Source organism: Schistocerca cancellata, chromosome 8 (genome assembly GCF_023864275.1).
Source record: "Schistocerca cancellata isolate TAMUIC-IGC-003103 chromosome 8, iqSchCanc2.1, whole genome shotgun sequence".
Lineage (NCBI taxonomy): Eukaryota > Metazoa > Arthropoda > Insecta > Orthoptera > Acrididae > Schistocerca > Schistocerca cancellata.
The window spans coordinates 330,473,160-330,617,338 of NC_064633.1; the positions used below are offsets into that span (position 1 = coordinate 330,473,160).

The 144,179-nt window shown below is 42.5% G+C and overlaps 1 protein-coding gene across 1 annotated transcript; it reads right to left on the bottom strand.

Annotated features, from left to right (window-relative positions):
• Positions 1-11,593: 11,593 nt before the first annotated feature.
• Positions 11,594-104,943, bottom strand: LOC126095548 (venom carboxylesterase-6-like). Its single transcript, XM_049910327.1, has 10 exons — positions 104,896-104,943; positions 103,249-103,383; positions 93,998-94,280; positions 84,002-84,187; positions 77,159-77,382; positions 72,211-72,376; positions 65,036-65,214; positions 60,896-61,019; positions 24,576-24,917; positions 11,594-11,838 (listed from the first exon to the last, which is right to left on the bottom strand). Exons 1-10 carry the CDS (start codon positions 104,941-104,943, stop codon positions 11,594-11,596), a joined length of 1,932 nt encoding a protein of 643 aa, XP_049766284.1.
• Positions 104,944-144,179: the final 39,236 nt, after the last annotated feature.

Genomic DNA, 144,179 nt, shown 5'->3' on the forward strand with positions numbered 1-144,179 from the left:
CTACAATTTTAGCAACGATAGTACTAATACATGTATCCCACTGTCAGTGACGCCAGAAAGGTTATCACATATAATTCTCGACTTGTTCGGTTTCAAATCAGGAACCCTTACCTCAGATATACATATTTATCAGTCTCCATCATCCTTGAAAATTTATAATATTATCACGGAGTCACCCTGTACATAAATACATTTACAGGCACCGACGTCTATAATTTTGACGCTCTGTAGCGTCGCTGGATGACCATTCTGAACGTGTAAAATTTTATCTATTACGTCTCCTCTACAATCTCTAGAAGTGTGTAACACGAATGGTGAAAAACCCTATACAGGGTGTTACAAAAAGGTACGGCCAAACTTTCGGGAAACATTCCCCACACACAAATAAAGAAAAGATGTTATGCGGACATGTGTTCGGAAACGCTTAATTTTCATGTTAGAGCTCATTTTAGTTTCGTCAGTATGTACGATTCCTCGATTCACCGCTATTTGGGCCAATTGAAGGAAGGTAATGTTGACTTCGGTGTTTGTGTTGACATGCGACTAATTGCTCTACAGTACTAGCATCAAGCACATCAGTACGTAGCATCAACAGGTTAGTGTTCATCAAGAACGTGGTTTTGCACTCAGTGCAATGTGTACAAATGCGGAGTTGGCAGATGCCCATTTGATGTACGGATTAGTACGGGACAATATCCGTGGCGCGGTACGTTTGTATCGAGACAGATTTCCAGAACGAAGGTGTCCCGATAGGAAGACGTTCGAAGCAATTGATCGGCATCTTAGCACGGAACAGTCCAGCCCATGACTCGCGACGGGGGAAGACCTAGAACGACGAGGACACCTGCAATGGACGAGGCAATTCTTCTTGCAGTTGACGATAACCCTAATGTCAGCGTCAGAGAAGTTGCTGCTGTACGAGGTAACGTTGACCACGTCACTGTATGGAGAGTGCTACGGGAGAACCAGTTGTTTCCGTACCATGTACAGCGTGTGCAGGCACTATCAGCAGCTGATTGGCCTCCACGGGTACACTTCTGCGAATGGTTCATCCAACAATGTGTCAATCCTCATTTCAATGCAAATGTTCTCGTTACGGATGAGGCTTCATTCCAACGTGATCAAATTGTAAATTGTCACAATCGACATGTGTGGGCTGACGAGAATCCGCACGCAATTGTGCAATCACGTCATCAACACAGATTTTCTGTGAACGTTTGGGCAGGCATTGTTGGTGACGTCTTGATTGGGCCCCATGTTCTTCCACCTACGCTCAATGCAGCACGTTATCATGATTTCATACGGGATACTCTACCTGTGCTGCTAGAACATGTGCCTTTACAAGTACGACACAACATGTGGTTCATGCACGATGGAGCTCCTGCACATTTCAGTCGAAGTGTTCGTACGCTTCTCAACAACAGATTCGGTGACCGATGGATTAGTAGAGGCGGACCAATTCCATGGCCTCCACGCTCTCCTGACCTCAACCCTCTTGACTTTCATTTATGGGGGCATTTGAAAGCTCTTGTCTACGCAACCCCGGTGCCAAATGTAGAGACTCTTCGTGTTCGTATTGTGGACGGCTATGATACAATACGCCATTCTCCAGGGCTGCACCAGCGCTTCAGGGATTCCATGCGACGGAGGGTGGATGCATGTATTCTCGCTAACGGAGGACATTTTGAACATTTTCTGTAACAAAGTGTTTGAAGTCACGCTGGTACGTTCTGTTGCTGTGTTTCCATTCCATGATTAATGTGATTTGAAGAGAAGTAATAAAATGAGTTCTAACATGGAAAGTAAGCGTTTCCGGACACATAACATATTTTCTTTCTTTGCGTGTGAGGAATGTTTCCTGAAAGTTTGGCCGTACCTTTTTGTAACACCCTGTATATACATACAAATACGATCGCTCTTAGCGTCGCTGGATGGCGTTTCCGGTCACAGGTTCATGTCTTCATTTCGTTCCTCAAGACACACACACATACACACACACACACACACACACACACACACACACACACACACACACACACACACATTCATACACATAAGGTGACAATTATTGAACTATATGAGATAAAATAGTCATAACTTCTGAACTGTTTGCGTTAGGGCGTTCACACTGCTTGGTTGGGCGTGGGGCTTGAGAGGAATTAGTATGCTCATGCATGGTTTGTTTTAGCGACGAAGCCCCATTACATATGGACTGGTTCGTCAATAAGCAAAACTGGCGCATCTGGGGAACTGGTAATCTGCATTTCGCTATCGCGAAGTCTCTTTACCTTCAACGGGTGACTGTGTGATGTGCAATGTCCAGTCACGGAATAATCGGTGCGATATTCCTTGATGGCACGGTGACTACCGAACGGTAGGCGAAGGTTATTAAGATGATTTCATCCCCATTCTCCAAAATGACCCTGATTTCGACGGGTTTCATGCAAGACGGAGCTCGACCCCATCGAAGCATGAGAATGTTTGACGTTCTCGTGGAGCACTACGGGGACCGCATCCTGGCTGTGGTGTACCCAGAGGCCAGTGGCACGGACCTCGATTGGCCGCCATATTCTCTGGTTCTGAATACATGCTGCTCTTTTTTGTGGGCTGCATTAAAGACAAGGTGTACGTCAATAACCGCAAGACCTTTGATGAGCTGAAAACAGCCATTCAGGATATCATCGACAGCTTTGACGTTCCGACACTTTCGCGCGTTATATAGAATTTCGCTATTCGCCTGCGCCACGTCATCGCCAATGATGGTAGGCATATCGAATCTGTCATGAGGCATATCCGAAATCTGTAGTGACGTTTACATGTTGAATAAAGATTGTGCACGCAATATTTTGTAATTTTTACTTTTTTTCATATAGTTCAATAATTGTCACCCTGTATGTATGAGCCGTGGCGACTTCATTACATCTTTTCTTTTCCCAGAATTTGCTGCCTCCCCGCTAGGTGGCATGAATTTCCCTTAGCTTCTTGTGTGTTATAGCTGTCGGAGTCTTGAACACAAACTGGAGCGTGTGGAGTTGGGAAGTGTATGGTTACTTGGCGAGGGGGAAACACAGACAGTGGTCGGCCTGTCAGCTGTGTGGGCCGCTGGCCCTATTTGCACGTAGGCCAATTAGTTACGAGTGAACCATTAATGGCTCCAGCGAAGTTTTCACCACTCCCTTCAGTGTGCTTTTCCCTTATGTCCATGCTGCGTGCTTTTGGATGCTGGTGTTTTGCATTGAGCTGAAATTATGGAATAACGATTTCTTGATGCAGCAATGGTTGGTATCACTCACACGGTGATATGCCCGCCTCTAAGGCTCTCGCTTTATGGATCTCTCAAAAATTTTTCGCCCATTGTAATTATTGTTAACTACAACTGGTCTGTTTGAGTTTGATCCATTTGATAGTTAGTGCTTGTTCCGCACAAGTAACGGTGGCTGCTTGCACTATAACTTGTTTACGAATGGCTCAAATGGTTCAAATGGGTCTGAGCGCTATGGGACTTAACATCTGAGGTCATCGGTCCCCTAGAACTTAGAACTACTTAAACCTAACTAACCTAAGGACATCACACACATCCATACCCGAGGCACGATCCTAACCTCCGACCGTAGTGGTCGCGCGGTTCCAGACTGTAGCGCCTAGAACCGCTCGGCCAACCCGGCCGGCTTAACTTGTTTACGCCACAAGCTTTAAAATTGTTCAAATGGCTCTAAGCACTATGGGACTTAACATCTATGGTCATCAGTCCCCTAGACTTAGAACTACTTAAACCTAACGAACCTAAGGACACCACACACATCCCTGCCCGAGACAGGATTCGAACCTGCTACCGTAGTCTAGCATCACTCGGCCACAGCGGCCGGCCACAAGCTTTAAACCTGGTGGCTTTCAAATCAGTGTTATTTTCCTGTGAGCCGTCAGGTCGTTTGTTGTTACCCTAGTGTTTAATGAAATTCGGTAACTAGTGCTATTTTACTCATGAGCTCTCTGGTAAATCTGGTTTATTAAGTAGTTGTTTTATCGTCTTGGAATATTTTCTTGTATTTATTATTTAATCTTTTAATTATTTTAAGGAAATATGTCGAACTAACGCATGCTGTTCAAATTGTGTATAAGATCATTCTGCCTATGTGTCATAGAAGAGAGCTCTACTTGTAAATGGTAGCAATTAACTACCGCCCCCTAGAGGTAAGCTTCTCACTGAAATTTCAATTTGGCACAAACAAGTCGGGCTGTATAGCCTAGGTGACTTATTGACTTTTTCTATTAGAAATAACTTTCTGAGATTAATAATTTCACTTATTCAGTTAAGTTGTTTTTGGGGGAGACGTATAGAAAACCATCATTTTACCGTTTAGTGTTATTAAACGATTTTTGCTCTGTGAAAGTTTGAGTAACGTTACTGTTTGATTATTATGGCAGATTTAACGGATTTATATCGTTAAGTTATAAAGGTGTGGGCGAATTATATTTCCTTAACTTGCATATTTTAGCTATGTTTCATTTCAATGGCGATTAACGGCTCTTAGTTTTACGTTTCGGGTCTGTTGTTGAGGTGGCGGTTGGCTGTGGGGACCTGTTACTGTAATGCCTTAGTATGGTGTTTCTCGGGATTATTTGTGGCTGCCCTACATTACCTTAGTAGAGTTATTCACGCTAGCGCCGTATTTGTTAAGTTTGTTTAGCCTACGCTCTTATTTACAAGCTCTTATGTCCATATTTTCCGCCAAACATTTTTTGTCTCTCCTGAAATGGGTAATATTATCAGATTTATGATTAACCTTCAGATTTTCTAAGTGAGATTATTTCAGCCTGTAGTCATTGTGCTAATATTTGGAAACTTTGTGCTTTTTTTCGTTAGTGGTCAATGTGTGAGATGTTTTTCTAATTATTTTGCCATAACTTTCATTTTATATTCATTCCATGAATCTATAAGAAAACCTTGCTGGATCATAACTGTTGGCGCTTAACTTTTATGTTTAGTCTGTTCTGAAAATTGAATGTTTGGAATTATCATTTGGTAATTAGTAATTGCAGTCGCAGATGCTCCCATCAAAGGCTAGTCTGGTTAATATTGAAATTAATTTACATATATACAAATCCTTTTATGAGCCATAAGTTGGGATTTGTTCTGAAAGTTTTCGGAGAGTAATTCTTTTAATTATTCCTAGACAAAATGCGTTAATTAAGAAATGTCTTACCTTATTATCTTGCAATTTTGTATTTATGACTGATTTCTTCCTGGTGGCTTGCGGCCTTTTATCAATGGTTAAAACTGATTATTTGTAAAAAAAGAAAGAAAAAATCTTAAACATTTTCATAGCTATTACGAATTGAAGATCACAAATTTTGAGGACTGTCGGTATATGATTAGGAATCTTTATGCGTTTACTAGAAATTGTTTTACGTTTTTAGGCCAATGTAAAAACCTGGTATGTTAAAAATTCATTTTATGTAAATAATTGTTTGCTTCATTTTATTCAGGGTAGTGAGGAAGTTTTTAATCGATTTCAAACATTTTGATGATATTATAAAAGAGACATGTGGTAAATTTCAGGTTTATTTCAGTTTTTCTTGGCCTGACACAACCAATCTATTGCTTCCTCCTACGTACATCATGCGAAAAGGTTGTTAAGATAAAAATTAGAGGTTTTAGTACACACCGAGATTACTAGGAATCGTTCTCCCTGTGAATGAAAAGATGGAAAAAGTGCTATTACACAAAATTTAGTCCCGCACACACCAGACAAGAAAGCGAGTTAATACTACATTGTCATCCAGCTGTGAGCTACGCTTAATATTTAGTCTCCATCTCATTGGAAAGCTGGTTGAAAATAAATTGTACGGAACTGTCAAACATGGAAGAAAGTGATATATTGAAAACGCGATTATCAGCTTATGATGTGATAACATGCAGTCTTCATCCTGTTGGCCACAAAATAGGGGGTTAGAATTACCATTCGCTACCATAACAAAACTGTTAGTAGTGTGCATTGGAACTGTAATGCCTATTGTAAGCTCAATTTTTGGCTGTTTAATTAGCGCACATATATGAAAGTTACTACAATCATATTTGTGTGAACGTAAGAGTCATGTCGATATGTACCGACCACGAATTACTGTAATCTTCTATAACTGTACTGGCACATTTTTGAACATTTATATTCCAAATCATATGTGATAGCTTCCAAGGATATTTTGTGATCTGAGAATTTTTAATCAGTGCTCCTAGCTTTGATTGTAACCTGATGTTTATATCAGACTTTGCGCCGATCTGAAATAGTTACCATACAACATGAGTAGCGGCCTCAGCATCAAGGTATCATACGTTCACTTCGATATTCACTGATGGGAATTTTCTTGTAAAATGAGTAATTAGTACTACAGATTTTCTATTCCGTAGAAGTTTATATTTTTATGACTGTGCGTGTAGATGTTGTGCCTAAAATTTGAATCTAATAGCAAAACATGAATTTTAATTCAATATCAAACAACGTTATGTAAGGTCTCATTGCTGCCCAGGCGTGTAATACGAAACTAAAATTCGAAGTAAACGATAAAATATACTAAATTTCTCGATTTCCGCTTAAATTATACCTCAAGCGTGTATTTTTCCTTATTTGTACCAGAACTCGAAAGAGCCTGGGCTATTTTTTGTCACATTTATGTAAACTGATGCGCTGAGTAAATCACTGTATGGTTTTGTAACCGGCAAGAGCCAAGCCTGAAAGCAGGCTGTCTACAACTGTGTCTGTGAAGTATGCTGAGACAGCATAAATTAAGTTGCTAAGTCGTCAGTGTTTCGGGAACGATTAAAACACAGGGCATTATATTACTTAAGCAACTGTCGCTTGTGCGTTACGCAGATCATTGGTCCTCCTGTAACACTTTTTAGTTCTACTCAAGTAAGTAATGCTCAAGTTAGTTTCACATCTAATTTTCTGTGGAAGTCTCACTGCCTATCCTAAGGTCACTGTATCGCAACAGCTTTTGTAGTTACATAGATCGCCTTATCTCGAGTAGTACGCTCTGTGACACACGTCTTTCCATGTTCCTTATCATCTGCAGATAAGTTAGCTTGGAAATACCACATTGACGCCACCATTTCCTGTCTTGATTACAATTCTTAACATAATGTCTAAGTTCACTGATTGTGTCTGAACCTATTTCATTGACTACCTTTTGTTTTCTCATGACAAAGTACACGAAATTTTCTAAGGGTCTGTTATTTATGAGAAATTTTTTGCATCTAACAAGACGAGATTGAGGATTTTACGCCCGCAAAGCTTCGTATCAACACGTTGTGCGAATTCTTTCTACTACGCTGTTCTGTAGTCGCACGCGGAGGTAAGAAAAGTCAGGGGATAGTGATGTGCACATATACAAATGGAATAAATATCGCTTACACAAGGAATAAAACGCCAATGAATGGGCGGATCTGTCATTTGTACCCTGGTAGTTCACGTGAAAAGGTTTCCTACGTGGTTATGGCCGCACTACGGGAATTATGACTTTGAACTCGGAATGGTAGTTGGCACTAGACGCGTGGGGCATTCCATTTCAGAAATCGGTAAGGAAATCAATATTCCGATATCCACAGTGTCAAAAGTGTTCCGAGAATACGAAATTTCTCTCAGCACGGACAACGCAGTGGCCGACGGCCTTCACTTAACAACAGAAATCAATGTGGGACGTACGGCGAACGCATGACAGTGCACGACCGACGCGAGTTGCTTTTGTACTAACAGCAGCACGTCTCCTGCAGCGACTCTGCTCGACTCGTGGGCATATCGGCTGGAACGATAGACGGTTGGAAAACTGTGGCCTGCTCAGATGAGTCCCGATTTCTGTTGGTAAGAGCCGATGGCAGGGTTCGAGTGTGGCGCAGACTCCACTAAGCCAGCAAGGCACTGTTGTCAGCAGAGCACTGTGCAAGCTGGTGGTGGCTCCATAGTGATGTGGGCTGTGTTTACGTGGAATGCACTGGGTCCTCTGCTTCAACTGAACCGATCATTGACTTTTTAGGATATTTCCGGCTGTTTGGAGACCATTTGCAGCCATTCATGGATTTTATGTTCCCAAAGAATAATTGAATTCTTATGGATAACAATATGTCATGTCACCGGAACACAGTTGCTTGCGCTTGGTTTGAAGAACATTGCAGATAATTCGAGCGAATAATTTCGCCACCCAGATCGCCAGTCATGAGTCCGATAGAACATTTATGTGACGTAATCGAGAGGTCACTTCGTGCACAAAATCCTACACTGGCAACAATTTCGCAATTATGGACGGCTATAGGCAAGCGTGGCTCGATAGTTCTGCAGGGGAATTCCAACGAGTTGTTGAATCCATAGCACGTGAAGCTGCTGCACTAAGCCGGTCAAAATGAGGTGCGGAACGATATTAGGAGGTATCCCGTAACTTTTGTCACCTCATTGTGCAGTCTGTACCGGAAGGGTTCCTTTTGCTAAGTGATTAGGTTGCTTCAGTACCCTGGGGATATCTACTCCTGAGTTGCTCAGTTTAGCAGTTGTTGTCGATTCGAATCCTCGAATATTGACTTCGTTTCGTTCGGCGAAGGACTTTCAGAAAATCTTAACTAGTAAGTCCACTTTAGTGGCACTGTCATCGGTAGCGTTACCATTGTATCGCGCAGTGAAGATATTGACAGTCTCTTGCCACTGGTGTTCTTTACATTTGGCCAGAGTCTCTGTTTCGAGAAACGTGATCGTCGATCGACCAACGTGTTGTTGAGGAAAGAACCCTGAAGAGATGTCCTGGATACGTAAGTACAGTTCATCATTGCTTTTAACTGACATTCAGGTTTAATGAATGTCACTGCTGCAAATAACGCTATTCATATTCCGTCATTGCCAGACACAGAGTAAGCCGGAGGACTGGAGTTCAAATCTCTATCACGTCACCATCATTTACGGTTTACGTACTTATCCTAAATCCATTAAAGCGAAAGGATGGTTGCTTTGAAAACTAAATGACCGATTTGCGTATCTTCCCTATCCAACACGTGTTTATACTCCCTGTCTTATGACGTTAACATTTTCTGAATAAAAAACGAGTCCTCTGTAGGAATCGACGTAAATTACTCATGGACAGATCATTTCAGACTCAATTTGTTCTTCTCTTTCACGAGATCCAGTAGGACTCTTAAGAGGGGTAGAACGTCAAACGGGACGACTTGGAGCAGGAGAGGCACCAGAGGACATTTTAATTTCCACTGTCTATACTTTTACGAATAAATTCATAAAACTTTGTCAAAATGACCGGAAAGGATTCAGGATTTACCCTCATAGCAGTGGAAGTTCAAAAATATGAGAAAATATTTTTTTTCCATTTGAAATTTGACCTTTTTTCACTTACCATTGGTTACATTTGTTGCTATATGTACACTTTTCTTCATGAGTAAGGGAGATTCTTTGATGAATTTTGCACAAAATACAAACCATACTTATAGGTGTATGAAACTCTAGAATTTTCCAAACCTATTGAAAACTGTGGTAAAAGTTGAGATAATTAACTATAAAATTTGAGTTTTTTCTAAACATGAAGTTTAAAATGTAACAGTACCTTCATTTTTTCATAAATTAAATAATTTATAGAGTTTCATACACCTGTAAGTATGGTTTGTATGCTGTGCAAAATTCATCGAAGAATCTCTCTTACTTATGAAGAAACCTGTACTCACAGCCACAAACGCAGCCAATAGTAAGTGAAAAAATGATGAACTTTCACATGTAAAACAAAATTAATTTTGTTATGTTTCTGAACTTCCACTGCTATGAGTGTGAATCCTGAACCCTTTCTGGTCATGCTGACAAAGTTTTATGAATTTATTCGTAAAAGTATAGACAGTGGGAATTAAAAAGTCCTGTGGTGTCTCTCCTGCTCCAAGACGGCCCGTTTAACGTCCTACCCCCCGTAAGTTAGTGCGCTGTTGCTTGAGCTGCAGAATGCCTTAGATATAGTACATGAAAAATCTTAACAGAGCCAGTTGAAATGAAGAATTCCTTGTAAAAACAAATTAGTACGTAGATCATAATGGTGAGATATTGTGAGAAGCGAGACCTGCTAACAGTACGTTTTAAGGAAGAGAAAAATTGCTATGGTTCTTCAAGGATATTGTATAAGTATTTTGATAATAATTTAATAATGATTTACTCACGTTGTTTCCAAACTACCCATGTTACCGTTAAGATACCTTCAAAAGAGTGAAAAGGCCATGTAATGTGTAGTTAGCAACACGAACAACACAAAGCAAAAAAAAGTGCATCAAACCTTGTCTGCAAAAGTTCTGTGTTGTTGTTGCCAGTAATGCGGTAACAGCTGATCATACCGTTGTTGTGCCACTCTTCCTTTGCATTCAGCACTGAAATGGCTTATACCTGACTAGCTGCCTGACCCTGTGGGTGTTACGTCATAATGAATTTGTGTGGGCTATAGAAAACTCACGTTAACGTATATGGCATCAGTCGGAAGGTGTACACAATAGACTGTGTTATCATTTTTACAGATGAATGGCGAAAGCCCCAGGGCACTGGCCTAAACTTTCAACGGTTCTCAATGCAAACACAATTCTGTGCTGACGACGGGATACTGCATAAGCAGACCAAGAATGGAAGACGTTTAGTCATACCAGCAAGTTAATGCGAAGAGGTACTGAGGCAGATCCACGATTCTATCTTGGTAAGGCAAGGGTTGTATAGCAGAGACTTATTGGTGGCGAATGCGCAAGTTGGACAAGGAACTATACGTGAAGGTGTACCTCATACAAAAAAATGGGCAGCGCTTGTCTATCAGCAGGTTCCAGTGCAGAGATTAACAGAGGCCAACCAACCGTTGGATATCCCTGGACCCATCGCGCGGATACCAATGGGAAATCGGTACTTTTATCCTTCATTGATCACTTCTCACACTATTTATTCACGATTCATGTACCAAAGCAGCGAGCAGAAACCGTGACTCAAGCTGGGGTTAACCATTGGATTTCGGTGTTTGGGATACCTGAAACTTTGCTAACCGATCAGGGAATAAATCTTAATTATGACGGTTACTACGAATTCAGAAGTTACAGGCAGCACTGCACGTACAAGCTAGTGCAATAACAGCGTTAGTGCACAAATCATCATAAGGTATTCACTTTCTCTGTCAACAGTAACCAAACGGAAACTGTTCAGTTGTTCAAATGTGTGTGAATTCCTAAGAGACCAAACTGCTGAGGTCATCGGTCCCTAGACTTACACACTACTTACACTAACTTTTGTTAAGAACAACAGGCACACTCGAGCCCGAGGGAGGACTCGAACCTCCGGCGGGAGGGGCCGCGCAGTCCGTGAAGTGGCGCCTCAAACTGCGAGGCCACTCCGCGCGGCCAACCAAACAGAATGGGAGGCTTCGTCATCTTATCAAGTAGCAGCATACGAGAAAAAGGTGCATGATAGTGCAGGACAGTCGCCCTATGACGTAGTCTATCTGCAGAAAAGGCCATCTCCTTTCGTGTTCTGTGAATTACCCCCTGGGGAGGATGTCACAGCCGTCCGTGTGTAACATGACGCCTATACTGATGAGATATTCAGCCACTTGAAGGTTTTGGGATCTTGGAATTGTAAGATTTGGCTGAGGCGCTGAGGCGAGGGCAGGCAGGTGCGACATCTTCAGCAGCTGCCAGGACGCTGGCGAGCAAGTGACCGACGACAGGTAATTGGTGGTTTTTCCAGGCAAAGAAGGGGTGAGGTGAGCGTTGGCTTGAAAACCGGCACATAGAGGAACTTAGAATCATTGAACTTAATGGAACTGTTGAACTTTGATTATTTTCGGCTGAAAATGTAGATTAATTATTAAATACACTGCGGGAGTCTACTCACGATTACGCTAATTCTGATACGTTGGACGCCAAAGTGAGCTTTAATTACTTATGAGCTGGGTAGTATTTTATGTATAATAGACGAAATGTAACTTTTACTCTGACCATTGTTGGTTAGATAATAACAGGGGAACCTGCTACAATTTTAGGTACACAATCATACAAACATTACTGCATTTGTTAATTTTTGTAATTTTCTTTCATGGCTAAACAATGTTTGTGGAACCACCATTTTAATGTGTCTGTGATTTTTTAACTGTTCGAATGAACTATCACATCATTGCAATATAAACGTTTTGATGCTGGCTATATCAATTACTCACGATACCTTAATCGGTTTTACGATTTTGATTAACATTTATCTTAATCCATCTTGTATTTTGCAATCATGTTACGTGCTTAGACTTCCATGACCTTTGACGAAAGGATCGCAGGTTTGTATTATTTTTGCAGCGAGATTGGCCGCTGGGTATGGAAGCATCTAATGCTAGCCCCTAAGACAATATGGAGCCTATATTCGAAATAGAGCGCTTAATCTCGTCACGTGGACTATTTTAATTTAACAGCAATGGTACCGGTGCAACGAGTATGGATCTTAAAGAAAGTAAGGCACGAGTGGTCTCAGGTATGGAAGACAAATACAAAAGCCCTGGAGAGGCAAGAGAGTTCGTAAAACGAGGAAAACAGGCTACCTTAATTCCACAATGGACAATGGAGGATGCTAACCAGTCCTTAAGGTTAAAACAAATTTATTATACTGTGTCAGCGCTCTCATTAGGTTGTCAAGATGTCCAGAGTCTGTCTGATGCTACAGCTAATGATGCATGCTACCATGGTGCAAGTGGATTGGGTCCGTCCGCCAAAAACGCCCGGAACTCCGTCACAGGTGCCAGCATCTACCTCGAACGAGATGAGGTACTAAAAGGTAAAGGTAAAGGTAAGGCAGCAACGCGTGTGAAGTCCATCTGAAGTTTCATATGCCCTTCCATACACGAGGTAGGCCGTAGTAGATGTGAGGAAGATGCTGACATATTCACTGCTTTATTTACCCGATTATGCTTCTTTCTAGATACTGCCCAGTGAAAAGCTAAAATAGCTAAACAAAATTTTGGACTCATAACTTCTCTCCTTCCTGCACCAAGCGATAACAATTCAGAGTTTTCGCATTTCAGTGGAACTAATGTTCTGATACAGGCAGTATCGCAGAGAGTATCAGTGTCGACTCCTGAAATTAAGAACTTCTGCCAATTCTTTTGTCTTCATCATTATAGGTGACAAGAAAACCGGGAAAACCCATAGGAGAATCTGTTCAAATGGTTCAAATGGCTCTGAGTACTATGGGACTCAACTGCTGAGGTCATTAGTCCCCTAGAACTTAGAACTAGTTAAACCTAACTAACCTAAGGACATCACACACATCCATGCCCGAGGCAGGATTCGAACCTGCGACCGTAGCGGTCTCGCGGTTCCAGACTGCAGCGCCAGAACCGCGCGGCCACTTCGGAGAATCTGTAATTATTTAGTAATTTCATCAGTGTATATACAGGGTGTTACAAAAAGGTACGGCCAAACTCAGGAAACATTCTTCACACACAAAGAAAGAAAATATGTTATGTAAACATGTGTCCGGAAACGCTTATTTTCCATGTTAGAACTCATTTTATTACTTCTCTTCAAATCACATTAATCATGGAATGGAAACACACAACAGAACGTACCAGCGTGACTTCAAACACTTTGTTACAGGAAATGTTCAAAATGTCCTCGGTTAGCGAGGATACATGCATCCACCCTCCGTCGCATGGAATCCCTGATGCGGTGATGCAGCCCTGGAGAATGACGTATTGTCCACAATACGAACACGAAGAGTCTCTACATCTGGTACCGTGGTTGCGTAGACAAGAGCTTTCAAATGCCCCCATAAATGAAAGAGGGTTGAGGTCAGGAGAGCGTGGAGGCCATGGAATTGGTCCGCCTCTACCAATCCATCGGTCGCCGTATCTGTTGTTGAGAAGCGTACGAACACTTCGACTGAATTGTGCAGGTGCTCCATCGTGCATGAACCACATGTTGTGCCGTACTTGTAAAGGCACATGTTCTAGCAGCACAGGTAGAGTATCCCGTATGAAATCATGATAACGTGCTCCATTGAGCGTAGGTGGAAGAACTAAAATGAACTCTAACATGGGAATTAAGCGTTTCCGGACACATGTCCACATAACATCTTTTCTTTACTTGTGTGTGAGGAATGTTTCCTGAAAGTTTGGCCGTACCTTTTTGTAGCACCCTGTATAACAACTGATTCATCAGTACCTGCAAGCCCAGGAAAGTTGCCTGCCTGTACAAACAATAAAGTGAAATATTGCTTGTTGTAAATAGGGATCCGAAAACTGTGTCCAGTATGAACAGTATATAAAGTATACAGTCATAGTCAAGACAGTTACAGGTTCAACAGCATCAAGTAATTTGGGGTAAGAGTTCTTTAAAGAGGGAATAAACGTTGAGCCGCTAGCTGGAGCAACTCACCGCTCCAGTAACCGGGCTGATTGCCGACCTGGCTAAGGCTTCACCTTCATGACCGTTATCGGTATATCATCGCTCCTGTAACGTTGCGACAGAGGAGGCAGGTGACACCTGGGGACAATTGCATGTCGACACGACTTGCTGGGCGCTTCAAGCCGGCGAATGTTGTGGTCCAGAGAAGCATTGTCGCTCTACCACCATCCACTGGTGCAGTCACAATCGCTCGTCATCCTACAGCATTGGCTGGCGTAAGATCCAACATCAGCTCCGATGGGTGGAGGGTGAAATTTCGACCCTTCTAGCTACCGACATGCTCAGTATTTTCGTCACCCGGCCTGACAGCGAGACATCAGGGACTGGAGTTGGCTCCCTGGATTACACTGTCTTCGCCATAAGCCTTCACCATGTAGGCCAACAACATCATATAGTTGTCGCACATGCATCACTGATTGAGAGTCAGCCGCACCGTGTGACTGCCTACCAAGCCCCCACCATTCCGGGCCCCATTGCACTGTTTACCTCTGTGACCAGGATCCTGGGAGACACCGCTTCCAAGGACCATGGGTTCGACGCTCACCGTGGTCTGCTGGACGTGAGCATCCTGTCTTACGGTGAGAGGGTCATAGTGGTCGCCCTGCTATGTCTGCTTCTGACCCCCCTCCCCCTCCAAAGTGGTCGACGTTACCAAGCACCGTCGACTCCGATACATTTGATTCAGAAGAGCTAGTGAGGGCTACGTTTTAAGTCCAGCATCGGAGACATGAAAGATAAAGACCACCAATGGCTGGGCCAGCAACAGAATTCATTATAATGGTACAGTTGACTGCCAATTGTAGTCGTTGCGTTCGCTTGTATGGTCGTTTTTTTCCCTTTCTCTTCGCTTGGCGGTATTCTGATTGTAATGGCTTCCCGTTTGGCTTCAGGTAGAAATACATTCTGAGCAAGAGGGTATCTGGTAATAAAGGTGGTGAGGTGTCTGCTCAGGAATGGATCCCACATTTACTTGATCAAGCCGTTCAAAAGCGAGCAGACAGTTTACAATTGCATAACGAACTACACAGGTTGTGGAAGATGAGAAGGGAAGAATCCTCTCCTACTGTTTCTCTACCCATCCTAGACGCTAAAACCGCCACATTAGCTCCTTCTTTATTGCGTAAGTCAGGAGAAGTTATTTTGACGTTCATGGACAACGTACACACGATCGCAAAGTTAGGAGGATGGGACAATGAGCAATTGTCGGATATGGCTCCATTAAGGTAGCAGGGGATACTAGGGTAATTGTTATGTCATGAGAAGTTATAGTTTGAATTAATTGTTTCTTTGAGATAATAGTCTTCCACTAAACCTGGAAGACAATCATTTTTAGTTGGAGTACTTATTAGTTAAGTATTTTTACCTAAGACTAACTAGCAACTGAAAACTTACAGCACCTTTCTGCAGTTTCATAAACAGCAGTCTCTATGTAGCATATCTGGCTTAGTATAAGAAGGCAATTATACAGCTCCACGAGGTCACACGATGGTACCTACATTTCTCAATTATTTAATGAGAAGCTATCGTTCTAGCTAGTAAAAGTTTTCGAGTGAATAATTGAATATTTTGAATCCTTGAAATTTTAATCTGAGTAACAATATTCTCCATCTGCCAAATAGGTGCCAAAAATCCTCAGATGTAATTGATGCTGTTATATCATCATCGAAGAAGGACTGTAGCAAATTTTTGTAATTTTGTTTCATGGCTAAACGATATTTGTGGAACGATCATTTTCATTTGTGTCTGCTTTTCTAACTGTTCGAATGAACTATCACATCACTGCAATATAAACGTTTTGAAGCTGAGTATATCAGTTACTCAGGATCACTTAATCGTTTTACGATTTTGATTAACATTTTAACTTAATGCATCTTGTATTTTGTATACATGTTACGAGCTTAAGCTTCGATAACCTTTGACCAAAGGATCGCAGGTTAGTACTACTTTTTCATGGGAGATTAGCCGCTGGGCATGGAAGCATGTACAGTTAGCCCATAAGACAATATGCAGCCTATATTCGAAATAGAGCGCCTAATCTCGTCACGCGGACTATTTAATTGAACAGAATTAGTATTGGTGCAACGTGTATGGATCTTTTAAAAAAAGTAAGGCTCGAGTGGTCTCAGGTATGGAAGACAAATACAAAAGCCCTGGAGAGGCAAGAGAGTTCACAAAACGTGGACAACAGGTTACCTAAATTCAACAATCGACAATGGATGGTGCTAACTTTTAGTCAGGTGAATACAGGGTTATAAATACAAAATCAAATAGGGGTAATGCAGGAGTAGGTTTAATAATGAATAAAAAAATAGGAGTGCGGGTAAGCTACTACAAACAGCATAGTGAACGTATTATTGTGGCCAAGATAGACACGAAGCCCACGCCTACTACAGTAGTACAAGTTTATATGCCAACTAGCTCTGCAGATGATGAAGAAATTGAAGAAATGTATGATGAGATAAAAGAAATTATTCAGGTAGTGAAGGGAGACGAAAATTTAATAGTCATGGGTGACTGGAATTCGAGAGTAGGAAAAGGGAGAGAAGAAACCATAGTAGGTGAATATGGATTGGGGCTAAGAAATGAAAGAGGAAGCCGCCTGGTAGAGTTTTTTTGCACAGAGCATAACCTAATCATAGCTAACACTTGGTTCAAGAATCATGAAAGAAGGTTGTATACATGGTTCTCCTCTCCTGTTTCTCTGGTAGACTACTGAGATGCCCAAACCACCCCCACCCATCCATCACCTACAATATGTCGATGATACTGCCTTTGTTGCCCTCTGGCCTACCCTTCAATGGTCCCAGCGCTCCCTCCAAACCCATTGAAACCATTTTACCAATTGCTGCAACCAATGGCTCTTTCAAATCATCCTTCCAAATCCAAGGCAAAGATTATAGTATGTACCACTGCCTTCTTCTAGCTCCATGATTTCTACATCACCATCTATGACCACTTTATCCAACTAATCCCCATCTTGAAACACCTGGGCCTCATCCTTGACCGTCACCTCACCTGGACTCTCCATCTCCTTACCATCCAACGCAAAACCTACAGTAGACTCCACCTCCTGAAACTCCTGTCCGGCCACCAGACATTGTGATGGCATCCTTCCACCATCCTTCATACCTACAAATCCTCAATCAGTCCCATCTTTTGTCACACCAGTGTCACCTGGACCTCTGCCCCTCCTAAATTCTATAAAGCCGTACAAACTCTTGAATGCCATTTTCTCTGCCTTACTTTCCATATCTGTCTCGTGTCCCCCATGAGAATCCTCTATGACCTCATCCCCTTCCCATATTCCCTCCTTTTCCTTGAACACATCAATATCCTCTACACCAATCGTCACCTTGATCACCCTAACCCCCTGATATCCTCTCCACTCGGCACCTGATTCCGCGTCGTTACCGATATTTCCCATCCTCTCTCCATCTACACACACTCCACCTTCTCTCCCAAAGAGACTGCCAACGTCTTCCATCCTAGAAGATGTGCTTCACTTTGATATTTATCCGTTCTTCCAACTATGACCCTGCTCTCTTGGGCTCCTTCTCCTACCCTCCCCCCCCCCTGCTGTTTCGTCCCTCCTACCCCCACCTTCTTCTCACTTCTCCTCTCTCAGTCCTTGTGCTCCCTCCTAGGCTGCTCCCTCCCCACCCACCCCCTGTCTCCGGTCCCTTGGTATGCTACTGACTCCCACCCTTCTGCCCCTTCCTGCCACCCTGCTCCTCTGGCAACCATCCTTCTATCTTACATCTCTCCCTCCTCTCTGACCTCGCCTCTCTTGACAGGTCTTTCATATTTCAATCCAATTACGTTCTCGTGTTTTTATGCTCGCCATGTATATAACATCAGTGCAGTCTGTGTTCAGTGTCGTCGTCCCGTGTGGCTCTCATTCATGCGAACGCCTTTTCTAATTATGCTCTTTGTGGCGCCAGTGTTTAAATGCTACATCTTCATCGAGTGTCATTTTAATTACATGTGGATTTTATGTAAGCGTGCCTCGTCAAACTACCCCTTATTTGTATATTTTAGCTCCTATTCTTTCCTCTTCACACGAGTAAACTTTATCTTATATCCCCTTTGTAGTTATACGTAGTCCCTTGGCTGAAAAGCAGTGAATTGTGCCACTGCAAGCCCATTCCTGCCCACATTGGGCAAGTATATGAAATAACAATATAGGGGAAAAAACAAAAAAGCTAATATTCTGTCTCGTTGCTGATTTTCTTGCTGTGTGCTAGGCGGCTGTCAAAGTGGCTCAGAAATGAGCACTTAACGTCACCTTCCGCTCGGTAACCAACGTGTGATTACAAGATTTTAAATAGCAGAAAATCTCCATCTCCTCAAGGAAACGATATATCTGCCTGTTTCTCCCCTATGCAGCAATTTGAGCTACGATGTCAAATCAGGAGGAGCATGGCTTGCATCAATCAAATGTGCCCCCAAGTTTGATCAGTTGGCGACATCCCTCCTATTCAGCGCAACACGCTCACGTTACCTTTTTCGAGTTTTCTCCATGTCTGTCCCACACAAACAGCGTTACAGTCGGCACGCTGTAATCCGTAAACCACTGACTCTTGGAAAAATTAAAATTGTATATATTATTAATTAGTAATTTATGGAACCTATCTTCAATTGAAAATGAGGAGCGCATACGTAATTTTTTTGAAGTTCAGAGCAATTTTAGTAATAAAAATACCGGTAAAGTAACAAACTTTTTCTGTCCATTACTATTCTAATTGGCACACATATCTGCTCATTTTTCTTTATTTGCTTGTTATAAATATTTCTCACATGATCATCAGGATAGTTATTCACTCTCGCTATGTACAATATAGCTTCTGATAATGGTAATCTAAGCATTTTATTGACAGCTAAATTGAAAAAAAAAACTTATTTTTGTGCTGATCTGGGTGGTTAGAATTATAATCTTAAACTGTTTCAGTGCACGTATTGTTCCTACGTATTCCGAAGCGGGCCTACCATTTCCATTTGTTATAACTAGGTCTTACTCACATGAAAAATAGCAGTAGTACAAATCCGGTACACCATATGAGACTATTGCATTTTTGTTAATCTTTTTATTACTTTTTTTAAAAATTCCTCTAAAGAAGTTACGATGATAATGTCAAACATTATGTTGGTCAACTAATATGAGACTATTGCATTTTTGAAATGTCTTTTTATTATTTTTTGTAAATGTCTCATAAGAATGTACGCTGATAATGTCAGTCATTAGGTTGCTCAGCTCTTAGAGTACGATAAGAGAAGGCGTAACGTCCCATTGTACAGCGTTAATGTTTTAATATGTAATCAATGTTTTTGGAAATGTAAAAATGCTGTTTCTGACATTAACTTTTCTGTATTTGTTTTTAAGAAATTACTATGTGCTTTCAGGTTGGGTATATTCCCATAAAATTTTTATCTTGTACTTTACGTCAGAGGGCGTAAATTTATTGTATTTTTTTATTATGCCTGTACCGCGTTTTCATAGTTTTGCTATAGCTTCTGAGGAGAAAAAAGTCGTCTTATGATTTTATTTTTATGTAAGCTTTGGTTTTTCTATTGATGGTGTCTGATGTCTGCGTGTTGTATGCTTTGGAATATAGAGAGCACTATGATGCTTGTTTTTGCAATACTGAGCGTAGTTAGTTGTCTGTGTAAACTACGAACTCACTGTACGTTGGATCGGCAGCTGATAAGGTTTAGGGATCTTCTGTAAATTTAAAATTATTGTATGCAGTAAAAGTGAAGATATCTGTTTTAAGTAATCATCACAGTACATGTTGCATCTCAAAGAAGATGTTGTACTAATGTGTTATGGGCCTAAAAGTTTTGAATAATTTAGTATGAACGAGAATCTGTATATTTGTATATATTTTCTGATTCTGTAGTTTTTGAGGGTGGTTACAAATAGGGCAACATTTATGTTAAGACCTACATGTCTTATGAATTTTTAGTATTGAAGATTGTCACACAGTGACCGAAATCGATGTGTAAAATAAAGGGTTTCAATATTTTCGATGGATGCTGCCGTTTTTCCAAAATATGTTGGCTTCAAAATTTCATCGTCCTATTTCTTAATAGATCTTGTTATCGCTGGAGGTCGAATACTTGTTGACGTACTGAAGGCTGTATTGTTTGCTTAGATAGATTCTCTGCATTCAAACGTCTCCACAAGTTAATCTGAAAAAGCGTATGTACAAAGGGCCGCAGGCAGTGTCTACAAGCATTTTAGAGTGTCTATGAAATACTGACTACTGTCATAGTGTTCATCTACATTTTTGTTAATAATTTAATGCTATGAATATCATCTACGTTAGGTAAACTCATTAAAATACGTTACGCTACCACCCACAATGATCCGGCACGGAACAGTAAACTAATGTGTGTTGGTGTCTGTTCGTAGCTCCCTTCTTACTTAATTGTTGATCGCTGTTTTAGTTGGTAAGCTCTAGACAACAAATCCATAGGTCCTTCGTTTGATCAGTAGTCGGTTCCTCTCACACTTACTCCCTCATTCATGGTGTCAACGACTTGTTAATATGGGAAAAGAAAAGATCCGTCATGGTTGGGAGTCCACATTAAAATGTAGGTCCCCGAAAGCTAAATCAATTCAAAGGCATCTAGCTCCCCCAAAAGCTAAATCAGTTCAAAGATTGAAGGCAGGGAAGGAACATCACATGTAATTAACATCAGATTATTTGAAATGAAATCTCTATTGTAGCATTCAAAACCATTTTCCTAAATTCGCTACATGATTCTTATTCGTTACCCAGCATGCTTACACTCTGCTGGCTCCTTTATTTTTCTTTTATATCGTTGCATTTGTCACTATGGACAGACTCTTGTAAGTACCTTTTGTGCTCAATCAATGGTCACCAGAATTTTATCGATTAGCTATTACCTCCGGATGTATTCGGATATCAGTTTTGTTATGATCAGTGATGGTGAGTAAGTAAGTTACTGTATATGCAGTAACATCACATGCCGTCGTGTGTCTGCCTGTTTGGATAAGCCTAGCTGCTGATGTGCCCCCCCCCCCCCTCCCCCCCTCCCCCCTCCCCCCCCGTCTTACGTGCATAGAAGCATGGGTAGGAGCATGCATCAGTGCATTGTGCCACATTGTCCTATCAAAATGAATTTGGTGGTCTCCTGGCTCCAAAAACTACTAAAACAACGATCAAACACTGACTACAACCTCACAAGGGCAAATATAGCAGGGGAAAGATTCACAGTTCAGTTGTTGTGGAACATGCTTTGTAGCCAGGAGACCTTCACAATCATTTTGATAGGACTCAAGTACTGGTAGACACAAGCAGATCCAATGAAAGGCTATACAGAGAGACTATAGAGACTGCTAAACGCCCCAGGAATTTCAGTAGGAAGGAGGACGTGAAATTGAATGATATCCAGGTGCTGAAGAAGACCTGTGCGACATATCCACAACGGGTGACAGGAACTGACAACAGCCTATTGTGCCCGGCAATTCAAAGCATGTAACGTCACGACGCCGAACATGAGCACGCGTAAACGGAATAACGAGCCAAGGTGTGAATCGGTCACTCAAATAAGCTTGATCGCCCTTGAAAATACAATGCTCATATGGCAACGAATCGTTGGGTTCTAATGTGAAATCCAACCGACCATTGTATAACAGCCCGGAATATTTTATTAATTATGACATTTCTGGCCGTGAAAGTTTACATTTTGCAATGGTTACGGGTTGTTTTTTGTGCTTTTTTTTCGCATTTTTGTTCATCCCTGCATTTGGACATCTCATATGTAAGTCTCATCACAGGTTTGCTGATGTCGGAAAACGGAGGCGCTTCTTCGAATAATTTTAAACAGAAACCAGGAAAGATGCTCAAGTATCATCTAATTAAACCTAGGTCACAGACAGATCATTCCAGATGATTACCGTGGAAGAGATACGAAAAGAAACCAATGGTTTCAAAAAAATAAATCTCTTAGCTCTGTGTGAATACCCATAGATTCAGCTATTTTGCTTTAGGTTTCTCACCGTGTCCATAAATGACTCCAGATGGAGACCGTATCTTATCTCATGCCCCGTCTCGATCCATTCAAGCTTGTGCTCCGTGTGCGATGACCAGAAGATCGACGGTACATTTAATTTAACTCGTTATCTTTTATACTGTGTTATCCTGTGCAATCCTGCAAACAGCTAACGTTTACTAATGCTCAATACCATTATGAAATGATTTGCTAGATGAATGAAACTTTACGTTTACAACAATAATGTGTACACGTTAGTTTTGCTTACAGAGGAAGTCAGGAAACTGTGCTCAGGTTACAATTGAGCAGTTGTAGCCACAATTACTACAAGAAAATGACAAAAATATTTTGAGAATAGTTCAAAATACAGGTCAAGGCGTTTAAGGATGGAGTTTTGAAGTAGAAGGTCCTGAATGGAAGAAATATCACCATTGAAAAAATTAGTTATACTGTACCAGCAGAAAAATGCGCCTATCAGAGCACAAAAATTTCGAGTACGTTCCTCTTTATTTAACACTCTCTGTACCAGGCCTATTTTATGCACCCGTCCCTAGAAACCGGGCAATTTTACCAATATTAAAAAAATTACTGCATCAAATCTACTGTTTGGATTGTGGCAAATTTGGTACCATCTTGAAGCTGCACATTTCTACTTTAATTCTGAGTGAAAGAAACTACTTTACAATGCACAGCTTTAAGGTACAGTTATAGAAATCACTTAGATGTTTTAAGAATTTAGAAAAAGTCATACGAATAAGGGAATACAATTGTGATTTATTTTTAACCAAAATTGTGGCACTACATTACATGTTTCTGATAGTATACAGTATTACATATAAATTTCACACAGAATCATATTGTTTTTTAGTGTGGAAAATTTTAAAGCAAGGTTCCAGGCAGAGTGCAACGCCACACTGTTCACATTCGTATCGTGTCTCTTTGCGAGAAGCCTTGCCACTCTGTTTCTTGCTCCTGGAACTGCACACGTGACACACACGAGCAGCATACTTCTTAGTAGTTGCAGGTATGTGCTGCAAAAAATGTCTCTTTGTTAGCCGACCTACAGTTCCTTCATTTCTTGGAATGAATTCAAGTGTGTCGTCTTCAACAAGCTGAACTGCAAGCACTGTTATAAAGTCTGTTATTGTAATTTTCTTCCTGTGCACTGCATTGTACAGCCAAAATGCATTTGATACTCCCATAAGCAGCAAATGGAAATATAATTTTCGCCACCATTTCACAGTTCTGTGCTGGAACGGATTGTACTGCAGGCGTTGGTCTCCAATATCCACTCCAATTTTATTGAGGTTGTAATCAAGTACCTGAAGTGGTTTCAATACTACAGACCCATTTCTCTTAGTATGCGTACCAAATGTTGCTTGATGCCTTGTAGACAATGTATACACATCTCTCTTATCTTTCCACTTCATTGCCAATACATTATCTTTACGCCGAAAAGACATTTCGCCCTTTTTCAGCTTAGCAGATACTAAATCTTTAGGCAATCCTTTCCTGGATTTGTTCACAGTACCAACAGCTCCAGTGCCTTTCTCTGCCAGTTGCTGAAATAGCTCTGGACTGGAATAAAATCGATCTAAATACACAGTGTGGCCTTTGTTCAGCAAGCTGCTGTCAGACAACAATCGCAAAATAACCGCAGACGAAGAATTGTCAACAATATGCTTACCAGCATAAACTTCAAAATTTACAACATAGCCACTACTGGCTTCAGCAACAGCATATACTTTCAGTCCATACTTATGAGGCTTATTTTGCATGTAAACACGGAAACTCACACGACCTCGAAATGGGCAAATTCCTTCATCAATTGTCACTTTTTCTGAGGGACGATATGCCTGGATACATCGCTCCTTCAAATTATTATAATATGGCAAAACTTTGTAAAGTGGATGAAATCCATCTTCGCCTGGTTTTTTCTGATTTGAATTGTCAACAAGATGCAAGCATGACAGTATCTGAGTGAAACGCAAACGGCTCATGACATGGGGACAAAAGTTACAACTAAGAACAGGATTAGTGCTCCAATGGTCCGCAATTTTGGGCTTTTTCGAAACACACATGTGGAAAATAATACCCAAGAAACGCCTCATCTCACTTATAGTCACTGGCTTCCACGAACTCAAAACTGAATGGGGCTTCAGATTATTTCCTCTTCTTTTCTTCTGTATTGTCTGTGATGCATACAAATTTGTCTGTCTCTTGAGTTCATTTACGTCACTGTCAGTAAGGAACACTTTACTGCAATCCAGTACAGAACTCGACTCATCAATATCCACTAGTATCTGCCTGGGTGTCGTGTTGACAGGCAGAGGTCGGTAGGTGTCAACTGCAGTCCACTCACTGTCTTTCGGATACGGCACAGCTGCTGGATTTGAAGCAACACCTTCAACATCATTCTCGTCTTCATCTGAAGACAAACTGTCATCAATCTCGTCTTCTAAAAAGAATATCACATTATGTGTAACTACATACATCGTTTACACATGTTCAACAGATATGTGCGTACTGCACAATTACGTGGAAAATTCGGAAATACGTACCTTCAAACACACCATTGCATTCAGAATCGTCTGAATCACTCTCTACATTATCCAGAGTGTCGCTATGATTGATCAAATCCGCAATTTCTGCGTCTGATAAACCGCGCCGAAACATGATGACAAACAACTGAATGATATACAGACTGAGAACGCAAAGATAAGTTTTAACATGAATTACAGCGCTGCCGTGACATCTATGGACGCATTTTGTTAATAAACATCTGAAAAACGTATAGCGCTGGCCAAACCCGTAGAAATAACGTTGCAGTGTTTTGAATGAAATTAAATGTAGCGGCCCGTAAATTTTACGGGCTTGGTGATTTTCGCGCGATCCCAGGCCCGTAAATTTTACGGGCTTGGCGCTTAGAGTGTTAAAAGACTGACTCAAAAGTGGAGTACTAGATGCCACAGCACATTAAAAAATTTGTCCAAAAATTTTGGCATGTGAAGATATTCGTGCATTTTTTTAACATGGAATTCACCTCTCACTCTCACATGCTCCGCTGACTGTAACTCATTCACCCATTAGACCATCGCTGCAAGCCACTATTACCAGTCCTCTACCAGCTGCCCATTCTCACTCACTCATTCAGCCCAGTTCATTGTCATTATCTGTTTATGTTTCTCTGTTATTGTCTCCCGTGTCACAGCCACAGTCCCCTCCATTCTATCCTGCTAATAGTCACCTTCCACTGTCTGCTTCCTCTTGCTCTCTCTTACCGCTAATATCTCATTCCTTCCATCTTACTGATGCTATCTCTCTTCACTGTTACTATCTCTCTGTTCTTTGTTAACTTTCTCATATACTCTGTCTTTAATTAGCACCTTTCTTTCCCTTTATTTCTCCAGCATGGCACTGTCTTCTTTACCCTTTTCCTCGCACTGTTCTGTTACAGTCAAAGATGTTCCACTGTCACTGCGTCTCTCTCTTTCTCTCATACTGCCATTTTCTCCTTCGCTCTTTCTATAACACACCCACTGTCTACTACCTTCCAGTTTTTATTACTTTCCCGTCTCTTTGCCCGTGCCATTGCCTTCTTCTCTCACAGCATAAAACAGCGCGAATATGTTCGCGTGTCAAAAGTTTTGGGAAGTTAAAATGAAACAGCTGGTACCCACTTTTCAGTCAGACTTTTAAATAAACAGCAACATCTCCGCATTTTATTTTTTTTGCTCCGGTAGGAGCATTTTTCCGTTGGTTGTCTCCTTTTTCCTCCTGTTGCAGGACATGTAACTCATATGAAAAGAAATTGATTCGTAAGTAAAATTTTTGAGGTTAAAAATTTTTGTGTGAAACAGAAACAACGAAAAACTAATTTTACACCTCAGACCGGGTTATACGTGCAAAAAAATTTTGCGTGTGCTTCAGTACAACAACATGAGGTTCCAGATGATAACGGAGACACTTTACAGCGTATTTCTCCGTGATATATCAGTTTATAAAATACGTTATTGCCTCACAGGGGATTGTACAAGTAGCGTACCTTTGAACCCCTGCAACTCGGAAATGAATAAAGATACGCAGACAATTTTCAAGGTTGTGCGAGACCAGGATCGTAGTAACATACCGTAAAAATTAAAGCCATTTGCTCTCTGTAGCAGTCTCGGGGAGGCTTGCGTGCCACAGCGATACAGATAGCTGTACCGTAGGTGCAACCACAACGGAGGGGTATCTGTTGAGAGGCCAGAGAAACGTGTGGTTCATGAAGAGGTAGTTACAGGGGCGACAGTCTGGATGATTGACTAATCTGACCTTGTAACACTAACCAAAACGGCCTTGCTGTGATGGTACTGCGAACGGCTGAAAGCAAGGGGAAACTACAGCCGTAACTTTTTCCGAGGGCATGCAGCTGTACTGTATGGTTAAATGATGATGGCGTCCTCTTGGGTAAAATATTCCGGAGGTAAAATAGTCCCCCATTCGTATCTCCGGGCGGGGACTACTCAGGAGGATGTCGTTATCAGGAAAAAGAAAACTGGCGTTCTACGGATCGGAGCGTGGAATGTCAGATCCCTTAATCGGGCAGGTAGGTTAGAAAATTTAAAAGGCAAATGGATAGGTTAAAGTTAGATATAGTGGGAATTAATGAAGTTCAGTGGGAGGAGGAACAAGACTTCCGGTCAGGTGACTACAGGGTTATAAACACAAAATCAAATAGGGGTAATGCAGGAATAGGAAAATAGGAATACGGGTAAGCTACTACAAACAGCATAGTGAACGCATTATTGTGCCAAGATAGATACGAAGCCCACACCTACCACAGTAGTACAAGTTTATATGCCAACTAGCTCTGTAGATGACGAAGAAATTGAAGAAATGTATGATGAAATAAAAGAAATTATTCAGATAGTGAGGGGAGACGAAAATTTAATAGTCATGGGTGACTGGAATTCGTCAGTAGGAAAAGGTAGAGAAAGAAACGTAGTAGGTGAATATGGATTGGAGGTAAGAAACGTAAGAGGAAGCCGCCTGGTAGAGGTTTGCACAGAGCACAACTTAATCATAGCTAACACTTAGTTCAAGAATCATAAAAGATGACTGTATACATGGAAGAAGCCTGGAGATACTGACAGGTTTCAGACAGATTATATAATGGTAAGACAAAGATTTAGGAACCAGGTTTTAAATTGTAAGAAATTTCCAGGGGCAGATGTGGACTCTGACCACAATCTATTGGTTATGAACTGTAGATTAAAACTGAAGAAACTGCAAAAAGGTGGGAATTTAAGGAGATGGGACCTGGATAAATTGAAAGAACCAGAGGTTGTAGAGAGTTTCAGGGAGAGCATAAGGGAACAATTGACAGGAATGGGGGAAAGAAATACAGTAGAAGAAGAATGGGTAGCTTTGAGGGATGAAATAGTGAAGGCAGCAGAGGATCAAGTAGGTAAAAAGACGAGGGCTAGTAGAAATCCTTGGGTAACAGAAGAAATATTGAATTTAATTGATGAAAGGAGAAAATATAACAATGCAGTAAATGAAGCAGGCAAAAAGGAATACAAACCTCTCAAAAATGAGATCGACAGAAAGTGCAAAATGGCTAAGCAAGGATGGCTAGAGGACAAATGTAAGGATGTAGAGGCTTATCTCACTAGGGGTAAGATAGATACTGCCTACAGGAAAATTAAAGAGACCTTTGGAGAAAAGAGAACGACTTGTATGAATATCAAGAGCTCAGATGGAAACCCAGTTCTACGCAAAGAAGGGAAAGCAGAAAGATGGAAAGAGTATATAGAGGGTCTATACAAGGGCGATGTTCTTGAGGACAATATTATGGAAATGGAACAGGATGTAGATGAAGATGAAATGGGAGATTTGATACTGCGTAAAGAGTTCGACAGAGCACTGAAAGACCTGAGTCGAAACAAAGCCCCGGGAGTAGACAACATTCCATCAGAACTACTGACAGCCTTGGGAGAGCCAGTCCCGACAAAACTCTACCATCTGGTGAGCAAGATGTATGAGACAGGCGAAATTCCCTCAGACTTTAAGAAGAATATAATAATTCCAATCCCAAAGAAAGTAAGTGTTGACAAATGTGAAAATTACCGAACTATCAGTTTAATAAGTCACGGCTCCAAAATACTAACGCGAATTCTTTACAGACGAATGGAAAAACTAGTAGCAGCCGACCTCGGGGAAGATCAGTTTGGATTCCGCAGAAATGTTGGAACACGTGAGGCAATACTGACCCTACGACTTATCTTAGAAGATAGATTAAGAAAAGGCAAACCTACGTTTCTAGCATTTGTAGACTTTGAGAAAGCTTTTGACAATGTTGGCTGGAATACTCTCTTCGCTGGAATACTCTCTTTCAAATTCTGAAGGTGGCAGGGGTAAAATACAGGCAGCGAAAAATATTTACAATTTGTACAGAAAGCAGATGGCAGTTATAAGAGTCGAGGGGTATGAAAGGGAAGCAGTGGTTGGGAAGGGAGTGAGACAGGGTTGTAGCCTCTCCCCGATGTTATTCAATCTTTATATTGAGCAAGCAGTGAAGGAAACAAAAAAAAATTGCAGTAGGTATTAAAATCCATGGAGAAGAAATAAAAACTTTGAGGTTCGCCGATGACATTGTAATTCTGTCAGAGACAGCAAAGGACATTGAAGAGCAGTTGAACGGAATGGCCAGTGTATTGAAAGGAGGATTTAAGATGAACATCAACAAAAGCAAAACGAGGGTAATGGAATGCAGTCGAATTAAGTCGGGTGATGCTGAGGGAATTAGATTACGAAATGAGACACTTAAAGTAGTAAAGGAGTTTTGCTATTTAGGGTGCAAAATAACTGATGATGGTCGAAGTAGAGAGGATATAAAATGTATATTGGCAATGGCAAGGAAAGCATTTCTGAAGAAGAGAAATTTGTTAACATCGAGTATAGATTTAAGAGTAAGGAAGTCGTTTCTGAAAGTATTTGTAAGGAGTGTAGTCATGTATGGAAGTGAAACATGGACGATAAATATTTTGGACAAGAAGAGAATAGAATCTTTCGAAATGTGGTGCTACAGAAGAATGTTGAAGATTAGGTGGGTAGATCACGTAACTAATGAGGAAGTGTTGAATAGGATTGGGGAGAAGAGAAGTTTGTTGCACAACTTGACTAGAAGAAGGGATCGGTTGGTAGGACATGTTCTGAGGCATCAAGGGATCACCAATTTAGTATTGGAGGGCAGCGTGGAGGGTAAAAATCGTAGAGGGAGACCAAGAGACGAATACACTAAGCAGATTCAGAAGGATATAGGTTGCAGTAGGTACTGGGAGATGAAGAAGCTTGCACAGGATAGAGTAGCATGGAGAGCTGCATCAAACCAGTCTCAGGGCTGAAGACCACAACAACAACAACAACGACAACAGCAGTCTTGGAATCCTCGGCTGGGTCTTAGTCGGCTGGTGACAGCAAAAATATGGTAAAAAGCCATTTTTGGAGGCTTTTCGAGGGAGCGACCATGAACTAATGGTGCTCCATAAATCCTATCAAGCCCACAAAAAGAAGTAACCGATTTTTTGCCTTTGCTTAAACAGGAAGAAGAGTATACTATTCATGGTGACACTAAGGCGATCCTTCTGTTGGGATACAAATGGTCCCTATGCCAAGGGCTATCTAAAACACTTGACCATATCTTTTTATCACCAATAGAGCCCGAAATTTGTGCACCGAAAGTTCCGTTTTTATGTGCAGCATTTTGGAACGTACAAGTATTAGGAACGCATGCTGTCGCACGCGTACCGATATGCAAAGGAACAGCACTCATTGATAAAAAGAATTCATCTAAGTAGCCGCTATCTTTAGACTTATTTAAGATAAATGTACGTTAGTAAATCATTCAAAGAGATGACGAAGAACGTGCAGTTACCTGGGAGTGAAGACAGTCACGAAAGCGACACACCAATCATTGTTTCGTATTGGAAAAGCTGTTCTTGTAGAAAACTGTATCAAGCTCAAGAGAATATAACTTAGTTACGAATATGTATCTTATGAATTGTGAATAAGTATGGGGATGAAAAACAATTCATCTCTTACTGTTTTTAATAAAGTTATTTTATTAATTTCCATTGTAACTTGTATTTTAAACTATATCGTGCCAAAAATCAACAAAAAGGTTGTCGCCATCGGATGTAGAGGGGAAGGATCAAATCAAAGAGGAGAGAGGACATTCAGGTGAAGATGAAGTCGCGCAATGTGTCCAAAGACATCATCTGACAAGAAATGGGTTGTGATATTCTTTATTTCTGTATACAAATCCATATATTTCGTTGCTTATGACTATCTCCACATCTAAAAAGCTGTTCTGCTTTTAATTATGAAACAAATGCCGATGTTATTTTGATTATTAGTGCGTTTATACGTAAATCCCTGCAGCTCAGCATTACGCATACTGATTTATCAATGTCGTCGGAAATCATATATGTAGCAGCACAGATCTGAGGCCATAATAAAGATGATGGACGCGCACTGGCTGTTTACATGATGTCACGGGGTGAGTGACTGTAATCCGAAGTAAAGCAGCTTGCACGTATACAGGTCGTCGCACCCAACTCTACCACCTCATATATTTCCGAAACGAAATTAAGTGTGAAAAATACAAATATCCAGCGATGGTTCTATGCCAGGGGCTCACATAATATGCAGGAAAGCAAATTCATAAATGTAAACAAATATCACTTTCAACAAAAATGCACATGTATGTCTTTTTCTACGGAGATGAAAACTAGAGGCACAATTAGTGACGACAGACTGTTTTCACAATTGTAAATGTCATACCTTCTGAAACACGTAGACTTTAAAAGATGACAACTGTGACCCAGTTTGTGCCGTAATGCGCAGAGTAAGTATTGCCTTTAAAAGGCTTCAGGATAGTGCAAACAACCCGCATCATGACATTATTTAAAATGTAAGTGTTCCAGAAGGTGTAAGATTTTGAGCATTGAAACCATGTCTGCCATCACTAGCTTTACCTCCAGTTTACATCGGGGTAGAAAAATCATACACCGACCACTCAAAAAAACGTAACTTCTTTTTAAAATTAATGTTTATTTACTTATAGGGCATTGTGCATTCCTTCCCTTTGTGTGAGCCCTTGACATTAGTGCATCCCTGGCCAATAGCTTTTTTCGCACTGTGTTTCATTTCGGAACAGCCTAATATATATATATATGGTTATTACAAATGATTGAAGCGATTTCACAGCTCTACAATAACTTTATTATTTGAGATATTTTCACAATGCTTTGCACACACATACAAAAACTCAAAAAGTTTTTTTTAGGCATTCACAAATGTTCGATATGTGCCCCTTTAGTGATTCGGCAGACATCAAGCCGATAATCAAGTTCCTCCCACACTCGGCGCAGCATGTCCCCATCAATGAGTTCGAAAGCATCGTTCATGCGAGCTCGCAGTTCTGGCACGTTTCTTGGTAGAGGAGGTTTAAACATTGAATCTTTCACATAACCCCACAGAAAGAAATCGCATGGGGTTAAGTCGGGAGGGCGTGGAGGCTATGACATGAATTGCTGATCATGATCTCCACCACGACCGATCCATCGGTTTTCCAACTTCCTGTTTAAGAAATGCCGAACATCATGATGGAAGTGCGGTGGAGCACCATCCTGTTGAAAGATGAAGTCGGCGCTGTCGGTCTCCAGTTGTGGCATGAGGCAATTTTCCAGCATGTCCAGATACACGTGTCCTGTAACGTTTTTTTCGCAGAAGAAAAAGGGGCCGTAAACTTTAAACCGTGAGATTGCACAAAACACGTTAACTTTTGGTGAATTGCGAATTTGCTGCACGAATGCGTGAGGATTCTCTGCCGCCCAGATTCGCACATTGTGTCTGTTCACTTCACCATTAGGAAAAAATGTTGCTTCATCACTGAAAACAAGTTTCGCACTGAACGCATCCTCTTCCATGAGCTGTTGCAACCGCGCCGAAAATTCAAAGCGTTTGACTTTGTCATCGGGTGTCAGGGCTTGTAGCAATTGTAAACGGTAAGGCTTCTGCTTTAGCCTTTTCCGCAAGATTTTCCAAACCGTCGGCTGTGGTACGTTTAGCTCCCTGCTTGCTTTATTCGTCGACTTCCGCGGGCTACGCGTGAAACTTGCCCACACGCGTTCAACCGTTTCTTCGCTCACTGCAGGCCGACCCGTCGATTTCCCCTTACAGAGGCATCCAGAAGCTTTAAAGTGCGCATACCATCGCCGAATGGAGTTAGCAGTTGGTGGATCTTTGTTGAACTTCGTCCTGAAGTGTCGTTGCACTGTTATGACCGACTGATGTGAGTGCATTTCAAGCACGACATACGCTTTTTCGGCTCCTGTCGCCATTTTGTCTCACTGGGCTCTCGAGCGCTCTGGCGGCAGAAACCTGAAGTGCGGCTTCAGCCGAACAAAAGTTCATGAGTTTTTCTACGTATCTGTAGTGTGTCGTGACCATATGTCAATGAATGGAGCTACAGTGAATTTATGAAATCGCTTCAATCATTTGTAATAGCCCTGTATATATGCTTGCAGCCTCGCCACTACTGCAGGCCATCGCAAGTGCCACTTTGGTCTCAGAGATCCAGCCAAGTTATCAGAAGATACATACACCACTGAGTGCTCGTTACATTTTCTGAAACCTGTGACATAATGTGCTCCTCCATGTCTGAGTACTGTTGGTAGCTTTTATGGGTATTTGTGTAATTCGGTATTAATCTCTGTAACTTCTTTCATGTAGCCAGATTCTACATATACAGGGTGATTCCGTGATCATGTTACAGACTTTCAGGAATAATGGAGAAGGGTAAATGTATCAGTCTGAGGTAAGAGACCCTGCTCTAAAATGCTTACCTTAAGAGCTATGAGCACTCGTTCACCTTCTGTACTGTGAAACACATCTCTTCTACTGAAAGCTGTTTGGTTTCCATATTTCTGGAGGAGGTACTACGGACCAAAACAAGAAAAAAACTCCAGTAAATATGGGCTGTAAAATGTAGTTGTTCAGTAGTCGAGGTGAGTTCCGTGGTAGGAAACGTGAACATGTCCTCATAGCTTGCACTTTAGACCCATGTTTACTGGAAAAATTTTTCTTGGTTTGGTCCATACTACCTCCACTCAAAATATGTAAGGCAAAGAGCTTGCAGTATCAGAGGTCCACTGTCAAAGGTAACAAAACTATTTTCTCTTATAACTTTCGACCTCGTCGTTTCCAGACTAGGGACCCTTGCCTCAAATTGATCCATTTACGCATCATCCCTGAAGGTACGTAACATTATCACGGAATCATCCTGCAATAAAGTATTTTCAGAACTAACGAAGTCTGACACTGTCGAACTGGAGCACATGATCTATCTAGAAAACTATTTTTTTATTCACTGTTGTCTGCCGGCCGGAGTGGCTGAGCGGCTCTAGGCGCTTCATTCTGGAACCGCACGATGGATGTGTGTGATGTCCTTAGGTTAGTTAGGTTTAATAAGTTCTAAGTTCTAGGGGACTGATGACCTCCGATGTTAAGTCCCATAGTGCTCAGAGCCATTTGAACCATTTTTTTCACTGTTGTCTCGATCACATAGAACGGGCTTACAATAGTTTAACGTTTTCGCGCCTTAGAAGGCATCGTCAGAACCAGTATTTTGACATAAAGTGCAAGATGGGCGTTAGGTGACTCCTAGACGTGTTACTTTTGTAATAAGTTATTGGTTCTGATAATTTATTGTAAGAGTCGAAACCTGTAAATTGTTAAGTCACAAGTTCACCCACTACCATCATGACAGTTATAAATAGAAACGTCTTTTCAGCATTACGTTAAATTTAGAATAATATCAACGCAACATCAGTAACTGTAAGTCAGTTTGCTTTTAATATAAATTTTTAAAACACCCGCAGTGTTTGATTGTAAAATGTAAGATGTTACAATTAATAAAATGTTCCGGGCTAATATGCCGTGGTCGAATGGATTTCACATTAAAACCCAACGTTTCGTCCTCATCTGAGGACATTTTTCAAGGGAAATCATAGCTTCCTTGAATGTCCGATTCATACCCTGGCTCGCTAATGACTACAGCAAAATCCCACTTCCGCCTGACTCAGCGCAGTGGCGTGGCGTCACATGGTTTGAATAAGTAAGGGCAATTGGCCTTGTCGACTGCCGTCGTCCGCTGTTGCTGTCACCTCGTGAAGGAAGACTGATACACATCTTTATAGCACCGGAATACAGATGTCACTCACTTTCACGCTTTCCTCCTTCTTATTCAAGTTCCTACTGTGTTCTAAAATCTCTATGGCTTCTTTATATAGCCTTTCATGGTATCTGCTTATGGCGGCCTGTACTTGAGCCCTATCAAAATGAATGTGGTGGTCTCCTGGCGGCAAACCATGTTCCACAACAGCTGATCTGTCAACCTCTCCTGCAATTGCCTTTGAGGACTTCTAGCCGTTTTTTGACCGTTCCTTTTGTAGTACCTCACGTACACCTCCCCACAACTACATGGATTCCTGTATTTCCTACTTTTTCCAGGGGATGACGAGCACCCTTTGCTGATTCTAGGTGATCTTGTGTCTTCCCTGGTGTTCTACAAACTAACCTGGAGAATTTCTTAAAAACTTATAATAATAGTCCAAATCACATACATATACAGAAATTAAAATATGACTTATGGTTTCAGTGCAAGCATGCTCAGAACATGCTCTTATGAGACGCAAGTTGAACAAATACAGCATGTATCAGTAATGATGGCTTGGTTCAAATGGCTCTGAGCACTATGGGACTTAACTTCTAAGGTCATCAGTCCCCTAGAACTTAGAACTACTTAAACCTAACTACCCTAAGGACATCACACACATCCATGCCCGAGGCTACCAGTAATGATCATAATATGCAATGGTGCAATATACTGTATGACATAGTTATTTACTAGTAAATCTAGTTTTTGTTCAGCTTGTCTCTCATATGAGCACGATCTGAGGGTGGTTTCACTGACAACTGAAACTAGTCTAGTCATCATATTTTAATTTCTACATATGTACCGGGTGGTTATAATTAAACTTTCCCTGTTTAACACGTTATAACACGGAAACAAATTACCGTACGAGTACCAAACTTGGTAGCGTTAATGTCCAGATTACGGGGTGCATGATTTCCATACGTCACAGCGCCACCGTCCAGTTCCAACTATGGCCGCCAAGTGCCGTGACTAGTCATCGTGATTCATAGTCTCACACACTTGACCACTCGCAGTGCACTTGTTCATACGTCAACATGAGCTTGGACAAAACGAGCAGGGCATTATTGGTGAAGTTCCGGTATTATCAAAGCAGCGGTAATGCTGCAGCTGCACTTCGAGAATATCGCCGGATGAAAGGATTACGGAAAGGTCCTCATTCTCCACCTGTTGCGTGGAGCATGATGAAGAAGTTCGAATCAACTGGAGAACTGGGCGTCGCTCCGGGAAGAGGTCGACGACTGGTTGCACCACAGGTGGTTGATGAAATACCTGTTGCTATGGCAGACAACGCTGTGCGCAATTCCCGATCGTCAGGCAGTGCGCGTGTTGTGTCATGACAGTGGTCCACTGTACAGAAGGTGCTCCGAACCTTTCTTAAATAGTATCCATACAAGATCCATATCGTACAGCAGCTTGCACCACAGGACACATACGATGTGTTGACTTCGATTTCCACTTTCTCGGAAGGACTGAAGTTGTTGAAAGCTGGTCGTTAACCATTCTATGGACAAACGAAGCTCATTTTTGTCTGACGGTTGAGGTGAACACACAGAACTGCAGTGTGTGGGGATCTTCACCTCCAGTCAGTGTGCATGAATTTGCTCTGTATGGTGAACGTGTCACCATATGGTGTGGCTTCACATCGTCATTGGCCCATTCTTCTTTGAAATGGTTGGTGGTCAAGGACCAGAGACGTGCAGTGTGACTGGCCAGGGTTACTGCGATATGCTTCGCCAGCATGTCATACCAGCCTTACAGGAGAGAGACTCATTGAGCTCAACAGTTTTACTGCAAGATGCACATCACTCGTGAAGTTCACCTGCTTCTTCGAAACACATCTGGAAACGATCGAATTATCAGCAGGTCGTTTCCAAATGCTTGGCCAGCAGAATCACCTGATCTCACTCCTTTTGATTTTTGGTTGTGGGGCTACCTGAAGGACAGGGTTTACAAGGGGAACATTCACACACATACTGATCTGAAGCGCAGCATATCAAGAGACGGAGCCAGCATTACTACAGACAAGCTTCGTTCTGCTGTGCAGACGAAATTCTGCACTTTCAGACTTCTGGACACTGATGGGCTCGATATTGGGCCCCTTTAGTAGCAGTAATAGTACGGGTTTGTAATAGTGTAATGTACCGTAGCAGGACATTAAAAGTCGTAACACGCCTGGGAGTACGAGTGGGTGGGGTACTTTAAATTGTCTTCTCGTTTCGTGACCGTGCGCCCTGGCCACACCACGTACCTGATAATCCCGTGGCGGTCGTATTGTCCTGCTCCACAATGCTGTTGGCTTGCCTGCAATTATCTATCGAAACATGCAAGCGGGTTTAGGGGAGCCACTCAACGTTAAAACACAACACTGTCCTATGTCTGGTATGAACATCTATATTCTGAGACGATATGGAAACTACAGGTTGCACTGTTTACACTCTAAATCGTAAATCTTTATCCCAATTAACAATCTTGATGATTAACAGTCCAAAATATCATTCGGACGAGCGTATGCGTAACCGACACGACGCGGATGATTGTTGATGATGCTGAAGCCGAAAAATCGAAAGAAAGTTCTTACGCTCGTCACACATACAGGTACCTGGTAATAGTCCTCTTTGTCACTAGTAGTGATATAACACTGGTCGTAAAGTTATTTTTTCAGTTCTCAGTTCCCACTTGTACGAGCGTGCGCGTAACCGTCGCGGGGCGGCTGATTGTTGATAATGCGGAAACGCGATGATCGAACGCACGTCCTCACGCTCGCTATACGACACTAGCACTTGACTGAACTCTTTTATGGTAACTAATTTCTAGTGATTCACATCAGTTCATTCTGGGAGACCGAACACGGCGCGGATGATTGATACTGTGCGACACGCAACGAGAGGATACACAAAATACGTTATCGGCGGCACTGCTCATTTTAATTACACCTTGACGCACTTTTCCTCTGAATTACTTCCATATTTAATCACTTTACTGTAATAGCACTTGTAGCAACACTTCAACCTCCATACTAACAATGCTTCTTACATGAAGAGCTACACACTACACAACATAACAGTTTCGTATCCCGTGCTCGACTCTCTAGACGCGGCTGCCCGCAAAGATACTCCACAACTAAACCAGCGATATGACAGTACACTCACAAACTGTTTCAACTGAACTAATTCTACATTACTTCTCTTCTCCATATCCTTGAAATTCATGCTACAAAATTTTGTCCTCGTGCAGCAATTAGTTTCCTTGTTATAACGTGTTAAATAGTGAAAGTTTAATTATAACCACACGATACAAGATCTACGAAATAAAGAGATTTTTGAAAAAAAGGATTTTTTTAAAACTGTAAGTAATGCTTTCAGCTGAACCAAAATTTTAGGGCAAAGGCAACTGGCTCTCCCAGTTTGGTGTCTGACTGTTGAAATAAATGCAGGAAGGCAAAAACGTCGTTCTCAATTGATCTCTGGGACCGTGGGGTGACCTCATTGTTCAGAGGCATTGGATGCAGGGACCTGCCCAGCAATCAAGAGCCGCTGAGAGGGTCACTTCCTGAATTCCGCAAAACTGCCCTATCCAAAAGGAGGCTCTCCTGAGAATCACAGACGGCCTTCTGCCGACAAAAGAGGCCATAGACACGTTTCGGCGACACGCCATTGCAGCATGATGAATGCAAGGCTGCCTTTTCAAGCACATTGCTCCAATATGCTCACTGAAATAACTGTGAAAATAGCTAGGAAACAGAATTAATATCAGACGGTGATATGTGACAGTGACATCACATCATTACAGTAGCATCTTACAGTTTATGAAGGATTAAAAAAGGGTTATTTACAAAAGTAAACTTACACATTCCAAATTAACTAAATTTGGAAGCAACTGTTTTAAAATACAGAAATGAATTGATACTATATTTGTATAAAATCGTATGGACTGTTATTAGCAGAACGTGGAATGTGACACATTTCACTGTTCCAGGAAAAATGTAAAATATGAAATATGAGGGAGGAAATTTGCAAGACATGGATTCTGTGAAATGTTGTTTAGAAGCTGCAACATTATACTTTTTTGGATGTATAATATGCAGGATAAAATTGATTGCGCCTCATATCTGCATTTTTATGCTGAAATGCTGAAAAAAGTTAGTGTGCATGGAGTGCCATTTGAGTACAATGATCCTATGTTCGCATGCCTATAGATAAAAAATGATATCTCGTCTTTTCGGATTCAAGTTACCTTTGTCTGGCCCCTGATTGCTGCACCTGAACTTCACGGCAAATCGCACAAAGTTCATCTTCACTGTCACTGTCTTTACTCGCCTACTGAGAAACTTCACTCCACAGTTCTGAGTGAAATTACAAACATTTTGAGTTTGGTTTACGAACCTTTCCTGTTGCGTTTTAAACCAGGTTTTGAAATTGCTGCTCTACCTCTCATCCAGCTATTGACCATAACTCTTGTTACAGTTAGAATATGCAGCCACTACCAACTGAGTATGGAGTCGTTCGAGGTTAGGTATTGACTTCCCTCAATGTAACACGCAAGATTTGTGGTACTGACGAACTGACGAAAGAGTTCCTGATTAGGGGAGAGGCCAAGCCAGCTGTATTTCTTCCCTACTGTGGAGCAACGACTAGGAACGTAGAATGCGTGCTGAAGAGGCATAGACTGAGACCAGTGTTTCGCCCCGACCCTGGGATACAAGATATGTTACACCCCATTGAGGTCAACATATGTATTCGGGTTCCTGGCGTGTATGGTGTCCATTGTGAATATGGTAGCATTTACACAGTACGAACACTTCGCACTGTGACTAAGCGTTGTGCAGAGCACTCACAACGTGTTAAACAAGAGTAACATAAGAAGTAGGCCATGGCTGAACATTGTCTAGAAAACGGAAATGAAATGCAGTTTGGAAAGAACAGAGCGCTGGCTCAAACGTCATCATCTTGCGATTCTGTCACGGAAGAAGCGGCCGAAATTAGAATATACAGCAACAACTTTAACAGGTCCAGGAGTACAGACTTAGTAGGGCTTAGCGGTCAGCTTCGGTTATCGAGCGAAAGCAAAGACGGAGGCTTTGAAGCTTAGGGGGAAGCAGGAGTGGCAAACGTCTCTCTTCATGCCGCTTGACGTTACTCGATTCCGCAGTGGGAAGTAGCTGTTATTTGCTGCCCGACACGCGTCACATGCGTCACTTCACTTCACCCCCCTCTGAAAAGGTCCAGTTCCTGCTGTTCCACCTATTTGAGAAGAAAACCGTGCCAGCCCCGGCAGTCAGCGATTTTAAGTCCTGATGACGGTGGCGGAAGCAGGTATCGAAAGCTCGAGTGTTTCATTCGAAGTGACGCGGCTTGTAAACCGATAAGATTTTATTGAAGCATACCACTGTGAAAGACTCTGAGGACACAATGTACTTATCACATACTGTAGGATTACGAGTAATAAGTTACTGACAGTAGCAGCACCACTTTAACCGTCCTTTACAGAAATTGTGTTACAGAATATGAAATGCAATAGTCTTCGTCAAGATGAGCACCACAGCTGAACTAATACTAATTTTAGTGGTTAGTGAGAACAGTCGCAGCTGTATTACCACACATTTATTGTGTTACTACTAGTTTTCTTCGTAGAACATCTTCAGGTTGCCGAATTGTGCTAAAGTCATGATGTAAATGGTACGGTTGTCGTATGCAATGTTAAAGACCAAACCCAAAAATAATGATCACAAACATTCCGTCGACCACTTGGCAGAAGTGTGGTGAGCAGACACGGTATGCTGCGTGCAGAAGGCTACTGATGTTGCCATGACATGTTAAATAGAAGCCACTTTTATTTTGCGTTGAACAGTACATGACACAAAATATTAAAGCGTGTAACTCATTACAAATTTAATATTCCTCTCCAGAAATCCATCCGTTCCTTGAGCATGTCTTGACGTGTCACAAATTCCAGTTTCATATCAAGATAGTTGGTGGCATTGGCCGTCAACCTTTCCCAGACCATTGGATTTCCAGAAGGCGCAGGCTCCCTGGAAGACAAAATTAACGGTTTTGTGATACACTGTGCGTATCTGCTACAATAACGCTGATAACAGTGAACGGCAACTTAAAACTTAATTTTTAAGCGTTTGGGAAATGACTCGATTTGGTTGGTGTTTGAGAAAATTAATTAAATAAATAAATCTGATTTTTCACAGATTTGGTAGAAATGACAAAATCTTCCAAAGCTCGAACGAATAAAGACGATGCCACCAAAGATGATGCTTGGATGTCTCGGTAGTGTTGCATACCAGTGAACGGCGCTGCGATTAGTAAGCGTCGTCTGCACGTGGCAGCTAAGTGACGTCTGAAAGGAAGGAAGTGGTAGTGCAGAAATCTGTGACAGACACACAGTAAAGCGTCATATTCATCGGATGAGCAGTCCGTCAGAAGTCATTCGATGGTTAAATGCTTGACTTCCTGTTCTTTATAAACTGTTTCAGACTACCAGTCCCACGTTCAGGAGACTTAACCGAGGCCTGCCAAAGTGGCATACGTATGCAAGTACAAAAATTATTCTGCCTGACAAATGTGAAGGCGCCAGAAGAGAAAGAAGAAACGAAATGGAATTTTACAGTCGAAGAGAACTTTCTTTGGGTCATCAGTCTTCCGACGGGTTGCATGCGCCCCGCTCTAACCTCATCATGCATCCTATGTCCCCAATTATTTGCTGGACATATTCTAATATCTGTCTTCCTAAACTGCGTTTACTGTCTACACCTCAGTCTAGTCCATGGTGGTTATTCCGTGATGTCTTAACACATATTCTGTCAACCTGTCCTCTCTTTTTGTCAGTGTATATATACTGAGATTCACATATAAGGAGAGCTCGGCTCTATGAGGCCACTTATCAGCATAACGATGCTCCCTCCATGGTCCAGGTGTTTGCACTGATTGTGCAGATAAGGATATCATAATTGTCTTAACTGGTCTTTGATATCCTGCAGCTGGTCTCCGACAAATGGTCCAGAATGACACAGAATGGTCAGGGATTCCATTATTTACTCTCGGACGGCATGCGCAGATGCGTCCACTGTCACATCCAAATGGCGCATAAATTCGGATAGTGCATGAAATAGCCGGACGCAAAATGAAGACCCACAATGAGGTGTCTTTCAAACTCTGTTGGATGCTGATAACGCTTTCTCGGACCAGTACGTGGTGACTATTTAACAGTGACTATTTAACAACCGACACCGTTCACGCCACTTACGTGCCTTACTAGGCCTGGTAACAACACTAAACATAATCAGTAATAACGCTCTCTGGTGGCAGTTCTACCTGTCACAGAGAACTGCAGCCGCAATCATTCACCCATCCGCCAAAGGTGCGCAGGTGTACGTAGTTACATTGACATCTGACTTTTATCGGTGGTGCTTAACTTTTTATTCATGCAGTGTATATCAATTAGTTGGTGGTAACATTACAAGTGCGTCTAATCGACACTCTTTTCAAGCTGCAATTGGCTGCTAAAGCTAAGTTTTAATGACGTACTTACCCGTATTTTGGGAGATTTGTCCACAGTGTTGTCAACTGATTTGACACTTTCCCATCGTCGGAATTAGGGTCTGTGTCTGGTTTAAATAAGCCACCCGCAAACAGAAACGTTGTTTCACCAGCATGTATCATACCTGGAAATAGATTAATGTAGATGAGCGCTAGTAGATATAGTTGAAGTGTATTGTAATTTTTATTTTCTTTTTTTGGCATTGCAAGGAAAAATGGCAAGTCGAATGACATTTTAAAGCCAACAACAATATGCAGCACTAGTTGTTTAGAAAGGGAATTGTGAACGTGACATTTACAAGTTGCAAGAACTTCTCTGTAACCACGCTAGGTAGTACATTCAGTGGAACATACAACGAAAAGTACGTCCCATTTATTTATTATAGAAGCACTGAGATTAATCTCTCAATATATCTGGAAGGGCGGTAACATTAACAACAAAAAGGGAATTCCACTGTTAAATGCAGAGGAGAGAGCGGATAGATGGAAAGAGTACACATAAGGCGTGTATGAGGGGAAAGGCTTGTCCGATGACGTGACAGAAGAAGAAACGGGAGACGTTATAGAAGATGTACGGAATCCAGTATTAGAATTTAAAAGAGCATTAAAAGTCTTCAGATCAAATAAGGCAGAGGGGATAGATAAAATTCTATCAGAATTTCTAAAATCATTGCGGGAAATTATAACAAAACGACTATTTACATTTGTGTATAGAGCGTATGAGACTGCCGATATACCATCAGATTTACGGAGAAATATCATCCACACAATCCCGAAGATAGCAAGAGCCGACAAGTGCGAGAAATATCGGACACTTAGTTTAACAGCTGCCTTAACATAGAAGTAAATAACAATAAAATTTTACATTTCGATCGGAACGTCTACTGGTAAGATAGACTGGACACGAGTGACATGGGCACATTCATTGTTATGAAAAAAAATCAACAATCTTTAAAAAGACACGTACAGAATCTGAACGCGATGTAATAAGGATGACGAAAAGAATAAGTAATCCTAAGAAGTTTCGGTGCTATGTTAAAACAGAAAGAGGATCGTAGCCGTCAGTCCAGTCGCTCTGACCATAATGGCTCTGAAAGAGAGGATGACAGAAAAAACTGAAGTACGTCTTTCTCAAAAATGTTTTCACAGAGGAGTAGTTCCTCCTTTAATCTGTCACACGAACGGAAAAATGACTGAAATTGTAATTGGTGACATAAGGATTTCAAAGCAACTGTAATCGTATCAACAAAGCAAAGTACAATGCACTGACGGTATACCAATTCGATGCTACATAGAGTATGCTAAAGAGTTTGCCCCTCTTCTAGCAGCTGTGTACTGCAGATCTATAGGGGACTGACGCCGGTCAGAAGTAAAATTTTGAAATATGTTTTACACTGTCGTATTGCGAGACCGGAACCAGAAATCTCCTCTGTTGCAATCAACATACGTTCCAAAAACAGCGATCTTTTGAAAATCAGCTCGCTCTGTTCGTACTCAAGACCCAGAAAGCACTAGATACAGACGCCCCAACAGATGCCGTGTTGCTTGACATCCGGAAGAAGATCGGTACAGTTCCACACTGCCAATCTAATGAACAAAATACGGGTATACGGAATATCACACCAATAGTGTGGCTGGATTGAAGGGTTTCTGGAAAACAGAACGCAGCATGTCATTGTAAACGGAGAGAAGTGTGATGTATTGATAAACCGCACAAGAAGAGTTTGCGACTGGTGGTACCAGAAGTACCGTGGACGTCCATGCGCAGCGGTAACGTCGCTGCGCGGAAACCAGTCACGCTGGCCGCGAGAATCAAGGCTTCGAACAGCAGCGCCAACAGTAAGACAGACGCACGCTAAGGTAACCGTTGTAATATTTCTGGCTTATTCAGCCATCATATTAGGCTCCAGGAAGCTATTCCCAGGGCAGTGGAGATGCAAGGAGCATAGAGATGACGCAATGTGAGATGAGGTACCGGTGACAGATGTTAGATTCGGTACCATTCCCGTGAGAAAGACCGCCTCCATGATGCTGCTGGTCTGTGATTGGCTGCTGTGTTCGGCGGTAGGACGCTAAAACTTTAAACTTTAGTTGCTATTATTAATTGAACCTGTCATCCAAATTACTTCATTTTTTAAAATAAACATCTCTCAACAGCCAGCTATCAATCAGTCATTTCAAAATTATTAAATCGAAGTATTACTAAAACAAAAGACTGACGATATTACTGTCGATGCACTTCCGTGGCGTTCGGGTCACGCCTTGCTGGCATGGCGCTCGAAGTGTCTCGAGCAGTCCGGCTCTGCAGTTCTGACCGTTCCAGTAGACAGACATGTTGTCTGTTATAGCAGTATTTGTTTCATGCAATTTTATTTCCGACCGTCGCTAGGTACAGACATGTTGTCTGTGGCAGGATGTATTTTTTGTTATTTTAGCCAGATATAATGACTGTGGAAAGATATATTCAATACGTTGTGATCAAGAATAGTTTCTCGTGTCTATATCAATAAAAACGCAAGTGGCATCCCAAATGAGTTATAGTTTATTCGTAGCAGCAGTTCCTTGCGAAGTTAATTTCAGCCTCAAGAAAAAGAACCCACGACCTGCGTGATGTTTTCTGCGCTGGGGACATCATCATCATGAAGGCATCAGGTTAGTGAAGTGTACAAGAACTTATGTATTCCACACAGGGCAGTGGAAACAGCTAGGTATCTCACGTGTACTGCATGCACAGTACAAATGTGCTCAGTGACACGTCATCTGCAGTAATGCAGAGGAGGTAAAGAAGGATGAAAGTATTAACACTATCTCACTTTTATTTCTTTTTTCTTGCCGTACCGTGCACGAGCAGAAGTTGTCAGGAAGTTTCTGCAGAACAGTCGTTCTGTCTTCACGTCATCAAGTCGTCGAATGAGATAGAAACAGCGGCAGATAAACAGACAGTGGTTAGCCTTCAGCAGAAACAGACCGGCGAATAGAATCGTCCTGTATGGAGAGAGAACGTCTGTCCAGAGATTTAACTAAGAACTGTTAGTCTGGAACTGTTCTTTGAACAGTACATCAAGACAGAAGATTAGTTTTCTTCGACTTCAGTTCATAGGGAATTATTTAGTTTGTGTTCATGGAACTGTAGTCAACGTAGGGTAGATGAGCTAAACCTGCATTAAATAACTGCTGCAACCAGCGTGACCAAAGTTGTGTAACCTATTTTACTGTTCACTATTCTGTGTTACTTTCATTGTGTGTGTGTGTGTGTGTATGTGTGTGTGTGTGTGTGTGTGTGTGTGTGTGTGTGTTCTGTCCAAGAACCGACGTATCCGTCCTACTAAGGCGCCTTTATTAGCCTTTTTCAGCGGCAGCGAGACTTTCATCAACCTGGATGCCCCTAGCCACAACAAGATGTCTTAAGACGTAATAGTAACTTCGCTCGTACCACGAGGGAGTGTTATGCGACCATTACTTTTCATAGTATACACAAATTCCCTACTACATAACGTCGAAGGGTCTATGAGGCTTTTGTGGCTGATGCTGTTGTATACGGAGAGTTTGCAACGCTAGAAAATTGTAACGAAACCCCGGAAGACCTGCAGAGGACCGACGCTTGGTGCATTGGCAACCGACATGCAATGTAAGCAAATACAGCATATTGCGAATACATAGACAGAAACACCCTTAGATGTATGATTATAAGAAAGTAAAACAGTCACTGGAACCAGTTACTCCGATAAAATATCTTGGTGTATGCGTACAGAGTGATTTGAAATGTGTCAACCATATACAATTAATCACTATTAAGGCAGATGACAGAGAGTCATTGGAAGAATCCACAGGAATTGTAGTTCATCAACATAGAAAATAGCTTACAAAACACTCTTCCGAGCAATATTTGTATATTGCTCATCAGTCTGGGTCAGCACTGAGTCAGGAAATATGGAAGACTCAAAGCAGAGCAGCACGTTTCAAGTTCATTTAGTAAGCACTAAAGCGAAACGGGTGTGGCAGACGCTGCAAGAAAGGCGTTCTGTACCAGGGTATGGTCTACAGTTAAAATCCCAGAAGAATCAACCAATATATTGCCTGCTCCTACGTATGCTTGAAAAGATAAAATTAGAGAGCCTGGAGCAAACGTGGAGGCTTACCAGCAATCGTTCTTCCCGCGAACCATACGCGACTGGAGCAGAGAAAGGAGGGAAGGACACCGACACACAGAGTATCCTCCCCCACACACTATAAGGTGGCTTGCTAAATATAAATGTAGACGTACAAGAATATATAGGGTCATTCACAAAGATATAAATACAGTTGGTGATGGAGTATTTATTGCCTTGTGGCGAAATTGAAGTAGATAGTTCATGTGAAATAGTATGGGTAGAGGTTATACCTGACAATCGGACTAAACTATTAATTGCATCGTTTTCAAAGGGATAGTATCGACAGCAATTGAGAGATATATACCACACAAATTAGTAAGTAATGGTACTGATCCCCCATAGTACACAAAACGGGTCAGATCGTTGTTGAAGAAGCAACGAAAAAAGCATGCCAAATTTAAAAGAACGCAAAATCTCCAAGATTGGCAAAGTTTTACAGAAGTTCGAAATACGGGTCGTACTTCATTGCGAGATGATTTTAATAATTTCCACAACGAAATTCTGCCTAGAAATCTGGCAGAAAACCCAAAGAAATTCTGGTCATACATAAAGCACACCAGTGGCAAGACGCAATCAATGCCTTCACTGCACGATTACAACGGTGAAGTCACTGATGACAGTGCCACTAAAGCAGAGTTATTAAACACGGTTTTCCGAAACTCCTTCGCCAAAGAAGTAGGATATCCTCGGTGTAACAAAGCAGCTTAAATCACTTAATAAAGACAAGGCCTCCGGTCCAGATTCTATACCAGTCAGGTTCCTCTCAGAGTATGCTGATAAAATAGCTCCATATTTAGCAGTTATATACAACCACTCGGCCACAGAAAGATACGTACCAAATGACTGGAAAATTGCTCAAGTCACACCAATACCCAAAAAGGGAAGTAGGAGTAATCCGCTGAATTACAGGCCTATATCACTAACGTCGATTTGCAATAGGGTTTTAGAACATATACCGTATTCGAACATTATGAAGTACCTCGAAGAAAACGATTTATTGACATATAGTCAGCACGGATTTAGAAAATATCGTTCTTGTGAAACACAACTAGCTCTTTATACTCATGAAGTAATAAGTGCTATCGACAGGGGATGTCAAATTGATTCCATATTTTTAGCCTTCCAGAAGGCTTTCGACACCGTTCCTCACAAGCGTCTTCTAATCAAACTGCGTGCCTACGGAGTATCGCTTCAGTTGTGCAACTGGATTCGTGATTTCCTGCCAGAAAGACTCAAATGGCTCTGAGCACTATGGGACTTAACTTCTGAGGTCATCAGTCCCCTAGAACTTAGAACTACTGAAACCTAACCTAAGGACATCACACACACCGATGCCCGAGGCAGGATTCAAACCTGCGACCACTGCAGCCGCGCTGTTCCAGACAATAGCGCCTAGAACCTCCCGGTCACACCGGCCGGCCCTGTCAGAAAGGTCACAGTTCGTAGTAATTGACGTAAAGTCATCGAGTGTAACAGAAGTAATATCCAGTGTTCCCCAAGGAAGTGTTATAGGCCCTCTATTGTTCCTGGTCTATATTAACGACATAGGAGACAATCTGAGTAGCCGTCTTAGATTGTTTGTAGATGATGCTGTCATTTATCGTCTTGTAAAGTCATCAGATGATCAAAACGACTTGCTAAATGGTTTAGATAGGATATCTGTATGGTTCGAAAAGTGGCAATTGACCCTGAAAAAAGAAAGTGCGAAGTTATTCACATGAGCACTAAAAGAAATGAGCTAAATTTCGATTACGCGATATGTCACACAAATCTAAGGGCTGTAAATTAAACTAAATACTTGGGGATTACAACTACAAATAACCTAAATTGGAACGATCACATAGATAATATTGTGGGTAGAGCAAACCAAAGACTGCGATTCATTGGCAGAACACTTAGAAGGTGCAACAGGTCTACCAAAGAGACTGCTTACACTACGCTTGTCCGCCCTATTCTGTAGTACTGCTGTGCGGTGTGGGATCCGCATCAGGTGGGACTGACGGATGACATCGATAAAGTTCAAAGAAGGGCAGCTTGTTTTGTATTATCGCGAAAGAGGGGAGATAATGTCACCGACATGATACGTGAATTGGAATGGCAATCATTAAAACAAAGGCGTTTTTCGTTGCTACGGGATCTTCTCATGAAATTTCAATCACCAGTTTTCTCCTCCGATTGCGAAAACATTCTGCTGGCACCCACCTGCATAGGGAGAAATGATCATCACGATAAAATAAGAGAAATCATGGCTCGCACGGAAAAATTTAAGTGCTCGTTTTTCCCGCGTGCCGTTCGAGAGTGGACCGGTAGAGAGACAGCATGAATGTGGTTCATTGAACCCTCTGCCAGGCACTTTATTGTGAATAGCAGAGTAATCACGTAGATGTAGATGTAGATATGCAGATAATTTAATATGTTATTCTACAAGTAAAACTACAGGAAAAAGTTCATATAAACATAGGTCCGCAAATGTTTAATTACGGAGTTACGTATAATAAAAGATTTTGCCTAAAACTGAGCAACTTCGCTATTATGAAGCCATCGCAAAACTGACGTCGTTAAATTAAAGCACGATTTCCATTTATTTTGATGTTGGTCTGGTGAATCCAACAAAACATGTCCCAGATGTGTATCTGCTGTAGTTTTCCAGAACATCCAGAGAAGCAAAGATTATTATACAAGTAAATTTGTTTAATTTACATTAAGAATGTAGAAACGTTTATGTCATTGTTGGCAATCGTTAGTGAGTTGTTTCAGTCGTTATCTGACCTTGAAATTAGTTTTTTTTCTGTATTGTTTAGTGAAAGAACATAACAACAGTGTACAAATTGAAATCACATAGTAACTGTTGTATTGTAGTTTGTAGACTATTTATGAAATAGGGATGCCTTTCAAATTTACGACAGAGGAGTACGCTAATGTGGTGTTATTTATTGCAAATGTGATGGTAATGCTACGACAGCAGTTAACGAATATCGCGTCGTTATCCAACTCGGAGGTTTCCGATTACACGTACCATTAGCGGAGTATTTCGATAGTTACGGGAGACAGGTTCTCTTCTACTGTTCATAATCACTATGAGCGCTCGATAAGTGAAGACGATGTTGAGAATATTATGGATGCTGTGTAACGTAGCTCGAGTACCAGTACACACCGTATCTCTCAACGATTAGGCATTTCACACACTAAGGTATGGCGTACACTGAAGTACAATAATCTGTATCCGTACCATAAACAAATAGAGTTGTCCAACTTGTTAAATACTAATGGCGGTTACACAAATACATTTTATTTAGTGATGAGGCACAGTTTACTCGACATGATATACACAGTTTACATAACGAGCACATATGGTCTGAAGCAAACCCACGTGCAACAGTGCAACGCGATTTCCAGCAGCGATTTACCATAAATGTGTGGTGTGGTGTCATCAACACGCACTTTATTGGACCATTCGTTTTCCCAGGACGTCTAACTGGTGAAACGTACTTACAATTCCTTCAAGAAGAAATGCCCTCTTGCTCGAAGATGTTCCACTTGCTACGCGATTGAAAATGTATTTTCAACATGACGACGCGCCACCACACTTCACCAACGCCGTTACTACACATTTAAATGAACATTGTCCCCAGAAATGGACTGGTCGTGGTGCTACATGTCTGTGGCCATCCAGATCGCCCTATTTAACATCAATGGATTTTTGTGTATGGGGATGGATGAAAGACATAGTTTATAAGGACAAAGTCAATACATGTGAGGCATTACTTGCTCGCATTATGAATGCAACATACAAAATTAAGAACAACCCCGTGAAACTGGAACGAGCATAAAAATCTGTTCATAAACGTGCAGCTAAATGCATTGAATATATTGTGAAACTGTATGTACACAGTACAACTTCCTTAACACTGAGCTATGGCATTAATTAAAGCAAATTCTCTGACACATTCACACAGTTTCAGCTAACGTTATTACCATCATCTACTCAAAATTAAATTCTCTACAACTTCTGTTGAAAACTTTGTGCCATTGTATGGAATTTAAAAACCAAATTGGGCTAAGTAGTTAATAAATTAAAAATTTTACGAAACTACGTCTTTGCTTATCTGGATATTCTGTAAAACTACTGCAGATGCACGTCTGGGACATGTTTTATTAGATTGCCGGCCGCTGTGGCCGAGCGGCTCTAGACGCTTCAGTCCCGAACCGCGCTGATGCTGCGGTCGCAGGTTCGAATCCAGCCTCGGGCATGGATGTGTGTTATGTCCTTAGGTTAGTTAGGTTTAAGTAGCCCTAAGTCTAGTGGACTGATGACCTCAGATGTTAAGTCACATAGTGCTTAGAGCGATTTCAACCATTTTTATTAGATTCACCAGATCAATAACAACAAAATAAATGGAAATCGTGCTTTACTTTAACTTCGTACAGTAATGCGATTGCTTCATATTAGCGAATTTGTTAAATTTCAGGCAAAATCTTTTATTAGCCGTAACTCCGTAACTAAACATTTGAGGACCTAATTCATCTGAACTTTTTTCTTTAGTTTTACTTGTAGAATAACATATTAAGATATTTTCATATCTTCATGAATCGCCCTATGTACTCTGACGGAGGTTATTTAGCGGTACCATTCGATAACTACTTTAACTTGCGGCAACTTAAATCAGACTGGTATCTTCTCGACTTAAACTAAGTTAGTTTAAGTTGGATTAAATAATGTGTAAGCTTAGGAACTGATGACCTCAGCAGTTTGGTCACATAAGACTTTACCACAAAAAAAAAAAAAAAAGAAAAAAAAAAGACACACGTGCGATAGAAGTATACTGTCACAAAAAGCTTGTCCGGTGAGTGTACCGTCTTCAAAGATTTGGCACTCAATACACTCATGCAGTATCATAACTCGCCACACCATAACACCTGTCCAATTATAGCTCACTTTGTCCTGGTTGAGATGTTATGATGTCTCAAAACTATCCTGTGTAAACGCAGAATTATTGAAAAGCTGGTTTACAAAACGCTTCCTCCCGCGTAAAGGTGAAAGAAGTACTTCGTTTAAGTTTTGATGAACATATACCTGATTGACTTTTCCTTGATCTTTTGGAAACAGCCGAATTGAAAAGTATTGCTTTGTTGTGTCTGCACCCGCAAACTACGAACTATTCACAGCCATTTGATACAGCGTTCTCCATATCAGCAACTCTTGTTGTTACGTAACTCACAGAGAATTGATGAAAGGTTACCCGGAGAAGGAAGCTAGGACGTTTGCACTTTAGTGAACTATTAACACAGTGCTAGGGGAAGTCACCGAATCTGAGGTCAGTATGTGTTTATTCTGTCAAAAAGTTTCATAGTTTTACTTAGATACTGCGTTTGAGATAAGTCGCTTTTGTCCCCGGAGTCTTTCGCGACGGCATACATGAATAAACCGTTCTCGGTTTTCCAGCCGCGTCAGCTCGAATAAAATCCTCGGGCTTTCGATGGCTATCTCCTCCATCGTCGTCAGGAGTTCACTGACTGCCGGGGCTCGCCAAGGATCTTCAGTGGGGGATGACTTCAAGCCGTGTGTTTACGGAGTGTCCAGCCTTGCGGCTTCTCCTCCCGAGTCTGAGTTGGTGAGAGAGAAGCACTTCGCGGTATGTTTGTCTTCTGGGCGATCCGACTGCCGGGGCGTTTTTTTTCCCTTTATTGTTATTTTGCACCTCATACAAGGTGGGCTGGCAGCGGAAAAATGTTACTCCGCTCTTCAGCCACAAGCAGTACAATAAAAGAGAAAGCCAATGAAGACAGAAAAGTAACATAATGGTGGTTAAAAAACAGTAGATACAATAATTAAAAAACATGAAGCCGTTCACACGCGACGAAAAACAAGAGAACTGTCGGCACTGTGCACAAACACTGATGATTTACACGACACACATGAACGAAGGAGCGTAGGCAGCGAAAAAAAATGAATCACAAACACGACGGCACACACGAAAAACTGATGGCGATGATCTCTGGCGCGCGAATGTCCACCGAACATGTGCGAGTGGTATAGAGGGGAGAGCAGAGATGCCAATGGCAGAGGAGATGGTGGGAGGAATGAAGGTTTGGGGGTATGGGAAGCCCATGGGAGGAGGGGGGAGGAAGGGAGGAAAGGAGGAGGGAGGGAAGGGAGAGAGAAGGGAGGGAGGGTGCCCTAAGGAAAAAATACAGAAAGTGGGAGGGGAGGATCAAAGTTGATAGGAGGGGTAGATGGAGTGGAGGAGGACATCATCAGGGAGGTGGAGCTGGCAGAAGCAACCTTGGGAGACGGTAAGGAGAATGGAGAGATGGATAGCAGGTGGGATGTGGAAATACAGGTGCGGCAGCGGACAGGGGCGGGAGAGGATGTGAAAGACAAGCAGGTGAGGGGGATCTAGTTTACGGGAGATGTAGAGGAACCGTATCCGTTCGAGAAAAGGAGGAGGTGGGGAAACGGAACGGGATAAGGTCGTACAGGATCCGCGTGGGGGAGGGGAGACGGATATAATAGGCGAGGCAAAGAGCATGGCGTTCGAGGATTTGAAGGGATTTGTAAAAGGTAGGAGGGTCAGAGATCCAGGCAGGTGGGTGTAGCAGAGGATAGGGCGGATGAGGGATTTGTAGGTTTGGAGGATGGTGGAGGGGTCCAGACCCCATGTACGGCCAGAAAGGAGCTTGAGGAGATGGAGTCGGGAGTGTGCCTTGGCTTGGATTGTCTGGAGATGGGCGGTCCAGGAGAGGCGACAGTCAAGGGTGACGCCAAGGTACGTAAGGGTGGGGGTGAAGGCGATACGACGGCCATAGATGGTGACATAGAAGTCGAGGAGGTGATGGAAGGGGTGGTTTTGCCTACAATGAGCGCCAGGGTTTTGGAAGGAATGACTTTAAGCAACCACTAGTTGCACCAAGTTGTGAACCGGTCAAGATGGGATTGGAGAAGGTGTTGGGAGCGCTGCAGGGTGTGGGCAAGGGCAAGGAAGGCGGTGTCATCGGCGTGCTGGAGAAGGTGGATGGGGGTGAAGGCGGCGGCATGTCCGCCGAATACAAAAGGTACAGAAGAGGGGAGAGGACGGAACTTTGGGGCACACCAGCGGAGGGGAAAGACATGTAGGAATCCATGTTATGGATGGTAACATAGGAAGGACGTTGGGAAAGAAAGGACCCAATCAGATGGACGTAGTTGATAGGAAGGGTGAAGGTTGGAGCTCAAGGAGGAGACCAGAATGCCACACATGGTCATAGGCGCGTTCGTGGTCGAGGGAGAGGAAGATAGTGGAGCGACAGGAATTGAGCTGTTCAGAGAGGAAATGAGTGAGGCGAAGGAGAAGGTCATCAGTAGAGAAGGACGGCCGAGAGCCACACTGGGTAACGGGAAGGAGGTAGTGCTGGTGGAGATGCTGGTGGATGCTTTGGGTAAGGATGGATTCCAGGACCTTGCTGAAGACTGAGGTGAGGCTGATCGGATGGTAGAAGGAGACAGCGGATGGCGGTTTGTCGGGTTTAAGGAACATAAGGATGCAGGAGGTTTTCCACAGTTCGGGGTAGTAGCCGGTGGACAGGACAATATTATAGAGCCTGGCTAGTGTGGAGAGGAAGAAAGCAGGAGCTTCACAAACGTGGCAATAGGTGACACGATAGTGACCGGGAGCAGTGTTACGTCTCGTGCGAAGTGTAGCGATGATATCCTGAGTAGTGACGGGGGCACTGAGTTCGGTATGTACAATGTTGTCTAAGTACTGGGTACCAGGAGCGAGGGGAGGGACAGAGGTGTCAGTTCGATCGCGGACATTTGGGAGGACGGAGTAATCGAACTGGGGTGGTCTGGGATGGTAAAGACATCAAAGAGGTAGGAGGCAAAGTGATTGGCCTTGCTAAGGTTGTCAGGGAAGGGTTTATTATCATGAAGGAGAGGGTAGTAGGAAGGGGGGGTTGGATCTGGTAAGGCGGCGTAAGGCTGACCAGTACGTGGACGAGTTGATAGGAAGTGTAGCATTAAGATGGGTGCATGTCTGTCGCCAGTCGCAGCGTTTCTTAGCCGTGAGCAAATTTCTGATATGTCATTTTAGTTGTCAGTGGTGTCATAGTGTGTCTGGGTCACATGTGTGAAGGAAGGCACGGTAGAGACTGTGGGATTCAAGGAGGAGGAGGACGGCCTGTGGGGGTAAAGTAGGACGGTGGGGGTGGATGGCGACGGAAGGGACGTGGGCCTCCATGGCCTCAGACAAGGTCTGCTCGAAAAAGGAGGTGACATGGGTAATGTCATCAGGGTGGTGGTAGGTGAGGGGGTGGCTATCGACCTGGGTAGAGAGGGTATCCCAGTAGGCATTCCAGTCGGCATGGGAATAATCATGGACGTATTTCAGGGGAGAGTCATTACGAGGGTTGGAACAGGGGCGACGATCGTCTGAAATGGTGAGAAGGACAGGGAGATGTTCACTACCAATGGGGTCCAGGACATCCACCGCTATGCGGCCAAGGAGGTTAGGGGAGGAGAGGATGACATCGGGACTGGAGTTGGATTCAGGGCTGGGGAATGGGGACGAAGTCGCCTACCAGGGCTGTTACGGTTTCTCGCTTATATAGGCAAGATGACGTCAGCAGCAGCCAATCAAATCGATCCAATGTGACGCGCGTGCGTAAGTCGATCCGGGCAGCTAGCGGAGCTATTGCTCGTGGCAGCACCGGTGACGTCAGGTGGCGCCAGGGGCAGGCGCCACGTTTGAAACTGCCACTCCCACGTCGCGCATCTGTTTCTGCTTTCTTTCCATGTCCAACGCTCGCCCCCATGCCCTGCTGAGTGTGTATCCCTGGTCTCTGTTGAAACTGTTGTTGTTTAAACGAATCTCGGCCGCTTCTTTTACAACGGACTCATAATATGTAGACGCATGAGTCAACACTTTTGTATTTTCGAACTGTATTTCATGTCCGTTTTCTAGGCAATGCTCGGCTATGGCCGACTTGTCAAGCTCCCTTTGTTTTATATGGCGCTTGTGCTCAGTACAACGCTCCACAACCGTGCGAATTGTTTGTCCAATATACATGTTGCCACGTTCACAGGGTACACCATATACACCGGACACTCGAAGAGCAATGTCGTCTGTAACATGGTGCAACATATCTCGTATCTTGGGGGCGGGCCGGAACACTGGTCTTAGCCCATGTTTGTGCAGCAGACGTCCTAACTTACTGCTAGTTGCTCCACAATATGGCAGGAATACAGTTCATTTGGCCTCTTCTACTGATTCAATAGGTGTCTTTCGTCGGCGGCCCTTGAAAGCGTTTGCGATGTCTCTTTTGCTGTACCCATTTTCCCCGAAAACACGTTTTAAGTTCTGCAGTTCAGACTGTAGGTGGTCGTCGTAAGAAATAATCTTGGCTCTATGAACCAACGTGTTCAGGAGAGCTTTCTTGTGTACAGGGTGGTGGAAACTATTGACGATCAAGTTGGTTTCCGGTACACTGAATGATCAAGCTGGCCTCCTGCCTTCCGCTCAACGAAAGCATCCAAGAATGGTAGCTTGCCGTGCTTCTCCACCTCGACAGTAAATTTAGTGTTGGGATGGACACCATTCAAATGATCGACGAACTGCTGCAGTGTATCTTCACCATGAGGCCATATCAGGAAGGTGTCATCAACATATCGCAGAAAGCAAGATGGCCATAATGTCGCAGTTTGCAGAGCCTGCTCCACAAAGTGCTCCATGAAGAAATTTGCGACTGCTGGAGACAGTGGTGATCCCATGGCTGTGCCGTCAGTCATCTCATAATATTCATCGCAGTACAAAAGGTACGTTGTCGTTAGGACGTGACGGAACAACTTAATGATTCCAGATGGAAAATGTTACGCCAAAAGATCCAGCATGTCTTGTAATGGCATCCTCGTAAAAAGTGACACACTCAGCAGGGCATGGGGACAGGCGTTGAACATCGAAAGAAAGCAGAGATAGATGCGTGACGCGGGAGCGGCAGTTTCAAACGTGGCGCCTGCCCCTGGTGCCACCTGACATCACCAGTGCCGCCACAGGCAATAGCTCTGCTAGCTGCCCGGATCGACTTATGCACGCGCGCCACATTGTATCGATCTGATAGGCTGCTGCTGATGTCATCTTGCCTATACAAGCTAGAAACCGTAACAGCCTCGGCCCAACTCCCACAACCAGGCCCACTTTACCTTCACCCGCCTCGACACCCTCGTTTAAGCCCCTATCTCCCCTTCCCGCACTCTTCCCACCTCAAACCTCCTGGCGCGTCAACAGTATCGTCTCCTCTACCTCAACATTCGCTCCCTCCCTGCAAACAAATACCTCTTCATGCATACCATCTCCCAGCACCAGGTTGACTCATTCATCCTTAATGAAACCTTCCTCCAACCCCACAATATTGTCCGCACCTCCCCTATCTCCTTCACTGCACTGACAATCCCCTATCCCTAGCCTGAGGTGGGGTTGCTATAGGCCACCTCAGGCATCTCCCTGTCTTGCCACAACCCCTCCTCAATGACCCGACCAAACACCTCCTCAGCCTACTATTTCCCTCCCTCACCGTCACCTGTGCCACTATCTATATCCGCCCCGCAGCTCCTCTCCCCTTTGACTTCGTTTCCCATGTTGACCGTACCTTCTCCACCTATGTGATCGCCACTGACCTCAACATCCACAGCCGTGACGCTGCCACCCTTTGGCGGTGGCATCAGTTCCTTGCCACCCGCCATGGTGACCTTGTTCCTCTCCCACAGCACACCCATCCTGAAAGTAACTCCACCCCCAATGTTATCCTCACTTCCCGCAACCTCCTTGGTCGCATCGCCGTTGATGTCCTCGATCCCGTCGGTAGTGACCATCTCCCTGTCCTTCTCACCATCTCCTCTACCCATCTCGCCACTGCAGCTACCCGCCCAACTGCCCCTCCAAAATCTGCCCATGACTGCCACCGTGCCAATTGGGATGCCTACCGGGAATCAATTGCCTTACAGGTCGAAAGCCACCCCCTCACTATTCACCACACTGATGACATCACCCATGCCTCTTCCTTCCTTCAGAAGACCATCACTGATACTGTGGAGGCTCATGTCCCTACCAAACTCATCCACCCTCACTGCCCTACGCTTCCTCCACAGGCTGTCCTTCTTCTGCATGAATCCCACAGGCCCTACCGCTCCTTCCTCCGCACTCATGACCGGGATACTCTCACCCGCCACCAGCAATTACAGCGACATATCTGGAACCTCCTTACAGCAAAGAAACGCTGGGACTGGCGCCAGACCTGCACACACCTCAACTCCACCCTCCCTGTCAACTCCTCCAAGTACTGGCCAACCTTCCACCGCCTTACTGGTAGCCATCCCACCCTACATTACCCCATCCTCCATGACGATTGACCCTTTCCTGACAACCTCAGTAAGGCTAACCATTTTGCTTCCCACCTGTTGGAGGTCTTCTCCATTCTTGATGATCCCCATATTGATTACTCCGTCTTCCCCACCATCCTTGACAGCACTGACACCTCTGTCCCCCCACTCACCCCTAGCTTCCAGTACTTGGATCGGTTACCCCCCTCAGACATCAACACTCCCATCACCGCACAAGGCATCACACTCGTCCTCCACTCCAAACGCAACATCGCCCCTGGTCATAATGGCATCACCTACCGTCACCTCAAGGAATCCCCTCCATCCTTCCTGTCTGTCCTTGCTACCCTGTACAATGTCCTCCTCTCCACTGGATTTTACCCCGACCTGTGGAAGTCTTCCCATGTCCTGCTGTTCCCTAAACCTAACAAACCCCCCTCTGATACCTCTTCCTGTCGTCCAATCTGCCTCACCTCCATGTTCAGTAAGGTCTTTGAGGCCATCCTCTCTCGCTGCATTCACCGCCACCTTAACCAGCACCACCTCCTTCCTCTTACCCAATGTGGCTTCTAGCCTTCCTTCTTCGCTGACGACCAGCTCCTTAACCTTACCAATCTTCTTTCCCTCCAACGTAACTCCTGTCGCTCTACTATCTTTGTTTCCCTTGATCTCCAGAACGCCTATGACCGTGTCTGGCATCCCGGGCTCCTCTTCAAACTCCAGACCTATGCTCTCCCCATCAACTTCGTCTGTCTCGTTGCTTCCTTCCTCTCCGATCGTCCCTCCTATGTGACTATCCACAATTCCAACTCCCGTACTTTCTATCCCTCTGCCGATGTGCCCCAAGGTTCTGTCCTTCCCCCCCCCCCTTATCTCCTGTACACTGCTGATATGCCCAAACCTCTCCCTCCTGTTCATCTTCTCCAATTCGCTGATGACACCACCTTCCTAGCCCTTTATCCTACCCTTCAATGGTCCCAACGTACCCTCCAAACCCACCTTGATCAATTCACTGCTTGGTGCAACCTGTGGTTCCTCCGTGTTAATCCTTCCAAGACCAAGGCGATCATCATAGGCAGCACCATCTGCTCCTTCTGCCTCCATGATTTCTACCTCACCATTTATGGCCATCCTATCCACCTCTCTCCTACCCTCAAATACCTTGGCCTCACAATCGAACGCCACCTCACCTGGACTCCCCATCTCCTTACCATCCAAAACAAAGCTAACAACTGCCTCCACCTCCTGAAACTCCTGGCCGGCCGGACGTGGGGACTGCATCCTTCCACCATCCTTCACACCTACAAATCCTTGATTCGCCCCATCCTCTGGTATGTCAGCGTAGCTTGGATTTTCGCCCCTCCCTGGTTCTATAAAGCCCTCCAAACCCTCGAACGCCATGCACTCTGCCTCACTTTCCGCATCCGCCTTCTGTCCCCCACACACATCCTCTACGACCTCATCTCCTTCCCCCACCTTCTCCTTTTCCTTGAACACATCTGCACACTATATATTGTCCGCTGCCTTGATCCCCCTCACCCCCTGGTGTCTCCCTTCCTCTCCACCCCAACCAGTTGCCGCACCTTTACCATTGTGTCCCACTCTCTCTCCATCTCCACACCCTCCATCTCCTTTCCCAATGCAACTTCCACCGTCTACCCCTCCTGGATGATGAGCTTCGCCCTGAATCTACTCTTCCTACCACCTCTAACCCCATCTTCTTAACTCCTCCTCAGGGCTTCCTCTCCTCCCCCTCCCTCCTCCTGAGTGGCTTCCCCCTCCTACTTCCCCTCCATCTCTTGTGCCTCCTTTCAGTGTCTCTGCACTCCCTCCTGCCCTGTCTTCCCTCTTCATCTCCCACCCCATGTGTCTCCTGCCTCTTCATGTACCTGCTGATGTCTCTTCATCCCGCTGCTTCCCCTGCTGCCCCTTGCTCTCCCCTCCTTTTCCATCCTCTCTGCCCTTTCCCTCGGCAGGTCCCGCCTGGCAGTTTTATTCTTCGTTGTGTGTGCTCCAAGTGGGTTTTAAGTGTGTTGTTCCGGAGTGTTTTTACTACTGTGGCCGACTTTTAACGTTTGCATGTCCATTCAGTGTCTTCTCCGAGTTTTGAAGAATCGCCAACTGTGTTTTTCAACTTTCTGGTGACTTTTTTTTTAAACTGTCCTCCATGAACATCTCCATGTTAGTCTACTTTTTTACCTCCATTTTTCCCAATTATTATGTTTTAAGTTCCCCTTTATTGCCTGATGTATGTAACAGTTTATTCTTATTTTAAGTTGTCATGTCACTCGGCTGAAGAGCGGCGGATTGTGCCGCTGACAGCCCTACCCTGAAATCACAATAACGAAAAAAAAAAAGATGGCCATGGAAAGCTCGAGGATTTTATTCGAATTGACAGGGCTGGAAAACCGAGAACGTTTTATTCATAAGTTACTTGTATCACTGGGTTCCACTGTGATAACGTATTTTCTTAACTGTATTCAGATTGATAAAAGATACACTGATAACTGAGGTTATCTAGATATTACCATATGTGAATTTTGGGCGAACGTTTTGTGAAGAAATCATCTTTATACGAAATATTCCGGACCAACGTGCTCTTACAGTTGGACTGGCGAATTTTATCATTCTGATTTTGTGCTACCTGTTGTTGATTAAAGAAAGGAAGTTGTTCTTCCTTCGTAGCCACAGCTAGTAAACTACAAAGTTCTACTGACCTACGAGAAGCTTACACATATAAATTATAACACCTGTATCGTATGGTTGCTGGCTGACAGATGTGGCTTAAATCTGAACTGCCTTCATTTATGAGCGATGAAGAAACAATATTGACATATATATATATATATACACGGTGTAATAAACAATATTACTAGAAATTTACGAGAAATTTATTAACGTAGTAGTGTTAACAAACAAACAACATTATTCTGTAATTGAGTTTTAGTCAACAATGAAACTAAGAGTGCGTACAAGACTACACTCCATGAAATAAAGTTTAATGGATACACTACGAATTATTAGATAATTTCATGGAAGCTATTAACATTATATTTAAGTTTGTGATCACTCTTTTCAGTAACGTTTATTTTTGGACAAAAGCAATGCCAAATGGCGAACGCTTACCGTAATCCGAGGAGCCGGTGCCATTGTAGTCAAAGTAATAGAAGTGAACAGGTACACTGCTGGAGTTCGCCACCGCCCTAGCGAATGAGTCCGCTGGATGAATGAAGTACAGATCGGATAACAGCTGCAAATAGTGAATTTGTAAGAAAAGACATTTAATTTGTGGAAATATATAGATATCAGTGAAGTTTATCATACAGAACAGTGTTTCAGAGGATTAACCTTGTCGTGTCTTCCAACTAATTTATAAAATTCTGGCATGTGCTTTCACTTGTGATAACAGCGTTAGAGAAACAACGGTTTGCCGATTGCAATTGTGTGATCCGAATGATGGTAGTCCTGTAAGCCACACATCCGATTGGTTTGCTTCACAGTTCTGATGTAATAGAGCATGTGACAGGTAGATACACCATAGAAATATTAACGATCCAGCAGTTTACTCCCTCAGCTAACCAATTTGCCTAGACCATACAACCAGTGCGGCATCATTTTATGTGTTGAGCGTTGATTCCGTGCTTCGTAACTACCTTTATCGTCCTATATAATTGACGTCACAAGCTGAAGATAAAGAGATAGAGAAAGTGTATGAGGATATTGAAAGAGTAATACAGTATGTAAAGGGGGATGAAAATCTAATAGTGATGGGGAACTGGAATGCAGTCGTAGGGGAAGGAGAAGAAGAAAAGGTTACAGGAGAATATGGGATTGGGACAAGGAATGAGAGAGGAAAAGACTAATTGAGTTCTCTAACAAGTTACGGCTAGTACTAGCGAATACTCTGTTCAGGAATCACAAGAGGAAGAGCTATACTTGGAAAAAATCGTGTGATAGGGGCAGATTTCAGTTAGATTACATCATGGTCAGACAGAGTTTCCGAAATTAGATATTGGATTGTATGGTGTACCCAGGAGTAGATATAGACTCAGATCACAATATAGTAGTGATAAAGAGTAGGCTGAAGTTTAGGGACATAAGTCAGGAAGAATCAATACGCAATGAAGTGGCATACGGAAGTATTAAGGAATGACGAGATGCAGTTCAAGTTCTCTAAGGCTATAGATACAACTATAGGGAATAGCTCAGTAGGGATTACAGTTGAAGAGGAACAGACGTCTCTAAAAAAGGCCATCACAGATGTTGGGAAGGAAAACATAGGTACAAAGAAGGTAACTGCGAAGAAACCATGGGTAACAGAAGAAATACTTCAATTGATCGAAGAAAGTAGGAAGTACAAAAATATTCCGGGAAACTAAGGGATACAGAAATAAAAGCCGCTGAGGAATGTTATAAATTGGAAATGCAGGGAAGCTAAGACGAAATGGCTGCAGGAAAAATGTGAAGACATCGAAAAAGAAATGAGTGTCGGAAGATCAGACTCATCATTCAGGAAAGTCAAAACAACCTTCGGTGACATTAAAAGCAAGGGTGATAACATTAAGATTGCAAAGGAAATTCCACTGTTAAATGCAGATGAGAGAGCGGAAAGGTGGAAAGAATACATTGAAAGCCTCTATGAGGTGATGTGATAGAAGAAGAAACAGGAGTCGATTTAGAAGAGATAGGGGACCCAGTATTAGAATCAGAAGTTAAAAGAGCTTTGGAGGAGTTCACATCAAATAAGGGAGAAGGGATGGATAACATTCCGTCAGAATTTCTAAAATCATTGAGGGAAGTGGCAACGAAACGACTATTCACGTAGATGTGTAGAATGTATAAGTCTGGCGACATACCATCTGACTTTCGGAAAAATATCACCCACACAATTCCGACAACGCAAAAGCTGACAAGTGCGAGAATTATCGCACAATCAGCTTAACAGCTCATGCATCCATGCTGCTTAGAAGAATAATATACTGAAGAATGGAAAAGAAAATTGAGGATGCGCTAGACGACGATAAGTTTGGTTTTAGGAAAGGTAAAAGGATGAGAGAGGCAATTTCCACGTTGCGGTTAATAATGGAAGCAAGACTAAACAAAAATCAAGACACATTCATAGGATTTCTCGACCTAGAAAAAGCGTTCGACAGTGTAAAGTGATGCAAATGTTCGAAATTCTGAAAAAAGCAGGGGTAAGCTATAGGGACAGACAGGTCATGTACAATATGTACAACAGCCAAGAGGGAATAATAAGAGTGAACGACCAAGAAAGAAGGGCTCATATTAAAAAGGGTGGAGGTCATACAATAAGTACAACAGCCAAGAGGGAATAATAAGAGTGGTCGACCAAGAACGAAGTGCTCATATTAAAAATGGTGGAAGACAAGGATGTAGCCTTTCGCTCCTACTGTACATCGAGGGAGCAATGATGGAAATGAAAGAAAGGTTCAGGAGTGGAATTAAAATTCAAGTTGAAAGGAAATCAATGATACGATTCGCTGACGACATTGCTATCTTGAGTGAAAGTGAAGAAGAAATACGTGATCTGCTGAACGGTTTAATGAGTGCAGAGTATGAAATGAGAGTAAATCGAAGATAGACGAAGGTAATGAGAAGTAGTAGAAATAAGAACAGCCAGAAACTTAATATCAGGATTGATGCTCGTCCAAAGACGGACGAAGTAAGGAGGACATCAAAAGCAGCTAGCAATGGCAAAAAGAGCATCCCTGGCCAAGAGAAGTCTACTAACATCAAATATTTGCCTTAATTTGAGGAAGAAATTTCTGAGAATGTACATCTGGAGTACAACACTGTGGATTAGTGAAACATGGACTGTGGGAAAACCGGAAGAGAACCGAAGCATTTGAGATGTGCTACAACAGCCGAATGTTGAAAATTACGTGTACTGATAAGGTAAAGAATGCGGAGGTTCTGCGCAGAATCGGAGAGGAAAGGAACATGCGGGAAACACTGATCAGGAGAAGGGACAGGATGATAGGACATCTGTTAAGACATGAGGGAATGACTTCCATGGTACTAGAGGGAGCTGTAGAGGACAAAAACTGTAGAGCAAGACAGACTGGAATACATCCAGCAAATAACTGAGGACAAAGTTTGCAAGTGCTACTCTGAGATAAAGAGGGGAGGAATTCGTGGCGGGCTGCATCAAACCAGTCAGAAGACTGATGAAAAAAAAAGATAGAGAGGAGACATATGGAAAGTCGTTTTTCTTTTATTCTATTTGCATGTGGAACAGGAAAGGAAATGAAGAATAGCTATAAGGCGTACCTTCGCTACAAACCGTAAGGTGGAGTGTGGAGCATAGATGTAGAGGTAGATGCAGCACAGAACCCGGCAAGCATTACAAAGCGATGGTTATCGACAAACGTGTTGTTTTTGTTTTAGGGCGCCAAAACGACTAGGGTCATACACGCCAATGTCAAAACTGTAGAACACAAAGACAAAGAGAGGAATTAAAAACGAGTACACGTCAATCCCAATCGACGGAAGACAGCTGAAAACAGAGACCTGGAGAAAGGTCTATGACGTACGCCATATAGAAACGGAGGTCGAGAACTAAAAATTAAATGGCTTTCGTCATATTGCTACGACGGATAAAAACTAAAACGAGGTCGACAGCCTATGCGTCTTTTGCTGAAACGGCCGAGAACTCACATGGAAAACACAAATGAGAGCGTAAGCGGTCAAGAAAAGGGCATTCCGTGAAGATATGGCGGACCGTTAAAAGTTGAACGCAATGTGTACGAAGTGGTGGGGGAGCACCATTTAACAAACGGCGATGGCTAAAAAGACAGTGTCCAATACGCAGCCTAGTTAAAGTGTTAAAGTGATCTCCTCTCGGCGAGAGGTCATAGAGGATGTCGTCCAAGCCTCTGGGAGAGGCTTAATAACCCTGACTCTTCGTTCTCCGATAGATGTCTACTAGTGTTTGTCCTTCATATAACCAAGGCAAGAATAATAACATGTTGGTTTTGTTTGGACGCATTTAGTAACGCATCCCACATCTCAAATTTCCGAATTTGCCGCTCGGATGTCAGAAAACACGAATGCCACACAGATGCCTTGCCTACATATCGGTGCTCATACACCCGCATTGGAGATGCGCTACGTTACCTATACGCAGCAGCAACGCGCTCAAATGGACACTTTTTGATCGCCTCTTATACAGGATACAGAGACTGTAGCCAATTCGACACGATATGGCAAGTATCCGCAGCCCATAAGAGAATGTGTTATAATTACATCAACCACTGCCTGCATCTGGTCCATAGAGAAGCCCTCGTCGCCGAAGTAGAATTTCTCCAGCTGCTCCGCCGCACGAGTCCGCTGTTCCTCCGTGGGCAGCGGTAGCTGGGAGCCGATCAGCGCCGTGAAGTTCTCCTTCATATCGGCTTCCCCCGCTTCTGTCAGCAGTTGAGACACTGGAACACACAAACAGCTCTCCAGTAACAGCCAGCTTTTGAGAGAATGACACTTTACAATTCCAGGTAAGGTGCATCTAGCACGTTCTGCTGGCTAATGAAACGTACACCACAATTTCGCGTCTGTTTTAGTAAACACTAGCATGTAGTACTTATCATCAGTTGATGTTCGTAGCAAATTTCTCATCTGTGTGCAGAGAGTAGGCACACATGTTCATTAAAATCCCTGTTGTAGCATACGCCTATACTCACACCTTATAATGTTACGATAACTGAAAAAAATCAGTGGTCAATGTTTAAATCCATATTTCTCGGTAATTAATTACGCTTCTAGCCATGAAAATGGCAACACCATGAAAATGGTGTGCAACGAACGTCAAACTGGCAAATCGTGCATTAGCTGCTTGGGGTAGCAAATCAAAAGCATTTCACCGCAACTGAATCTAAGGTAAGGTTTTCTAATTCCGAAATCGCATTTCAGCGTTGGTTATTTGTGAGAAGATCATATTATGCCTCGTGGAAGATGGAGAAAAGTCTACCAGCTCGCATCGAAATTCGATAACGGCAGGATCGTTGACCATCGAGACTATTTTATCGTCCCGCGATATCGCTGCACGTGTTGGTCGCAAACTCACGTTTGTCATGCGTATATGGAAGTGACAGATTCAGAGCGGCCATAATAAGAAGAAACAGAACCCCTCGACGACTAGAGATAGAACGTTCATATTAGCATTTGAACTACGTCGACCCGCTGGTTCATGGTCAACATCGATATCGCGATGCAACAGCACATACCGGTAAAATGTGCCTGTGGCTCTCGTTGCCGCTGTAAACCGAAACTAATGGATCAGTGTGATTTGAGCAGAAGTGTAGGATGACTCGCAGACGCACGCGCGAACCGGACTGTCAAATTATTGAGTCTGAAAGAGGTCGCGTTATTAGCATGAGAGAATTTGATGGATTCATCTGGCAAATTGTTGACCCGCCAGGGTAGCTGAGCGCGCTAACGCGTTGCTTCCTGGACTCGGGTAGGCGCGCCGGCCCCGGAACGAATTCGCCCGGCGGATTAATGACGAGGGCCAGTGTGGTAGCCAGCCTGGATTTTGGTTTTTAGGTGGTTTTCTACATACCGCTAGGTGAATACCAGGCTGGTCCCCACGTTCCACCTCAGTTACACGACTCACAGACATTTGAAAAACGTTCGCACTATTTCATGACTTACACTCGACACAGACAGCTGGGGTACACTACTTCCGTCCCGCGGGTTTCAAGGAGGCGGCAGGAAGGCCATTAATACTGCCAAATCTGTCATAACAAAGCCGACCCCGCGTTGGAGTGGGACACAGGCCTGAGAAAGAAAGAATCTGGGAAATTGTTGCTCTTGTAGGACGAAGTGTCTTGGCATTGGAACAGGTGTGTACAGAATGGTTCACGGAAGGCCGGAGAACACGACAAGATGGGTCAGGTCGCAACACCCAGATCACCCCGCCCCCCACCCCCCAGGGAGATCGACACCTCATCCGAATGGTGTTGCAGGACACATCTGCGTCCTCCTCGGATCTGGCCCAACAGCACACACAGTAACACATCTTAAATATCAGAGGTGACAGTCCATCGCCATTTATTACGGCATGGGTTACATGCCCGTCGTCCAATTCTCCTCCTACCTTTGACGAATGTGCAGAAACATGTCAGTCGGAAATGGTGCATGGAATGACTTCAGTACAGACAGAAATGGCATCAGATAGTGTTTTCGGACGAAACCAGTTTCTGTTTCTTTGAAAATGATTGCGACATTTTGGTTCACCAACAGGAGTGGCATCACAGTGACTGCATTCGCACCAGACAACCAGCACCAAATCAAGGCCTTTACGTGTGGGGTGCTTTTGGATACAACAACAAATCACATTTGGTACGTGTCCAAGGTACTGCGACAAGTGTGACCTGCATGAATGACATCATGTGACTGGTAGCCATAACGTTTCTACACAACGCTCCAAACGCCATTTCTCAACAAGAAAATGCACGACCACGTGTGTCTACACGAATACGTGCCTTCTTCGTGTCACAGCATGTCAGCCTTTGCCCTGGTCCGCCAGATCACCATTAAAAATGTGTGGCATATTATGAAACGATAGGTGCAGCAATGTGACACAATACTAACTACCAGAGATGAACTTTGGAATCAGGTGACTGCAGCACTACTGGCCATTAAAGTTGCTACACCAAGAAGAAATGCAGATGATAAACGGGTATTCATTGGACAAATATATTATACTAGAACTGACATGTGATTACATTTTCACGCAATTTGGGTGCATAGATCCTCAGAAATCAGTACCCAGAACAACCACCTTTGGCCGTAATAACGGCCTTGATACGCCTGGGCATTCAGTCAAACAGAGCTTTGATGGCGTGTACAGGTACAGCTGCCCATGCAGCTTCAACACGATATCACAGTTCATCAAGAGTAGTGACTGGCGTATTAGGACGAGCCAGTTGCTCGGCCACCATTGATCAGACGTTTTCAATTGGTGAGAGATCTGGAGAATGTGCTGTCCAGGACAGCAGTCGAACATTTTCTGTATCCAGAAAGGCCCGTACAGGACCTGCAACATGCGGTCGTGCATTATCCCACTGAAATGTAGGGTTTCGCAGGTATCCAATGAAGGGTAGAGCCACGGTTCGTAACACGTCTGAAAAGTAACTTCCACTGTTCAAAGTGCCGTCAATGCGACCAAGAGGCGACCGAGACGCGTAACCAATGGCACCCCATAATATTACGCCGGATGATACGCCAATATCGCGATGACGAATACACGCTTCCAATGTGCGTTCACCACGATGTCGCCAAACACGGATGCGATCATCACGATGTTGTAAACATAACCTGGATTCATTTGAAAAAAATGACGTTTTGCCATTCGTGCACCCAGGTTCGTCGTTGAGTCCACCATCGCAGGCGCTCCTGTCTGTGATGCAACGTCAAGGGTAATCGCAGCCATGGTCTCCGAGTTGATAGTCCTTGCTGCTGCAAACGTCGTCGAACTGTTCGTGCAGATGGTTGTTGTCTTGCGAACGTCCCCATCTGTTGACTCAGGGATCGAGACGTAGCTGCACGATCCGTTACAGCCATGCGGATAAGATGCCTGTCATCTCGACTGCCAGTGATTCGAGGCCGTTGGGACGTTGGGATCGAGCACGGCGTTCCGTATACCCGCCTGCTAACAGTCATTGGATGTCGACCAACGAGAGCAGCAATGTCGCGATACGATAAACCGCAATCGCGATAGGCTACAGCCGATCGGGGTGGCCGAGCGGTTCTAGGCGCTACAGTCTCGAACCGCGTGACTGCTACGGTCGCAGGTTTGAATCCTGCCTCGGGCATGGATGTGAGTGATGTCCTTAGGTTAGTTAGGTTCAAGTAGTTCTAAGTTCTAGGGGACTGATGACCTCAGAAGTTAAGTCCCCGAGTGCTCAGAGCCATTTGAACCATTTGATAGGCTACAATCCGACCTTTGTCAAAGTCGGAAACGTGATGGTACGCACTTATCCTCCTTACACGAGGCATTACAACAACGTTTCACCAGGCAACGCCTGTCAACTGCTGTTTGTGTATGAGAAATCGGTTGGAAACGTTCCTCGCCATTCGGCCCTTTTAAGCTTCGATTCCTTCAAGCATGGAACAAGTTGTCAGGACTCTTGACGGACTCTGCATCTATTAGGCAACAGGACACATGCTGAACAGAGGTGACTGAAATATTAATGTTTTCTGCAGAACATAGTAATGTAGATGTGTTGTGAGTATGAAGATCATATCTCCAGTCGTTCAAGGGACTGTTCCTTCTGAACATGAGTGTATAAGGAAGAGTATCCGTTTGTCTGTTTCTTTGTAATTCAAACACTTACACGGCTTTACTCCGGTCTTGATGAAATTTTGCTCACTTCACCTTCAAAATAGAAGGAAGATAAGGTATAAATAAGATTTTGAAATCTGATTTGAAAAATATGTGTGTAATATATAAAGGGGAAAGGTTGTTACTAAAAACCTCTAAAAGTTCTTGATCGATCTACTTCAAATTTCTACACGAGCCCTTAATGCACATTTGGCCGGGCATATGCTATGTATAGTATACGCAGATTATAAATATACGTATAAAATATAAAGAAGGGGAAACGTTGTTGCTAAACATCTCTAAGAGATCTTTGAAGTAGTTTACTTCAAAGCCCTTGGCCAATTTACTTCAAATATCTGCACTGAAAAGAAAAAAATGAAGAAAATTAATGAAACATTAAATGCCTTAAAAACGAAATACATCGTGGTAAACTGATTGTAGTTTCCATCGCTTGAATAAATTACACTGGCAATACCCGTCTTGACGACAGTCATTTATAGACTTGTAAAGCCATCAGAAGGTCAAAACCAACGGGAAAATAATTTAGACAGGGCACGTGTATGGTGCGAAAAGTGGCAACTGACGCTTAAGCAGTGAAAAGTATGACGTCATTCACATGAGTAAACTTTCGGTTATATGGTAAATCACACATATTTAAAGGCTGTCAACTCAACAAAACAACAGGAGATACCAATTACGAACAGCTTAAATTCGAACAATCCTGCACATAACGCTGTGGGAAAAGGGGACCAAAGATTGCGGTTTATTACTTTATTGCAACTTCGAACATGAAACAAATCCACTAGAGACCGCCTACAAGACTACTACTGTTTTTTGCTCGAGTATTGTGCGGCATGTTGTTACCATATAGGACTGACGGAATAATTCGAAAGACTTTAAAGGAGGGCGGATCGCAAAAAATTGAAGAGTGTGCCACGATATGATACTCGAGTTCCAATATCATCATCATTTTCACCGACTTTCGTCGCCGAAGTGGCGTTATCTACAAAGACTTGCAATACTGCGGACGAACTCCCTCGAATGGGGCCTCCCGGCCAACAATGCCATACGATCATTTCCATTTTTTTTTTCCAACAGCAGTCATTTAAACAAAAAGTCGTTTTCAATTGCGGCAAGACATTTTCGTGAACTTTCGATCTCCACTTTTCTCCTCAGATTGCGAAAGTATTTTGTTCAGGCCCACTTGAGAGGGAGGATTGATTGCCGGCCGGGGTGGCCGAGCGGTTCTAGGAGCTACAGTCTGGAATCGCGCGACCACTACGGTCGCAGGTTCGAATCCTGCCTCGGGCATGGATGTGTGTGATGTCCTTAGGTTAGTTAGGTTTAAGTAGTTCTAGACCTAGGGGACTGATGACCTCAGAAGTTAAGTCCCATAGTGCTCAGAGCCATTTGAACCATTTTTGAGGATTGATTATGTAATAAAATAAATCAGAGCTTCCATGATATGATTTAAGTTTTCGTTTATCCTGCGAGCTGTTCGAGTGTGAGATGGCACAGAAACACTGTGAAAGTGGTTCGATGAATCCTCTGCCATGCACGTAAGTGCGAAGTACAGACTAGTCATGTAGACGTGGTAGATGTAGAAATTTGCTGGATAATTTATTCTTATATGCAAAATGTGTTACTCCTGCCTCCTGGAAAGTTAATCATTTACACATCAAAGCAGGTAAAATAGATGTTTGTTGACCGCATTCCTGCATTAATGCTATTGTAAAGGCCACATATAGTCGTGGGACACTACGGTGTGTCGCGCTTAAATTGGTCCTCGTTCGCTATGTCAAATCAATACACCATTTTCCACATAACTTCCAGCCACAGTAGATGTCACAACATCCACATCAGGTCGTGTTCGGTTTGAGATACAGGGACGATGTATTTGGCTAACTACCGTTCTCAAAAGCGCGTATATTTTGCTGTAGGTTAATACTCGAAATTGTGTTTTTACGTACCGTGACAGTCAGGCTTCTCTTAACGATCTACCGCACTTCTTGAAATGTTATTTGATAGTTGATAAACCTGTGGTCACAATAACATGAATATATGAATGGCGATACGTTTCAACACTGGCGTGTGGGCTATCGTTTGGACATTTTAAATCACCTTTCCTCATGAAAGTAGCCATTGACTTTTAACATTAGATTTTCTCTTTCAAGACGCCTAAGGTGGTCTTCAGAACGCAAGAAGCAATGTAGCTTTTTTAAACCAATAAAATTTAAACAAGTAACATGTAAGAAAGAACAATCAAAATTTATTTCTGGCAGACGTAGTGCCATAAAAATTGATGTTGTAAACCGAAATTCACCACCAGAGAAGAAGGACGATGGGTATCCCACATAGGAATCGATAGAAAATACTTTGAGAAATGAATGTTTCGTGAGAAATACACCGAATACGTCATTACTTCGTTAAATTCTGACAGCAGTTTTAGCGACCCTATAAACATCAGTGAAAATGAACCACTGTATTAGTGTAAAGCATCCGTTGGTAGACAAACTCTTCACCAAAAATTCAGTTTTGTTCTCTACATACAATTTCTTTTTGGTTTATTATGAACACTCATCTAATGGATACAATTCGCCTTTGCAATCGTATTTACGGTATTGACGTATCCATCACAATGACTAAATCTGTTACTCTTACTGGCACTACCCCTAAGACCCTATCCGCTGATGAAGAAGACTGAGACAACAGTTTTGGAAGTGAATGTCTTTTTTCAGTTGCAGTCCGCGATCAACCATAGTATTATTGCGTGAGTACGTGGCATCCCAGCCAGCCGCATCGCCGCCCACGTCCACTGTCATCTGACGAACCAGGTTTATATATATTCGAGCTAAAGAGCAGTTTCAAACTTCAACGACTAATATGCTTGACGTAATATGAACGAATGTCTAAGGTTTGTACTAGAATGTGCTGTATTCACACATTCTAAGGCATAGAGAACCTGACCCACATGACGTTGAATTTACCTGCGTACCAAAAATGACAAATAGAACGATGTTCAAATTGAACCTACAACAAAAGTTGCAAGTGAGTCACATGACTGAAAGTAATGGAAGTGGAGCCAGATTTTGTTACGTACTGAAGAGTCCGACAATTCCTTCTCCGGAAGTGACGCCCAGTATGATGGGGACCTGGTTGTAGCTGCCGGCCCTGATGATGTCAACTGGAGGCTCGGTGATCACTGCAGAGTCTGAGGCTGGCTCCACGACTGGCGCGAAAGCTATCTGCCCTGGGCAGCGCTTCTCCTGCACAGTGAAACCAGAGTTAATGATAGTACAACATATGTTCGAGATTTGTATCTCTAAATAATATTCACCGTAACTATACACAAATTATCAATTGGACACAAATTTCCTAAATTAAAATGGAAAGACGAAAGGTTATACAGGATGTTACAGTACTACGAGAACTAGATTACAGCTCTGTGTGCGCGAGGCAAGCTTGAAAAAGAGAGAAAGCTGCTCGGCAGACTGTGATGTTCCGGACGCTCCCCTACCCCCATTACTGCCATTGTGTAGTGGGAAGGACAGCATGGTAGCGTATAGTTGGTCTGCAGGGTCAGTGGCAATATACAGCGGTGAGGACAAAAAGATATATGCCGCAACATGACGTAGAGTTGTCAGATGCTGGAATAACGAAGCACAGAATGAAAAATGCCCCTATCGTAGCACAAAAAAAAGACGATTAAGTCGTGGGCAGAGTTAGGGATGTAAAAGAAGGGAACTAGCTTTTGGACATATTTGGCAGCTTCGGAGACATTTAAATCAAAACATCTTGACAGATATGCATTTTTTTACCTCTTAGTATTAACATCCTCGTCATGTAATGTAATGTACCATGTCAATTACACGTGATGTTACATCATCTGATATGGCACATGCTATCATGTCATCCATCATGGCATTTGTCATATCGTGCTAGATGGCATATGGTCTCATTAAAGTTTAGGATGCATGCATCCCCACTCTGGGATACCTCATATTACAGAAGTACACCCTCTCCCAAATACTTCCTATTATAGATGTGTCACACTCTCTAGCAGCACACAAATTTGTGTCTTTTTGTTCTTACACCGCTCATCATACATGTAATAGGGGGTGGATACAGGGGAGAAATGGTCCCGTCGGGGAAAAAAATCAACTCCCCCCACACATAAATCAAAAATTGTTTTAGCTTCCCACCAGGAACAAATCCAGCCCCAGAAAAAAATTGAAGGTAACATTTTATGCACTTCCGCCACGTGATATTATGTATTCTTTACTATGGCTGACGAATCTTCCGAATTTCTGGGCACAGGATCAGAGACTGTAGCCTATAAATTGCAAGATTCAGGTGTACTAAAACGGTGCAGCCCAGAGAGCTCACTGTGTTGGGGAAATAAGGTTAACTCGTAAAAATGTGTGAATATATCAAGGTTTTTCATACTGGTTCCCAACTCTCACTCTACCATAATTCTGACATTAGCCCGCCATAGCTTGCAACCGATGTAGACTTTTGTTGACTCTGGCGATGACTGACTCGGTACAGGTTTTTTTATTGTCTTTCGAATCTTGTGCCAATGGTTAAGGCTTTAACAAAACAACAGGACGACCGTTGATTACATGTATTTCTCTATCTTCTTACAGAATTCGTACCGATTCGCACAAGTTTGAAACATTGAAGTGACGTGCTTCAAACACCTCTCAGAGAAACCTGTTGGAGCGCGTAAAAAATTACAAAAAATGTATTTTTTGCACTTAAAATCCGAATGAAACTAGAATTTTGAAACAGAGTTTTCAGTTTTATCGTACTAATGCGTTTTCATTTGTTTGATTCTCTTCTAACCGTTTCCACACATTCAATTCACATAAGAACTAATCTTGTGTGCTATGTTTAGCTCGAATTTAAACCATTGTATCTCGACAACGGGTAAAGATTATTAGACAAAAAGTTTCGTTTTGACTTTCTTCATTTATCTACTTTTGTGCAAAGTTTGAACCGATTCGTACATGTTTAAAATATATAAGTGGCGCCCTTAAAAAGCTACCGAGAAGAAGACGGCTACATCTAGCTCTACATTTAATCATCGTTTCTCGACAGCAGATAACGATTGTTGGAAGATAAAAATTCGTTTTCACTTGATAATTTTAACCGATTCGTGTAAGTTTGATGTGTAGAGATGGCGCATTACATAAACTTCCAATAAAACATGTTTGTTTGAATGTTTCTGCACGTAAAATCCGTACCTTACACATACAAATGGAGCCATTAGCTGACCATTAATTTTAGTCCAATTAAAATCTTTTACAATAGGAATTAATTGATTCGTACAATTTGCCTGGGCGTCAGTTCCCTTTCGTCTTTCAAACCTTGCCTAACATGTTCTACCATAGCTACAGTAAGACAAATGTTTCAATGGTTGTACAAACGTCCGCTGGTCCGGGTTATACCAAAAGCCTTTGCACCCCATGTACCCAGCTCAAATACGAACCGAGTACCAAGAAACACTCCCCCCCCGCTTCCTCCCCCCAGACCACGATTATGCTCGCGGTCTTTTGAGAAATATTAGTTACAGCGCGCTTGAAATGGGGACTTTTACAAATGACCTATTTTGATGAGTAACTATATTTTTTGGTATGAGAAAGTGACCTGATTGGCAGGTTGAAGAATCTGAGCCGCCCAGGAATATATAAGACAGTCCAAAGACGAATTTTGCAGAATTAATAAAGAAATTTGGAAAGTATCCTGTTGGAGGACACTGCTACTATACCTGATTATACGCATGAGAACGTCTGCTGAAAAGTCGCTAAGCCGGCCGGGGTGGCCAAGCGGTTAAAGGCGCTACAGTCTGGAACCGCGCGGCCGCTACAGTCGCAGGTCGAATCCTGCCTCGGGCATGGATGTGTGTGATGTCCTTAGGTTAGTTAGGTTTAAGTAGTTCTAAGTTCTAGGGGACTGATGACCTTAGAAGTTAAGTCCCATAGTGCTCAGAGCCATTTGAATCATTTGAAAAGTCGCTAAGGTTTTAGTCATGGGGTAAGCAATGGCAGTCAGCATAATACGTAAAATTTAGTCTCAAATGCACGTCTTTTATCGTACCACAACCGGTTGCACTGTCTTCTTCAGTTATCATTTTAAAATAGATTTGTATGTCTAAAATCGGTTGCGATACAATTAAAAAGGCACAGTTTTTTTTATAAAGTGTTTCTATAAGGAGCTGCGTATTCCCAAACTAGAAAAAACGGTTATGACAGTCAGGTGGAGTCATCGCTGGTAGACGCCTTGCGTAGTCTGACCTGGTCACTGACGTGCATGCAGACTGCCTTTCTCCACGAGCAGTTTGGACATTGCCCGAATGCCGATTCTGACAACACCCCAGCTGCACACTACCTGGGAATGAGATTCACGAAAACGTTCGTATAAATGTCTGTTGGCACGGTTCTAACAAGTTCAAAGCAGTAACTATCACTCAGGGAACTAACTATGAGACTTTATTTAATACAACGATTTTACTACGTTTTCTGATCAATCTCAGTTTCTTTATAGAAAGAGGTTAACGGTCTGAGAATAGTTTTTCTAAAGAATAACTAACGTTTTGTGGAAATCAAAACAATTAAGATATAGATTTACTATAATTAAAATCCTTAATTCACACGTTTAATCCTGTTAGTTGATGCTGATTTCAAATACTGTAATCATGTGTAATTTTTATAGTTAATAAATGTAATCAATTCATAGCAGGATAGCAAAGCATAAATAGCCATGAACACATAAATACACTTCCAGTGCAACTGCACACAGTGATCCACAGACCACAGGACTCTCCAATTAGATCAATAGATGTTTGACAGTGTTTGCAGGATAAGCTTCCTCTTGGTTACTACTTTTATTGCTCACAAACGGCTGAAGCATATCCAGGAATGTATGCAAATAATTTCATTTACGCTTTTTAGCTAGGCAGAATAGTTACAGTACATAAAAAACATGAGTTGCAGTTTAGATTTTTCTGACTGCAAGGGGACTAACGAGGAAAGTAACTGTACAATTTTCAGCATTTTATCTATATTATGCTTATCTTTTAACACTATAGAACGTCATATATACTCTAAAGACGTATAACGAAGGAATTATACGAATGGGATAGAAATCCTCACATGCGAGGTACATGTACAGACAAACAAATGATTAAAATTTCAGAAGAAATTGAATGATTTATTCAACAGAAGGGGCTCCAGGTACTGAGCAAGTCAGTTACGCGTTGGCCCACCTCTGGCACACAAGCGAGTAGTTATTCAGCTTGGCGTCGTTTGGCATAGTTGTTGTATGTCCTCCCGAGGGATATCGTGTCATATTCCGTCCAACTGGCTCTGTAGAGCGGAGCTCAGTTCGAAGCGCGACTGATCGCCGATAACAATTAAACTCCAGTCAATAATAATAAATGAAAAGCACCAGTTTACTTTTGTTCTACAATATTATTTTTATAGATTACCGGTTTTCGGCTTACAAGGCCATCTTCAGACGTTTCCAGGGAGAACACCTTCAACATTTTGTCAGCTAAAATAGAGCCGTATGAGGTACGGCATCAGCTGTTCTGATTTGTGGTTTCCGTAGCTGTAGAAATCGATTTCAACGTAGGAAGTATGGATATAGCGCAGCTGCAGGTGGAGTTACCCAATAATTATGTCAACGTCAATAGCACAGTCCTCGACGGACGGCTCGAGAAATGGTGACCATGTTACCGAACAAGGATAATGCAGCAAACACACGTCACACACGTCACTCTGAATGCTGTGCTTGCAGTTAGGACTGATCATTGCACGACTGCCTACTTCTGGGAAATTCAGGGAAGGGCGAGGTTAAAGCTCCATACACCTGATATCTCTACGCTGCAAGTACTATTTTCTACCGACTTTATGCGACGAATATGGCATTTTTAAGACATTATGGATGTCAGGAATTTGTTTTTGCCAGAAGCGATATTTCATGTGTAATTAGGTGATAAAGTTACATAGAAAATATCCTATGCACTGAACAATTGGAGCACTTACGAAATCAGAGAGAGCGATATCGGTGTCACCGGCGAGGTCTGAGTAGTTGGCGGCGCGAAGGAAGGCAGCCAGCCGCGCGTCGTCGTCGTCGTCAGTGTGGTTATCGCTCTGCGCCTGGAAGCCGAGCGCCTCCGCCATCCGGTACGCCCTCTCGCGGGGTTTCTCTGTCAGTGCCCAGGGGGTCGTCGCTACCCCACTCTCCATGATCACACCGCTGAAGAGACCTGCCGAGAAAGTTAACCTTTAACATTAGAGCTACACCGACCCTATAGTGTCATAATTCCGAACGAAATTCTTTCCCTACAGTGATGTATCGAATGTACAGCACAATCGTAAAAAGAAAATAAAGCTTCAGGCTATTATTGTAAAACACATTCCGACATTTCGTGAACAGCACTCTTTCAGATTGTATGAATGCGTGGTGTCTGATCTATGGGATATGTCCAAGAGAACTGAAACCACGCATTCGTATAACTGATTCGCCTCTATGGGCACGAATTGACCCACCTTTAGTGTGGATGCACAATTACGTTCGACGACCTCCAGGAATCTTACAGTAGCGAGAGGGCGTTGTAAAATGACAATTAATTGAGTGGAATGGACCCAATTTATCCTGGTAATGATGGTACAGGGGTGCCTAAATAGGGCTGAGCAGCCCCAAGAGGGGTTGCCGTCTGCTCATCAGAGAGGCAGAGGCTAGAGGAGCGACTACTCGGGGCCGAGGTCAGAAGCTAAGAGAGCGCGGAGCTGTTTCCAAGCCGCCCTCGCCGCTCCCGGCCGCGTCCCCACGTGATCACACGATTAGTCTCTGATTGGAGGGTTGATTCCGCCAACGCGCCTTGCTAGTAGCGTACCCCCGTCAGCGCAACCAACCCGTGGGACTTGAGTCTAACCGAGGAGCACGTGGCAGGAATGTGCCGACCATGGTCTTCCGGCCAGCACCTTCCACCACAGTATGCCTAAGCCGGCTACGCCGAACATTGTGCATTGAAAATTTACTTAATAAAATTTTGTCGGCAATGATCCCTCTTGGGGGGTCTCATCCCTGCACACTGTGCCCGTGTAGCGCAGTGCTTAACCCAACTGCCTAGTAAGTAGGAGACCCAGGGTTCGAGTCCTATTACAGCACGTGCTTTTACTCGTTGCCACTGATTCCGCACAAAGCCTTGACCAGATTATTTCCTCCCATTTCCCTTCCTTTCTCCCTCCTCAATTTGCAGAACATGTTCCACACTGGCCACATGAGATAACGTTTTAAAATGAAAATAGTATCGACGCAGGATTTCATCGCAAATATCTACCTTTTGCGAGTAGTAATCTTCCACATCAACCAAAATAAGAAAGTACTTTAACCTCCACCCCTCAGCATTCACTATAAATGATCTAGGGCAATTATGCAAGTCCTAAACCGTAATTAGACGCGAAATGATCCCACTACTCCCGCATACGAGAACATCTACGATGTCTACATGTGAAACCGGCTTCCCTCAATGTAACAGCTCGTTTAATTTCGAAAGGTGGTGTCCTCAGTTTGTACCAGAGATATAACTTGGATGGGTTGTATTGTATGTTAACCGGGGACCTAAAAACGACGAAGAGGCTCCGTCCCTGTCGCAGCCGCAGTGGTCCACAACTTCACGACGACTACCGCAGTCGACTTCACCCAACCGCCGCCCCACACCGAACCACTCTTTCAGGGTTATTGTGCTGTTCGCCCCCCTGTGGATCCCCCCCCCCCCCCCCCCCCTAGGGAACGTCTTACACCAGACGAGGGTAGCCCCTGTGTTTGCGTGTTAGAGTAATGCTGGTGTACGCGACCATGGAGAACTTGTTTGTGCAGCAGTCGCCTACATAGTGTAGCTTAGGTGGAATAAGGGGAACCACCCGCATTCGCCGAGGCAGATGGAAAACCGCCTAAAAACCATCCACAGACTGCCCGGCTCATCGAACCTCGACACAAGTCCGCTTGGCGGATTCGTGCCGGCGACCAGGCGCTCCTTCCCAATCCGGAAAGCCGTCCGTTAGACCGCACGGCTAACCGGGCGGGCTTGGATGGGTTACTCATTTACGAAGAGCGTGGTGTAGCTCGAGCCAGGACGGTTGTGTGCTTTGTAGCAGGAGCCGTTCAAGAGAGCCGAAGCACAAGGACACAATGAAGATACACAACATTGTAGTACATGGCTAGAAAAGTCTTAAAGTTATTAATTACTTTTCAATAGCCTTTCACGATTCAAGCAATAGTAATACTGTGAAGATTTTAGAGTGAATTTTATGAAAGTGATTTAGTGGTGAATCAATATGGCATTTGAAATGTAACGCGCTCGAGACTGGTTACAGTGAAAACAACTTGGACGCTATACGACAGAAAAGAGTAAGAAACTGCGAAAGGCACCGGATTGTCGCTCTCATTTGATTAATCTGTGAATTTTTCTACAATATTCAAGTAAACGGCAGCTTCCAGTTGACTCACTGCGAATAGTAGTCTTTTAAAATCACGGATTTAACCGCTCCATTGCTTTAATCCAACTCCTGTGCTACGTTTTAAAATTTTTATTTATCATCATAAGTCTAAAAAAAGTTCTGGAATAAAATTACTAACACACGTACCTATTGTGCAGTTTTATTTATTACAATCAGATTCAGCTCTCATATTCACAAAACACGAATGGTGCTCGTTATAACAAAGGAAACACAGAAAAGTTGCGAGAATAGCTGTACATCTGTTTGCTTAGCGTACATCAAAACTTTTCATAGGGTTAATATGTCCTTGGAGTGAGCTTTCAGATGCGTCTTCAAAGGGCAAACCAAGGACTGGCGAGTACGAGAAGATAAAGCTACCAACAAATGTGGATAAAAGAGAGGAGAAACGTACATAGCCTACAGAAATGAGATCCTGCAGCGAGGGTAGGACAGGCCAGTATTTCGCAACTTCTGATTGAAAACTCTATTCGCAACATTGTATTCCTCCGAGATATCGAACAAGTAATTACGCGGCGCTCCACCGTGGCCGTGCAGAGAACTAGGCCGATATCATAACAAGCAGTACACTGCGACAGGAGGTCACGTGTCATGCATACTGGAGCAGAACGCGGCTCTAAACATTATAATACTTCCGCAGTGTTTATTACCTGCGCACCTAACTACGAGTATCATTTGGAGAACAGTCGTGCAAGTGGACGATGAATGTTGCAACCAAACAAGGAAAAATTGAAATGATCCTGATTTACGGAAAATATAGGAGAAATACTGAGGCTGCTGCCGCCTTGCAGACCGAACGTTTTCCAGAGAAAACTCTCTCTCTCTCTCTCTCTCTCTCTCTCTCTCTCTCTCTCGTTGGTTCTTTTACAAGGTCGTGAACGCCTTTACGTCTGATGGCAGCGCACTGACCAGCAGAAGCAAACAAAGCAAACGTGTTACAGGAGAAGCTAACGAAGTAACTGTACTATCGGCATTGTACCACAATCCTCGGATAAGAGCCCGGCAATTACACCGCGATTGCGGTATGTCCATAGGTAGTATGTATCATCCATACCCCGTGTCACAGCATCAATAAATTCATGGCGCCGATTTTCATAACCGGGTAGTGTTTTCCGAATGGGTACGTCAATAAACACAAACGTTCCCCACTTTTTCTGCCGAGGTAGTATTTTCCGACGATTGTACATTCACAAGCAATGGTAGCCTTAAACCAGCGTAACTGAACTGTGTACAGTTCCGAGTGGTTACAGAAAGTTGGCCGTCAGCATCCCTGGTCGGTTAACGCATCGTGAGACATCGTAGGGAACAAACTCACGGGACCGTAATTTACTGACTGCACACAAATATCGAAAGTTTTTTTAACAGGAACTATCGGCACTACTGAACGACGTTCGACAACACATGTGGGTTCAGCTTGGCGACTGGCCGGCGCATTACACAACTGAAGAACGTTGGATATTAGATTGCGCTTACAATGGCCGATGGATCGGCAGATGTGGCCCTATTAGTTGACCCACAAGTCCGCCGGATTTGATTTCTTTCTGGACGGATGTTTAAAAGGTATGGTGTACCAATAAGTGCCAACAGGCCGTGAAGACATGGTCGACCACATCAGAAACGCCTGTGCAGACATTCCCGCAGATATGCTTCCGTCCTGTGCACGGTCATTTAAAAAGTGTATTGAAGTTGGCGGTACTACGTTTGAACACTCACTCTAATTGGTGAAGTAAAGTAGGTTTCACCTCGAGCCACAACCACAGTGGTACGTCGAGCAGTTCCCTGCTCGATAAGTCGGAGAAATTCAACGTTGCGAAAGAGGTTTGCAATTAGAAGTTATGAAATGTTGGCCTGTCCCAATCTTGCAGCAAGGAGGTTGGGTCCCACGTCCCATTGGATACTCAAAGGCCATTGAGTAGCATGTCTGAAATTAAGATTGTGTGCCCATGTCCATTCCTCTGATTACAGCGTCATCTGTGACGTAACGAAGAAAATGCTTCAAACAAAACGGATGTAGATTTTGCCGTTGAATTGTAATTTGCAATAAAAATCGGGAGCTCCCACTGAAAATTTCAAAATAGCCTCCCGACACCCACGCACGGTGTGGGGAGGAGGTTCGAGTATAGTATCAATGGACGTCCCCCTCAGATACAAACAAATTGGAATTAAGACTTTTTTGGTGTAATGTGTAGTTTTCGAGATATTTCAAAGTATTCAGTTAAAATGAACACCCTGTACCGCCATGAGATGTTATAAAACTTGGAAACGCCGAAATACTAAAATAATCGACATACTTGGACGTATACGTCGGTTCGCTATGGAAAATCGGGGTTCCATCAGCATCTCGACAGACGGCATAAAAACAATGCAGTTCACGCTAGAACAAAAACGTAACGGTGCTATTCGGCCCCTGGAAATCCATAGAAATCGCAACGGCAAACAGGAACCCAACGCCTGCTGGAAACCCACCCCCAACAAGCAATACTTGTAGGCTAAATCCCACCAACATGCGGCTCATATTTTACACACGCCAACCCCCGAAACCACTGCATCAGTGCAAAAAACAACAGCAACCAACAACTGAAAGAACCAACGGATACGGCAGTAACACAATAAGATCTACAAAGTTCAGTAGGAGGCCAGGTACAGAAAATGGAGTAATAGAACAGCTCCCAGTGGTTCACTTGTCTCAAGTTAAGGGCGACAGTAATCGAGTAGGCAAAGTGCTTCACCGTGGAGACATCAGTCCAGTTTTGCGGAGTGGCGGCAGCATACAGGATATGGTTGTTTGGATTTGGATGCAGTCAAAGCATTCATCGCCGCAGATGCATACGAGAAACGGTTAGCACCCGCATAGGAGACGATGGGCGCTCTGTTCGGTCCGTGTAGCACAACAGATGGGCACTAAAAGTGTACCGTCGCAATTGGAGAACGAGTACTTGCGACACGGTCGTGAATGCCAATTTGCGGAATACAATTAACGACTGAGGTCTTCAAACACCCTGACAACATCAACAGAGAAGATGGATGTCTCCTGGTCGCAGGAATAACGGTACAACAGGCTTTCTATGATGGCAGGGTAGCAACCTAACTGGTCACTGGTGTGACCGGGTAAAAAAAGAGTGCATGCACAATGCGTATCAAAAATGTAAATCATGGACTATGTTCACAAAAGCACCGTCTTTATTCAAAATAGTCTCCACCTGAATCAATAAACAGTTAGACTTGTTTTAAAAGTGTACTGAAACAGACGCTATAGTCCTTTCTCGGAATTATGTTTAGTAATACGGTACAATTTCCTTGGATGCCCTGAGTTAGATAATAACTGCGTCCTTTCGTTTCCAACTTCGAGGAACAACCAGAAGACAACTGGGACCAAATCGAGCGAATACAGCCGGCGATCAAGGACTGTGGTCCATTTGCTGGCTAAAAACTGAAATAGCCAACGAATACGACAGTAAAGCAATAAGATCGGCAAAGTTCAGCAAGAAGCCAGGTACTGAAAATAAAATAATAGAACAGCTCCTAGTGGTGCAGAGCATTGTCGTGGAGGAGTGACCAGGAGCCTGAGCCTAGGTATTCGGGTCAAACTCGCGGAATTATCGCCCACAAACGGTGGAGGACTCAAACAACTCGATGTTGCCTGAGTGCTCCACTGCCGTTTTCCGACAGATGTCAGACACGTGTTATTACAGTTGTGGCAGTACGCCTGCTGCAGTGAAGCTAGATCTTCTACATGGCTGTCGTTGAAATTTCAAGAATCGTAATGTCACAACTCGCCATACAGTCTGGAATTTCACACAAGCAGTCCTAACTGAAAAGGGATACACTGAATACAATTAGCGTCCCTTTCCCATAACTAATTCTTGGAGAATACCTCTCAAACCCTTCCGTCCAGAAACTCGTCGCTGATTCGTAGTCGGCTGCCAATTAGTGGCAAGCTGTGTTATCCATAAATAGTCTGCCATTTAATCCTTCCCTCAGTCCCAACACAAACCAGTAGTATTTCAGACCCAATTAAATTTAAGAAGTGTGACGTCGGTGGTGTTACGACACTTCAGAAATGCTGTATGTTGAAGCATCCATCCTTAGCTCGTCTTTGCCTGAAGAAAGTTGCTGCAACATGACCGAAGTGCAGCTGTATTAGTATTTCATTGTTTTACATATTTCATAAGAGGCAACGTCAGTACATCTAGAACGGTTTTAAGTAATGCTCCGAAGGGGTTGCGAAGAAAAAAAAACCTAAAAGGTGTGCGTTAATTTCTCAGCTGTGCTAATGTATCTGCTTTTCTTATTTTCTTTAGCAGTGTTATAGTTCCTGAATGAATACACATAGTTTTTGCTCTTGACAGTTTAAGGAGTGCTCACCCCCAGTCGCCGGCGAGAGGAACAGGTGTGATGTGGCGGCGCCACCAGCGCTCCCTCCGAAGATGACGACCTTGCTGGGATCCCCGCCGAAAGCCGCGATATTCCTCTGCACCCATTGCAAAGACAGCACCTGGTCTTTGAGGCCCGCGTTGCCTGGGATGTCGTTGTTCTGCAGGCTCAGGAAACCTGCCAAAAGCCGACACAAAATTACGATTTGTCGGAACATGTAGACTACCAGATGTCATCGATCTCGTTTATCCTACACAAAAATTACTTAAGATACAGTTTCTGATTTTTTTGTTATGAAACAAAGTAACTAAAAAAATACGCACTACTGCCCATTAAAACTGCTACACCACGAAGATGACGTGCTACAGACGCGAAATTTAGCCGACAGGAAGAAGATGCTGTGATATGCAAATTATTAGCTTTTCAGAGCATTCAAACAAGGTTGGCGCCGGTGGCGACATCTACAACGAGCTGACATGAGGAAAGTTTCCAACCGATTTCTCATACACAAACAGTAGTTGACCGACGTTGCCTGGTAAAACGCTGTTGTGATGCTTCGTTTAAGGAGGATAAATACGTATCATCACGTTACCGACTTTGATAAAGGTCGGATTGTAGCCTATCGCGATTTCGGTTTATCGTATCTTGACGTTGCTGCTCGCGTTGGTCGAGATCCAATGACTGTTAGCAGAATATTTAATCGGTGGGTTCAGAGGGTAATACGGAACGCCGTGCTGGATCCCAAATGCCTCGTATCACTAGCAGTCGAGATGACAGGCATCTTATCCGCATGGCTGTAACGGATCGTGCAGTTATGTCTCGATACCTGAGTTAACGGATGGGGACGTTTGCAAGACAACAACCATCTGCACAAACAGTTTGACGATGTTTGCAGCAGCATGGACTATCAGCTCGGACACCATGGCTGCGGTTACCCTTGACGCTGCATCACAGACAGGGGCGCCTGCGATGGTGTACTCAACGACGAAACTGGGTGCACGAGTGGCAAAACGTCAATTTTGCGGATGAATCCAGGTTCTGTTTACAGCATCATGATGGTCGCGTCCGTGTTTGGCGACATGTCGGTGAACGCACATTGGAAGCGTGTGTTCGTCATCGCCATACTGGCGTATCACCAGGCGTGATGATATGGGGTGCCATTGGTTACACGTCTCGGTCACCTCTTGTTCGCACTGACAGCACTTTGAACAGTGGACGTTACATTTCAGATGTGTTACGACCCGTGGCTCTACCCTTCAAAAAAATGGCTCTGAGCACTATGGGACTTAACTGCTGAGGTCATCAGTTCCCTAGAACTTAGAAATACTGAAACCTAACTAAGGACATCACAGACATCCATGCCCGAGACAGGATTCGAACCTGCGACCGTAGAAGTCGCGCGGTTCCAGATTGTAGCTCCTAGAACCGCTCTGTAACTCCAGCCGGCTCTACCCCTCATTCGATCCCTGCGAAACCCTACATTTCAGCAGGATAATGCACGACCGCATGTTGCAGTTCCTGTATGGGCCTTTCTGGATACAGAAAATGTTCGCCTGTTGCCCTGGCCAGTACATCATCCAGATCTCTCAGCAATTAAAAACGTCTGGTCAATGGTGGCCGAGCAACTGGCTCGTCACAATGTGCCAGTCACTACTCTTGATGAGCTGTGATATCGCGTTGAAGTTGCATGGGCAGCTGCTCTGTTTGACTCAATGATCAGGCGTATCAAGGCCGTTATTAGGGCCAGAGGTGGTTGTTGTGGGTACTGATTTCTGAGGATCTATGCACCGAAATTGCGTGAAAATGTAATCACATGTCAGTTCTAGTATAATATAGTTGTCCAATGAATACCTGTTTATCATCTGCATTTCTTCTTGGTGAAGCAATTTTAATGGCCAGTAGTGTACGTTGTGTATTACTTCACACGCAACGGTAAGGAGAGGTGGGCTACAGAGTGGTGCAGAAAGCTTGCAGGAGTAAAAATAATTAGCGTACATTAAAACAGCAAACAGAAGATTTACTTGTATTTTTGAAAGCGATTAAAGACTTGTTACGATTAATGCAGGAAGGATTAGTCAGCTCATACGGTAGCACCTAGGATGAGGCTCGCTGTACTAGGATGAACGATGGTGATATAGCGATGAGGCTTCTAGTGCAAGTGGGTTGAGTGGCTGCCCTGCTGGGGACATGGCTGAGCGGGTAAGCGCCATTGGGTCCGCCAGCTCCCGCACGACAGCTACCAGCGTCTAATGGAGACTTGCAATTCCGTTACCAACTGCAGAACGCCAGTGAGGTGATATCGATACATGGCACGATAATATATAGGGTTCTATAGATAGCCATAGAAGTTTCGTTCGATGTATCTAAGAGACAACTGATGTACTGAACCATCAATTTCCTAAATGCACTGCCTTAGAAAAAGAATTGAAGCACCCTGGAAGAGAGGAAGGAAAGTAATGAAACCTCTCAAGTCAGGAGGGAATGTAGTGTTATTTTAGTGATTGCAAAACTGTCAAATTTATAAAGAACTTGGCAGTATGATGTTGTAGTGCCTCTGGCCCTTATTCGTTCACTGATTGGGTTGGAAAGTGTGTCGTAAAACCTTTGTATCTTCTGCAGAGGTAAGATGGCGCTCAACTGTTTTAAGTCATCCTTCGTATCCTGAATACAGGCGCTGCAGCTGAGTCGTTGTCCTACCTGATCCCACATATGTCCTTTTGGAGATTGAGCTGTGGATCTTGTTGGCCACATGAGCACATCTACATCACGCAGTCAGTTCTTAGAGACACATTTTGTATGTAGAGGAGCATCATCCTTTTGAAAAATGGCACCAAGATACTGTCGTGCAAAAAAATAGCACATGAGGACACAGGATTCATGTGATTTGCGTTTGTGGCATTAGAGTATTCTCAATCATTACTAGTCGTGATACCAAACGGCTACCTGAACCATGACACCAGGAATAACACTTGTTGGGCCTCCCTAAAACAACGAAAGAATGGCAGCTGTCCCAAACTCACCACCAAACTCGCCAGCCATGCTCGGGCTGATTGTGCAGATCCACGATCCATCGTTGAACACCATAGGATTCTTCCTTTAGCAGTCCATTTTTCCAGGTCACCACACCACTCCACAGATGTTTATGTTGCGGTGTTAATGTGAGTCTACGCATGGGGCGGTAACTCCGTAGTGGGGGGTGTTGCTAGTTTCCGACCAATGGTGCGCGATGACAAAGAATGTTGCAGGGAGTGGATTCCAGGTTCTCGGATGTGACGATGTTACGATGTGCACGGTGCGCGGTATCGCGATGCTCCTTTGTGGTGGTCAGATGTGCTCGACCGAAACTTTGAAGACATGTATGTCTGCCCTGAAGTTCTTATGCCAGCCAACATTGGGCCAGTGTTACATTCTAAAACCTACGAAAATCTGGATTTTACACGATTGGAGCGTGTGGCCAAATGGAGACCCACAGCGAGGCCCCTTTCAAGCTCTGTCTGATGCTGATGACGCTTTCTCAAACGGGTACATGGCGGCTCCGTGTTCTTCACAGTAATCACTGTACATCGGACCCTGTTAACGCCACTTATGTACCCCACCACACCAGGCAACAACACTCAACACGAGCAACACTAATGTACCTGTGGCTAGTCACCTGTCATGCAGATGAAACTCTGAACATTTACATACCAGCCGATGAAGTGCACATGTAAGTAGTTGTATTGACATGTCTTCTTGGTCTTTCACTTTTTTCTCAGACAACGTACATTCCTTGAACACGGTAGACATAACAACTCAGTAAGGGACCCCCTAAAGCTCACAGTCAGGTCTAAATTTACAGTAGTAATTGAAAAAGCGAGGAGCCTACAAATGGTATACGGACAAATCGCCACTTGGAGTAGATACAAATCAAACGGTTTGTATACAAATTTATGTTCACAGCAGAAATGTCAGTGGTTGCTGAAACGTGCATATTATAGGGAGATTAGAAATTGTCTGGCTCCTGGTCATTCACATGCTTTCTTATAAGCTCTATAATACTAGCTTCTACAACTGCGTCACGTTCTTCAGGATGAAAGACGTATATTATGGCATGCTTGCTATTGGCTATTTTTCCAAAGTGTTTGGGTTACCTTTCATGGCCTGGACACAGAATCCTGACTCGGCAGTATCAAAGAGTGTTTTTTTGGCATGATTGCTGGTGACAAAGATTCGGTTGTATAGTTGCATTCCGACATGGTGTATAGGTGGCATAAGGACGCGTGAAAACTTTTGGTGCAGACACCATTTGGTGGGCAGTAGACGGATTTTAACCAAGCTGCCAATCGTTTCAAGATTTTCTTACATTCTCCCAGTCTTTTTTTCGCACACAAAAGCATCTTACGTCACTGGCTACGGCTTTCGAAAGGCCGTTTGTGTTGTACAGTAACTGTTAAGATATCTTGCATGAATACTGCTGTACCACATCACATAGAGCTTGAACTCATGTATTCTGCAGCTTTTTGAAACATAAAGTTATAACATGTTTGTAGATACATGCCTGAACGTCTGGGAAATTTTCACCTTTTGCTGATAGTACAGTTTATTTTCATATGTGTGTGTATGAGAAATCTGGCCACATAAGTATGTTTCAGGGATCTGTCGGCATAGGTGACACTCCAGCAGTCAATGTGTGAGGTTAAAGTGTTTCCGAATAATATTCAGTAAATAGAATTTGCTCAACTGAAAACAGTAGGCAGTTCGTATTGTACTCGTTTTCGGAACATCCTTAGCCACGTAACGTTATTCATCCTAAGGGATTACAGTGCGCTAGTTTCATTCAGTAGTCACTGCTAGGATTAATATTCTAACGGGGTACATTTGTGTTTCAGAATCAACATAAATTTCTTATTCCTTTTAAAATATCATCATATGGAATTCCAACTGCGCATAACTTGCCTGTTTCGACTTTACACTGTATTATAACGGTAATGCTATGTACAAACTGTAACTGATTAGAAAGCCGATATATATAGAGAGAAAGTGGACGTAGGTGAAGATGCACGTGATTGGTTCATCAACTGCGACGCCATGTTTCGTCCATGTGTCTCTTCCAATGTGTTGGCAGTGATTTCCGGTGTTGGGATATTGTTTTCGAGGTTTTGAGAACGATTTCAATGTATTCTTGGATTTGTTAAGCACTTTGTATGTGTTTGCTCTTTGGTCAGACAGCAAATTGTGTAGATTTTACATCTGTGAGCTTAAATACGAGCATTTATCTGACAAAGGGACCTTACAGACGGTCAATCTTTCATTTTAAACTTACTTGTAACGTCTGAAAGTTAGTGCCCGGTAATTAGTTTCCAAAAGCAGAACGCTGATAATAAGCAGATATAGACCCATAATTTTTTATATAAATATAGCTGTACCTTTTTCATTACTGTCGCTAAGAAAGTAAATTAAAATTTGATCCAGACAAACGAAATACCTTATTATAAATTAAATACAATACTGAACAATCTAGTAGACTTGCATTTCCACGGAATGAGGAAACAAAAACAGTGAACATTTGCATTGAAGAAAAGAGACATAGCACACATACGCAAAATAATGCATTTGCGTTCCACTAACCTATCTTTCTGTGGATGCTGTCCTGCCTTTTGGATCTGTTTTATGTAAGAACAATGAGGGACGCCCGTCAGTATAAATGTTTGCTTTCTTATATCACTCACAGTGACTCCCAAAGTCCCAGGTGACTCATTGTTTTCTTGTAAACATCACTGGTACTACCAAGTGGGACAATGTACTGGTTTTTTGACGCACTGTATTTCTTTTAATTTTCTTGATTTCGACCATCGGGTTTCGTTATACAGGCTCTCTATTCCTGACCAGTCTGTAGTACTATCTACTGGCTATTCGTATAACTGAATGAAGTTTGTAATCTACAACATTTTACATTGTAATGTTTAACCTCTTATCCAGATCTTGAATACATTCTGACAGAATGTCATGAAAATGTGAAGCCAACGTTTATTTTCAATCAAAAAAATATTGTGAACACTGCAAATTTTGGCTAAGATTCAAGTAGACATTGTCGAAGTCTGAAATACTAATTGTTTACGAGAGAAACAATGAACGCGAAACACGACTGAGGTCAGCGGTGTGCTGTAGCTACGAATAGGGCTACTCTCAACACAAAATTTCAAATAGAGATAATCAGAGAATATAACGAACGACTTGCGAAACTAACGTTGCAGTTCAGGGCACGTTATTTTAACTCTGCCAGTTTCTCTGTGCAGGATAAGTATTAGATATATGGGCTATTATTAGTACCTAAACTGTTGAACTGAAGATTGGAGTAACATAGACCTATCTGCATACTATTTCGCACAGAGTATCGCTCGTAGCAGCTTTTACTTGAATTTGAAAAGTGCTGTGCATCTGCATTGCATTTACGTAGTCTGTATCCTTCATCCCGATTACTGTGCTATGTACTTAGATCTATGCGCTTATGAAAGTGTACTTGAAGCCTGTATATTCTGACACTCATAAGTAAACGTATTTCTTTTTTTCATCTTGTTTGCTGCATTCCGCATGATATGATGTTATGCCACTATGTGAAATTCGGTTATGTAACTGTGCAGTGTTTGTGCTCTGTGGTTATTATTTTGTCGTGTTATTCACAAATGCACTACAATGAATTTCAGTACCTGTTACACTGAACTGTAGGTAGGCGATAACACAGTAAACATATCTTTGGAGCGACTCTGAGAAAATGTGTGGCATTGCAACGCAGTGTAATATGCAGTAAATATTAGGCGTACTGGTAAGACTCGGTATTTCGAATAGGTTTGTATCACGGCAAGTAGTCTTCGACATGCATTCTTACGTATAATGTTAATAAATCCTAAAAAGATTATAGCCAATCTTAACAAATAAATTTGCTGATACAGGCGCAGACAATTTAGATGTTTCTGGTGTGGAGACTTCAGGACATCACCACATGTGACCTTTAGGCATACAGGCTATGCCTTGTGAGGTTTTCGCATGAATGATATCTGATAATTAGTTAATTAATGAAAAGCCGCTCCAGTTGATACTAAGTTCTTTGTTTTAATCCACCATTGGTTTCATTTTTATGTTAATGCCATTATCTCATGCAAATCCGAAAATGGTACTATAGTGAACCAAGTGTTGATTTATTGTCATGAACTGGCTTTCATGTTGGTGCAACAGTCTACTGGAGCTCAGAATATACCTTGCTAAAGACGAACGTTTAAACAATAATGTTCAACTTTACAGCTGCGTTCTTATTTTATGTCTGTTATAAATACGAGTACGCTGCGATTATCTCATGTCGTTTGATTTCTGTGTCGTAAATGTAAGCTATAGAAGTGTAAATCAGTAGCATCCTCTCATGAGCAACTGAATTAGACATAGCTGTGTTGATGGAGTGAGTGAATCAGAGAGAGAGAGAGAGAGAGAGAGAGAGCAAGAACGAGAAAGAGGGGTGAGAAAGAGAGAGAGAGAGAGGGGGGGGGGGCGAGAGACAGAGAGAATTTCTCCGCAGGAAATGTAATAGTTCTGTATGTACACCACAAGTTAATCGGTAGTCACCGTGGCTGACGCGTGTCGGGTAGGATAAACGCGTGGCGTCACGTTTCTTTATCGCGACCTGGCCCTCAATGCGCGGCACATGGTTCACTCCCCCTTGGACGTCATGCAGACACTGTATTTTTCGCTGGCCACTGTGCCCAGGGCGTGTCAGTTCGGAGTAAACGGGAGTGCTGCCACTGGCTGTCACTGGCAACAAGGTGTTCACGGTGGGTCGCCTCTAGTCAGGCCAACTACAGTAGATCACTTGTCAGTTCAGTGATGGAAGCCGAAAACCGGTGAGCAATCGTTAAAACTAGGGCTCCCTCCTTGCTAACGGGTGCTGGAGCCACTATGCCTCCTCATGTGTGCCTCTGATCGCCACAGGCCACGGAGCACAGATTTCGCCACTAGAGGAGACACCGCCACTGGACGATCGAAAATTAGGAAATGATTGCTTTGACTGATAAGTTCCGGTGTCGGCTGGTGCACCCCGAAGTCTAGGTACGAGTGCGTATTCTACGTCACGGTACAAGTACATCCGAACTATACGGAGAAATGCAGTTTTCTTACGAAATTGTGATAGCATAGCGCGACATTCAGTGTGAATGGTGGTCTTCAGTCCAAATACCGGTTTGATGCAGCTCTCGGGGCGGCCGAAGTGGCAGAGCGGTTCTAGGCGCTTCAGTCTGGAACCGCGCGACCGCTACGGTGGCAGGATCGAATCCTGCCTCGGGCATGGATGTGTGTGATGTCCTTAGGTTAGTTAGGTTTAAGTAGTTCTAAGTTCTAGCGGACTGATGACATCAGATGTTAAGTCCCATAGTGCTCAGAGCCATTTGCCTATTTTGCAGCTCTCGACGCTAGTATATCGTGTGAAACTTCCTTTCTCCCTACATAACAATTGCCACCTACATGTATTTCTACCTGTTTACTGCAGTCAAGTCTTAGGTTCCTTCTACAGTCTTTATCTCTCGTACTGTTTCCATTAACAAATTGATGATTCTTGAGGCCTCAGGATGCACCGAATCAACCGAGCTCATCCTCTGGTGAGTTAAGGCTGCAAACTGCTTTTGTTCTCAATTCTATCCATTAACTCCTCACTAGTTATTCGATCACACATCTAATGTTCAGCAGTTTGTAGTAGAATCGAATGTTAACAACTTACATTTTCTTCTTGCTTTAAATATTGATCGTCCGTGTTTCACTTAAATAGAACTATACATCTAAAATATTGATATAATTGTTCGAAATACTTAAACTTACATTTGATATTAACAAATTTCTGTTTCTGACAGGATTTTCTTCCTACTGCCAGTCTACATTTTATGACGTCTCCACCTCGGCCAAAGTCAATTATTTTGCTGCCTAAATAGCAAAACTCGTTGACAAAGTTTAGTGTCACTTCCTAATCTAATTTCTCCAGCAATCACCTAATTTGATACTTCATTCCACTACCCCTTTCTTTACCTTTGTTGATATTCATCTTACAATCTATTTTCAAGAATTCGTTCCTCTCACCTATTCTTCAACACTTTAGCATTTGTGATAGAATCACAATGCAGTCGGTAAACTTAAACGTTGTAAGTATCTTATCACTTATCACTTATCTTTCTCAGTTTCAAAGGATGTATTCCAGAAAACAGTTCCCGAATCTTTTACTAAATCTATGCTATAAGCGTATGTTTGCCTTTCACCTGTATTCTAAGAAAATCTGTCAGTACTGCCTCGCGTTTCCTCAGATTTTTCCAGAATCCAAACTAAAATGTCGAGTGACTAGGGCCTCCCGTCGTGCAGACCGTTTGCCGGGTGCAAGTCTTTCGATTTGACGTCACTTCGGCGACTTGCGCGTCGATGGGGATGAAATGATAATGGTTAGGACAACACAACATCCAGTCCCTGAGCGGAGAAAAATCTCCGACCCAGGCGGGCATCGAACCCTGGCCCTTAGGATTGACATACTGTCGTGCTGACGACTTTTTTTATTATTTTTCTCATTTTGTTCGATTTTGTTCGTTGCATTTGGTCGGTGCGGATGTCCCAGGACACCCGTTCAAGTTCAGTGTTGAGCCGCTGACTCAGTTTTTTATTATAGAGGGCAGCTAACCCTCTGACCGAACACGCTGAGCTACCGTGCCAGCACGACTCAGCTACCGGGGACGGACAGAATCCAAACTGATCTTCCATGAGGACAAAGTAAAAAAAAATTGTGTCAGTGTTTTTTTTTTTTTTTCAAGTAGACCGTAATATTTAAAATTTGATGGCGATATGATTCACACTGGCATCAAACCAAGCTATAAACCGTCATCTGCTTTCTGTTAATACTACAAAAACTTTTGGATCCCTCTTAATTTTTTTCAGTTAATGCCTAAATCGTGACTGCAACACATAAAAGCATAAACGAAAGGATTAACTTACCAAGGGCACCGAGACGATAGGTGATTGTCACGAATACAACGCCCTTCTCCACAAAATAGTTTGGAGTGCCGCTGGAAGACGACCCAGCTTCGAAGGCACCACCATGGATGTAAACCATGACGGGGAAAGGACGGCTCCCCGTAGCCGGCGCGTACACATTGAGGTAGAGGCAGTCTTCGGAGCCGACAGGTGGTCGCAAGCCGAGAGCCGATGGCTGGGCACACTTCTCCGCGAAGGACAGCGCGTCTCGAACTCCGGACCAGGAGGTCGCAGGCTGCGGGGCCTGTGGACGTCATCACACGAGTTAAGGGGAGCTGTCTGACATGACCAGTTTCTCGTCAATGGACGATGTATTTTTGTAAAAACTGCAGTACTAATCGGCTAAAATATCATAAAGCAAGAAAAAGTTCGATTTATTCATTTGACTTTCTTCAAACGTCGGATTGTGGACTCCAGGTCGTCGCTAAAATCAGTTCACACAGCTTACTGTGAAAATATATTTATTTTCAAGCGATAATGGCGAAGTAACACATACTTGCTTAGGACAGTGACAGAAAAAAATAACACCAAGAAGAAGTTACGCGATGTGGACGAAAGTTGGTAGGCGTGTTTTACGTCTGAAAGTTGGTGTCTATTTTAACACGATAGTGTACCGTAAAGGGAAGAGAGACTTTATTTAGTCACAAACACGAGACCGCAGATGCACAGGCTGCGGTTGGGATCGGGTCAAATCCGTGTTGACAACTGAAATTAGCTCGTCAGGAGCACGTGGAAGGCCAGTTTCACACCGTGCTCCACATAGGGAGTTAACTCGGCACTCCCACTGCCGGATAGGGCGACCCCGTGACTCGGAAAACCCGTCCGTTGGGCAGCACAATGGCTTCCTCGTTTCTCGTAACCGTGCTTCGCAACGAGTGCAAAATTAAAGCTTACCTCAGAATTAATAAAGATTGAGCCATATCTATCACTAATGAGCCAGTAGGCCCACTTGAAGCGGAAAATTACGCGTGTGAGAATGCTCCTTCGATATCCGCATTAGTTAATAAGTTATGGCAAGTTAAATGTTATAAATAATTCCTGAAATGTATAAGTGAATGCCTCAGCAACGCATTATGCAATTGCGACAAACGAGGTGTCTATGGATACATCACGTAGAACTGTATCGGACTGTGGTAGTCGATTCACTGAAATTATTAACACATTTAAATGAGAGACTGAAAAGTGGATTTCGCGCAATTGAAAACAGCTTTTCTTAATAAACAGAGAAAAATTAAAACTAGCGGCGATACAGTACTAGCGGTGATACCGTATACTTGATATATATAACAGATTATTTAATGTATAATTTAAACTGTTTCTGAATACTGTGGTAGTCGAGCCGGCCGCAGTGGCCGAACGGTTCTAGGCGCTTTAGTCCGGAACCGCGCTAGTGTTACGGTCGCAGGTTCGAATCCTACTTCGGGCATGGATGTGTGTGATGTCCTTAGGTTAGTTAGGTTTAAGTAGTTCTAAGTTCTAGGGGACTGATGACCTCAGAAGTTAAGTCCCATAGCGCTCAGAGCCATTTGAACCATCGTCTGCGGTCACGTGTTTGTTACTGAATAAAGTCTCTCTTCCCTTTACGGTACACAATCGTGTTAAAATAGACACCAGCTTTCAGACGTAGAAACACGTCTACCAACTTTCGTCCATCTCGCGTAACTTCTTCTTGGTGTTATATTTTTCTCCACATATGTACCAGGTTATTTAAAGTGTAATTTAAAATGTTTCTTAATACATACACTCATAAATCCGGAAACAGAGGAGAACTATAGAGATGGTTGTTTATAATCAAATTATGGCATATAAAAGAAAACTAATAACAACATAATGTATCTCGGGAAAATTCTATGTGTTTTGATGTATCATATTTGTATAAAAGGTTAAATTAAGAGTTTCAGCAACTTTAACATTTAGTGTTTTAACTGCCTCCAGTGGCGCTTGACCGATGTTTCCTGGGTGAACAGCGGCGTTTTAGTTGGAGTCCAGGATCGGTCGCCACTGGAGTCGGTCAGACTGTATTAGTCTGTGTCAGGAGAAAGTTTTATCTGATGAGCTGTGAAATAACTGCTAGTCCGCGTGTGTGAGTTATTCAGAGTTCCTACTTTCGCACATAGAAATTTTTTCTCATTTGATGGACTTGGTATTACCGGGTTGCGTGTGAACGAGCCGCATTTGTAAGGCTTCAGTATGTAACCTTTGTGGAATTTATAGTTGAGATACGGTGGATCTTTAATAGTTTTCTAAAGATAACTCACGCAATTAATAGGAGTTTATTATACCGCCTCCAAAATCTTAAGAAATTCAGTCAGGCTCTCTAATTTATTGTGAAGTGTGACTTTCAATTTTTCTATGTTCTTATTAAAAATAAATTCGAATTTGTGAAACTTTAAAAAATATGTGGGTTTGAACATGATTTTTGCGTAGCAAATCCTGCCTGCATTGCTATTAAATACTTTTGTGGGACATTGGGTACATTGCGAGGAATGCGATTGGCGCGCCATAGACGAAACGTAGCCAAACTTGTAGTCCACCCACATTCAAGGGGGCCCATTGAAGTGATTGTGCTATGTAATGTATGGGTAACCCTTTTCGTGCAGCAGCACGTGGGGTCTCCGAGCTGATCTAGCACTTGTGAACCATTTAGAACTTTGATTTTCGGCTGGTTGATGAGAGAGATTGTATTTTATTTCGTCGTCCACACTACATGCAGGTACCCATACAGCACGATCGATCGCACTATTCAGTTTTCGCGCCAGTCGCATAAGAATGGTGCCAATGGTGACACTATGAGGATACATATCAGGTTTGCTTTAGATGCACAGTGTAACGCTCGGGAGCATTGGTTACCTCTGAGACTGGACGTGGTGAGTTGATGTTAGTCAAGAGTGCCTTTAAGCGATAAAAACGCCACTATCAACATGTCACTGAGTTTGAACGAGGCTATGTAATAGGGCTACTAGAATTTCGATGTTTCTTTATGATAGTGCAGAATTACTTGGCAAGAATATAGCCATTCTTCATGATTTCTGGCAGCGGTCACGAGAATATAAGGTCGCAGGAAGCCCGGGCTCCGGACGGCCACGTAGCAACACCGAGATGGAAGACCATCATGTTCCACCTACGGTTCTGGCACCTCGTACTACATCTACAGCAGCAATTTCAGCAGCAGTTGGGACCACAATGACTCAATGAACTGCTACATATCGGTTACTTCAAGGACAGCTCCAAACCAGACGCTCTGTAGCGTGCTTCCCACTGACTCAAATGACTCCAAACCACCGTCTTGTATGGCTTCAGATGTTTTATGATGAAAGCTGGTTCTGTCTCGGTGCCAGTGATGGCCGTGTGTTGGTTAGAAGGAGACCAGTCGAGGCTCTGCAACCAGCCTGTGTGCATGCTATACAGAATGCACCTAAACCGGGAGTTATGGTCTGGGGTGCGCTTTCGTATGGCAGCAGGAGCACTCTCGTGGTTATCCCACATACTCTCTCTGGAAATGTTTGTGTCAGTCGAGTAATTCGACCGGTTATGCTGACATTCGTGAAGAGCATTCCAGAGGGTGCTTTCCAACAGGATAACGTTCGCACACATACGGCTGTTGTAACACAGCCTGATCCACAGAGCGTTTACGTGTTGCCTTGGCCTGCTGGATCCCCAGATCTGTCTCTAGTCGAGCACATATGGGACATAATCGGCCGCAGCTCCAGCGTGATTCACAAACAGCATTAACTGTCCCTGTATTCGACCGACCAAGTGCAACAGTCATGGAAATATGTTCCTCGAACTGACATCCGACACCTGTAGAACACAATGCATGCGCGTTATTAATCTGTGATCTTGCACAATGCATGCGCGTTAGCATGCTTATATTCAACTTTCTGGCGTTTACACTGTTTATTAATGTACCAGTATTTCACATTTACCATGGTTTACCCTGGGGTTACATTAATCTGTGATCTAGCACAATGCATGCGCGTTAGCATACTTATATTCAACTTTCTGTCGTTTACACTGTTTATTAATGTACCAGTATTTCACATTTGCCATGGTTTACCCTGGGGTTACATTAATCTGTGGTCTTGCACAATGCATGCGCGTTAGCATGCTTATATTCAACTTTCTGGCGTTTAAACTGTTTATTAATGTACCAGTACTTCACATTTGCCATGGTTTACCCTGGGGTTACATTACTCTGTGACCTTGCAATGTTAATTACTTAAATATGTAACCTAAACAAATATATTCCCAAAATTTCGTTGCTCTACACTAATTCCTTTTTGGTGTAGCGATTTTTTCGTCAGCTAACTTAATAGCGTGTTGGTCCTACTGTAGAACGCAATGTAACAGTTATTCGGTATGGCATGAATTCGAAACGTTCTTAAGTGTCCAGAGGTATGTGGCACCATACATCTAAGTAAAGGTCATACAATTCAAGTAAATAAAGGGCCCACAGTTGGCCGACACAGAGCTAGTGCCCAATAGCATTGTAGACGATTTTCACTATATTCAGATCAAGCGAATGTGGTGTCCAAGACACCAATGTGAGTTCACTACCTTACTTATCATAATAGAGTAATGCCGGCACCGACTGTTTCCTGCTGAAAGATGACATCACCATCAGTGAAGACATTAGACACGAGCCGGCCGCGGTGGTCTAGCGGTTCTAGGCGCTCAGTCCGGAACAGCGCGACTGCTACGGTCGCAGGTTCGAATTCTGCCTCGGGCATGGATGTGTGTGATGTCCTTAGGTTCGTTAGGTTCTAGGGGACTGATGACCACAGATGTTAAGACCCATAGTGCTCAGAGCCATTAGACACGATGGAATGTAGGTGGCGTGCAACACTGTTCATAGTGCCATAGATCTCTCTCACAGATACCTTGGAAACACAGATGAACTGCCTCCTTCCCCCTCCCCCCAACCATATCACGCCTACGCTGGGCCCAAATGAAATCCTATTGTAGTATTCCCCCATTCGCCAATGCCTCTGGACAGCGCATATTTAGAGCAACTATTCGCCAGGACGACATTGTAGCAGGACACAATCGTCCACCTGACATGGGGAGAAATCAGATGCCTCCGATAAGGTGACATGGATCCGAATTTCTGTGAGCGGTGCTTCGGGAAACCTCAGGAACCAACGTGCAGAGATCATCCCGGGTGATCCGCCGATCTTCACGCATGCTTTGCTCAACCTTCAACACTGTCTCCTCCGAAACTGACCGTCTCCCGCTCCTTTGTTCGTCATGAATTTCCGTCCGACCAGCTGCAAACTCTCTAGATCACTTACGAACGTTTTTGACATCCATGCACGCCTCACCATACACATCCGTCAACTTACGATGGAGTTCAATAGGCGCAGTGCTCTTTGCGTTCAAAAACCGAATAACTGAGCGCAATTCGTACTTGGCGGTATCACTCAACGGGAGCTCCATTCTCAACGGCTTTCAAGCCAAGACTGAGCGCCTCAGCGCGGCGTGCGCATGTTTACACACAGCGCGTGAAGCACTCTTCGTAAGAGTGTGACCAACTGCAGCACAAACAGAGTTCTCTACTTATTCAAAAATAGGAGACCTTACTTTTGTGATGACCCTCGTATCTACGAAAATAACCTCAAACGACAGAAACCTATCAATGTAAGGAAAGAAATGTGTTTGTTAGTTTTATGATCCATGGACAATTTGTACAACTAATCGCAATGATTTGGAACAAGCCTTTTACATTTTTCTTAAACATTCATATGTAAATATAGCAATAAGATGACCAGTTTAAAGTTTTTAAATGGTGGTAACACATTGTTTAAAATAGTTATAACAAGTAGCATTGGCCGACCGGGGTGGTCGAGCGGTACTAGGTGCTACAGTCTGGAACCGCGCGACCGCTACGGTTGCAGGTGCGAATCCTGCCTCTGGCATGGATGTGTGTGATGTCCTTAGGTTACTTAGGTTTAAATAGTTCTAAATTCTAGGGGACTGATGACCTCAGATGTTAAGTCCCATAGTGCTCAGAGCCATTTGAACAAGTGGCATTGATATCCCCGCTACGGCTATTTGGATTCTCAGTTTCAAGCCTAAGATAAATTGTTCTTATAAGACAGTATGACCTCGCTATGTGTCATTGGGTTTGGAACAGGTTACGTTGTTGTTGTTGTCGTCTTCAGTCCTGAGACTGGTTTGATGCAGCTCTCCATGCTACTCTATCCTGTGCAAGCTTCTTCATCTCCCAGTACCTACTGCAACCTACATCCTTCTGAATCTGCTTGGTGTATTCATCTCTTGGTCTCCCTCTACGATTTTTACCCTCCACGCTGCCCTCCAATACTAAATTGGTGATCCCTTGATGCCTCAGAACATGTCCCACCAACCGATCCCTTCTTCTAGTCGTGCCACAAACTTCTCTTCTCTCCAATCCTATTCAACACCTCCTCATTAGTTATGTAATCTACCCATCCAATCTTCAGCATTCTTCTGTAGCACCACATTTCGAAAGCTTCTATTCTCTTCTTATCTAAACTAATTATCGTCCATGTTTCACTTCCATACATGGCTACACTCCATGCAAATACTTTCAGAAACGACTTCCTGACACTTAAATCTATACTCGATGTTAACTAATTTCTCTTCTTTAGAAACGCTTTCCTTCCCATTGTCAGTCTACATTTTATATACTCTCTACTTCGACCATCATCAGTTTTTGCTCCCCAAATAGCATAATTCCTATACTAATTTAAGTGTCTCATTTCCTAATCTAATTCACTCAGCATCACACGATTTAATTCGACTACATTCCATTATCTTCGTTTTGCTTTTGTTGATGTTCATCTAATACCCGCCTTTCAAGATACTGTCCATTCCGTTCAACTGCTCTTCCAAGTCCTTTGCTGTCTCTGACAGTATTATAATGTCGTCAGAAAACCTCAAAGTTTTTATTTCTTCTCCATGGATTTTAATACCTACTCCGAACTTTTCTTTTGTTTCCTTTACTGCTTGCTTAATATACAGATTGAATAGCATCGGGGAGAGGCTACAACCCTGTCTCACTCCCTTCCCAACCACTGCTTCCCTTTCATGCCCCTCAACTCTTATAACTGCCACCTGGTTTCTGTACAAATTGTAAATAGCCTTTCGCTCCCTGTATTTTACCCCTGCCACCTTCAGAATTTGAAAGAGATTATTCCAGTCAACATTGTCAAAAGATTTCTCTAAGTCTACAAATGCTAGAAACATAGGTTTTCCTTTCCCTAATCTAGCTTCTAAGATAAGCCGTAGGGTCAGTATTGCCTCACGTGTTCCAATATTTCTACGGAATCCAAACTGATCTTCCCCGAGGTCGGCTTCTACTAGTTTTTCCATTTGTCTGTAAAGAATTCGCGTTAGTATTTTGCAGCCGTGACTTATTAAACTGATAGTTCGGTAATTTTCACATCTGTCAACACCTGCTTTCTTTGGGATTGGAATGATTATATTCTTCTTGAAGTCTGAGGGTATTTCGCCTATCTCATACATCTTGCTCAACAGATGGTAGAGTTTTGTCAGGACTGGCTCTCCCAAGGCCGTCAGTAGTTCTAATGGAATGTTGTCTACTCCAGGGGCCTTGTTTCGACTCAGGTCTTTCAGTTCTCTGTCAAACTCTTCACGCAGTATCATATCTCCCATTTCATCTTCATCTATATCCTCTTCCATTTCCATATTATTGCCCTCAAGTACATCGCCCTTGTATAGATCCTCTATATACTCCTTACACCTTTCTGCTTTCCCTTCTTTGCTTAGAAATAGGTTTCCATCTGAGCTCTTGATATTCATACTACTGGTTCTCTTTTCTCCAAAGGTCTCTTTAATTTTCCTGTAGGCAGTATCTATCTTACCCCTAGTGAGATAAGCCTCTACATCCTTACACTTATCCTCTAGCCATTCCTGCTTAGCCATTTTGGACTTCCTGTTTATCTCATTTTTGAGACGTTTGTATTCCTTTTCGCCTGCCTCATTTACTGCATTTTTATATTTACTCCTTTCATCAATTAAATTCAATATTTCTTCTGTTACCCAAGGATTTCTACTAGCCCTCGTCTTTTTACCTACTTGATCCTCTGCTGCCTTCACTACTTCATCCCTCAGAGCTACCCATTCTTCTTCTACTGTATTTCTTTCCCCCATCCTGCCATTTGTTCCCTTTCGCTCTCCCTGAAACTCTGTAAAACCTCTGGTTTAGTCAGTTTATCCAGGTCCCATCTCCTTAAATTCCCATCTTTCTGCAGTTTCTTCAGTTTTAATCTACAGTTCATAACCAATAGATTGTGGTCAGAGTCCACATCTGCCCCTGGAAATGTCTTACAATTTAAAACCTGGTTCCTAAATCTCTGTCTTACCATTATATAATCTATCTGATACCTTTTAGTATCTCCAGGCTTCTTCCATGTATACAACCTTCTTTTATGATTCTTGAACCAAGTGTTAGCTATGATTAGGTTGTGCTCTGTGCAAAATTCTACCAGGCGGCTTCCTCTTTCATTTCTTACCCCCATCCATATTCACCTACTACGTTTCCTTCTCTCCCTTTTCCTACTACCGAATTCCAGTTACCCATGACTATTAAATTATCGTCTCCCTTCACTATCTGAATAATTTCTTATATTTAATCATACATTTCTTCAATTTCTTCGTCATCTGCAGAGCTAGTTGGCATATTAACTTGTACTACTGTAGTAGGCGTGGGCTTCGTGTCTATCTTGGCCGCAATAATGTGTTCACTGTGCTGTTTGTAGTAGCTTACCCGCATTCCTATTTTTTATTCATTATTAAACCTACTCCTGCATTACCCCTATTTGACTTTGTATTTATAACCCTGTATTCGCCTGACCAAAAGTCTTGTTCCTCCTGCCACTGAACTTCATTAATTCCCACTATATCGGACATTAACCTATCCATTTCCCTCTTTAAATTTTCTAACCTACCTGCCCGACTAAGGGATCTGACATTCCACGCTCCGATCCGTAGAACGCCAGTTTTCTTTCTCCTGATAACGACATCCTCTTGAGTAGTCCCCGCCCGGAGATCCGAATGGGGGACTATTTTACCTCAGGAATATTTTACCCAAGAAGACACCATCATCATTAACCATACAGTAAAACTGCATGCCCTCGGGATTAGTTAAATAAAGTGATTACAAGTATAGGATGATAACCCGTTACAAGACTTTCATATGTGTTACTCACACGGAATCGAAGATCTCCCAGAGGTGGCGTGGCATAAGGTATGCCCCGGAACTGGTTGTAGAGAGCGCCGTTCAGTGATGTGGCCACCACACCCCTCAAGGCACCGTTTTCTACAGTCACGAATACGTCATCTCCCTAAAACAAGTTCTCAAATCACCATCTACACATACACACACACATACACACACACACACATTACACATTTGAAGAAAGCATCAACGAGGCTCACATGTAGCACTAACTGTGGCTAAATATATCACCATTAAGAGAATTTATCGGCATTATTTCATATACCACTGCCGGTGACAGTTTCTACCACTATCATTATTAACTACCCTAAGGAGGGAAGAAAGGAAATTCAAGGGGCTCTTACTTGATTCTGTACACCACCTACAAAAAATATAAAAGTCCCTGAGAAAGAGAACGTTATCCCTCAGAAAGGCAACATTATGTTACTTTAATGAAATTTTAGGGAACTAACTGTTTAGAGAAGGGAGTAATGTCTGGGTATGGATATAGCGTAGTTAATGTACAGTCTGCATTTGGAGAGGAGCAGACTTCATGTAAAACAGTTTTTGGTTTCTCCCAACCACTTCAGGAGACACCTAGAACGGTTTTCTTAGTGATTTAATAAGGCATTGCTGTCTTCGGAACTAAGTGGGGAGTCAATCCAGTTCATTTGCAGATAACTGCAGTGAACATAAGTTTTGCTGTGGTTGAATGAATATCAAAAACTATTTTCGAAAGCATAAGCCCATAATAAGCGTGTCAATGTCGCACTCAATGAAACTGAAAGAACTGTGACAACCTGTTTGAAACTTACTTCAGTGACACTATCAGATTACTGACATTTTTCCTTTAAATGTTGAAACAGCGCCCTCTGGGAAGGGTGGAAGAGTCAGATGTCCATTCCTACGGAACTCACGCACAACCACCACTTCAAAGCTCCCTATGTAAGGTCGAGAAAGAGTTTCACGCATGGAATCACACCCACGATATTCAATCCTGACACATATTCGATGTTGCTGGAATATAGAATTTTTCACCTAAGGAAAATGAACGGCTGACTTTCGCCATTTACCATACACCTGGTGAAATGAAATGAAGTAATCGTCTGGCATCATTGACTGAGAGTCCCCTCATGGGGAAGTTCTGCCCTAAATCTTCTCATTCGACGCCATATTGGGCGACTTAGTTGTCGGTGATGATGAAATTATGACGATGACCACCACCCAGTCCTCGTGTGAAGAACATTTCCAACCTAGCCGGGAATAGAAGCCGAGTCCGCTGACAACTCAGCTGAAGGGCCCGACGTACGCTCGATAGGTTGAGGACTGCAGGAACACCATGGTGAAACAGAATTACAATGACAATATCATTTTAGATTGCAGACAAATATGGAGTCCTATACATCTCAAATCAATGCTATTCTGTAAACCTGAAGACTGATTTCATCATAGGATAGTTCTACAAAAGCTGCTTAATATCTGGAAACTATTTACTGCTCTTTACATTCGGAGAGTAAGGTAACAGTCTGAACTGCAGCTATGTCTTTTATCAATTAGCTACCTACAATTTTAACTTTGCTTCCTTCGATGTCGATTACCGTACCTCCTGAACGATGGGAAGGCGTGGGACAGCCACTACCTTCGTGTAGAAGGCAGCAGCGACTAGCAGCAATGCAGCAGAATGCATGTTTAACTATGAGCGGCAGCAACCGTCCCAGAAATACATATACCCACAGATCGGAGCGGAGTTATTTATCATTTGATCTGTAATGAAAGGCGATAATTAACTATAGTTCAAATATCACTCGACTGGTTCAAAGAAACACATTGCATCACAAATAATGTCTCTATCTTATCGCCAGTAAAGGATCGCGCTGCAAAATATGATAAGGCTGTGTACCTCGTAAGACATGCAGTATTAATCACACATGGGACTAATACAGATACTGTTTTTAGAGCCCATGTGTATTGGACTTTTTTTTTCTTGTTTTGGTCCATGCTACCGCCACTGAAAGTTTCCTACTCATCAGTCTTAGCTACAGGAGTACATGTATTCCACTGTAAGAGGCATCAGAACAACTTTCGATTATAACTTATAACTCGTTTGTTTCCGGGCCAGGGTCCCTTACCTCAAATTGATGCATCCATCGTACGCCATCATCCCTCAAATTTTGTAACAACATCACGTTATGATACTGTACATGGCGTTTCACAATTGATGGTACACACTTCTACAGGTTGTAGAGGCACTTAGTAGATCAAGTTTTACATAAAAACTCATGTCTGTAAACGTCATTCAACGAAGCTACAAAGAATCAAGTTATAGGGACCGGACCCTGTAAGTGCATGTACATATATGGTGATTCTGTGACGATGTTACAAACTTTCAAAGATGATGGAGATTAAATGTATCAATTTGAAGTAAGGTTCTCTGGTTCGAAAAATAACGACTCGAAAGTTACAAGCGAAAATCTTTCTGATATCTCTGTCAGTGGGATGCATCTACCAGTACAGTTGTTGCTAAGCATGTAGGATACGCAATTTTCAGAGGTGGTGGTATGGACCAACACAAGAAGAAATGTCTGATGAACACACACTCTAAAACGCATAACTGACGAGCTATGAGCATCTCCACTATTGAACAAGTGCAAAGTATGCATTTTGGGGCCCCACTTTTTGTTGATTTGGTCCATATTAACACCTCTGAACATTGCATACCCTACATTTTTAAGAAAGTAGTACCAGTACATGTATCTCACTGTCAGAGGTGCCAGAAAGGTTATCGCTTATAATTTTCGACTTGTTCGTTTTCAAACCAGGAACCCTTACCTCAGTCGCCAGCATCCTTGAAAATTAATAATATTATCACTGAATCACCCTATACATACATACAGTTACAGGCACCGACGTCTATAGCTTTGACGCTCTGTAGCGTCGCTGGATGAACTTTCTGAACACGGGTTTCTATGTAAAACTTTATCTATCACGTCTCCTCTACAATCTCTAGAAGTGTGTAACATGAATGGTGAAAAACCCTTATATGCATACAAATACGGGCTCTCTTAGCGTCTTTGGATGGCGTTTCCGGTCACAGGTTCACGTCTTCATTTCGTTCCTTAAGACACACATACACACACACACAGATACACATACACACACACACACACACACACACACACACACACACACACACACATACACACGCACATACATATTGAGAATGTTTGACGTCGTGGTGGAGCACTACGGGGACCGCATCCTGGCTGTGGCGTACCCAGAGGCCAGTGCCAGGGGCCTCGATTGGCCGCCATATTCTCTGGAACTGCACACATGCGGCCCGTTTTTGTGGGGTTGCATTAAAGACAAGGTGTACGGCAATAACCCCAAGACCTTTGATGAGCTGAAACCAGCCATTCAGTAGGTCATCGACAGCTTCGATGTTCCGACACTTCAGCGCGTCATGCAGAATTTCGCCATTCATCTACGCCACATCATCGCCAATAATGGCAGGCTTATCGAATCTGTCATAACGCAAATCCGAATATCTGTAGTAACGTTTACATGTTGAATAAAATGAGTGCACGCAATAATTCGTAATTTTTTACTTTTGTTCGTATAGTTCAATAATTGTCACCCTGTATGTATGAGTCGTGGCGACTTCATTTCATCTTTTCTTGCCCCTTCATTTGCTGCCTCCCCGCAAGCTGGCATGAATTACCCTTGGCGGCCTGTGTGTTATCGATGGCGAAGTCTTGAAAACAAACCGGAGCCTGTGGAGTTGGGAAGTGTATGGGTACTTGGTGACGGGGAAACACAGACAGTGGTAGGCCCGTCAGCTGTGTGGGCCGTTGGCCCTATTTGTGCGGACGTCGAGTAGTTACGAATGTACCGTTAATGGCTCCATCGGTTTCACCACTCCCTTCAGTGTTCTTCACCTCAATTGTTTTCCCTCATGTCCATGCTGCGTGCTTTTGGATGCTGGTGTTTTGCATTGAGCTGAAATTATGGAATAACGATTTCTTGATGCAGCAATGGTTGGTATCACTCGCGCAGTGATACGCCCGCCTCTAAGACTCGCGCTTTATGGCTATCTCAAAAATGTTTCACCCATTGTAATTATTGTAACTACAAGTGGTCTGTTTGAGTTTGATCCATTTAATGGTTAGTGCTTGTTCCGCACAAGTAACGGTGGCTGCTTGCCATTGTAGGTGTTACTTGAGGTTTTGCTTTACTATTACTTGTTTACGCCACAAGCTTTAAACCTGGTGGCTTTCAAATCAGTGTTATTTTCCTGTGAGCCGTCAGGCCGTTTGTTGTTTTCCTACTATTTAATGAAATTCCGTGTCTAGTGCTGTTAAATTACTCATAAGCTCTATGGTAAATCTGGTTTATTAAGTAGTTGTTTTAACGCCTTGGGATATTTTCTTGGATTTATTATTGAAGCTTTTGATTATATTAACTAAATTTGTCGAACTAACGCATGCTGTTCAAATTGTTTTTTAGATCGTTCTGCCTTTGTGTCATAGAAGAGAACCCTACTTGTAAAAGTTAGCAATTAATACCGCCTCCTAGAGGTAAGCTTATGTTTCCATTGAAATTTCAGTTTGGCGCAAACAAGTCTGGCTGTTCGTCTAGGTGACTTATTGACTGTTTTTCTATTTGAACTAATTTTCTGAGATTAATAATTTCACCCTGTTCAGTTAAGTTGTTTTGGGGGGAGACGTATATAAAGCCATCATTTTACTGTTTTATATTATCAAATGACGTTTGCCCTGTGAAGGTTTGATTAACGTCACTGTTTGATTATCATTACGTATTTAACGGATTTATATCATATAGTTATAAAGGTGTGGGTGAATTATATTACATATTTTAGCTCATGTTTCATCTGAATGGTGCTTAACGGCTCTTAGTTCTACAAGTTTCGGGTCTGTTGTGGAGGTGGCGATTGGCTGTGGAGACCTGTTACTGTTATGCATCGATATAGTGTTTCTCGGGATTATTTGTGGCCGCCGTACATTACCTTAGCAGAGCTATTCACGCTAGTACCGTATTTCTTAAGTTTGTTTACCCTAAGCTCTTTTTTACAAGCTCCTATGTTAATATTTTCCGCCAAACATTTTCTGTCTCTCCTGAAATGGGTGATATTATCAGATTTATGATTAACCATCAGATTTTCTAGGTCAGATTATTTCTGCCTGTACTCATTGCGCTAATATTTGGAAACTTTGTGCTTTTGTTTCTTTAGTGGTCAATGTGTGAGATGTTTTTCTAATTATTTTGCCATGACTGACATTTTATATTCGTTCCATGCGTGTAAAAGAAAATTTTGCTCGATCATAACTGTTGGCACTTAACTTTTATGTTTAGTCTGTTCTGAAAATTGAATGTTTGGAATTGTGATATGGTAATTAGTAATTGCAGCCTCAGATTCTCTATTCTAAGGCTAGTCTGGTTAATATTGAAACTAATTTACATTTTTAAAAAACATTTTAAGAGCCATAAGTTGAGATTTGTTCTGAAAGTTTTGGGAGAGTAATTCTTTTAATTATTCCTAGACAAAATGCGTTAATTAAGAAATGTCTTACCTTATTATGTTGCAATTTTGTATTTATTACTGATTTCTTGCTGATGGCTTGTGGCCTCTGATCAGTGGTTATAATTGGTTATTTGTAAAAAAGAAAAACAAAAAAATCTTAAACCTTTTCATAGCTATTACGAATTTAAGATCACAAATTTTGAGGACTGTCGATGTATGGTTAGGAATCTGTATGCCTTTACTAGAAACTGTTTTACGTTTTCAGGCCAATGTAAAAACGTGGTATGTCAAAAATCATTTTATGTAAATAATTGTCTTCTCCATTTTATTGAGGGTAGTGCGGAAGTTTTTAATCGATTTCAAACATTTTCATGATATTATAAAAGAGACATGTGGTAAATTTCAGGTTTATTTCAGTTTTTCTTGGCCTGACACAACCAATCTATTGCTTCCTCCTACGTACATCATGCGAAAAGGCTGTTAAGATAAAAATTAGATGTTTTAGATCACGCCGAGGTTACTAGGAATCGTTCTTCCTATGAATGATAAGATGGAAAAAGTACTATTACACAAAGTGCAGTCCAGCACACACCAGACAAGAAAGCGAGTTAATACTACATTGTCATCCAGCTCTGAGCTACGCTTAATATCATCTCATTGGGAAGCTGGTTGAAAATAAATTGTACGGAACGGTCAAACATGGAAGAAAGTGATATACTGAAAACGCGATTATCAGCTTATGATGTGATAACATGCTGTCTTCATCCTGTTGGCTACAAAATAGGGGGTTAGAATTACCATTCGCTACCATAACAAAACTGTTAGTAGTGTGCATTGGAACTGTAATGCCTATTGTAAGCTCAATTTTTGGCTGTTTAATTAGCGCACAGATATGAAAGTTACTACAATCATATTTGTGTGAACGTAAGAGTCATGTCGATATGTACCGACCACGAATTACTGTAATCTTCTATAACTGTACTGGCACATTTTTGAACATTTATATTCCAAATCATATCTGATAGCTTCCAAGGATATTTTGTGATCTGAGAATTTTTAATCAGTGCTCCTAGCTTAGATCGTAACCTGATGTTTATATCAGACTTTGCGCCGATCTGAAATAGTTACCATACAATATGAGTAGCGGCCTCAGCATCAAGGTATCATACGTTCACTTCGATATTCACTGATGGGAATTTTCTTGTAAAATGAGTAATTAGTACTACAGATTTTCTATTCCGTAGAAGTTTATATTTTTATGACTGTGCGTGTAGATGTTGTGCCTAAAATTTAAATCTAATGGCAAAACATGAATTTCAATTCAATATCAAACAACGTTGTGTAAGGTCTCATTGCTGCCCAAGCGTGTAATACGAAACTAAAATTCGAAGTAAACGATAAAATATACCTAAATTTCTCGATTTCCGCTTAAATTATACCTCAAGCATGTATTTTTCCTTATTTGTACCAGAACTCGAAAGAGCCTGGGCTATTTTTTGTCACGTTTATGTAAACTGATGCGGTGAGAACATCACTGTATGGTTTTGTAACCGCCGAGAGGCAAGCCTGAAAGCAGGCTGCCTACAACTGTACCTCTGAAGTATGCTGAGACAGCATAAATTAAGATGCTAAGTCGTCACTGTTTGGGGAACGATTAAAACATAGGGCATTATCTTACTTAAGCTCCTGTCTCTTGTGGATTACGCAGATCATTGGTCCTCCTATAACACTTTTTAGTTCCACTCAAGCGAAGTAATGCTCAAGTTATTTTCACATCTAATTTTCTCTGGAAGTCCCATTGCCTATCCGAAGGTCACTGTTTCGCAACAGCTTTTGTGGTTACATAGATCACCATATCTCGAGTACTACACTCTGTGATACATATCTTTTCATGTTCCTTATCATCCGAAGATAAGTGAGCTTGGAAATACCACATTGACTCCACCATTTCCTGTCTTGATTACAATTATTGACGTAATGTCTAAGTTCACTGATAGTGACTAAAACTATTTCATTGACTACTAGGTTACTAGTACTTCTCTCATGGCAAAGTACGCGAAACGTTTTAAGGGACTGTTGTTTAGGATAAATTTTTTGCATGTAACAAGATAAGATTGATGATTTTACGACCATGATACTTCGTATCAATACGTTGGGCGAATTCTCTGTATTGTGCTGTTCTGTAGACGTACACTGAGGTGACAAACCTCATGAGTTAATGGTGTGCACATATACTAATTAAATTAATATTGCGTAGTCGGCTCCGATAGCTGAGTGGTCAGCATGACGGATTGCCGTCCTACGGGCCCGGGTTCGATTCCGGCTGGGTCGGGGATTTTCTCCACTCATGGACTGAGTGTTGTGTTATCTTCATCATCATTTCATCCCCATCCGGCGTGCAGGTCGAATGTAATAAGACCTGCACCAAGGCGGACGGACCTGCCCCATAATGGGCCTCCCGGGCAATGACGCCAAACGCTCATTTCCATTTCCAATATCGAGTACACAAGGTAATGAGCAATGCATGGGCAGCGCTATCATTTGTACCCTGGTAGTTCACGTGAAAAGGTTTCCTACGTGGTTATGGCCGCACTACGGGAATTATCAGACTTTGAACTCGGAATGGTAGTTGGCACTAGACGCGTGGGGCATTCCATTTCAGAAATCGGTAAGGAAATCAATATTCAGATATCCACAGTGTCAAAAGTGTGCCGAGAATACGAAAGTTCAAGCATTACCTCTCACCATGGACAACGCAGTGGCCGACGGCTGTCACTTAACGACAGAAATCAATTTGGGACGCACGTCGAACGTATTCGTTAGGACAGAGCGGCGAAATTTGGTGTTAATGGACTATGGGAGCAGACGACCAATGCGAGTTCCTTTTGTACTTACATAACGACATCTGCTGCAGCGCCTCTCCTCGACTCGTGGGCATATCGGGTGGAACCATGACGGTTGGAAAACCGTGGCCTGCTCAGATGAGTCCCGATTGCTGTTGGTAAGAGCCGATGGCAGGGTTCGAGTGTGGCGCAGACTCCACTAAGCCAGAAAGGCACTGTTGTCAGCAAGCTGGCTGCGGCTCCATAAAGGTGTGTGTTGTCTTTACGTGGAATGGACTGGTTCCTCTGCTCCAACTGAACCGATCATTGACAGGAAGAGATTATTTTCGGCTATTTGGATTTCATGTTCCAAAAGAATAACGGAATTCTTATGGATGACAGTACTCCATGTCACCGGGCCACAGCTGCTTGCGCTTGGTTTGAAGAACATTGTAGATAACTCGAGCGAATGATTTGGCCACCCAGATCGCCAGTCATGAGTCCGATAGAACATTTATGTGACATAATCGAGAGGTCACTTCGCGCACAAAATCATATACCGGCAGCAATTTCGCAGTTATGGACGGCTATAGGGCAATAATGGCTAAGTAGTTCCGCAGGAGACTTCCAACGAGTTGCACAACACCGGTAGAAATGAGGTGCGGCCCGATATTAGGAGGTGTCCCATGACATTTCTCGCCTCAGTGTACAGTCTGGACCGCAAGAATTACCATTATTAAGTTGCTTCAGTACCCTGGGGATATCTATTTCTAAGTTACTCTGGTTAGCAGTTGTTCTTGATTCGAATCCTCGAATATTGACTTCGTTTCGTTTGGTGAAGGACTTTCGGAAAATCTTAATTAGTATGTCCACTTTAGTGGCACTGTCATCGGTAGCATTGATACTGTATCGCGCAGCGAAGATATTGACTGTCTCTTGCCGCTGGTGTTCTTTACATTAGGCCAGAATCTCTTTGTTTAGAGGAACATGATCGTCGATCGACCAACGTGTTGTTGAGGTAAGAACCCTGAAGAGATGTCCTGGATACGTAAGTACAGGTCTCCATTGCTTTTAACTGACATTCAGGTTTAATGAATGTCATTGCTGCAAATAACGCTATTCATATTCCGTCATTGCCAGACACAGAATAAGCCGGACTGTGGTTTGTGAGGTGTGGGTTTCAAATCTCTATCACGTCACCATCATTTACGGTTTACGTACTTATCCTAAATCCATTAAGGCGAAAGGATGGTTGCTTTGAAAACTAAATGACCGATTTGCGTATCTTCCTTATCCGACATGTGTTTAGACTCTCTGTCTTATGACGTTAACATTTTCTGAACAAAAAACGAGTCCTCTGTAGGAATCGACATAAATCAATCATTGACAGATCATTTTAGACACAATATGTTCTTCTCGTTCACGAGATCCAGTAGGAATCTTCAGTTGGTGCGCTGTTGCTTGAGTTGCAAAATGGCTCTGAGCACTATGGGACTCAACATCTTAGGTCATAAGTCCCCTAGAACTTAGAACTACTTAAACCTAACTAACCTACGGACATCACACACACCCATGCCCGAGGCAGGATTCGAACCTGCGACCGTAGCAGTCCCGCGGTTCCGGACTGCAGCGCCAGAACCGCTAGACCACCGCGGCCGGCTGCTTGAGTTGCAGAATGCCTTAGTTCTGCACTGGCGCCGGGTGAATAGAACACGTGTACATGAAAAATCTTAACAGATCCGGTTGAAATGAAGAATTCCTTATAAAAACAACTTAGTACGTCGATCATAATGGTGAGACACTGTGAGAAGCGAAACTTGCTAACAGCGCGTTTTAAGGAAGAGAAAAATTGCTGTGGTTCTTCAGGGATATTGTATGAGTATTTTGATAATAATGTAATTATAATTTACTCACGTTGTTTCCAAATTACCCTTGTTTCCGTTAAGATACCTTCAAAAGAGTGAAAAGGCCTGTAATGTGCAGCAACACGAACAACACAAAGCAAAGAACAATGGATCAACCCTTGTCTGCAAAAGTTCTGTGTTGTGGTTGCCAGCACTGCGGTAACGGCTGACCACGTCGTTGTGCCACTCTTCGTTTGCATTCAGCATTAAAACGGCTTATGGGCTTGAAGAACCTGACTAGCTACCTGACCCTGTGGATGTTATGTCTTAATGAATTTGTGTGGGCTATAGAAAACTCACGGCAACGCCTATGGCGTCAGTCGGAAGGTGTATACAGTAGACTGTGTTACCAGTTACGAATGGCGAAAGCCCCAGGGCACTGGCTTAAACTTTCAGCGTTTCTCAACGCAAACACAGTTCTGTGCTGACGATGGGATACTACATAGACTGACCAAGAATGCAAGACGTTTAGTCATACCAGCAAGTTAATGCGAAGAGGTATTGAGGCAGGTCCACGATTCTATCTTCGTAGGGCAAGGGATGTATGGCAGAGAACTACTGGTGGCGAATGCGCAACTTGCACAAGGAGCTATACGTGAAGAACTGTGTACCCTACACAAAAAGGACGGTGCTCGTCTATCAGCAGGTTCCAATGCAGAGATTAACCGAGGCTAACCAACCGTTGGATATTCCTGGACCAATCGCGCAAATACCAATTTCAAATCGGTACTTTTACTCTTCATTGGTTACTTTTCACACTATATATTCACGATGCCTGTACCAAATCAGCAAGCAGAAATCGTGACTCATGCTGAGGTTAATCATTGGATTTCGGTGTTTTGAACACCTTAAACTTTGCTAACCGATCAGGGAATAAATATTAATTATGACGGTTACTCACACTGGACTCGCATTCGGGAGGACGACGGTTCAATCCCGTCTCCAGCCATCCTGATTTAGGTTTTCCGTGATTTCCCAAAATCGTTTCAGGCAAATGCCGGGATGGTTCCTTTGAAAGGGCACGGCCGGTTTCCTTCCCAATCCTTCCCTAACCCGAGCTTGCGCTCCGTCTCTAATGACCTCGTTGTCGACGGGACGTTAAACACTAACCTAACCTAACCTATGACGGTTACTACGAATTCAGAAGTTACAGACAGCACTGCATCTACACAATAGTAGAAGACCTTTAATTATTTGTGAGGTGGAAAGTATTTTATGTGTATTAGACGAAATGTAACTTTTTCACTGACCCTAGTCGTTTAAGTAATAACTGGGGAACCTGCTACAATTTTAGACACACAATCATACAAACTTTACTTGATTTGTTAATTTTTGTAACTTTGTTTCATGGCTAAACAATATTTGTGGAACCACCATTTTAATTTGTGTGTGCTTTATTAACTGTTCGAATGAACTATCACATCATTGCAATATAAACGTTTTGATGCTGGCTATATCAATTACTCACTATACCTTAATCGTTTTTACGATTTTGATTAACATTTATCTTAATGCATCTTGTATTTTACATTCATGTTACGTGCTTAGACTTCGATAACGTTTGACGAAAGGATCGCAGGGTACTATTATTTTTGCAGCGAGATTGGCCGCTGGGCATGGAAGCATCTAATGTTAGCCCCTAAGACAATATGGAGCCTATATTCGAAATAGAGCGCTTAATCTCGTCACGTGGACTTTTTTAATTGAACAGCAACGGTACTGGTGCAACGAGTATGGGTCCTAAAAAAGTAAGGCACGAGTGGTCTTAGGTATGGAAGACAAATACAAAAGCCCTGGAGAGGCAAGAGAGTTCGTAAAACGAGGAAAACAGGCTACCTGAATTCCACAATGGACAATGGATGGTGCTAACCAAGCTGTACATTACTAAGGGTAAAATAAAGAAATTTACAACACTGTGTCAGGGACCTCATTAGGTGCTCGAGATGTCCAGAGTTTGTTTGATGCTGCAGCCACTGATGCATGGTGCAAGTGGATTGGGTCCGTCCGCCAAAAACGCCCGGACTCCGTCTCAGGTGCCAGCATCTACCTCGAACGAGATGAGGTACTAAAAAATAAAGGTAAAGGTAAGACAGCAACGCGTGCGAAGTCCATCTGAAGTTTCACATGCCCTTCCCTACGCGAGTAGGCCGTAGTAGATGTGAGGAAGATGCTGACATATTCACTGCTTTACCTACCCGATTATGCTTCTTTCTAGATACTGCCGAGTGAGAAGCTAAAATAGCTAAACAAAATTTTGGACTCATAACTTCTCTCCTTCCTGCACCAAGCGATAACAATTCAGAGTTTTCGCATTTCAGTGGAACTAATACTCTGATACAGGCAGTGTCGCAGAGAGTATCAGTGTCGACTCCTGAAATTAAGAACTTCTGCCAATTCTTTTGTCTTCATCATTATAGGTGACAAGAAATCTGGGAAAACCCAAAGGAGAATCTGTAATTATTTAGTAATTTGATCAGTGTACATATAACAACTGATTCATCAGTACCTGCAAGCCCAGGAAAGTTGCCTGCCTGTACAAACAATAAAGTGAAATAGTGCTTGTTGTAAACAGGTATCCGAAAACTGTGTGCAGTATGAACTGTATATAAAGTATACAGTCATAGTCCAGACAGTTACAGGTTCAACAGCAGCAAGTAATTTGGGGTAAGAGTTCTTTAAAGAGGGAATAAACGTTGAGTCGCTGGCTGGAACAACTCACCGCTCCAGTAACCGAGCTGATTGCAGACCTGGCTAAGGCTTCACCTTCATGACCGTTATCGGTATATCATCGCTCCTGTAACGTTGCAACAGTGGAGGCAGGTGACGCCTGGGGACAACTGCATGTCGACACGCCTCGGCCTGGCGTGTGTGAGCACTGGCCGCCCAGCAAGCGAAGCGCTTCAAGTCGGCGAATATTATGGTCCAGAGAAGCATTGTCGCTCTATCATCATCCACTGGTGCAGTCACAATCGCTCGTCATCCTACAGGATTGGCTGGCGTAAGATCCAGCATCAGCTCCGATGGACCAAGGGTGAAATTTCGACCCTTCTAGCTGCCGACCTGCTCAGTATATTCGTCACCCGGTCTGACAGCGAAACATCAGGGGCTGGAGTTGTCTCCCTGGATTACAACGTCTTCGTCACAAGCCTTCACCATGTAGGCCAGCAACATCATATAGTTGTCGCACCTGCATCACTGACTGAGAGTCAGCCGCACCGTGTGACTGCCTACGAAGCCCCCACCATTCCGGGCAACATTGCACTGTTTACGCCTGTGATTAGGATCCTGGGAGCCACCGCTTCCAACGACCATGGGTTCGACGCTCACTCTGGTCTGATGGACGTGAGCATCCTGTCTGTGACATACGCTGAACCATAGAAGCGAATCAGTTCCAACCTCAGTGGATTTGATCCTGCTCCCATTGGATATCTTGCTCGCTTACGGTGAGAGAGTGATAGTGGTCGCCCTGCTATGTCTGCTTCTGAACCCCCTCCACCTCCAAAGTGGTCGACGTTACCGAGCACCGTCGACTCCAATACATTTGGTTCAGAAGAACTAGTGAGGGCTAGATTTTAAGTCCAACATCGGAGACATGAAAGATAAAGCCCACCAATGGCTGGGCCAGCAACAGTATTCATTATAATGGTGCAGTTGACTGCCGATTGTAATCGTTGCGCCGGCCGGAGTGGCCGTGCGGTTCTAGGCACTACAGTCTGGAACCGAACGACCGCTACTGTCGCAGGTTCGAATCCTGCCTCGGGCGTGGATGTGTGTGATGTCCTTAGGTTAGTTAGGTTTAATTAATTCTAAGTTCTGGGCGACTGATGACCTCCGAAGTTAAGTCGCATAGTGCTCAGAGCCATTTGAGCCTTTTTGTAATCGTTGCGTTCGCTTGAAGGATCGTATTTTTCCCTCTCTCTTCGCTTGACGGTATTCTGATTGTAATGGTTTCCCGTTTGGCTTCAGGTAGAAATACATTCTGAGCAAGAGGCTATCTGGTAATAAAGGTGGTGAGGTGTCTGGTCAGGAATGGATCCCACACTTACTTGATCAAGCCGTTCAAAAGCGAGCAGACAGTTTACAATTGCATAACGAACTACACAGGTTGTGGAAGATGAGAAGGGAAGAATCCTCTCCTACTGTTTCTCTACCCATCCTAGACGCTAAACCCGCCACATCAGCTCCTTCTTTATTGCGTAAGTCAAGAGAAGATATTTTGACGTTCGTGGACAACCAACACACGATCGCAAAGGGATGGGACAATGAGCAATTGTCGAACATGGCTCCATTAAGGTAGCAGGGGATACTAGGGTAATTGTTATGTCATGAGAAGTTATAATTTGAATTAATTGTTTTCTTGAGATAATAGTCTTCCGCTAAACCTGGAAGACAATCATCTTTAGTTGGAGTACTTATTAGTTAAGTATTTTTACGTAAGACTAACTAGTAACTGAAAACTTACAGCACCTTTCTGCTGTTTCATAAACAGCAGTCCCTATGTAGCATATCTGGCTTAGTTTTTTTTTTGGTCATCAGTCTACTGACTGGTTTGATGCGGCCCGCCACGAATTCCTTTCCTGTGCTAACCTCTTCATCTCAGAGTAGCATTTGCAACCTACGGCCTCAATTATTTGCTTGACGTATTCCAATCTCTGTCTTCCTCTACAGTTTTTGCCCTCTACAGCTCCCTCTAGTACCATGGAAGTCATTCCCTCATGCCTTAGCAGATGTCCTATCATCCGGTCCCTTCTCCTTATCAGTGTTTTCCACATATTCCTTTCCTCTCCGATTCTGCGTAGAACCTCCTCATCCCTTACCTTATCAGGCAACCTAATTTTCAACATTCGTCTATAGCACCACATCTCAAATGCTTCCATTCTCTTCTGTTCCGGTTTTCCCACAGTCCGTGTTTCACTACCATACAATGCTGTACCTCAGATGTACATCCTCAGAAATTTCTTCCTCAAATTAAGGCCGGTATTTGATATTAGTAGACTTCTCTTGGCCAGAAATGCCTTTTTCGCCATAGCGAGTCTGCTTTTGATGTCCTCCTTGCTCCGTCCGTCATTGGTTATTTTACTGCCTAGGTAGCAGAATTCCTTAACTTCATTGACTTCGTGACCATCAATCCTGATGTTAAGTTCCTCGCTGTTCTCATTTCTACTACTTCTCAATACCTTCGTCTTTCTCCGATTTACTCTCAAACCATACTGTGTACTCATTAGACTGTTCATTCCGTTCAGCAGATCATTTAATTCTTCTTCACTTTCACTCAGGATAGCAATGTCATCAGCGAATCGTATCATTGATATCCTTTCACCTTGCATTTTAATTCCACTCCTGAACCTTTCTTTTATTTCCATCATTGCTTCCTCGATGTACAGATTGAAGAGTAGGGGCGAAAGGCTACAACCTTGTCTTACACCTTCTTAATATGAGCACTTCGTTCTTGATCGTCCACTCTTATTATTCCCTCTTGGTTGTTGTACATATTGTACATGACCCGCCTCTCCCTATAGCTTACCCCTACTTTTTTTCAGAATCTCGAACAGCTTGTGTCCGCCGCTCGTGGTCTCGCGGTAGCGTTCTCGCTTCCCGAGCACGGGGTCCCGGGTTCGATTCCCGGCGGGGTAAGGGATTTTCACCTGCCTCGAGATGACTGGGTGTTTGTGTTGTCCTCATCATTTCATCATCATCCAGGAAAGTGGCGAAATTGGACTGAGCAAAGATTGGATAATTGTACGGGCGCTGATAACCACGCAGTTGAGCGCCCCACAAACCAAACATCATCATCATCATCATCGAACAGCTTGCACCATTTTATATTGTCGAACGCTTTTTCCAGGTCGACAAATCCTATGAAAGTGTCTTGATTTTTCTTTAGCCTTGCTTCCATTATTAGCCGTAACGTTAGAATTGCCTCTCTCGTCCCTTTACTTTCCCTAAAGCCAAACTGATCGTCATCTAGCGCATTCTCAATTTTCTTTTCCATTCTTCTGTATATTATTCTTGTAAGCAGCTTCGATGCATGAACTGTTAAGCTGATTGTGCGATAATTCTCGCACTTGTCAGCTCTTGCCGTCTTCGGAATTGTGTGGATGATGCTTTTCAGAAAGTCAGATGGTATGTCGCCAGACTCATATATTCTACACACCAACGTGAATAGTCGTTTTGTTGCCACTTCCCCCAATGATTTTAGAAATTCTGATGGAATGTTATCTATCCCTTCTGCCTTATTTGACCGTAAGTCCTCCAAAGCTCTATTAAATTCCGATTCTAATACTGGATCCCCTATCTCTTCTAAATCGACTCCTGTTTCTTCTTCTATCACATCAGACAAATCTTCACCCTCATAGAGGCTTTCAATGTATTCTTTCCACCTATCTGCTCTCTCCTCTGCATTTAACAGTGGAATTCCCGTTGCACTCTTAATGTTACCACCGTTGCTTTTAATGTCACCAAAGGTTGTTATTTCTTTCCTGTATGCTGAGTCTGTTCTTCCGACAATCATATCTTTTTCGATGTCTTCACATTTTTCCTGCAGCCATTTCGTCTTAGCTTCCCTGCACTTCCTATTTATTTCATTCCTCAGCGACTTGTATTTCTGTATTCCTGATTTTCCCGGAACATGTTTGTACTTCCTCCTTTCATCAATCAACTGAAGTATTTCTTCTGTTACCCATGGTTTCTTCACAGCTACCTTCTTTGTACCTATGTTTTCCTTCCCAACTTCTGTGATGGCCCTTTTTAGAGATGTCCATTCCTCTTCAACTGTACTGCCTACTGCGCTATTCCTTATTGCTGTATCTATAGCGTTAGAGAACTTCCAACGTATCTCGTCATTCCTTAGTACTACCGTATCCCACTTCTTTGCGTATTGATTCTTCCTGACTAATGTCTTGAACTTCAGCCTACACTTCATCACTACTATATTGTGATCTGAGTCTATATCTGCTCCTGGGTACGCCTTACAATCCAGTATCTGATTTCGGAATCTCTGTCTGACCATGATGTAATCTAATTGAAATCTTCCCGTATCTCCAGCCTTTTCCAAGTATACGTCCTCCTCTTGTGATTCTTGAACAGGGTATTCGCTATTACTAGCTGAAACTTGTTACAGAACTCAATTAGTCTTTCTCCTCTTTCATTCCTTGTCCCAAGCCCATATTCTCCTGTAACCTTTTCTTCTACTCCTTCCCCTACAACTGCATTCCAGTCGCCCATGACTATTAGATTTTCGTCCCCCTTTACATACTGCATTACCCTTTCAATATCCTCATACACTTTCTCTATCTGTTCATCCCTAGCTTGCGACGTCGGCATGTATACCTGAACTATCGTTGTCGGTGTTGGTCTGCTGTCGATTCTGATTAGAACAACCTGGTCACTGAACTGTTCACAGTAACACACCCTCTGCCCTACCTTCCTCTTCATAACGAATCCTACACCTGTTATATCATTTTCTGCTGCTGTTGATATTACCCGATACTCATCTGACCAGAAATCCTTGTCTTCCTTCCACTTCACTTCACTGACCCCTACTATATCTATATTGAGCCTTTGCATTTCCCTTTTCAGATTTTCTAGTTTCCCTACCACGTTCAAGCTTCTGACATTGCACGCCCCGACTCGTAGAAAGTTATTCTTTCGTTGATTATTCAATGTTTTTCTCATGGTATCCTCCCCCTTGGCAGTCCCCTCCCGGAAATCCGAATGGGGGACTATTCCGGAATCTTTTGCCAATGGAGAGATCATCATGACACTTCTTCAATTACAGGCCACATGTCCTGTGGATACACGTTACGTGTCTTTAATGCAGTGATTTCCATTGCCTCATGTCGTTGATCATTGCTGATTCTTCCGCCTTTAGGGGCAATTTCCCACCCCTAGGACAAGGGAGTGCCCTGAACCTCTATCCGCTCCTCCGCCCTCTCTGACAAGGCCGTTGGCAGAATGAGGCTGACTTCTTATGCCGGAAGTCTTCGGCCGCCAATGCTGGCTTAGTATAAGAAGGTAATTATGCGGCTCCACGAGGTCACACGATGGTACCTACACTTCTCAATTATTTAATGAGAAGCTATCGGTCTAGCTACAAAAATTTGCTACTGAATAATTGAATATTTTGAATCCTTGAAATTTTAATCTGGGTAACAAAATTCCCCATCTGCCAAATGGGTGCCAAAAATCCACAGATGTAATTGATGCTGCTGTATCATCATCGAAGAATGACTGTAGCATCGCCAATGATTATGTGTTGATTGCTCCATAATTGTCCTCAATATGATATAAAACTGGGAGTCTTTATCCTTGGTGGTATGTCGAACCAATCTTCGCTTCTCCCCATTGCCCCAACTGCTACTTTCCATTATAATTTCTCTGTCATGGACGTATGCAGTTTCTTATTACCTTCCTCCAATTTCGAACAAGGGGTACTGATGCCCCTTTTCTGCTCCATTATAAATCTGTTTTGAATTCTGAAACGTTGCTCCACTGGATTTATCATTGTTCTTATGACTCAGTTCCTTTCAACGTGAAACCATTTACGATTTACGACAAATCCCACTGATTTCGACCTTATACCGGCACTTAGACATCATTTTCACTGAGAAAGTTAAATTAAAATCATTTAGCGTTAGTAGTATCATATTACAGAAACAGTAAATCATATGACCCACAGTAATACGATACGTTTGTCTTGATGAAATTTCGGAAACACGTAGTATCATTTACATGAATGGAATTGGTGTAAGCAATCTACTTCATCTAATTTTCTAGCATCTTTTTAGCAAGAAAATAACGTGTCTTAATGGTAAAAAGTATTTTTAAAAGCATTTATGTCTTTTCCATTAGTTATATGTTTGCTTATCATACGTAAAATTAACTCTGAAGCACCTTCATAGTTAGGAATAAAATGCCCTTCTGTTAACAATGTAATTCGAAAAATAAGCTCTACTCAACGCAATGTTTCTTACGAAGGTAAAATATTTTAACACAATCTTATAATAATAGAGATCGCAATTTTGTAAGTCCAAGCGAGTACTGCGTAGTCTGAGTTCATCATCCCGCCATTTTCTTTTCGAGCATGTATGTCTGCTGTAACGTGAGACAGAGCCACAACGTCTTTATTACAGTAGTATGTCATACAAGAGGACGGTATGCAATAAACATATAAGATATACGTAAAACATCAGGTGAAAAAGACCCTTGTCACACTACTCACTAAAATACTATATTAAACCCGTGAGAGTAAAGTTAAGCTAATAAAAATATTTTCAAATCCTTGTCATGTGTTTGTTATTCATTCTCAACTGAGTGCATTATCACTAGTTTATATCGTTCAACCGTCATTATGGAAGGACGATGTGACTGCATTTGTCTCCAAGCAGTCGCCACCAGCATGGTACAGATGACATTTACTGCTCATCTTCCACGGTTGCTGTGATAACGTGTTGATAACTGCGACAAGCTCAAAAGCGAGTACAAACAAATCTGCGCCATTAAATGCCTTTGGTTCTCATGCACCGAACAAGTGGTTCGATAACGATCAACTTCCAGTCAACCTTTTACCTAGAAATAGTGAGCATGACGAGGCAGGTGCTTGATTACAATCGTTTCATCACACCTCAACTGAAAGCCTCTGGAAAGCGATGTTTCTTGCAGCGTAGATAACCTTTAAAGATACTTGATGTGTCCAGTGGTAACCGTGTGCACCACGTCCATATTGTTCTCAATATATTTTCGATAAATGGCAGCATCGATTGTAAATATTGAAATCCTTTATTTTACAGATAGATTTCAGCCACTGTGTGATCATCTTCAGTACCAAAAGTACACAAGAACCGTCAGACATGAAGATCTTAACATAAATGTGGCCCTGTTTGTAACCGCCCTCAAAAACTACAGAAGCAGAAAATATATACAAATATACAGATTTTCGTTCATACTAAATTATTCGAACCTTGTAGGCTCACATCATATTAACACAACATCTTCTACGTGATGCAACATGTACTGTGATGATTACTTCCAACAGATATCTTCACTTTTACTGCATACAATAATTTTAAATTTACAGAAAATTTTGAAACCTTAGCAGCTGCCGATCCAACGTACAGTGAGCCTTGTTGTTTACACAGCCAACTAACTACGCTCAGTATCATAATGGCTTCTATATTCCAAAGCGTACAACCACGCAGACATCAAATACCATCAACAGAAAAACCAAAACTTCAACAAAAAAATAAAATCGCATGACCACTTTTTCCCGTCAGAAGCTATAGCAAAACTATAAAAACGCGGTACAGGCACAATAGAAAAATACAATAAAGTTACACCCTCTGACGTAAAGTACAAGACAAAATTTTTATGGGAATATACCTGACGTGAAAGCACATAGTAATTTCTTAAAAACAAATACAGAAAAGTTAACGTCAGAAACAGCCTTTTTACATTTCCAAAAACCTTGATTGCATATTAAAACATTAACGGTGTACACTGAGTCGTTACCGCCTCTCTTATCATACTCTAAGAGTTGACCAACCTAATGATTGGCATTATCAGCGTAAATTTGTATGGGACATTTAAAAAGTAATAAAAAAGCATTAACAAAAATACAATAGTCTTCCATATAATCTACCAGACCTGTAATATAACTATTTTTCATGTGAGCAAGTGACGTTAAATTTCAATAACGACAAAGCGAGATCTCTGGTAACTTCAATGAATAAACATACATATGCTAAATATACATTACAAATATTGCTCAAAAATAAACTAATATCCACCATTTGTTGTTAGGGAACGTGTTAAAAACCTCATAGCAAAAATTACTGAAGAAGAGGATTGCCAAACTGCGCACCGAGTGAAACAGCGTTTTGCAGTGTATAAGAGCGTGATACCGGCTAATATTCCTTACCGCTATGATCACGAAGTTCAGTCCTACGGTCACGGAAGCGGACGTGTTGGCGCAACTAAACGCCTACCGCATCTACAATGACTCCGGACGCACCTTCCTTATGCTTTTCTTCACCAAATCCCCCTCCACCGACCATCCACTCATGCAGAGAGCCCTTATTTATAAGCGCCGCCAACCTGTTGACCCTCTCCGCTCTCCTTCCGAGTCTTACCAGTGCCAAAAGTTCCTAGTCTATAACGATCACCTTACCTCTGCCTGTAAAAATCTCTCACCTGTCCATACTGCAAAGCCTCTCATTTCCTCGAAAACTGTCAAAAATTTGCCCCCTATCCTTCCTATAATACATGCAATGAAGTCTACCCCACCTATTCCTCTATATGTAAAGCAATCCCCCCCCCCCCCCCCAACCAAACCAGAGCTCACCGTTCCCATCATCACTTTGATTAACCCCTCTACCCCAACTATTCCCTCCGCCCATCGACCGCAGCCGAAGACATCATCTGGTTCCTTACCATTGGCCTTCAAAATATCCACACCTTCTAGTGTCCACGCATTCTCAAGCAGATCTCCCTGACTGCCTGCTCCGTTTTCCACCTGAACACCTACGCCATCTATCTTCATCTTTACCTGCCTCGACACCCTCGTCCAAGCCTTTCTCGCCCACCCACTCCTTCCTCTCTCTCCTTCCTGGCACGACGACAGTATCACCTTCCTTATCCAAATAGCTGCTCCTTCCCTGCCAGTAAGCCCCTGTTCTTGCATAGCCTGTCCCAGCACCAGGTTGACGCTTTCATCCTCAATGTAATCTTCCACCATCCTTACCACATTGTCCACACCTCTCCCATGTGCTTTACCATACTGCTAATTCCAACACCTATCACTATAGGCCTCCTTAAGTTTATCACCGTCTGGCACAGCCCCTTCTTAATGATCCTACCAAACATCTGATTCTCAGCTTTTTTATCCCTACCCTCACCCGCAACTGTGCCACCATACATGTCTGTCCTGCTGTTCCCATACCCTATGAATTCCTCTCCCATATTGGCTGCAACTTCTTCACCTATGTGATTGCCACATCCATGACCCTGCCACTCGCCAGTGCTGGCATCAGTTCCTTTCCACCCTCCAAGGCGACCTTGTCCCACTCCCTCAGCATTCCTGTCCTTAAAGTAAAACAACCTGCAATGTTGTTCTCATGTACCCCAAACTCCTTGAGTGTATCTCCATGGAAATGGATGATAATGATGATGATGATGATGATGACATTGATTTGGGGGTGCTCAACAGCATGGTCATCAGCGCCCATACAAGTTCCCAATCTTTCCATTCCCAATCTCGCTATGATGATGAGATTATGACAACACAAACACCCAGTCTCCAGGTAGAGAAAGTCCCCATCCCAGCTGGGAATCGAACCCTGGAACCCGTGATGCAGAGGCAGCCACTCTAACCACTAGACCACGAGCTGCAGACACCATGGAATTCCTCAGTCCCATTGGAAGTGACCACCTCCATGTGCTTCTCACCATCTCCTTTGCGCATCGTCCTCCCTGGCTCCTCACCCTGTCGTCCCTCACAAGGTCGTTCAAGACTATCACCGTGCTGACTGGAATGCCTGGTAGGAAGCCATCAACGCTCAGGTCTTTGGAAGGCAACCCCTACCCTTCCACGGTCCTGATGACATCACTCACGCCTTGTCCTTCCTCCAGGACACAGTCTCTGATGCTGTGGTGACCCACATTCCGACCAAACTTACCCACTTCCACAGTCCTAACCTTCCTCCACAGACTGTGCTCTTTCTCTGTGAATCCCACCGGCTCTACTATTCCGTCCACCACACTCTGACTGGGACACACTTTTTTACCACCGTCAATTACAAAGACATGTTCGAAACCTTTTGATAGCGAAGAAACACTGAGACTTCGAAACCTTCTGACAGCAAAGAAACGCTGAGACTGACGCCATATATGCACACGAGTCAATGTCACGCTCCCGGTCAACTCCTTCTACGGCCATATTGGTAGCCATCCCGCCCTGCATTACCCATCCTCCATGACAAGTGCCCCTTACCTGACAACCTCAGTAAAGCTAACCATTTTGCTTCCCACCTCTCTGAAGTCTTCTCCATACCCAATGATCCTCAGTTTGATTATTTCCTCTTCCCTGATGTCCTTGACTGCACCAATAACACTTTCCAGAGACTTTCTCTGAGCTTCTAGTACTTGGACCAGTTACCGCCTTCAGAACTGTACATTCCCATCGCAGCACAAGACAAACTTATCAAAAAAATGGTTCAAATGGCTCTGAGCACTATGGGACTTAACATCTGAGGTCATCAGTTCCCTAAAACTTAGAACTACTTAAACCTAGCTAACCTAAGGACATGGCACTAATCCATGCCCGAGGCAGGATTCGAACCTGCGACCGTAGCAGTCGCGCGGTTCCGGACAGAAGCGCCTAGATCCGCTCGGCCACTGTGGCCGGCCATTAAACTCACCCTCTGCTCCAAATGCAACACCACCCTTGGTCACGATTGCATCACCTACTGCTAGCTCAAGGAATGCCCTCTCTTCTTCCTCGCCACCCTTGCCACCTTTTACAACACCATACTCTCCACTGGCCTTTACCCTGATCTGTGGAAGACTTCCCACATTCTGTTGTTCTTTAAACTAACAAGCCCCCTTCCAACACCTACTCCTATCGCCCCATATGCCTCACCTGCGTGTTCAGTAAGGTCTTAGAGTCCTTCCTCTCCTGCAGTATCCATTTTATTTGTTTATTTATTTACACGTCAAGTTCTGTATGACTATATTGAGAAGCGAATCTCCAAGGTTATGGAACGTGTCAGTAACTGAAATTACAACGTAAAAGTAAGAACAGATGAAAATAAAATATTTATGAACGCAAGAAAAGTAAAGTTTACGTAAACGAAATCAACAATACAACAGAAGAATCAGCTTAATGTTTCAAGGAACTCATCGACAGAATAGAAAGAGTGACCCATGAGGAAACTCTTCAGTTTCGATTTGAAAGCGCGTGGATTATTGCTAAGACTTTGTAATTCTAGTGGTAGCTTATTGAAAATGGATGCAGCAGTATACTGCACACCTTTCTGCACAAGAGTTAAAGAAGTCCGATCCAAATGTAGGTCTGATTACTGTCGAGTAGTAACTGAGTTACTTATTCTTAGGAATAAGCTGATATTGTTAACAAGAAATGACAGTAAAGAATACATATATTGGGAGGCCAATGTCAAAATACCCAGACTACTAAACAGGGGTCGACAAAAGATTTGCGAAATTACTCCACTTATTGCCCGAACCGCCCGTTTCTGAGCCAAAAATATTCTTTTGAAATGGGAAGAGTTACCCCAAAATATAATACCATACACATAAGCGAATGAAAACAAGTAAAGTAGATTAATTTTCGTGTCGGACAATCACTCACTTCAGATACCATTCGAATAGTAAAAATGACAGCATTAAGTGTTTGAAAAAGATCCTGAACGTGGGCTTTCCACGACAGTTTACTATCTATCTGAACACCTAGAAATTTGAACTATTCAGTTTCACCAATCTCATGCCCATTCTGTGAAATTGAGACGTCGGGTTTTGTCGAATTGTGTGTTGGAAACTGAACTTCTGTCATGAACTGCGCTATTTGAAACCGAGCCCACACAACATCCTTTACTACCAAGTAAAAACAGAAATATTTTAGATTTACCCATAATGCTAGAGAGCATATCATTTATATAAATAAGAAACAGGAGTGACCTCAACACTAATCGCTGGGTACCCCCTCCCCCATTTGATTGTACCCCACTCAGACCCCACACCACAGGCATTCTGAACACTGTGAATAATGACCTTCTGCTGTCTGTTGCTAAAGTAAGAGGTGAACCGATTGTGAGCTACTCCCCATATTCCGTAATTGTCCAACTTCTGGAGCAATATTTTGTGGTCATCACAATCAAAGGCCTTATGTAAATCAATACGCCTAGCGTTCGAAACCTTTTGTTTAATCCATCCAGTACCTCACAGAGAAAAGAAAATATAGCAATTTCAGTTGTTAAACGACTTCTGAAGCCAAACTGTACATTTGATATCAACGTTTGTGATAAAAATGATAAATTATCCTTACATGCACAGTCTTTTCAATAATTTAACAAACACTGATGGCATAGAAATAGGTCTAAAATTGTCTACATGATCCCTTTCTCCCTTTGTATGAAGCGTCGGCCGGCCGAAGTGGCCGTGCGGTTAAAGGCGCTGCAGTCTGGCACCGCAAGACCGCTACGGTCGCAGGTTCGAATCCTGCCTCGGGCATGGATGTTTGTGATGTCCTTAGGTTAGTTAGGTTTACCTAGTTCTAAGTTCTAGGGGACTAATGACCTCAGCAGTTGAGTCCCATAGTGCTCAGAGCCATTTGAACCATTTTGTATGAAGCGTCCTTATTACTGAGTACTTTAATCATTCAGGAAACTGATCGTCTCTAAAGGAAAAATTAGAAATATGGCTAAATACAGGGCTAACATGTGCAACACAGTACTTTAATATTCTGCTAGGCACTCTATCATATCCATGAGACTCCTTAGTCTTCAAGTATTTAATTCTTGACTCAATCTCCCCCTTGTCTGTGTCACAGAAGAATGTTTCGGACATCAATCTCGGTATGGCATTTGCCAAGAGAGTTATATGATTCCCTGTAGAAACAAAATTTTTATTTAATTCATCAGCAATGCTCAGTAAATGATTCTTAAATACTGTACATATATCTGATTTATCAGTAACAGAAATATTTTTACTACTAACTGACTTTATATTGTCGACCTTGTGCTGCTGACCAGACACTTCCTTCACAATTGACCATATGGTTTTAATTTTATCCTGTAAATTAGCTATTCTATTTGCGTACCACAAACTCTTTGCCTTCTTGATAACATTTTTAAGCACCTTACAGTACAGTTTGTAACTGGCTGCTGTAGCTTGATTGTGACTACTTCCAACATTTTGATGTAATTCCCACTTCGTTCTACATGATATCCTTATTCCACTAGTCAGCCACCCAATCTGCCTTTTACTCCTAGTATCTCGTTAGAACGTTCTAATGGAAAGTAACTCTCAAAGAGCGTGAGAAATGTTTTAATGAAAACGTTATATTTGTCATCTATGTCATCGGCACTATAAACATCCTGCCACTTTTGTTTCTTGACGAGGTTTAAAGAACTCTCTACTGCCGTTGGTTCAAAAATGGCTCTGAGCACTATGGGACTTAACTACTGAGGTCATCAGTCCCCTACAACTTAGAACTACTTAAACCTAACCAACCTAAGGACATCACACACATCCATGCCCGAGGCAGGATTCGAACCTGCGACCGTAGCGGTCACGCGGTTCCAAACTGACGCGCTTAGAACCGCACGGCCACACTGGCCGGCTACTGCCGTTGGATTTACTTTCCTAGATAGTTTATAATTGTATGTAACAGTTTTTTAAGTACAAAAGCCTGTTAGTGTTATAATTTGTGCATCAGGGGCTGAAAGTCCATTTCCTCTTTTACTACCTGAATGCCCATCTAGTAATGAAAAATGAATAAAAATATTTTCTATGGCTGTGCTAATTTTCCCCTGCACCCTAGTTGAAAAAATAAACATTCTGCATCAGATCATACGAATTTAGGAGATCTACCAACATACTTTTTCTTGCACAGTCATATATAAAATTAATATTGAGCTCACCGCAGTTAACTATTTTCTGGTACTTCCTATAAAGTAAATCAAGAATCCTCTCTAGCTTGACCAGAAATGTCTGATGTCAGAGTTAGGGGACCTACAAAGAACAAAAGCACCACTTACTCCCTCTTATCGCGTGTTGTTTCCGACCCCCTTCTCCACCGACAACCAGTTCCGTAACCTTACCCATCTCGTCTCCCTCCAACGTAACTTCCGTCGCTGTGGTATTTTTGTTTCCCTTAACCTCCAGAACGTCTGTGATCATGTTTGGCATCCTGGGCTCCTTTTCAAGCACCAGACTTACACCCTTCCTATCAACTTCATCCATCTCACTGCCTCCTGCCTCTCTCGCCGTCTTTCCTATGTCACCACTCATAATACCAATTCCAGTGTCTTCTAACATAACACATGTGTGTCCCATGGTTCTGTCCCTTCTCCTCCCCTGTTTCTCTGGTAGACTACTGAGATGCCAAAACCACCCCCATCCATCCATCACCTTCAATATGTCGATGATACTGCCTTTCTTGCCCTCTGTTCTACCCTTCAATGGTCCCATCGCTCCTTCCAAGCCTATTTAAACCACTTTACCATTTGCTGCAACCAGTGGTTCCTTCGAATCGTCCTTCCAAAACCCAGGCAAACATTATAGGATGTACCACAGCCTTCTTCTGGCTCCATGATTTCTACCTCACCATCTATGACCACTCTATTCAAATACTCCCCATCTTGAAACACCACGGCCTCATCCTTGAACGTCACCTCACCTGGACTCTCGATCTCCTTACCATCCAATGCAAAGCCAGCAGTAGACTCCGCCTCCTGAAACTCCCGTCTGGCTCGACATTGGGATGTAATCTTTCCACCATCCTTCATACCTACAAATCCCTGATCACCCCCATCCTTTGTTACAGCACAGTTTCCTGGATCTCTGCCCCTCCTAAATTCTATAAGGACCTTCAAATCCTTGAATGCCATGTGCTCTGCCATGTCCGCCATTAAAATCCTCTATGACATTGTCCCCTTCCCACAGCCCCTCCTTTTCCTTGAACACAGCGATATCCTCTACACAAGTTGTCGCCTTGTTCACGCTCACCCCCTGATATCTCCTTCCCTCTCCACTCAGCGCCTGCTGCCGCGCCGCTACCGATATTTCCCACCCTCTCTCCATCTCTACACACTCCACCTCCTTTCCCGAAGGAACTTCCAACATCTTCCCATCCTAGATAATATGCTTCACCCTGATATTTATCCGTCCTTCAAACTCTGACGCTGCTCCTTGGGCTCCTTCTCCTACCCTCCCCCACTGCTATTTCGTCCCTCCTATCACCACTGTCTTCTCACTTCTCCTCTCTCAGTCCTTGTGCTCTATCCTTGGCTGTTCTGTCCCCACCCTCCCTGTCTCTGATCCGTTGGTATGCTACTGATTCCCGCCCTTCTGCCCCTTCCTGCCTCCCCCCTCTTCTGCCAACCCCCCTAATATCTAACATCTCTTCCTCCACTCTAACCTCGCCTCCCTTGGCAGGTCTTTCAGATTTCATTCCAATTACATTCTAGTGTTTTTATGCTCGCCATGTATAAAACATCAGTGCAGTCTGTGTTCAGTGTCGTCGTCCCGTGTCGCTCTCATTCATGCGAACGCCTTTTCTAATTGTGCTCTTCGTGGCGCCATTGTTTATGTGCTACATCTTCATCTAGTGGCATTTTAATTACATGTGGATTTTATGTAAACGTGCCTCATGAAAATACCCCTTTTTTGTATATTTTAACTCCTATTCTTTCCCCCTCACACGAGTAAACATCTTCTATCCTCTTTGTTGTTATATGTAGTATCTTGGCTGAAAAGCAGTGCATTGTGTCACTGCCAACCCATTCCTGCCCACATTGGGCACGTATATGAAATAACAATATAGGGGAAAAAACAAACAAGCTAATATTCCGTCTCGTTGCTGATTTTCTTGCCGTGTGTTAGGTGGCTGTCAAAGTGGCTCAGAAATGAGCACCTAACGTCACCTTCTACTCGGTAACCAACGTGCAATTACAAGATTTCAAATATCAGAAAATCTCCATCTCCTCAAGGAAACGAGATATCTGCTTGTTTCTCCCCTATGTAGCAATTTAAGCTACGATGTCAAATTAGGAGGAGCATGGTTCGTGCCAATCAAATGTGCTCCACGTTTGATCTATTAGCAACATCCCTCCTATCCAGCGCAACACGCTCACGTTACCTTTTTCGAATTTTCTCCATGTCTGTCCCACACAAACAACGTTACAGTCGGCACGCTGTAATCCGTAAACAACTGACTCTTGCAAAAAATTAAATTTCTGTATATTATTAATTAGTAATTTATGGAACCTATCTTCAATTGAAAATGAGGAGCGCATACCTAATTTTTTTGAAAATCAGAGAGATTTTAGTAATAAAAATACCTTAGGAAGGTAAAGTAACAAACTTTTTCTGTCCATTACTGTTCTAATTGGTACACATCCCTGTTCATTGATCTTTATTTACTTGTTATAAACATTTCTCGCATAATCATCAGGATGCTTTAATTGTCCAGATCACGTACATATATAGAAATTAAAATGCGACTACATTGGTTTCAGTGCAACCAAGAACATGCTCATATGAGGCGCAAGTTGAACAAATAGTGCATGTGCCAGTAATGATCGTAATATGCAGAGGTGCAATATACTGTATAACATAGTTATTTACTAGTACATCTAGTTTTTTTTCAGTTTCCCTCTCATATGAGCACGGTTTGAGGGTGGTTGCACTGACAACTGAAACTAGTCTAGTCATCATATTTTAGTTTCTACATATGCAGCGGGTGGTGTCTGCCCCCCGTCGCTGAGTGGTCAGCGCGACAGAACGTTAACCATACGGGCCCGGTTTCGATTCCCGGTTGGGTCGGAAATTTTCTCCGCTCAGGGACTGGGGGTTGTGTTGTCCTAATCATCATAATTTCATCCCCATCGACGCGCAAGTCGCCGAAGTGGCGTCAAATCGAAAGGCTTCCACCCGACGATCGGTCTACACGACGGTAGGCACTAGTCACACGACATTTACTTCTTTTACTGGGTGGTTATAATCAAACTATCCCTTTTTAACACGTTATAAGAAGGAAACAAATTACCGCACGAGTACCGAACTCGGTAGCATTAATGTCCAGATTAAGGGTGCACGATTTCCAAGAGTCACAGCGCCACTGTCTAGTTACAACTATGGCCACCAAGTGCCGCGACCAGTCATAGTGATTCATAGTCTCGCACACTCGACCAGTCGCAGTGCACTTGTTGTTATTTTAAGGAACCATTGGTACTCGAGCACAGACGATATTTAATTTACTTAACTTAGATAATAGGTATCGATTTTTTAAGACAAGAGAAAGCAAAAAAAGGAATTAACACCGCTCTCTTGTCGCAGCCAGTAGGCATCTACACACTTACATCATTCGTTGTCCTAGAAGGACGTAATATTTTGTGTGGCTCCACAGTAGCCATATTGATACTTATTTGCAGAAAAGAGGCGCAGAATTAATAAGTCGCTCTTATTTGTGAATTATCTGCAATTATTTACCTAGAATTTTACGTAAGTGTCATTCATATCGTAATGTACATGTCGAAACGAATACAAGTTTTTTTTTTTTTTTTTTTTTTTTTTTACTCGTATGCTTTTCTCTGTTTTAGTAGTTTTAGTCACTCCATTGTCATGATTGAAGCTGAGGTCAGATATCAAACTTTGTCTACAAAAAAATATATAATAAGCCCTGGCTACGTTCCGTACATCTTCGGACGTACGAAGCTCAATAAATTCACGGCGTAAATTTTAATCTCTCAATTACCTATCCAAACAAACAATTATTATTATTATTATTACAATTTATTATTATTATTATATGTTATTATTTTATTTTTATTTGTTAAACTGGCGACTGTGTGCCAGGACTCATTATTGTACTACAACTAATTGTTCTTTTTCATGTACTTCCTGACCGGCAACAACCTATGTGACGAGAATATTGAAGAAAACGAATAAAATCTGGAGACAATTTGGACTGGAAATGCAATCTTCGCATCAAGACGATACGTACGGTAAGACGCAGCACTCGCGCATCCACAATTGATTCCAAGCACATTTTTCATTCAAAATTATTTTTCTCAGCATTAAATTCAATATTCAGTTTTCATTCAGTAATTTTTTCCAAATTCCGCGAAATCTCATTATACAGACGATTACATTCCGATCCAACAATACGCAAGTTACATTGCACAGTATGGCCGACATTGTACAAGATTCAAGCAACATGGCTAATCACCATTAACACGTATGCTACTTCCGATCTGTAAAGTCATCTTTCAATCATTCTCAGTCATTTAAACACACACATAGGCAGTACTTTTTCACACTACGAGTTTAAACAATTTTTTTCTTGCACACAATTTATTCACGATATGGTAAAAACTCGACACCAGTACACAATGGAACAACAATCAAGTAATGCAAATATGGATACACATACACATTCAGACAAAGAAATTAATACAGACACGCAAACACATCAAAATAACCCGCTACACACACATACACACACACACACACACACACACACACACACACACACGCACACACACACAAACGCCGAAAGGAGCAATTCAGAACCAAACCTGAGAGACCACGTCACGTCTAATGACGCGGCGGGGGCAAGCTCATTTTGCAATCAAAATTTTGCCGCTATACTGAATTCAATTTTGGAAGGCATATCCAATATTAAGCAAGATCATGACGAAAAATTCACACAATTAATGACAGACAGTGCAGCTTTCAGAAATGAGATAAAATCAGACTTCGCCACACTGACTCAAAAGGTAGACGTAATTAATACACGTCTTTCGAAACAGGTCGACGATCTTACGGAAAAATTTGAAAATTTAGAGTTACGACAAAGCGATAATGCCAATCACATCCATGAATTGACAAAAACCTGTGAAACTATTAATTGCAAATTAGAATCAAACACGCACGCATGTGACGAAATTAATTTAAAGGTGAATACAATAGAAACAACCGTAGCTGACATACACAAACAGATGCTCACAACAATACAGAGAGAGGCTGAACCCCATTTCTCTCGCATTAATTCACAATTTAAAGAATGGACAGCACACAAAGACCAAATTTTTGAAGAATGCATACAAAACAAATTGCCACATATTGTGCACGATTCTGTAGTGGAATACATGAAAAACAATAGACAAGTAATTGATGAGGATATACAAAAAAAGACAAATCAATGCCAAGCACAACAGAATAGTACATCCACTATACATTTTAACACACACAGAAGAAAATCTCGATTCGGAAATGAACACATGTACACACACGAATTTCAACACTCAAATACGCAATACACTGACCCGCATAGCAACAGATACCCATCACCTGAGATACAATACAATTATCATTTTGATGAAGAACCATTTACACACAGGGAAGAATTCAATGATTACACGGAAAGAAACAGACGAACACGTAACAAAGAAGCAGAAAGTCTATTCAAACACCGTAAATTCCAACCTTTTATACCAGGCAAAAACACTGTACACCATGTCACCTTCTTACAAGCTTTTAGGAACGCATTCCCACGTTCGTGGAGCGACCACAAATGCATTGCACACGTTGTGGATTACATTCAAGGGGACGCTGCTGTTTGGGCTTGCCATGAAAGCGACAGATGTGTAACATACGAGCAGTTTGAACGCGCCTTCTTGAATAAGTTTTGGTCACCCACTGTGCAGGAACGTATCCGCAAACAAGTCACTGAACCCGAACACTTCAATCCTAAAAACGGCAAACTGCGCCGATATTTCGAGAAGTACCTAAACATGATACACTTTCTTAATGAACCAGTGAAACGAAAAGATGTGATCCGATCGCTGACAGCAAGACTTCCTTTTAATATTAAAGAGAAATTACTGTACTTACCGGACGACGACCCTGAATATTTTTTGGAAAAGTTAGATGCTGTTGATTTACTGTATGAAGAACAAGAACCAACACACAACTCACGCAGTAGGAATCAACATGTCTACATTGCTACATTACCAAACACGCAGCAAAATTCACAACACACAGTAAACATGCAAAACAAACACTAAAACTCACAGCTGCACACAAACAACAACTGTAACTATACACAGGGAGATAACCCGTACAAAAAACGAAGAAACGACAATTTTAATTCAAGAAGGAATAACGGAAACAACAACGGACACAAAGCCAAACAGAAACACTAGCAAAGAAACAACAACACAGATTACACAAGAAATGGAACACCTACACCGCACTTTAACCAGAACAACACCAGTATTATGTGAGACGGTGGCAAACACAGCAACCGCCACCAAAAGATCATATTCAGATGCCACAAGGGAATTTTGCACAAACAAGCAACACAAACCAACAAATGACATCAGCCAACCGAAAACAGACAGGCGATTGGCAAAGACAATATCCTAATGTAAATATTATTGAGGTAGCTAATGAAACTAGAACTACACTTGCCAATGACCATACAAACCAGGTAAACTAGATCCAGTCATGACTGAGCCCCAGGTCGTGACTGAGGAACATTTGGGGGCAACTTCAATTTAGAGACTATGTTTGAATACACACTTGCTAGTGAAACTGTGAAACAAGAAAAACTAACATTTACACAACAAGAGTTGCCTACACTATTATTAAGATATAATGAAAGTGGAAACTTAGCTGATGATCTGATAAATGGAAACACACGATGTCACAATATAAAGAAAAGATTTGTACTGTCTTCCACCTCAGGCATTGTAGGAGGTATACCTACTAACATAATTATTGATACAGGAGCTGCTGTCAGTGTGATTTCCCACAATTTTTATACTATGATGAAGGAAACTTCTCCAGAGTTCCCAGTTCAAAACTTTTTAATATTAAATGCATTAGGTAATAAGTCAAGTACGCTTAATAAGTAAGTATTGGTGACTATTAATATGGGAAATGGAATCTTACAATGGCCTTCCCTAGTTGTCCAAAACCTTGCTGCCTTGCTTGTATATTGGGCATTGATTTTCTTTGCGAGAAGGACTGCACAATAAACTTCTCCAAAGGCATCTGTTATTTTAAGTATATTGGCAGAGACATAGTTTTGATCTTGGACACTCGACTAGTAGACCATAACAAGCACTCTTCTGGCTAAAAGATACAGATTATACATGAGACTGACGTAGATTCCACGCAACAACCTGTATCACACAGTGAAGTATTGAATGATGTACTTATGCAAATTAATTCTGAGTTATCAGAATGTGATGCTATTAATGAAGAGGAGAGATCCCAGCTTAAACGTATTTTACTTAAGAATAAGGATGTTTTAACTTGTAAGCCAGGGAGGATCAACACATATATGTATACAACTGAAGTCAAGTATCACCAAATCTATTACCATAAGTCATACAATGTACCTCTAGCTCCGCGACCTGCAGTTTGGTAAGAACTTTAAAAAAATGATTACATGGAATATTATAGAACCATCAACATCTCCATATTGTAGCCCTTTGCATGTAGTGAAAAGACACAATGGAAGTATCAGGTTAGTATTAGATGCAAGAGCTATCAACCAAATTATCTTACCTGTGAGGACACAACCAGAGAATCTTGATGAACAACTTCAGAAATTCTTGGTTGCAAAATATTTCTCTACAATAGACCTTAAAAATTTGTTTTGGCAGATGCCAATAAGCAAAGAATCTAGAAAATATACAGCCTTTATGTTTGGTGGTAGAACTTATCAATTTTGTGTATCAACATTTGGCCTAAATGTAAGCTCAGGAGTATTCATTACTGCACTGAACTCTGTACTCGGTGATGATTTACTAGAAACCGTTACACACTATGTACATGTCATACTGATTGCCTCAAAAACCTGGAAGGAACACACTGATACCCTGAACACTTTACTATGCAGATTCACACAAGCTGGTATCACTGGCAATCTTTGTAAATCTATATTTGCTTGTTCTGAGATTAAATACCTAGGACACTTCATCAACACACAAGGCATTAAACCTGACCCTTCAAAATTAGATGCTATCAGACATTTCCCCAGTCCCACTACAAAGAAACAGTTAAAATCATTTCTCAGTCTATGCTCATTTTTCAGACGATTCATACCTAAACAGTTATTCAATAGCAGATACTTATTAAACCTATTAAAGAAGAACCAGATATGGATTTGGAACCAAGACTGTGAAAATGACTTTACTAAAATCAAAGAAGCCTTAGTAAATTCTAACATGCTGGAACATCCAGAATTCAATTTGAATTTTTGTATTGCTTGTGATGCATCAAACATTGGTTTGGGATGTTGTTTATTTCAACTTGTTAAAACAGAAACTTCAGAACATATTAAGATCATTGGTTTTGCCAGTAGGACTTTAACGGAATGTGAAAGATCTTACTCCACCACAGAATTGGAAACATTATCTATTGTATGGGCATTTAAAAAGTTTAATTATTATCTGTATGAAAGACACACCATTATATACACTGACCATCAAGCCCTTACCTTCCTTTTCCCACGTAAACGCATTCATCCTAGACTTACTTGCATGACAGAATTTCTCTTTTGAAATCAAGCATATCAAAGGAAAAGACAATATAATAGCTGACACACTTTCAAGACTACCACAAGGATTACACCATAACAATACAGACTTTGAGAATACACACGATTACAGAATACTACTCATGTAAGACAAACAGTTTACACAATACTACAAAGACCTATGCAAAACATGGCAACACTACAAGATTCAGATCCACACTGGTACTAAATAAAACAAATCATAGTACAACAACACAACAACACTTTGCAAGACAGATACATGTTACACAACAACATACTTTTCCACAAAAGACACACAAATGCTACTAACTGGTGAGTTTGCATACCACAAGATTCTCTAAACAATCTCATTGCACACACTCACACAGTTTGGGGACACTACGAAACAAAGAAATGTCTAAACAACTTACATACATATCGCTATTTTCCAAACATGAGAAGAAAAATACATGATGTTATCAGCAAATGTCTCATATGTCAAAAATCCAAGCCACAAAATCAATCCACTCTATCTTACCCATTGTACCTAGAGAGATACTTTGTACAGATGTTAGCGGACCTCATCCAACTAGCATCGGTGGTTGTAAATACATTCTAGCATTTTATGACATATTTTCTAAGCACATAAAACTTTTTGCCATTAAGTCACCCACAGCAAACACCATCATCAGAAGATTCACAAATGATTACATGCCATACTGTGGAAAACCTATAGCCATTCTATCAGATAACGCCACGTATTATGCAGGATTAACCTGGAGAAAATTTCTAAAGGACAATAACATTAAGAGCATCTTTATTTCAAAGTTTCATGCATCAGCCAACCCTTCTGTGAGAATTTTTAGAGAATTAAACAGATTCATGAGAACTTATACCACAACACAGCGCACAAACTGGATACATTACCTAGCACTTCTTGAGGAAAAACATAACAATTTAAATATATAAAACTCACCCTATGCTCTCAGAGAAATCATGTTTGACACAAAGGAAACTAATGAATGGAGCAACCCATTACCAAAACTTTCTGTCACCAAACCTTCACACAAGGAAAAGGTAAGGGAAGTACTCATTGCAATTACTGAACAAGCTGACATTAGAAATAAGAACTATGGTGCTAATCTTAAAAGAAGGCAAAACTTTACACTCGGCATGCAAGTTTTACTTAAGACCCACTACAAATCGTCATCACCTCTAAAACGTAATGTTAAGTGGCGTCCAATATATGAAGGTCCTTACACAGTCACTGATATACCACACCCTGGAGCACATCTTCTACAAAACCCCAAGAATAAGAGAATATTACATTTGTACCCTCACAAAGATATGAAAACTCTTAGCCCTTAGCAGAGTATGCTGATACCACAACAAGGTAAGTCACATCTGGTACTTCGAGCTGGAAGAAGAAGAAGATATAAGGTATAATCTTAAGTATCTACATTTTACAGCACCAGCAATAACAGCAGCAGCAAGACGATAAGACACAGGTAGAACTAATAGTTTTCATGCAAAGCACAGCTACTAATTATATTTATTACTATTCTGCAGACAAGCTGACAGACTAAATGACCAGAGACAATTTCTGCCCTGAACCTGATATATTAATTGGCATGATAGACACTTGATTTGCTATTAACACTCATACCACAATCCACATGAACACAACATGCACAAAAAACACTCTACAGCAAATGACAAATGAGATTAATTGAGCAAGGCTATATACTTTATTTTATTTGTAAATGACACTTTGTGCATGTGGTAATTTGGAATTGATTGTGGATGTGACGTGTTGTGTCTTATTGTAATCATGACTTTTCAGGACAGATCATCTCCAAGATGTTTTCTAACCTACTATGAAAGTTTATGTTGCAGGCAACATTTAATGAGGAAGAACATTTATTGTGTAGTACTGATGTAAAGGAAAATATACTTAAAAGGAAAACTTTATTAAAAAAAAACACTGAACCTATAAGATATTTTTTTCCATGTCTGACCCATATGTATTTGTAAATATCTAGTTTAATGCAATTGAAAAATGTAAAATATGTATATGTATTACCAAACAATTTAATGTCAATGTATAGGTACATGTTCCACAGAAAATTTTTATATCTATGTAAATATGTAATAGAACACTGTACTCAATATGAAGTGTTTTGTGCTCTCTGTTGTGAACGAACATTTTGTTTTGCAACGAACAATGTATGAAAAATTTGTGTGCAAATTGTTAAAAAACGATTCACTGCGCTCATGATGGGATACTATAGGTGACGTGAGTCGTAAAAACACGGCACACTTTTCGACGAAACGACGACACAATATCCAAGAGACGACATATGCCTTTCAGAAGACGGAATATGGAGGTTATTGAGTAGATGTAACACGGACTGGTCAGTATGGAACCACTGACACCACGTATTCCTACCAAGACGAAACCACATTTTAACTACGTCTTCCAAAGCACTCTTCATTGCGGGATTGGTGATCTCCAATTTATTTCTTCAAGAACTTTCGTCTAAACGTAAACTAAACATGTGACAAGTGATATTTATTTTAAAGTGCAAAAACTTTAGCACAGTATAAACCATTTCTAACAAGTGACATTCTACAGAGAATACTTCAGCACAGTATAAACCATTTCTAACAAGTGATATTCTACAGAGAATACGTTCACATATCTCTGAGTATGCACAAAAAACATTAATTAATTTTATTTATTGAATGAACATGTATAATAACATTTTGAAGCGAAAGAGAACACTGGACTATATACCCAACAATTTTTTACAAAGTGACTAAGCACAAGTGAATACGAACTGTGAAATGAATGTTACAGTCTTACTATAAGTGTTAACAGGAAACTTGTTGTTGCAAGCATCAATAGCTACGTGTTAGGCCATTGAACTCTAGAACCCACATTGGCGGGTTCAATTCCGCATGGAATCAAAGATTTTTATTTTCACTTTCATTTAACTTGTATGTAAATATTATGTATGTATTTGTATAGCTTTATGACATTTTATGATATTTTGTGTATGTTGAATCTGTGAAACATAATATGTAATAACTTATGACTCATGACATAACAAATAAAGAAAATACGTCAACAAATTACTCAGCTGCAGGTGGTACACCTTTGACTTCCCAGTTTGGGGGGTAGTTTAAGGAACCATTTGCACTCGAACACAGACGATATTTAATTTACTTAACTTAGATAATAGGTATCGATTTTTTAAGACAAGAGAAAGCAAAAAAAGGAATTAACACCGCTCTCTTGTCGCAGCCAGTAGGCATCTACACACTTATGTCATTCGTTGTCCTAGAAGGACGTAATATTTTGTGTGGCTCCACAGTAGCCATATTGATACTTATTTGCAGAAAAGAGGCGCAGAATTAATAAGTCGCTCTCATTTGTGAATTATCTGCAATTATTTACCTAGAATTTTACGTAAGTGTCATTCATATCATAATGTATATGTCGAAATGAATACATGTTTTATTTAATCGTATGCTTTTCTCTGTTTTAGTAGTTTTAGTCACTCCATTGTCATGATTGAAGCTGAGGTCAGATATCAGACTTTGTCTACAAAAAATATGAGCCCTGGCTACGTTCCGTACATCTTCGGACGTACGAAGCTCGATAAATTCACGGCGTAAATTTTACCTATCCAAACAAACAAAATAATAATAATTATTGTTATTATTATATATTATTATTTTATTTTTATTTGTTAAAGTATGTCAACATGAGTTTGGACAAAATGAGCAGGGCATTATTGGTGAACTTCGGTATTATCAAAGCAACAGTAACGCTGCAGCTGCACTTCGAAGATATCGCCGGCTGAAAGGATTACGGAAGGGTCCTCATTCTCCACCTGTTGCGTGGAGCATGATGAAGAAGTTCGAATCAACGGGAGAACTGGGCATCGCTCCAGGAAGAGGCCGAAGACCGGTTGCACCGCAGGTGGTTGATGAAATCGCTGCTGCTATGGCAGACAATGCTGCGCGCAGTTCCCGATCGTCAGGCAGTGCGCGTGTTGTATCATGACGGTGATCCACTGTACAGAAGGTGCATCGAACCATTCTTAAATAGTATCCATACAAGATCCATATCGTACAGCAGCTTGCACCAAAGGACACACAACGTTGCGTTGACTTCGATTTCCACTTTCTCGCAAGGATTGAAGTTGATGAGAGCTGGTCGTGGACCATCCTATGGACAGACGAAGCTCCTTTTTGTCTGACGGTTGAGGTGAACACACAGAACTGCCGTGTGCGGGGATCTTCACCTCCAGTCAGTGTGTATGAATTTCCTCTGTATGGTGAACGTGTCACCATATGGGGTGGCTTCACAGCTACGTTTGCCATTGGCCCATTCTTCTTTGAAAATGATGGTGCTCAAGGAGCAGAGACGTGCAGTGTGACTGGCCGGGGTTACTGCGATATGCTTCGCCAGCATGTCATACCCGCCCTACAGGAGAGAGACTCATTGAGCTCAAGAGTGCACGACGCACATCGCTCGTGAAGTTCACCTGCTTCTCCGAAACACATTTGAAAACGATCGAATTATCAGCCGATCGATTCCAAATGTTTGGCCAGCAGGATCACCTGATCTCACTCCCTTTGATTTTTGGTTGTGGGGCTACCTGAAGGACAGCGTTTACAAGGAGAACATTCACACACATACTGATCTGAAGCGCAGCATATCAAGAGACGGAGCCGGCATACCTACAGACATGCTTCGTTCTGGTGTGCAGATGAAATCCTGCGCTTTCAGACTCTTCTCGACACTGATGGACGCGATATTTGGCCCCCTTTTGTAGCAGTAATGGTACGGGTGTGTAATAGTATGATGTTCCGTAGCAGCACATTAAAAGTATTTCAATTGAACTGATTCTGCATTATTTCTCTTCCCCATATCCTTGACATTAATGCTACCAAGTTAAGTCCTCATACGGCAAACGTATGAGCTTTTCTCTTACTTGTTCAATGTGGCAGCAGATTTTCGACGGGTTATTACTGCTTCTTCTCGTTACAAGCTGTAGCACTGTCATCAATTTGCACAAAATAGCACCAAATCAAAGAAGTATACATGTGATCATATGGTCTCTCTCTCTCTTCTTTCTTTTTTTTCTCTTTTTTTTGTGTCAGGGAAGAAATGGACGGTATTCAGAGACATGACAGAAATGATTATTTGAAGCAAGTAACCTCATATCGTATAGGCCCACTTCCGAATGGTTTCAGAGAGAGAACACACGTAATATAGATGGTTATTTATTTTCTATGTTATTCAATACATTGTCAGGTTTCCGAATGTACACAGGTAAAACAGTCACTAAACGTTACAAC

Coding starts and splice junctions, on each gene's coding strand:
- LOC126095548 (XM_049910327.1), bottom strand. CDS start 104,943: ATGCATTCTGCTGCATTGCTGCTAGTCGCTGCTGCCTTCTACACGAAG. Junction 77,383..84,001: donor CCTCTCGCCGGCGACTGGGG/GTGAGCACTCCT, acceptor CTTTCTCGGCAG/GTCTCTTCAGCGGTGTGATC. Junction 11,839..24,575: donor GTGGAAGCCAGTGACTATAA/GTGAGATGAGGC, acceptor CTACATTTTCAG/CCGAAAATAATCAAAGTTCA.